Raw genomic sequence first — 144,179 nt, forward strand, 5'->3', positions numbered from 1 at the left:
AAGCAGAGTGCAATTTGAAATGGGATTAAATGTTGATGTGTTTCTGGTTTGCATTTTTCATGATAATTACATAGGAATTGAATCAGGCAGTCTTAATAAAGCAAATCAATATCTTAAATTGCAGAATGTGACTGCAATACTTGACTATTGAGCTTTTGTTGCCTTTTGTTTTGCACTGGGGAAATTTCTTCTGTCCTTTGTTTTTGGATGTTCTTGTGAATCCCTTCAGTGTTTAAAAAAGCTAATAACACTAGTCTGTTTTGGCTTTCATTATTAATGTAGCCTGGTTACTCTGGGATGCATAGAGGGTGGAAGCTCTAATCTTTATGATGCCAAGCATCAGGCCTGCTCTCCTCACATTAATAAATGTGATAGCAAGGTGGTACTATAAGCATGCCGTTCTCAAGGGGTGCTATATACAGTATATATTGTGTATACGGTTTCCCTGAGGGCTAAAAAGTTTCTCTGAACTGTGGCTTAGATTGCAATTTTTGTAAGGGTTTATTTTCTGCTGTCTGCTTTGTGAAGAATGCACAGAGAAAGAAAAAAAAACAGCTGAAGTGCATGGGTCATATCTCCACCCGCTTCAATCATCAAAAAGAATTGCAAACATAAAGACTGTCTTTAAACTGTTTTTATTGGTGTCACTAAGTACAAATAGATGCTATTTAAGTGAAATTCTGATTATAAAAACAGAATGCAATAATATCAATATATTCAGTGTATATGAATATTAATATGATTATAAAATCATAATAGGATGCTGCTTTATTGGGACATAACTTGTCCCTGTCCCTATCCCCTAAGCCCACCCCTACCGTTAAACACTATATTAAATACCTGTAAGGCACTTAATTTCCAGTTTTTAATTTTTTTTCTTAATTTTTCTTTAAAGGGCACCAATCTCATGTTAATATTGAGTAACTAACTATAGAGTAGTATTGCATCCTTCATTTTTCCGAAGAGTCTTTAGTTTTATCAGATTTGTAAAAAACAGATACAGCTGTACCGATTCTTTCCGAGCTCCTGGAGGCATGCCGTGGCAAGAGCTTAATAGTCACGCAAAAATACATCATTGCATTATCCCTGGATAACTTTTGATTCACTATACGTTTGTTTTGTTTACATTATATGCACTTACGCGCCGATTGCCAACAAAACACAGACATTTGATGTTACTTACTGCCTGCAATTCCGACTCTTTTAGTGTTGAGACCGGTCCATCTTTCAGTTTCAAACTATATGCAAAACCAGCATCGAACTGGGCCTTGTTTATAAATCATTCGTCACCAAAATGCTGGGAACAAACAAACACACTCCGCTGCTGCCCCGGAAATGAATTGCATCCACTGTTCCCCTAAAGCAGGGTTCTGGTTTATGTTTGCACGCTCTTTCAGGAGAATTGCCCATACAAGGAATTCTGCCCTTTATGACATCATACAGGGCCATTCTCGATAAAAACTTTCCGAAACTTATACGAATCCTGAAAGAGTGTATTTGGCACAGAAATAATCCGTCATACGTCCAACTCATTTTTTTAAACTGTGGCCATGTTGAGCATGAGAATCCAACTCTTTAACAGTGTAAATAAGTCAGAATGCATGAAATAGGCTTGCATTAGACATCCCCTTTAATCATCGTCCTTCGGATGAGACGTTAAACCGAGGTCCTGACTCTCTGTGGTCATTAAAAATCCCATGGCATTTCTCGTAAAGAGTAGGGGTGTAACCCCGGTGTCCTAGCCACATTCCACCATTGGCCCTTACCAATCATGGCCTCCTAATAATCCCCTTACATTGAATTGGCTCTATCACTCTCTCTCCTCTCTCCACCTATATCCGGTGTGTGGTGAGCGCACTGGCACCGTTGTTCTGTGGCTGCCGTCGCATCATCCAAGTGGATGCTGCACACTGGTGGTGGTTGAGGAGAGATCCCCTGATATGATTGTAAAGCGCTTTGGGTGTACAGTAGTACATATGAAAGCGCTATATAAATGCCCGATTCTATTCTATTCTATTCTTTAAAATAAATGATATTTCACTCTCTGTAAAAATGTACATATTATTGCTATTTTAATCACTGTATGATGTGCCTTTTAGAACAAGTACGTATATCTTGTAGAACTAAAATCATGGCCTCAAGTTTATTGCTTTATTTTTCTCTGATGGAGAAGATCGGATTGATTTAGTCTGCTGAATGAAAGTGTTTGCAAATGTAAATATGCCTGACCTCTGATAGAGTGTTTGTGTGCTCATTATTTTATTTTTGAAATTTTGACAAAGGCCTCTTGAGGATTGTTTGTTGGGTCATTGTGCGCTCTAGCTCAGTGTTCCAGCACTAACATATCACGATGACCACAATAACCATCATCCTTTTTTTTCAAGGGCCGTGAAAAGTATTTTCTGTATAGTCTGCATAATTTGAGCAGCCAGGCTGAGCGTAAGGTCAACAAACTCTCACTTTGAATCATCACAATAGATTGCGAATTTGCATATTTTATGCTGATTGTAATTAGTTAATGACAATGCTGAAATCAAATTATATTTCTAAACAACTGAAGTAGTCCCCACTTGACCAGACTTTGTGCTGTTTTTAATTAATCTGTTGAACAAGTATGCAGCAGTGATTTCCGTACAGCCTGGCCTGAATGATTAACCATGATGAATTGCGCTCTGAACCCGTCTGCTTATTTCAGCTCTTGTGAATGATGAGAGACAGTAAAAGTGGCAGCGACATTTAATTACACAAGGAAACATCACTGATGTCCATACTTCATCAAAACATCTCCAAAAACACGTTACCTTCCCCTTTTATTATAACTGCAAGCCACAAAACTAACAAATATTGAAGGTCATTGTCAGATAAAACATTTGGCTCACAAAAAACTCTGATTTGCTGTTTCTCATTTTGAATCCATGATTTAACACATATTTCGCTGCAGTCGTTCCTCTTTATTACAATGCAACAACTCCATTTGACAATGATGAAGAAGGTCTCTTTTTTGATTCTCATACATGAGAATGAACAATGCAATCAGTCATTTTTTGGTACTATTTTTGTGTGTTCTTAAGGAAAATCCTAATATAAGTACTCTCTCCCCCTAAGGCTACTGCCATGCGAATGGCCCTGTTACACATTATTGTCTTTCATTTTACTGCTGAAAATGGAATAAAACTGGTAGTAAACAAACATTTTTCGCCAACCTTCAACTTACCAGCCTTCTGATATTGTCATAACTGTCAATTTAAATGAATATTTTCCCCCAAAAATGAAAATTCTTTCTGCATTTGGGATTTCTGTTATTTCTACCCATGAAACCTAAAGGAACATTTTTTGGAGAAGAACTCCAGAGTTCATATGACTTTTAAATGCACCATATTTCAAGTTTTCTGTAGTCATGATAGCTTTGTTTCACAAATAGCAATACTACTTTGTTTATTTTTTCATTCATGCTGTCACAATCCCTGTATCATGAGTCCTTGTTGTGGACTTTTATTTTGAAATGTATTTTCTGTTCTCCTTATACCATTACTTCCGCTTTCCTGTTTAGTTCCTGTTTGCCTTTGTCTTATTTGTTACCATAGTGATTAATCAGTTTCAGATGTGCCTTGTTAACCTCTTGTTATCCTGTGTTCCCCAGTGTTTCAGTCTTGGTTTGTCTTTGCATGTTGTCTGAAGCTGTCACATGCCTGCCCGTTGGATTATGCTCTTGTTTTGCTCATGTTCCTGGTTATAACTCCCTGTTTGGATTATCATTGTTTTGCTTTCAATAAATATTGCTGCAACTGGATTCTCACCTCACCTCGTCCCTGCCTTGACGTAACTCATCCATGCATTTCTATTTATTTATTTATTTATTTGATAGGGTCAATGCATGTTAATGAACATTAGTATAAAATACAAAACGTAAACAAGCCGGATTATAGCAACATTGCTAATTTAAATCCGCAGTCCAGGCAGATAAATACATATAAAATATACATAACAGACGAAATACCCCAACACATTATTTCAAATTTCCAAGTAAAATGTTTACACAACTGATTCGTAATAAGCCACTTTTTAAAATCTTTAAAAGTGTGATAAGTAGAGCATTGTCTTCATATTCCAATATTTATTCCATATTACAGACAATACTTTCTGTCCAAAATAAAAAATATTTTTTGATATGAACAGTACATTTAATATTAGAGAACTATAGGTAAAAAAAAAAAAAAGTGTAATATAACATTAATATTTTCCAAATAATATTTTTATAAATTGGGTCATTGATCATTATTGGTCCATGGCATCTTAAAGATTGCATTAGAGGCCCTGTATTTCCAGTCGTTCTTTATATGCAGAGACCAGCAGTTTTGCAGTAATTGCCTTCATGTCGGGCAGGAAATGTAAATGCACTCTACTTCTTGTGAGCGAATTAATAATTTGCTTTTAGTTTACGAAAATATCCTGAATCACAAATACATGATCCTTTCAGGGCATTCGTTGTCTTTAGTTTTAATGGCTTTCCAGCCTCTTTATTGTCAATGGAACAAGCGTAAATAAGCTTTAAAAGGATTGTAGTGCAATTCAGCATTGTAACATTTTTCAACAAAATAATTATCAATGGGGTCCAGTTCCCTCTTTGGAAGATGAATTGGTGCATAAAATGGCAGACATGATGAAAAGACGTGGTATGATTTGATCAAAGTTAGATGAGAAAGATAAATGAGGCAGCACGAAGCCCAGGCCTCTGAAAACTCCCCCAAGAAAACCTTGTCTTTCTTGGTCTCTTTCCACAATGCTGAATGTGCAGCCTTTCTACAGAAATCTATTGAACACATGTGAAAGTGAAGCTTGGCTGTCAAAGGTTTGCATCTCCAAATATATCTTTGCAGATTAATCTGTCACCGAGTTTCTTCTCTTCCCCTGCTCTCTGGAACCCTTGGCTATGTGAAAGGTGTTTGAGTGAGTGCTTATCAAGAGAAACAGGCAACTGTGGCCGGTATAACTCTGTCTCTATAGTCATAGGTCTGACTGAAGGAGAGAAAGAGCAGGGATTGGTGACTCTCACCTTTACCCTGTGCTGAATGAAATTGCTAGCCGCGTTATTGCTTCGTAAGCATAATGCAAAAGGACCCATTGCTCTCAGGCATGCATCATGAGGCAAATGTTAAAAGTTTACACGCATACATTTTCTTTTCTTTTTTTGTGGTCTAATGTTATTTAGTGCTGCAGGGAAACTATTTCAAAAAGTTTTTTTTTTCTTTTCTTTTTTTTTCTTTTCTGGGGTTTCCTGGCATTCGCTTAGTAAATTGGGGTTTATGTTATGCACAAACAAAAAATGTTTAAAGGTTTATCACAGCTCTGCCTTGCTCTAATGATATGGTTTTACAATCTGCTAGGGTTGGTGTTGGTACCATCTTTCCATCTACCTTTAGAAGGTTCATCCCTCACTTTGTGGGATCCCATACACAAAAGAATTATATTTGAAATATATTTTCTGGATATGTTTTGGAATATATGCAAATATTTGAAATTGGCCCAATAAATATATTTCATACTTATATTTCATATATTTTTGTTATATTTCAGAATATATTTCAATGTATTTGGAATATATGCCACATATATTTTTGACACTTTTGGGGACCCGTACAGAAAAAAATACATTGAAATATATTCTGAAATATAACAAAGATATATGAAATATAAGTATGAAATATATTTATTGGGCCAATTTCAAATATGTGCATATATTCCAAAACATATCCAGAAAATATATTTCTTTTGTGTATGGGATATAATCATAAAATGTGTGAATCAAAAATGTTAGCTGGCCACATAAAACAACAACTACAAGACACTTCCAGCATCCAGTTGACTAAACTTCTTGGAACGAACGTGCAAGCCGTAGGCTACTCCTATGAATAGTGCCTATTATCTTACATATTCTAGATATTTCCTAACTGAAATGACATTCAAAACGGGACATGATTTTATCTGGAAGTTCATTTTTTGGCATTTAACATTTTCAGAACAACCTGTTCAAAGGTTTGAGGTTGGTAAGATTATATTATGCTCACCAAGGCTGTATTTCAAAAATACTGTGAAAAGAGTAATATTGTAAAATATTGAAAATAGCATTTTTTTTTCTAATTTAATATATTTAAAAATGTATTCATGTAATGGCAAAGCTTGGTGCTCAAGAAACTTTTCTTATTATTATCAATGTGCTGCTGATTTATTTTCTGGAAACCATGATACATTTTTTTAGGATTCTTTGATGAATAGAAACTTCCACAGAGCAACATTTATTTGAAATAGAAATATTTTGACAGTATCTTCTTTACTGTCACTTTTGATCAATTGAATGCATCATTGCTGAATAAAAGTACAGTATTAATTTCTTTCAAAGAAGTCTTGCTGATTCCAGACTTTTGAATGGTACTGTCCTTTTTCAAACGCTTTGAGCCTTTTTCTGATCACATTCTTTGGCTGACTTGGTTCATCTTCAGACCATGCTGGCCTAAAGTTAAAAGCTTTTTGATATGCTGAACCGACACTTGATTGGTTTGTTTGAAATTGCGTGCTCTGATAAATTGTGCACAATAAGACCACGTTTATTATAAATATACGTTTTATTTTATGCTAACTTTAAAAGATTGCCATTCACTGTAAAAACTGCTTATCTTCTCTTAACTTTTCAGCAAGAATATTGCACCTCCCCTGTCTTGCGATCTCATCTATAAGCGATTGTTTTATTCTGCCTGTATTGCAGAAATGAATTATGGGCCAGACACACCTTCACACGGATACAGAATCACACCAGCATGCACAAATGCGCTGTGAGGAAAAGTCTAACACTAATTCAGTCGGATGTGTCCTTTGTGGGAGCTGTGGTGAAAGTGTGACTTATTTATTCCCTCTGAAGATGATTTCTCCTTTTCCCTCTCCCTTCCTTTTTTTTGTGATGTGAGTGAGGGATAAAGGTGCAGAGGAAAGGAGATTAAAACAGTTTTTTTTTTTTTTTTACCGTCCCTGTGGAGGTACGGGAGGTGTGCTGAGAGGGCAGAGTTTTCACTGAATGCTGTCGCTGTTGCATTATTTATGGCCCTGTGTGCTCCCATTATCTGTGTGTGCACCCTTCACTGCAGCCAACTACCACCCAGAACACACCTCCATTTGTGAGTGTGTGTGTGAAGGAGGCGGACCAAGATAAATGCATGTGCCTGTTATGTGAACAAATGTGTTGTTGCACATGTGTTTGTTCTTTAACAATCATTTTGTTTGTGATGTGATCTACGGACCATAATTTCCTCGTTATGTTTACTTCATACACTCTTGTATTAATCAACATTTAAGATAATGCTTTATAATTTTTTACTTGATTAACAAACTTAATGCAGCAAATTTTGTTTGCTGAGTCTCTGTACCAGTGAGGCCTTTTCCTAAAGTGATAGTTCACCAAAAAATGAAAATTCTGTTATCAACCAAACTGTTTGGTTTACTTCTATTGAATGGGTAGAAAATGCGACATTTCTCAAAGTATGTTTCTTTCTATCGTTTAAAGAATAAAGAAAGTCAGGTTTGGAACAACATTTTCGGTGGACTATCCCTTTAAGACTGAAGCAGAGCACTGATGCAACACATACATTTTGTGTTACATGATATGTTTAGAAGTATGCTATCTTTGTTTTTTTATAATCTCAGTAGTTTAATTTTCAAGGATGAATAATGGTCATAAATTAATTAACTTTTTTTATGATTATTCTTTTTTCTCGGTTTATAGTTTCTCTTTTATTTTTCTGAACTTTCAACTTGAAATAAGTTAAATAATCTTATTTGAACAAAACAATTAACATCTCACATTTCAAATCAACCTCAAAAGACATCAAAACACTACAAAGGATTTAAATAAATTAAATAACTCGTGGTTTGGTTGAAGACATCAATTTCTTGAGATAAGCAGATGGTTGTTTGCATTCAGTTGCTCAGAGCCCCATTTCCTTTGATATTGTATCTTTTTTAAATGTATTTATACAAAAACTTGAGTAACTCCGTAAAATGCTGTTTAAATTATAATTAATTTTAGTAGGCCCATATTTCACTTGTACAAAATAAATCTTCAATTGTCCATTGCAGTATCTTGGGCTCTGACCAATACATATTTTCACTGTATAGGGTTCTTGATATAAATCTTTGAAGATTAAAAAAGTTTTAATGCGGGTTCTTCAGATCAGTTTGGTTTCTGATTTATTTAAAGAACCAGCACATGTTTAGGCTGTAAAATAAACCTTTATTTATATGATTGTATACTGGCAGTGAAACTAAAGATTATTACCTTTACCCCGACAGCTAAAACCAGTAAACATTCTGTACTCAAGGGAGATGAGCTGCTGAGTTAATGTTTGGGTCACTTGCATTTTTATGCATCATGCAAGAGGAAGAGTGTGTCTGAAAATAATCATCAGAGGATCATGGGATTTCCCAGGTCTCACCGTCTGGTAGTGCTGTTCAGTCATACTCAAAAATAAACATGCAGTCATCCAGCTAAAATAATTTAGCTTTAGCATTAACTTTTCAAAAGCTTCTTCTTGGAAGAGGCATCTTTACAAGCACTATGGTGCATTAGAATCCCCAGAACTATTCTATGAAAATACAAGTTTTCATTTGACAAGAACCTCAAACTCTCCCTTTCTCCTTTTTCCCACACCGAACTGCAACATTTCCTGAAAAGATCCATTATTACCCTTACAAACAAGTACTGAGGGAGCACAATGCTTCAGCAGAATGGTATTTGGCTCTGAAATTCATTAAAAAAAGGTTGGCTACTTCCAAAAATACCATGTTACTACCACGATGCATGTCCAAACAACCAGGATAAAAACATATGGTACCGAATGATTACAATACATTACATCCAAAATTTCATCCAAAATATGATGTCACATTTTGGTAGCTTTTATTTGTGTAAGATGCTAGACTGATCCGTTATTTTACCAAGCAAGCTATGAGCAAGTTTGGCCATGTTTACACTGCTGTGCGTGTATAGTCTACTACTTTGTACATTTCTCTTAACTTACACAAAGCGTATCTATATAGCGGTAATAAACTAAATTCATTGTGCACCGGGTTGTAAAAGGTGTCATTGTGAGGACTCATGCGGGGACCCACAGGCTATAGTCATGAAGCCCTGTTGTCTCCCTGATGGGTTTTCATAAAAAAATTATGTTCTTTTGAATGTTCTATTCATCAAAGAATCCTGGGGAAAAGTATCACATAAAATATTAAGCAGTAACAGCAACTGTTTTCAACATTGATAATAATAAGAAATGTTTCTGCAACAAATCAGCATATTAAAATGATTTATGAAGGATCATTTGATATTGAAGACTGGAGTAATGATGCTGAAAATTCAGCTTTGCCTTCACAGGAAAAAATTACATTTAAAAATATATTCAAATAGAAAACAGTTTTAAATTGTTATAAAATGTCACAATTTATCTGTATTTTTGATCAAATATGCAACCTGGTGAGCATAAGAGACTTCATTGAAAAACAAACAAATAACATCTTACAGACATACTTTTTTAACGGTAGAGTATAAAATGTTGTACTTATATATTATATTTAATATGAATATTATTGCAATAATATTCTGAATCCTCAGAACTGAGGCGAGAATGTAACAAGAGGAACATTATTAAATACAGTATGAAAGTTGCCATAGCAACGTGTCCATTATTCTAATATTTGCACACTCACAACCTGTGCTTTCCACACCTCAAATTTCTATTTGACAATTAGCTTATATACTACCTGGCAAAAATAAACAAGATATTGCTATAGCTAAATGTATCCACTGTCTCCCCCCAAAGACTCAATTATCCCTCCAAGAAGTATATTTTTGGCAGAGATTTTTGTCCTCTACATTTCTCTCCGAGTTCATTCATCCATATATTCCTTAACTCCACTAATTTAGAGGGTTAAAGGCTCTTCCAGAATCAGGCTCTAGATTATGTCAAATGAGAACTCAAAAATGCCTTTGGCCCCCTGGACTTTTGGGTATAAATATAGGTCAAATTATTTTAGACAGTTTGCGAATAGCTTCGGGCTAGTTTACAGCCACGAATTATACATGTGTGAGTGTGAGTCTATAAAAAATATATCTCTGGTGACTAGCTCTGTAGCTGAGTAGATTCTAAAATGTCAGGCTTTTTATTTTTATTACTGTAAAGGTTCACCAGTCGACTGCCAACCCATTGTGTCTACACCCCTTTGATTAAGATTGACTTCTCACATCTCCATTGAGTACTTTTGCCAAAACAGATAGACAAGAGCAATGGTCATGTTTATTCATAACCACGCAAACACGAACATTCTTGATGTTCCAGAATTCTAAATATGCTAATTAATTTTCCCACAAGCACTTTAGACACACAAACTCAAGGCCACTTCAAGTGAATGTTGCCGACAGTCTCGAAAAGTCAAGCCTTTATCGCAAGCGCACTGTTTCAGACGATAGTCTGGATGTCAAACCAAGCTGTTTCAGGAGACGACACTTCAGGGCTAATGAACTTGAGTGGAACCCTAATGGCAATAATGGAACCATTTTTCTGTTCAAATATCTGTGGAGTGCCGTGGCAAGGTTGCACTGGTCCATTTAGTAGAGAAAAAATCATTGTGAATTAACACCTGAAGTGAGAGGCAGTAAGAATGACTCTTTTTTTCCCCCATATATGTTGCTTTTATTTTACTGGGTCAGCAAATCTCGTCTTAGGCTACAGTTTCATAGCCTGCAGGAAAAATGATACAGTAATTCCTGAATACACAGTACGAACATGTGCAGTTCAAGTAGAATACCGCTGAGACACAAATTACTGGACCACAAACCACTACTGAGCCAATATTTACCTTGTTTTCATTCTGCTATTGGTATAAAACCTGAAATAGATGTACTGTAGACTTCTGACACTCTTGAGCATGGATAGCATAAATTATACTCTGTCCTCTAACATAACTAAATTGACTGTCTTTTTATTCCAAGAAACAGAACAGAATAGGCCTAATTGATGACTCATGTTGCACGCATTCGCATATTGTTGTCCAGTCGAATGATCTCTAGAAGGACAATGCCCTTCCGCATACCACCTGAAAATAACTAGCAAATCATGTTTTTTGACTATAATTAAAGCCAATTGTCTGTTTATAAAAAGGAGCTGCTCTCCTGCCCCTATCTTCTGTTTCAAAAGGAAATATAGGGGGGAAAGAATAGAGAACACTGTAAAAAGTGAACAGTTGGATCAACTTAAAAAAATTACTTTAATTGGTAACACCTAAAGAAATGACGTTTTCTCAACTTAAATTATCACGTTTTTCACGATAAAACGTGATAATTTAAGTTGAGAAAACTTAATTTCTTTAGGTGTTACCAAATGAAGTAATTTTTTTAAGTTGATCCAACTGTTCACTTTTTACAGTGAATAAGATTAAGAAAAGGGAAAAACATTGATAGTAAGAAATGGTTCTTGGGCACCAAATCAGCATATTAGAATGATTTCTGAAGGATCAAGTGACACTGAAGACTGGAGTAATGATGCTGAAAATTCAGCTTGGCCATAGGAATAAATTACATTTAAAAACATATTCAAATAGAAAACAGTCATATTAAGTTAAAATAATATATCATGATATTACTGGGTTTGCTCTATTTTTGCTGAAATAAATCCAGCCTTTGTGCATATGAAAATTATTTTTTTTAAAACATAAAAAATTAATGGCTGTGTACAGAATGTATTTAATTGTTTGTTCATTACTTACTTAATTAATTAATTAAATCATTCATTAATTTGACAAAACATACCAAATCAGTATTTTTTAGGTTTCATCAACAATCCAGTTCTTTTTTATTCTTATAATTTAATCATACAAGTTAATTGGCTGCAAGATTGGTGTAACAAGGCGTATCCAGTCTTTTGTTAGTACCATTACACATCATTACTATTATCACACTCAATGTCCAAAAATTCACCGTATCACACAAGGCTTGATCAGAGCTGTCTTTCAGGACATGTAACGTTCAGGACGTTTTTTGCAAGAATTGTCCGTTTATTTCTGATTTCTTCTAACTAACTGTTGAAATCTGACATTATCTCATTTGGCAACAAAGGAAATAAGTAAATGCAGATTTTTCTCCCTTAAAAATTAGATGTGATTTGTTATAGAATCATAAAGGACAATGAATCATTACGTTGAATCATAATCAGAGACATAATCATTACATTCCCATCCCTACGTTATTATCTTCTGTGTTTTCTCTGATCTCAGGCTGGATATCTGCTATAAAAAGCTCTCCTCCTGGGGCTGCCTTTTTTACTGCAGCAGCAGCAACAGCCGCTGGGTTTCTCTGGTGGCCACTGTTGCAGAGCGGAGTGCACCTGCCCTCCATACAGTCCTGCATCTGCTCCCACACCACCAGAACAGGGCTCCAACTGCCAGACACACACACACAAGAGAGGAACCAGTGTGCCGAAAGCACTATAACCTCCCATTTTTCCACCCTTCAGCCGAAGATTGATATTCAAGGAGAACAGACACATGTCACAAGGTCTGGGTGTGCATGTCCTGACTGTTTCTTTTTGCCAGAAGCTTTGTTCAAGAAAAAGCACAGTGTTCCTCTTAAGGACAAGAATCGAAAAGCCCTTCAGGATGATGTTCTCTTTCCCCCTCCATTCCTCAGTGTCACTCAGTCTTTCTCTTTCAGCCTTGGTTCTCCTTTTTTAACTCCTTTATTTTGTGCACTTTCACTGTCTCTCAGGGCGACAGACCAAATGAATGGACTCACTACTTTGTGAAAGTCAAATAGGAAACAATTTATCTTTGCATGTCCAAAAAAAGGTTTAAAGATGACCCAGAATCATCTTTGCCAGGAGGTCATTACTTCTCGACACAACATTTTTCTTTTTAAACATTTTCTCATGTCCTAAATTAATAACAAATACGAATGACGATAAAAGAGTTCAATATCATTTAGGGTTGGGGTAGGATTTAGTGAAGGTGGTACATTTTTTTAAAATGCTACTCACCGGGGCATTTCATTTCCAAACTATACACAATACATACAACAACCGACGTAATAAAATGTTGCCAGATTCATGTTCATCTGTTTCTGATAAACCTGAACATGCTTAGCTCCAATCACAGAACCTTTCACTTTGAAAGTGTTGCGAAACGTGCAAGAAGCAACATAATATCATTTTTCCGAAAAAATTTCATTACAGTCATGTTTTTTCAATGAGCATGGGTTGCTTAACATGCAGACAACTTGTGTTCTCTCTATCAGTAACACATTCAAAGCTCTTTTTGGAAATATATAAACAAAGTAAGCACTTTCTTATTCAGTAAAGTAGCTTAAAGTGCATGTCTACACTCCCTGACCCATGCTTCAGTGCCTTTTCTGTGGTGCTTCAGAGCGAAGCCTGCCAAAGCAAAGGAAGACGAAAGAAAAACTACAGACAGATGCTGCAGATAATCCCCACTCAGACACACATAAACACAGTTCAAAAATTTAAGCCATCAAAGAGTGAAACACTCTTTCACTGAGGCGGCGCTTGCTGCAAGAGACATTTTTTTCTCCATTCTATAGAACCCACTCATGTGGGCTTCTGAAGAGCATAATATTTAATTTGCCATTGCCTTCAGAGAGCGTGTATAGAAAGAGAGAAAGGGAGAAAGAGAGAGATCAGGACAGGAAGAAATCAGGGGGGTTACTCAGCATGTGCAGTCACACACATGACTATAATAGCATCTCTTCGTTCATCTTCGGAAAACAATAAGATATTTTTGTTGAAATCCGAGAGCTTTCAAGGTCAAGAAAGGTAGTAAAGACTAAAGACATCATTAAAATAGTTAATGTGACTACAGTGGTTCAAACTGAAGCCCGAACCCGGCCCGTACCCGAAATCATTTAACCCGACCCAACCATAACGGTTACATTTTAAGCCCGAGCCCGACTCGAACCCGAGGTCCGTTTCTCACAGTAAATACCTTCTTTCTTTTTTTTTGCAGTATGCTGTATTTTATGATTGCTTGCAACGATAATTAAACAAATACATGTACAAAAACCGTTTCACCAAGGCACAGCGGCCCCATCAGCAGTCAGCACACAAGAGAAAAAAAAGAGAAAAGGCAATTACGAAACTTTGATGTGTAGTCAGGTTCATTATATTCAGATTTTAACCTTTCTGGGAATTTTTTGGGGATTTGCTAAACTATACATTTTTTGAAAGGTTATTGTATAAGGAGTCAGAAAATCAATGTTTGCATTTGATCAGATGTCTAAGGAGACCATATTGAAGTTTAAAAAATGGCCGCCGTAAAATGTAAAATTGTAATATCTCGACTTCTGAATAAACTGGAATGTTGATTTTTACTTCTAAACCCTCACTGTAAGGGTCAAGGAATCCAATGGTGCTAGTTACACTTTATCATATTAACCCTTCAATGCATGAGTAGGTAAAAAATGACCCCGTGTGGTTGTTTTCTTGCAATATCTTTGTAATGAAAAGTTATCATTTCATATTCCAGCTGTTCTTCAAAAAATAAAGATTTTTTATATCACTCATTAAAACATTTAATATTTATTGTGGGAATGGTTAAAAAAAGACATGCACATTGCAGACCTACTAGAATGGGTGCTGAGAGTGATCCACACACAAAGTAGTTCCTGCATGTTGAAAGATTTTATTTGCAGTGATGTTTCGAGCCAATGGCTCTTCCTCAGACTTGCTATATCAGAAGTGTCATCCCTTAAGAACATTGTTTTACAGAGCATCTGGCACATAGTAAGTAGTCTATTATCTTAATTTTTTTACCTCAGAATGTTACATTTCAACAACATTGTCACGGACACACCCTCGTCAGCACCAGTTCCAGACACATTCACTCCACCCACTCGCTCACTATCCCCAGATTTCTAATTGTCATCACCTGCCCTCATCACCTGTACTCACTCATCACCATCATCTCCAGCACTCTTAAGACCCACGCTCACTTCATTGTCCGGTCTCGTCAATACCTCACCGAGATACCCGACTCCTCATGATCTACGATCCTCGTTCCTGTTCCCATCTGGTCCTGGTCTCATCCTGTGTCTCGTCTCGTCAATCTGATTCCCTGTCTCGTCAATCTGGTTCCCCGTCTTGTCAATCTGGTTCCCCGTCTCGTCAATCTGGTTCCCCGTCTCGTCTGTCCGGTTCCTGGCTCACCGGTTCATCATCCACCACGCAATACAGATAAGACCATCAGTGAACTTCACGAATCCAACACTACTACTTCCAGTTTATCATCTGCCTTATCCACTACGTGCTCTTAATAAAGTCTATTGTGCATTACCTGTCTGTGTCCTGCGCTTCCCTGACAGAAGACCGGACCAACATGCAAGAGCCATCGGATCTGGCAGAAGATGCCGCTTCACCGCCAGTGCAACCAGTTCCCATCCACGATGTGTTACACGAGATACGCCAAGCACTTCAACCACCTGGACCCTCTGCTTCCTCATCTGCCTCTGTAAGTCCCATGGCCCGGCCAGCGACCTTCTCCGGCGAGGAAGGGGAGTGCAGTGGTTTTTTACTTCAGTGCGAGCTTTATATGGAGATGAATGCATCACGGTTCTCTACTGAAAGGGCGAAAATTGCTTTCATCATTTCTCTGCTCACCGGACGCGCCCTGCTCTGGGCGCGCGCGCTCTGGGACGCTAACGGTACTGTAACACAAACACTCAGCAATTTCCTTGGTCATTTTCGTGTAGTGTTTGCTCAAGCACCTAACGCTCTCTCTGTCCACGATCAATTATTTCGCCTTCGGCAAGGAGATTCTTCTCTTACAGAGCACGCCCTGAAGTTCCGCACTCTGGCCGCTAACAGTGGATGGAATGAGACTGCACTAATCACTGCTTATCGCCACAGGCTGAACCGCGACATTTGTCTACAGTTGGCTATATACGACGATTCCATTGGAGCATTCAACGCTCCATTCTCGTAGCTCAACGCCGCACTGCATGTCTCACCACCAACCCTGCACTGCCTCCTCCTCATTCTATGCCTTCTACCAGTCCTCCAGTACCAGAACCCATGGAAATCGATTCCACACATTTATCTGCCGCCGAACGTCAACGACGTATCCACAACCATCTATGTCTCTATTGTGGTGCCTCTGGTCATATTCGTATCAACTGTCCTGTTCGCCCCCCACGACCTGCGGTGAGTACAGTTGATCTTCCATTTCCCATTTCCCCTCTGAAGTACACATCAGTGTTGATTTCATACCTGCAACGATCTTTTTCAGCGAAAGCTCTGATCGATTCTGGTTCTGCTGGAAACTTCATATCTGCATCTACCCTTCAACGACTTCAAACTCACCGAAGATGTATAAATCAACCTCTAAGTGTACAATCCATCCTGGGAAAACCGCTTGGTCATGGCAACGTTCGTCACTGCAGTCCAGTTCTCACCCTCACTATCGGCTGTCTTCATGTGGAAAAATGCTCTTTTCTGGTACTGGAGGGCTCTGCGGCAGATGTCATCCTGGGACGCCCGTGGCTGGACCTTCACTCTCCAGACATCTGCTGGTCTACAGGAGAGATTTTTTTTTTTAAACTGTCTACACACCGTCAAGAAGGTACCGTCTTCATTTCCTGCTTTGAATTCCGAGTTAACCCTCGGTTCAACCACCATTGAGAGTCCAGCCACTGATCACTTACCCGAAATCCCTCACTACTACCAGGCATTCCAGGATGTCTTCAGCAAACAACTGGCCACTAAACTACCTCCACACCGGCCATGGGACTGTGCGATCGACCTACTGCCTGGGGCCACACTACCGCACGGTAAGATCTATCCGCTGTCCATCCCGGAACAAAAGGCCATGGAGGAGTATGTGGAAGAAGCCCTTCAGCAAGGCTACATCCAACCATCTACGTCCCCTGCACAGTTTTTTCTTTGTGGGCAAGAAGGACGGAGGCTTGTGCCCCTGCATCGACTACCGCAATCTCAACGCCTCCACTATCAAGTACCGCTATCCTCTACCTCTGGTCCCAGCTGCCCTGGAGCAACTCCGCAATGTTCGTATATTTTCCAAGCTCGATCTCCATAGCGCCTACAATCTAATCCGAATCTGAGAGGGAGACGAATGGAAGACAGCTTTCATAACTCCTGCTGGGCACTACGAATACCGGGTCATGCCCTTCGGGCTTTCCAACTCTCCATCTGTTTTCCAGGGTTTCATGAACGAAATCTTCTGTGACTATCTCCAGCGTTTCGTCATCATCTACATCGACGACATCCTCATCTACTCCACCAGTCTATCTGAACACATTCGTCATGTCAAGTTGGTCCTTCAGCGTCTTCGAGATCACCAGTTATACCTCAAGTTAGAAAAGTGTGAGTTTCATCGTGAATCTATCCATTTCCTGGGGTACATCATTCAACCACAAGGAATCTCCATGGATCAGAAAAAGGTAGAGGCGGTAACCAACTGGCCACAACCCCAGAACATCAAGGAACTTCAACGCTTCCTGGGGTTTACGAATTTCTATTGGAGATTCATCCGGGGCTTCAGCAAGATCAGCGCACCCATCACGTCTATGTTGAGAAAAGGGGCCAAGTCTCTGTCCTGGACCACTGAAGCCACCAATGCCTTCGAGAATCTTAAAAATGCCTTCTGTTCAGCTAACAGTTGAAGTTATCACTGATCACCGAAACCTGGAATACCTTCGTGATGCCAAACGCCTCAATACTCGTCAAGCCCGTTGGTCTCTGTTCTTCACTCAATTCAACTTCACCGCCTCATATCGTCCTGGATCCAAAAACATCAAAGCAGACTCCTTATCCCGGCTATATCAACCAGATTCCATTCCTGCGCCACCTGAAACTATACTCCCTCCAGCCGTAATCGTCAGTTCCATCCAGTGGAGTCTAGATGATCACATTGCAGAAGCCACACTTGCCGAACCTGCTCCGCCGGGAGGTCCTGACATATGTTCCATCACGTTTGCGTCTGTCCCTCATGGACTCAGTCCATACATCTCGGGGCTCTGGACACCCAGGCAGTCAACAAACCCTCTCGCTCTTACAACAGCGCTACTGGTGGCCCAACACGACCCAGGATACCTCCCGATACGTCAAGGGATGTCCCCTCTGCGCCATGACCAAAGTACCCCGACGTCTTCCAGAAGGTAAACTGGTTCCACTGCCTGTACCCACCAGACCATGGTCTCATTTAGGAATCGATTTTGTCACCGACCTTCCATCCTCCGATTCTAACACATGCATCCTAGTTGTTGTAGATCGTTTTTCCAAGGCCTGTAAATTAATTCCACTGCCTGGACTACCCACTGCCTTTGAGACTGCCGAAATGCACTTCTCACAGATCTTCAGACACTTTGGCTTTCCTGAAGATATCGTCTCCGACCGTGGTCCCCAGTTCTTCATCTCCCGAGTATGGAAGTCCTTCTTCAATCTTCTAGGAGTTTCAATAAGCCTGACCTCGGGGTACCATCCTCAGTCCAACGGCCAATCCGAACGTAAGATCCAGGAAATCGGGAGGTACCTGCGGTCATACTGTCATGATATGTAGGACTGCTGGAACGTTACCTTCCCTGGGCCGAGTATGCACAGAATTCTCTCCGACAATCCACCACGGGCCTCACACCCTTTCAGTGCATACTCGGCTACCAACCACCCCTGTTTCCCTGGTCAGGGGAGCCCTCCGACGTTCCAGCAGTCCACCACTGGTTCCAGCAGAGCGAGAGGGTCTGGGACTCAGCCCACATCCATCTACAAAGGGCTGTTCGGAGGCACAAGAATCAGGCCGACACCCGTCGGAGAGAGACCCCCCAATACCAGCCGGGTCAGTTGGTCTGGCTTTCCACCCGGGACATCCGCCTCCGACAGCCCTGTCGCAAGCTGAGTCCCAGATATATAGGTCCGTTCGCCATACAGAGGCAGATCAACGAGGTCACATATCGTCTTTCACTCCCCGCTCACTATCGCATTGCACCATCTTTCCATGTATCACTCCTCAAGACTTACACTGACCCTCTTGTCCTGTCTTCTCCAGGTTCTGGTGCTGATGCGGTACCTCCTCTTCCTCCTCCCGTTGATCCGGCAGAGGATAACATCTATCAGGTACACGACATCCTGGACTCCCGACGATGGGGCGGTCGCCTGGAGTACTTGGTAGACTGGGAAGGCTTCGGTCCTGAAGAAAGATGCTGGGTCCATCGTGATGACATCCTCGATCCCACTCTACTCCAAGATTTCCACACCGCTCATCCAGACCATCCAGCACCAAGAGGTCGGGGCCGTCCCCGTCATCGAACCTTCACGCCCTCAGGAGCTGGCCGTGGAGGGGGGGTACTGTCACGGACACACCCTCGTCAGAACCAGTTCCAGACACATTCACTCCACCCACTCGCTCACTATCCCCGGATTTCTAATTGTCATCACCTGCCCTCATCACCTGTACTCACTCATCACCATCATCTCCAGCACTCTTAAGACCCACGCTCACTTCAGTTCACTGTCCGGTCTCGTCAATACCTCACCGAGATACCCGACTCCTCATTATCTACTTACCTGCTCGGCTATCTACGATCCTCGTTCCTGTTCCCGTCTGGTCCTGGTCTCATCCTGTGTCTCGTCTCGTCAATCTGGTTCCCCGTCTTGTCTGTCCGGTTCCTGGCTCACCGGTTCATCATCCACCACGCAATACAGATAAGACCATCAGTGAACTTCACGAATCCTACACTACTACTTCCAGTTTATCATCTGCCTTATCCACTACGTGCTCTTAAAGTCTATTGTGCATTACCTGTCTGTGTCCTGCGCTTCCCTGACACATATACATTTATGACTGCTGCTAACAGGTTGCTAACATTACTGTATAGTACGTGTCAGTGTCATAAATGATGATTGTTTGAATGAGTATTTTTTCCCTTACAAATTAGCCTACTTTATAGTTAGCTAACACTAGCTAACTAGCTAGCTAACATTAGGCAACTGTATGTAGCCTACATTCATAATTATTATGTTGAGAGCATGTGTTATCATGTATCATCAAATTATCCTTTGTAGTTAGATAACAACACTAGTTATCTTGATAATATTTTATGTCTTTGCAGGTGCCAAGCAGGAGTGACAAGTCACAAGGTAACGAAGGGGTATGTCAAGGACCTGTTTGCAAGGCTGATGGTACTTGCCAAGTCAAACCGAGACATCAACCAGAAAGAGGCCATAGGAAACTATGAATTCACTGACACTGTTCGCTCCTGATGGAACAATTCTGCCATGCCATGACAAGTCCAAGTTAATCCATCTACTGGATAAGCTGACAAAAGAAGACATGCCCCATGAAGACCATCAGCCGCCTCAAGTTGGAAGTTCTACTCACCAAGATGCAATGGATACAGGACTCACAGACGTCACATCTACTGATCAGCCAAGTCGGAAGATAGCACTGGTGGACGGTATGGTGCTTGTGCAGAAGCTGAGCAAAAAAAGTGACTGTATTGACAGTCAAGGATCTGAGTGGCTGCTTCAATGACAGACTGATGCAACTAACACGAGATTATGATGAAATCATCCTCGTGTTTGACATATATAGGGCAGATTCTCTGAAGAGTGCAACTAGAGAAAAACGAAGACAAGGAAAAGCTTCTATTCAGTATCAAGTCAGAGATGACACCAACATCAAACACATCCCAATGAGCAGGTTCCTCTCCCATGACAAGACTAAGAGTGATCTGACTGAATATCTTGCTGCCAAAACTCTCGAGAACAACAAGGGATCCTCCAAGCTGATCATCACATTTGCTTCTGAGCTCACTAGGAGCAACAAAGACCTTGTCTTTGAAGAAAACAACCACGAAGAAGCAGACACACTGCTGATCCACCAGGCTGTGCTGGCTTCACAGCGAACCCCACATGATGTACAGTTGGTGTTTTTCTCACCAGATACAGATGTTTTAGTGCTAGTCAGCAAACTATGATCATTGTTTGTTTTATGCCCCGCCTCTTGACTTCCGGTGAGAGTACGCTGTGCGCGAAATGGCTGCCGCTTCTCATCGTTCATCGTTAATCGTTATCCGTTGTTTTGTTTTTGTTTTTGTTAATCGTATATTTGATACGTTTCATCATCAATTGTTCACGTCAACGTGTTGTTTTCTTCTGGGCTACACTGCTGGAACGGAACATCTGGATGTGTTTTCTTGGGACATGAAATCTGGATTTAGCGATCTGGTTTGAGTGAATCATCTTGAACTGCTATATGATATTGGGACTCAAGCATTAAATCTTCTGAAGTCCCTCTGACATTCCTTGGACAATTTTTGCAAACTTCTGTTCAATGTCTCACTTTGTGAAATCCCCGCAAGCCCTCTGCCCACTGTCTTAGCTTTACCACTCTGCACTCTCGGTGGGTAAGTTTCCTCTTGTTCATTGAGTAGTGTTTCTTTGTGGTTCTGCCTATTTGGGTCTGGCTAACGTGGAGTGTTGTGGCCTCACTTGACATTTTTCCTGTGAGCCCTCTACCGCTGCATATCCGTGAGTCCCATAAACATCTGACGCAACCGGTAAGCAAGTTTCCACTTGTTTGGCGAGCTGTTTTGTTTGGTTTTGTGGATCACACCTATCATCAGCTGGGTTTGGCTAACGTGGTGTTGTTGTGACATGGGTGGCCATTCGGCTTTCTTAATCTGTGCAAAGAGATGTATTTTGCTATTAATAACTCTCCGGCATTGAGACCGCTGGCCCTGGGCTTTGTTGGACTTGTTTTACTTCTTATTGACAGTATGGATTTCCATTATACTTCATTGCAACTGTATAACCTCAATCGCCCCCCCGACTGGAAACCTATACATTTGATTGGTGATGCGGGCTACTCATCAACGCATGTTTCCCATCGACACAATTGCGCTCTTTTGAACACTCAATCCTTGACTGGCAAGGGTACACTGCTGAATGAAATTACTACTGAGAGAAACCTGGATTTACTTTTTCTGACTGAAACCTGGCAAACGCCTGATGATTTCATTGAACTGAACCTTTTAACCCCTCCTGGATATAGTTATCTGACATAACCTAGACTTAGTGGCAGAGGTGGTGGTCTGGCAGTGATCTTTAAGAACCATTATAAAGTAACTAAATATGATGTTCTTGATGCTTCTAGTTTTGAATGTCTATCACTTAAGCTTGCTGGTCCCGCTCCGCTTCTGATTTTGTTGATTTATAGACCCCCTAGATATAATACAAACTTTTTCTCTGAACTGACTGAACTTCTCACTCTCGCCTGTGCCCGGCATGATAGAATCATGATGCTGGGTGACTTTAACATACATGTTGATTCTGATTGTACTGCTGCAAAAGACTTTATGTCTGTTTTGGATTATTTTGATATCCAATATCTCAGCATATCTAATATCTATATTTAATATCTCAGCATATTGATTTTCCCACACATTCTCACTCTCATACCCTCGATTTGCTTTGTACTATTGGTATTGATAATGTGCATGCTCAGGGTCATGATTTGGGCATCTCTGATCATAAACGAATTGTCTTCGACTTTTCACTTCCTCTTGTAAAACCAAAAACTAAAACTACCATATCTTACCGTAACCTGAGATCTATAACTGCTGACAATTTTTTTGCTGCTATTGCTGTCTCTGCTCTTCCTTCCTCACTCAATCTCCTGAGTCCTGATGAGATAGTTTCAACCTATGATGAATCTATTTGTAATGTTTTGGATGAGCTTGCTCCATTAATAGCTAGAAGTGTCCCATCTACCCATTCCTCTCCCTGATTTACCCCTGAGCTTAGAGTTATGAAAACAAAATGTAGGCGTCTTGAAAGACTTTACAAAAAATCTTCCCTTCTTGTCCATGCCATGGCCTTTTCAGATTCAGTAGTGAAATATAAAGAAGCACTTAACATCGCACACTCTGACTATCTTTCTACTGTTATCAACAAAGCCAAGTGCAAACCTAAAACTCTTTTCTCTGAGATAAACAAATTGGTCAAACCATCCTCTGTAGCTATTACTGGCTCTGTAATTTTTCCTACAAAAAAGTGCTAACATTTATCAATCTTTTTCTCCAACTGCCACTTCCTATTCAACTCCATATTTGATAGGTTGTCCGCTAGACACTTTTTTACTTACGAATACATCTGTGGTTGAAAAACTAACTATCAAATCTAATTCTACCTCCTGTACACTTGACCCTATTCCAGCATACCTTCTAAAAAGCCTTTTGCCTTCACTTATTCAACCTATTACTTATATTATAAACAGATATCTTGCCACTGCCTATATGTTCCGCATGATCTGAAAGTAGCGGCCATCACTCCAATTCTAAAGAAGTCCGGCCTCAGTAACGCCATTCAGAACAATTATAGACCAATATCGAACCTCCCTTTCATTGGCAAGTTACTTGAGAAGGTAGTTGTGGCACAACTGCAGTCACATTTAAAGAAACATAATCTTTTAGAACCGCTTCAATCTGGTTTTCGTCCATATCACAGCACAGAAACTGAATGATCTCCTTCTGGTTTCTGATTCTGGTGCCCATAGTATCCTAGTTCTTCTTGATCTCAGTGCAGCATTTGACACTGTGTGCCACTCTACACTTCTTTCTCGACTGTCTGCAATAGGTATCACTGGTGCGGCTCTTCAGTGGTAACTTCATATCTATCAGATAGACAGCAATTTGTTAGGATAGGTGAGAATCGATCCCGTACCGTCACTATTTCTCATGGTGTACCTCAATGTTCTGTACTTAGTCCTCTCTTATTTCTCATTTATGTGCTGCCACTAGGACAGATCATCAGACGGCATGGTCTCAACTTTCATAGGTGCGTTGATGATATTCAAATTTATTTCACGGTTAAACCAAACTCAGATTGTCCACCCACTGCTGTTATCTTTTGCCTTCAGGAACTTAAAACATGGATGTCTGATAACTTCTTACAGCTTAATGCTGGGAAAACTGAAATCGTGATGATTGGCCCTAAATCACAGAGTGATGACATTGACATGACATTTTTATTGATATTGATGGTGTCCAGATTAGGCCTTCAAAAACTGTGCGGAATCTGGGAGTTTTGTTCGACTCCTCGTTATGTTTTCACTCACACATCTATCAGATTGTTAAATCGTGCTTCTTTCACTTGCGGAATATTGTTCATATACACCCCTCTCTTAACTTTGGAGATGCGGAAACTGTTATTCACGATTTTATAACCTCCAGATTGGACTACTGTAACTCTTTATATAGCGGCCTACCCACCAAAGCTATACATCACCTTCAAATGGTACAAAACTCTGCTGCTCGAGCCCTTACATGTAATAAAAAATCTGCACATATCACTCCTATCCTTTACCAACTTCACTGGCTTCCTGTGGTTAATCACATCCAGTTTAAACTATTAGTCTTAGTTTATAAAGCCTGTCATGGCCCCGCACCTCAATACCTCGCTGAGTTAGTTCCCCCATATGTTCCTGCTTGGACCCTAGATCTAGCAATGACAATATGCTTGTCGTACCCAAGTATAAACTCTCAACTGTGGGTGGTAGGGCTTTTAGTGTAGTAGGCCCTAAGCTATGTAATAAGCTGCCCCCTAATCTTCATGCCATCACTAACCTTAGACCTTCAAATCTTAACTTAAAACTCACCTATTCACCATGCTCAGTAAATAATTATTTCTCTGTCTTTACCTTTTTTTTTATTTTTTTTTATGTTACATGCTTACTTTATTGAAATTGATGTTTTCTTTGATTATGTAACTTCTCATGTTAATTATTTGTAGTTATTGGTTGTCTCCATCTGCTTTTCTGCTTGTTTGATTGTTATAATTAGCAGATTGCTTGTCTCTTTGTATTTTGTGAAGCGACTTTAAAACTAAAAAAGAATTAAAAATAACGACTTTATTTAACAATTTCTGCTCTTTCGTGTCTGTTCATGTTGTAAACACAGTGCAGCGCCTTTGGGTTCTACGTCAGAACGGCGGCTCAGTATTGGCCGGCTCCTGCGTCAGCATCACACGCATGCGTCATGGTGCTCACTTGAACACCATCAGAGACTGACACAGAAGAGAAGAAATTGTTGAATAAAGTTGTTATTTTTGGGGGGGTTTGCGCACAAAAGTATTTTCATATATTCACAAAAAAAAAAAATCAGATGACATTGTTATCAAACCGATCCCTGTTGACACGGATCTGCGAAAGCAACTAAAAACGCCGTATTATGCATGTCAGGTCAGGTCAGTGCGTCTGCACGCATACAGATTGTTTTATAGAGCACTCACGGCAAACACGCATGCATCGACTAAACACATAATACGCATGTGCATTACCGTCACCATCACCGTCTTCACAGAGACGATAACAGTATCATTTTCAAAAACGTGCACTTTGAAACCCGTTTTCAAAAGTTTGCGTTTTCAGGCCCCGAAAAAACGCTGTTGTCATCTAAATGAATGGCCAAAATGCATAAAAAGTTTGCGGATTTTAATTGAAAATAGTGTTGTGTAAACGGCCCCTAAGACTAGACAGCATATGACAAATGATTTAATATATTTTTGTCTTTACAAACTGTTTTATCAATGTGTATTTGAATGATTTGAATGTGAATTTTAATTTTAGTGGCAGAATCTTTTGAGAAAAATCTTCTTTATTTTAGGTCATAACTTTGTCTTTATTTTATTTACTTTGTTTTAAATTCTTGTATTTTAGATTAATTCATAAAATAACATGCTCTCTGTGTTGATTCACAGCTATTAGTGTGTGTGATATCTAAATGTACATTTCACCCCTTTCCTTTTGTTTATGTGTTAAGTGTATATAGTCACAGATAGGAAATATTGAAGGGTGTTATTTTTCAGCTCAGTGTGATATTCTTGCTTTCTCCATGTGTCTTGCTGGGCCTAACCTGAGGTGTGACTGTTTTTGGAAGTGTCTGGCAGACACTGGGCTGAGACAGTGTCTGGGACTCATGCAGGGCCGGGTGCTGGTAGGGAAGCTGCATTCAGTCACCCCACAGCGGAGAAAGACAAACAGCCCAGCACAACATACTCATCATTCACACATCCCATAATCCATCACTGCGCTGTGTTTAAGAGGACAAGAGGACTGTGTTTTAGTCCTCTACTACCTGGGTATGCACACACACCGAAGAAACACACACATAAACACACACCCACTCATTCACAATGCAGAGTCAGCAGCAATAGAAAGCAGTAAGCTGAAAAGATATTCAAACTCCACAGTAATTACAGTGAATATACCTGACTGAGGGCTTTTCAAGTAATCTGGGGTTTATTTCTTCTCTTTGACTTTTATAATATTTCCAAGAAGTGATTATCTTTACTTTTTAGCAGTTTTCTTTTCTCGTAAGTGCAGACTTGTGCGCAAACTGAATATAAACTTGGGTGAAATATTTTGGAGTAATATTTTCCAGATGTAATGACATCCAAACAGATCAGTTTTGCATATAATAAATATTCTGATACACTGGGACATTTCAAATGCTAATCAAAAACTAATCTATTTTGTATGTTCTACAGTAATTAATGTAAATTAGTTCATTGACTTAACTCAAATCATTTGAATTGATGTAAATGTCAACGGTCTGTTTTCTTTGTCAAAACAAACCAGTTGTGTTGTCACAACAAAACAGTGTTCTCTCAAGAACATTATGACTGTTTCAAAACTGTTACGACAGGAACATGTAAAAAAGAGACCTTTTAATGATTAAAAACCTCAGCACAGATTGCACATGGAGAGAGAATCTGCAGGGAGTCGAGAAGATGAAAAACAATTAAAAGCCAGATGAAGACAAATACTGAACAGAACAGTCTAGAAAACCTCACAGGTATTGAAATATTTGTTTAGCAAGATTCATTATAAGAGCAATTTACACTGTTTCTCCCCCAAAGCAATTTGATCTAGTTTGTCAATAAGACATAATAAATTGGTTGAGTGAAGCACAATGAAGGTCAGACGGTTGAAGGAAACTGGAGGGAAATTAAGAAAATGTATTGTATTATAACATAGAGGAACCTGAGAGATCACAAACTAACTATTACATTTAATGGGACAGTTAACCCAAAAATGAACCATTTGTCTTGAATGACTCACTTTTATTTAGTTTCAAACCTGTCTGACTTCTTTTTTTCCATTGAAGATTTTTGAAGAACATCCTAGAAACAACCAAGTTCAATGAATGGGTACTAAAGCTTTCAGGCTTCAAAAAGACACCATAAAACTATTTTAAATATGGTCCTTACGACTTTTTCACTATTACAAATCTTCTGAAATCATATAGGTTCGAGTGAGAAACAGACTAAAATTGTAGTCGTTATTCAGTGAAACGGATCAGTTGGATCAGTTTGATTCTTATTCAAACCATTCTGTTTAAAGATTAGTTTTATAAACTGAATCATCTTTAATGACTTAAATCATGATCCCAAAACTTAAATTTAACCCTCATCCTTTTGACCCGAAACTCATTTTTTTAAAATGTAAAAAAAAATGAGTGTTCATCAGAGGGGTCCAAGACTCTAGGACTTTGGTCGCACTTGAACAATGGATACAAAAAATAATAATAATAAAATTGAATGGATTCAAGGAGTTTTGTGGTTGAAATTTAAAAAAAGTAACAAATCCTTCCCTCACGGGCAAATTTGACCCCCTTAGGAATGAATGGAATGCGAGGAATGCTTCAATACACATAGAAAAACCTAAAAATGCTCAATATTCAAACTAAAAATGCTAAAACTTTAACAAAAAAAAATATTTTATAATGTCTACATGTGTGAAATATGTAATAATTTTATAGCTTCTGGTAATTTTGACCCGCAAGGGAAAGATATGTTACAAAGTGCAAGGGAAGGAGGAGGGTTTGGTCATCGCACATACCAATTATATGATTTTTTAAAGCTCATGACTCATGGCTACTTTTATGGTCCTTTAGGCCCTTTTATCGCTTGAAAGTTCCTATTCACTGTGCACAGCAAAAAAATATTCTCTTAGTATTTTTGTCTTGATTTCCAGTAGAAATATCCAGTAGAAGCATTCATTCTATTCTATCAAGATAGCAACGCAAAATGACATACTGTAAGTCTTGTTTTCTGAAACATTTATCAGCATTGAGTGAGTATGCTTAAAACAAATCTGCCAATTCAAAGGGAAAATAAAGGGTTAGACTTAAAGGGTTAGAAACTTATCCAACTCTGGATAATACTGGCTCAAACAGATGACCTGTCAACCCTTCCAGAACAACAAATAAGTCCCATGAAGGTACACACACAGGGCGGACGGGCCTAAGCCATCTTGTCCCTTGCATGAAGCGGGAAACCAAAGGATGTCACCCAACAGTGACACCTTCCACCAGCGCATGCTCAGCGGCAATTGTTGTCACATAGACTTTAAGAGTGGCTGGGGCTGGGGCTGCTCCCTCTGAAAAACAGCTCTGCAGAAACTCCAGCACTAAAACCACACGGCAGTGAACTGGATCCAACCCATGCTTCTTAAACCAAGAGACAAAAAGTTGCCACTTAAAAGCATACAGCCGCCTCAAAGAGGGGACTTTAGAGCTTAAAAGGGTGTCAGTTATCAAAGCAGAAACCAGAACTCATTCTCCGGGCCTCAGCCCCTGGCTCGAGAGTAGATTCACCCCTAGGCTCAGACATTCCAGGACGTGAATCGCCCTGACAGATGGAAACTCTGTCTAGGCCCAAAGAAGAAAACGCCTCGTCAACCTGCACAGGGGTGCGAGCGCAATCCTCCATGGTGGCTCATGTTTTTCACCCTAACCAGCACATGGTAACCCTTTAGATAAGGTAAACAACGTTTTAAACTCCTTCCCAGACTTTGAAAGCCAGACGACCTTGGTAGACCGCACCCCAGCCTATCAGGGAGGCATGTGTCATGATCGTTTTGTGGCGACAGACCCCGCCTAACTGGACCCCTCTGGAAAGGAACTGGGACCTTGTCCAAGGAAGCAAGGTACAAAAGGATGCCAGGGTGGAGACACCCCTTGGCTATTGATCCACCACTGGAATGGCCTTACTGCTGCCATAAGACCAGTCTGCAGCACAAACCTATGTGGACCAGTCACCTTGGTCTGAACTGACTCAGACAAGCCTGAAACGACTGAACACGTGTGGGAGGCAGGTGTGCCCGTATCACGCGATAATTCTGGTCCACTCCCAGAATAGTTATCCGCTGTCTCGGCAGCAACATGCTCAACCCTGAACTCCTCAAGTGATCGAGTACCATGTCCCGATGACTTATCACTAACTCCCATGATTGAGCCACAATTTTCCAATCGTCCAGGTAGTTTAAGATACACACGCCCTGGAGCTTCAATGGAGACAGAGCCCTGTTCATACACTTTGTATGGAGCCAGCGCTCGTCTGAACAGAATAATCCGAAATTGGTAAGCCTTGACCCTGGAAGCGAACCTGAGGAACTTACTGTATGTATTTGCAAAATACGCTTACCCAAATAGGCATTCTTCATATCGACAGTCACAAACCAGTCTCTTGCTTGGACTTGCAACAAGATGGACTTCAACATCAGCATCTTGAACCTACACATCTTAACATGAGATTCAGACGACATAAGTATCCTATATACAGAATCAGACGTAAACCTCTATCCTTTTTGGGCACCGGAAAATAACCCCTGTAAGACCCAGACCCCACCTGGGAGGGGGGTACTTCTTATTTAGCCCCTTTCTTCAGAAGTGAAAGAATGTATAATCTTAACACCAGGACCTCCCCAAAGAACACTGTCATGGGAAAACCCCACCTAAACGAGGCGGCCCTCATCAAAACTGGATGGTGTACCCAGCGAGAGACTTCTGACAGACTTTTCCACGCTGCCAAATAATCCAGCAGGGTGTCGCCCACTCTTCGCTTGGACCACAATCTGCAAGACTGTCCCTCAGGCACTTTTCGCCTGGCTCTGCAGGTGCCAAGACAACCTACGACTGCAGAAAGCCAACAGTGTCTGCAGAAGCAGGAAGCACACATGTGTTGAGCCCATAGTCATTACCCCAAGCATCCAGACTCAAGCGAGTGGAGTAAAGTGAACGAGCATCTGTATACTGTATCCAGTGTAGGCCGTGTCAGTTATTATAATGGGTTCAATTTGCTTTTGATCCGATGCTCGAATCCATTGTAGGCAAGTGTCAGCCTTTAAGCGACTGAACACCATGGGCGATCATGTATTTGCCTCTGTGATGTCACAAGAGTCCCCCAATATCCAAATAAGCTGTTTTTGGAGCTTGATTAAATAAATGCTTTGTTTATAATAAAGAGGACGAAGCTCTGAAACTTGCAGGATGTTTTAATAGTACAAAGATCTCTTAAATGTCAAAAGATCAATGCAAATTTGATTTCTCATGTCATGACCCCTTTAATATCATATTTTTAATATCATATGCTTCTTAAAGGGATACTTCAGGATTTAGCATTAAGCTTTGTATTAGCAGAAAACCTGTAGTATTTTCGAATTACCGTGCTTTCCACCCTCATATCCCCCTGAGACGAGAGATTTATGTATTTTTTGTCTGGAAAAAATCCTCAGATGACGCAAAAATCTTCATTTTGCATCATCGGAGGATTTTTTGGCCAGAGGCTATAAACTACAGCCAGTAGTAGGGGCTGTTCTGCATGTTCTCAACCCGCCCATAGAGGGTGGGATCTCACTCACAGAATGTACACAGTGTCAGCCATCTTTCTTTGGAAGCTAAGCTAACAGGCTCTTGTTCTGTGGAGAAAGCTGAGTAGTAGGAGAAAGCTGAGTAGTAGGGGTTACCATCCTCTTTTTCCCGGACATGTCCGGCCGTCGAGATCGTCCAAAATGTCCGGGATTCGGCTTTTGCTTTCTGCAGTCGCCATTCATTATTTACATGCACACTTTTTGTTTCAATCTAACTGAATTCATTCCGATTGGTGAATCTGAATGTAGTGTTTACATGAACGCTAAACAAGTGATCGGTTGATGTGCGTTTTAACATTCTACCTCGCGCCGTTCTCCCGCGCCCCTCAGCCTCGTCCTGCTCGCCACAGTAAACATAATGAATGGCGACTGTAGAACGCAAAAGCCGAATCCCGGACATTTTGGGCGATCTCGAAATCCCGGGCAGACTCGTCACGGAGATTCACTAGTAGCCTAGCTTTGTTGTTTAACTGCGCGCTCTCTTACCGGTAGGCATAGCTTGGGAGTGGCCTCCTAGGGCAGCGAAGCAAGTGCATTCTGGGAGTTGTTGTCTTTCATCCACATTTCTCAGTCTAGAAAGCTCCAAATTCAAAAATAATTTCACATTTCTTCTACATAAATGACCCATTTCAAATACACACTCATCTTTCCAGAGGTGAAGTATCCCTTTAAGAAAATGTATCTTGAATTAATAATGTTTACTTTAAATATTTGTAGGAAAACAAGACGTTTTTGCAGTGCAATTGCATGTAATAGAGCAACCAGTATATTCTTCAAAATGTTTCTATTTCTTTTCAGAAGAAAGAAAGTCATGCCAGTTAGAATGACATGATGAGATTGAATGATGACACAATTTTCCCTTTTTTTGTCCGAATGATCCCTTTAACTGTAAATAACATCCACACTAGGGCTCCCAGGAGATTTGTTTATGGTATCAGAAGACCTTTTACTTTGACAGTTTTAGTATTTATAGTCCCATTGATCCTCAGGCTCACAGAGTCTCATGTTTGAAGATTCATAATGTTTAAAAAGCCCTGCAACTTGTGACAAAGCATGGATTTATGAGGACTGGCCTGTCTCTAAGGGTCTAGTGATCAGGCAGGACCAGGGTTTGGTCCAGGGCAAGACTGATTTAGTGAGGGGGAAGGAGATGTTGGCCCTAGGCCTCCTGGTCTCTCATGTCCACTGATCCAGGATAACTATGAGGATTTATGTGCACAGCCTCCTGACTAGTGCAACTCAGTGTAATAATGAGATCACCTTCAGGGGCTGCAGCTAGCACTCTTCTCTTTACACACATCTCCCTTCCTATGTGTTTGGCTTGAGTAGTCCTCTAAATAGATGCTCTCACAAACTCTTGACAAATTAGCATGTTTATTGCCTAAAGCCAATCCTCTGATATGCACTCAATTCATTCTCTCACCAAGTTTATGCATTTCAGTGTCTATTTTTCATTTTATCAATATGAAATGTTATATTGGCTGAGATTCGTACAATTTAATAAGTATGCACAGCTTTGAGGAAATATAAACTGCAATTTAATAAATTGTGATTTATTGAATTTATTTGGTCCTTGTATAATGATGTTGTATACGCCTGCACTTCCTTAAGTATCTTTATCAATTTTCATTTGTGTACAATAATTGGGGCGCATTGATCCGAGACAGTTAACATAGCTAAGTGTTTTCCAATGTAAACTCTCACTTTGTCACATCTTGCTGCATGAAGTAGTGAGGTTAGACACTGTAGCCCGAGGAAAAAGTTTTCTTTCCTTATAATAAAATATGTCAAAGAAAAAAAATCAATGCTTTTTTCTTGGTAAAAGAAAAAATATATATAGCTGGTGTTTTTTTTGTATTATATCTTTTTTTTTTCACAGCTTCTTACACCAACACCATAAATTATTGTAAAAATGGCACAAAAAACACCATATGTGCTACATTACTTCAAAGACAACATAGTGATTATGAAATTATATAAGATTTACTGTACTTAAGTCCTACTTTAAACTACATTTTAATTGAATTGCAACATTCAATTAAGTGTCTAAAAAACATTACATTCGGTTCGCATAAGAATATTCTTTTAAATTATATTATTTCCACAAGTATTCTTAAAAGTATATGCTAAAGTGTACTTATTTGCTTGGGAGTGCTTGACAGACATGGTCACTATATGAACTGTCCTTATATGGTAAAGCGTGCTAGGATTATTCAAAATGGATCCTTTTGAGTTTCATGGAAACAAAATAACAACATACAGGTTTACCGAACTAAAATTTTTGGGTGAACTATCCCTTTAAATCGATGTCATAGAGTTCATCTATTTTAAAACACCCGATTATAGCATCAAAGTCTGCCACTCAAAATGACGGCTCACGTTATCTGGGTGACTGGTGGTTGTGACATCCATAACCAGCAATACTAGCACCATTTTTTTTTTGATATCTAGCACAGCTGGACCATCTCTCGCTCTGTCAAATTTCTCAACTATACGCTTACAGTGTGCTATCTCGTGTGCCACCTTGCTGGCTCCACATGAAGGGAGACAGATAAAGAGGAAGGTGGGGGAGTGAAGAACGATGTGAATTTAATTTTATGGTTTATTAATAAAGACATATCACTTTCTCTGTGCCCACACACCTCTGTTCAGTAGCTGCACCTCCCTCTTCTGCTATCTGGATCTCTCTTTATTAGGGAGACACAAAGCCCTGCTTGCATGGGATCCAAAGATAGACGTCTGTGTGACAAGCAGTCAACTCTCATTCTAGAGTACCTTAGAGGCTGGTCATTAGCATATGCTGTATAATTGAATCAGCAAATTAGATACCGCATTCATTGACGTTCCTTCCGAAGTGCTTTCGATGGTTATCTTGTTATTTTGCAAATGATGCATTGAAGGCTTGATTAGCCAAAATGAACAAGCAAACTGCGTGGTATACAAGGTTACTTTTCATCAGCAAACATGCATATACAATAGAAAATGAGAACAGTCGGCAATTAAATGAAGTCTAAAGGGAACTTAATCTTTATTTAATCTTAATTATTAGTTGGCTCTATAATGCTCAAAGCCACAGTAGTACTATCAAGTGTAAATACATGCATACAGCACTGGTTATGGATTAGATGTACGAGAGCACTGAAAGGCTTAAATAAATATGCAGGAGAACAATTCATATTTCTATAAATATTCTTAAAGCCTTCCTTCCTTACTTTGTATGCCTTTATGGCTGTGAGAATACACTATTAGGGAAGAAATGCAAATTTGCTCAGAAAAATTCAACATGTAAATGTCTTTCTGGCAAATGTGGGGTCCAGGAAATACAGTAATACTCATTTGTCTGTGTGTAAAAAATAAGGACTGTGTGGCCATTATTGCAGCTTTACTGAAACATATTGCTTATGCCAGATATAGGAATTTCTTTCTACTTGGGGTCACGACTCACCTTTTGAATCCTGGCACTGATGAATGGCCCTGTTTTATTTCCCCATTCGTTTAAACTGCCTAGCTACACAAGATCAGGTTTGATGGTCCTTAAATTAGGAATTGGTGGAAAACTGTAAGCCACTGCAGGAAAACTGACATCAGCAGTATGCGGTTGCAGATGTGAAGACCCCTTATATCTTTCATTATTTCACATCACACAAATGTAAATCCACAGTGTCTCGGGAACATTATACAAATCTCTCTGCATGGTGAGTCCCCTTTGGGGCCCTCACTGAGTTAATCCAATGTTGCCCCCAAGTGTTCATTGAACGCAATGTCATCAGGGGCCTAACCACAGGAGTTGGACTATAATTTATCGCTACCTGCTCGCAGAGAATTGAGTGCAGGTACGACACACTCTGTTATTGCGTCACATTCAATTTGTGCCGAGCTGAGTGCATTAATGGAGTCACAAGGGCGCAAAGACAATCCACAGTGAGTTCACATTCAAGACAAGATCAATGTATGGGTCTTTGGTCTGAATCAGGTAAGAAAAAAAAAAGAATGAGAAATAAAGAAAGTCTAATATAAATTTTAATATGTAGTCTATATCAAGAAATACTGCATTATCCACTAATTTTGTTTGTTTACATTTATTAAATGAATTTATCGACAAAATATAGATAAATAATATCATTTTATTAGATACTTCCTTGTTTGGAAAATGGTGTGAAACTTGAATGAATTCTTCATTATTAATCAAATAAAATATGTTTCAAGTTCAATCAAAACATGTGAAATGCTTCAATATAGTTTTAATATAAATGACATGACATGAATTTTGTTTACATAAATGCAGTTTTGTAGTTGGTTGGAAGTGATATAATTACTTTTCAATGGCCATGATAATTATTCACAGGCCTAATTATTATTAAATGGGGAAGTTCTATTTACATAAAATGAGATGATTTTGTTCACAAAACAGTTGTTGTATAAATGTACAAATCTAAAATAATATTATTGAATATCATACTGACAAGTAGCCTATGTTATTTTTTATTATTCTTATTATGATCATAGGCTTCCTTATGCACCCGTGTTATGTTAACATTTTATTTAGTAGAACTGAACATAAGCTACTGTATGTCTTGGCATTGTTTGTGTGAATATGCACAAATAAATAAAACAATATTTGCTTCACCATATTTTTTTACAGTGTTTGTGTATTGTGTATTGGCAAGCTCATAGCCTATAGCAAACTAGTTCTTGACTATAGATATTAGACGATTTATCATAGATTATATCTTCATAACCTGTAATTGTGTTGTAAATCAATAAGAAATAAATTCTATAACAAAAATATTATATATTCAATAAATGCAATATTTATTGAATATATGTCTAAGTATATTTATTGACAGACTATTCTCGCTTTTTGCTCGACGTTTCGTAGGACACAAATTGAAAACGCTGTCATTAAGTTTGTCTCCTTCGGCTCTCCGTAGATCACCGACATATTGTTTGTGAGAAGCAAATTCTGGAAGACAAGGAGAGTGTTAAGATTACAGCGTTGATATTACCAATCATCAAGGCGTATATCAGTAAAGAAAGTACGATGGGTAAGTATTCAAACTATACTGTTTTTTAACGAGTCAGTTCTGTTTGCGATGTTTAGGGAGCAAATCTGTAGCTGAAAATCCGAGAGAAGCTACACCATGTCAGTTAAAGCATGAGTGTAAACGGCCAGTTAGCTTAGCACATTGCTGTACTCGACCTATAGGTTTATCAGTGAATCTGAAAGCAAATGTATGAAGCTTAAACGCTTTTCAAATTGGCACTTGTAAGATTGATTCAGGGTTGACTGAAGTGGGAGGCAATTTTGAATCTTTGCCGGTGTAAACGCTTGGTCATGCTTAGTCAGATGTTGTGAAATCGTCTCATGTTTGTCAAATCATCTCCAACATTATACGTTAAAGAATAACGCAGTGAACTGTCATGGTTCACATAAAAATGATGTCTATAAATGCTCTCTAGGTAGGTAGACAGCTGACGGGGTTAAACAGACTAAACAACTGATCTACAATGTCAGCGAGTTCACCAGTCGACTGTAACATGTGACCAACCCTTAAATCTGTTTATCAGGTGTTTATTCATAGTTTACTTCGCCGAATGGAAGTAAATCGGCTGTTTCTTGTTGTAACCCCTTGGCTAGGTTGTCAGGACGATAAAACATCACTCATGATGCATGTCTGTTAAATATTATTTGGACCCCAGCTTTACAGAATACTGTTGAATGGGTTGTTTGAAGGGAGGAAGAGGTTGGGACTGGAATGATTCAGATAGGATGTCAGAGACTACCTGACTGCTGCTGACTTGCTTTGTCGGGTGTTATAGGCTACTATTTCAAAGAATCATCACATTGGAAATTAATGTGATATTTGGCAGCTTTTCCATGGAAATTTAGAGGTTTTCACACACACTGTGGCATTTCAGTTTGCAATTTGATATGCTGAAACCGGCAGGTTTAGGCTGCACTTTTGCAGATATTTCTTCAAATTGGGTTTCTCATTGCTTTCCATGGTGCAAATTTGATACTGAAAACATCCTATTAAACTATCATTAAAACAAATCAGCTCAACAATTTTTTCAAAAGTGGCCAGTGTTTCAGATTTTTGACCCATGTAACCTTGAATTCTTATAAATAAGTTTTTTTTTTATGGCATCCACATGTGAATAAAAGCCTAAATTCAGTCTGTTCATCATGTAAAGCGATTGTGTCTCTTCAGAAAATTTGACTCAATTCATATTGATTCGTTTTACGATCTCTTTATGAACTTTTTGAAGCGTCAACGTTTAATTTGCATAGCTGCTCATGGAGAGTTCAGAAAGCTCTCAGATTTCATCAAAAAGATTTTCTTTTTTGTGTTCCGAAACTGGTTTTGAACGATGTGAGGGCGAGTAATTAATGACAGAATTTTTATTTTTGGGTGAACTATCCCTTTAACCTTTGGATAGTCTATGTCCTGAGCCCGTCTGCTGTCTGTCCCTAGTGCTGCGTTTTAAGCCGTAGCAAACACACTCCTTTAAAATAGTTCTGCGACAGGGGCCCAGCCCACACTGCTATTTGTGAGGCCCATGTGATGGGCAACTATGTCATGGAGCGCTTGAGTCGGGTTGAGCCACAGCCTGCTTGTCATCCCGTCTAAATTTGTTAGTCGTTATGAAGTTCTTTCTCTTCTTAAAGGAATAGGCCTAGTTCATCAAAAAAAAAAAAAAAAAAACACCCTACTCATCCTCATGTTGTTCCAGACCCATATGATCTCTTTCCTCCATGGGACAGAAGAATATCCTGGCCACTTTACCCAATATAATGAAAGTGAATAGGGACTGGGGCTGTCAACTTTTTTTAAAGTGGTCCATATCATTCGGATGCTATGTTCCAAGTGTTTTGAAGCTGCATGTTAGCCTTTTTTGAGGCACAGACAAACAATGAGTTATTCAAATCTTGACATTTGCCACTGCTCTCCTTATGTTAATGAGAGAATTAGTGATTTATTAGTCTGATTTATGAACAAAACATTCTTTTGTTCTTTTCAGTGATCTGTCCTGAATGATTCATTTGCTAATCTGACTGATCAGGTTCTTAAGTTTTGCTCATGACTCAATGATCTGGTTATGACTTTGTGTTCTCTTGAAAGCTGAAGTATTTATAGCCCATTTATTTTGGGCATTTTACACTACTGTTCGAAAATGTGGGATTAGTATGATGATTATTATTTATTTTTTTAATGAATGAATGAAATTAATAGGCTACTTTTATTCTGTAACATCAAATTAATTGATCAAAAGTGAACAAATGTCTTTACTATTTCAAAGAATGACTTTTCTATTCAAAGAGAATCAAATTTGGGTTTCCACAAAGATAAAGCAGCACATTGAGCACAACTGTTTTCAACATTGATAATAATAAGAAATGTTTCTTGAACACCAAATCAGTATTAGAATGATTTGTGAAAGATGCAATGTTGAAGACTGAAGTAATATTGCTGAAAATTCAGCTTTGCCATCACATAAATATATTTTTAAATGCATTAAAAAATATTAAAATAGAAATATAAAGATTTATATATGAATTTAAAAAAAAAATGGTATATTAATATTTCAGAATATGCTGCTTTTTTTTTATTATTGAATTCAACCTTTATACGAATAAGAGACTTAAAAATCTTACCAGCCCTAAACTTTTTAACGGTCATGTAGACTATTCTCTTTAAGCCATGGCCTATATTGCTCCTGAGGAGCTCGATTGAAATGCATCCTTCCATATGTTGTGAAGAAGGCCTTACCCATCAGGGAGACTCATTTCTAACAACAGCAGTCAAGCTGATACTTGTGGTAGTTCTCTGTTCCAGAACTGCAGATTTTCTGACTGAAGGTTATGGAGGTCTTCATATGGTGCCAATGCTGATTTTAGGATATTTTCCTCCTTTGAGACACTGTACAATAAGATCTTACAGAAAGGATGGGAGCGAATCCAAGATCAGCAACTGTACCCTCAGGCACTTTGTTTGTTAGCCCCCTGATGTGCATTCGGAAGCATTAGCCAGTCATCATTCGTAGCCTCCTCTGCTCTCAGTGCCACACAAATGCTGAGACAGGCTGCTTTAGCTGCTTGCTCATGCAAACAGTGTTTAGACACCCTCAATAAAAGTGGTTTTGCTCACTGACTCCGGGTGGCTCTGTTCAAGTCTGTTGTGCTCAGCACAAACAGACCAAAGTGAGTAATGAAGCTGGAGATAGCTGCTGAGACTGCTGAACAATTTCTCCAGCAGTCATTGTTATATTTTGAAAGGAAGGATTTAATAAGCTAAGCACTTCCACATCCATTTTAGTCTCGTTATTGACGACATGTGCGCTCTTGCAGATGGCACGCTAATTGAAATTGTCATAGCTGTTTTGTTTTTCCCGTCAAAATGCCCAAATGCATGCATATCATCTGTCCACAGCAGACAGTTTGTGCAGGTCTTGCGCTCATACTTTCCTCACTAGCAGCTTATTGACGGATAAGTACTTAGCCATCTGCAAATTGGGATGAAGAGTTCAAATCAAGCTCTTTATTCTCATTCTCATCTACGAGAAGTCATTCAAAAGTTTTTTTATCTAAAAGGCTGCAATTATTTAATCGTAAAAACAGTGAAGTATTGTGAAATATTACTACAGTTTAAAATAACTGTTTTCTACTTTAATATATTTATAAATGTAATTAATTTATTATAATAATCCTGCTTGGTGCTCAAGAAATATTTAGCCTATTACTTTTATCAATGTTGATATTTTTGTGAAAAGAAGAGCATTTATTTGATTCAGAAATCTTTTGTAACATTGTTTACTTTTACTTTTGATCCATTCAATGAACTTTTTTCTGAATAAAAGTATTAATTGCTTTAAAAAAAATATTACTGACCCCAATGCAAGCTCATATGCAATAAAAAATATACTGCATGACCAAAATGATATGGACAACCACTTCTAATTAAAAAGGTTTGTCAATTTCAGCTTAGTCTCGCATAGCCTGTCCTTCAGACTGACGGCAGGAGGTTTGGACTTTCTCGCAGTTTTTTTTTGGGCCAAGATGACGTTTGACTGACATGTAACGCAACCAATCACAGTTCGCTTTGTTTCCACGTCATGTTTAGGGGACGTGACAATATAATGCCGATGTCCCTACAATAACAGACCGGCGTGCATCTAATAAATTATTCATTCAAGAACGTTGTGCAAGTTTACTGCAACAATGGAGCTGCGAACTTAACATGCTTTTGAAAATCCAGCGTTTAGTTGATCCTGGAAAGCGTTCATCTTCAAAACTCCTGAAGTGTTTCCAGAAAAGTGTTCCATATGCATCAGACGTTCAGCCATAGGTTTGTGGGCTGAGACTAATTTCAGCTACACTCTTCCTTCATGTGGTCTTGGGAAGCTCCTATATCTGAGCTGTGATGTCACATGTTCAAGTCAGAAACTAAATAAATTTTACCAATGGTTTATACTGCTTTTGTTTAATAGGTGGGGCACTGAGATTTGGAAAGCGCTAATGCTGCTAATCTTGCATTTTACTGGATGGATAGTTTCAAAGTCCCTTTCACGTAAAGTCTTTTCACTCGGCGGACATATTAGCAACGCCTTCTTCGGGCATCCAAGACCACTGTCAATTTGAATAGGGGAATCCTAAAATCTCAAAAACTCCTTGCCATACATTTAAATAACATATTTCAAATCAGCAAAAAAAGCTGATGCCACTTTCCCATTAATGTTGTTTCTTATACACAATAGTGTTAAAAAAAAAGCGTACGTTTCAGACTGGACCAGCCAATGCACATGTGCAGTCCTAAGTCCGCATCTCAGTCAGGACACTGACTGTTTCTATGGCAGGTTGGCAATCGGAGCTTCTAAAGGCAGCTGCAGTGACGCAATGACTTTACCAATAAGCCATTGGCTCTTTTATTTAGAAGGCGCCGCGGGACTTATTCCATCATATTATGTGTTGCACTTTCTCCCATTCATAATAATATAAGTGCATTGTCTTGGTAAATCTAATGTCTTTGATAGTATGAAGTGAAAGGGAAGTTGGTTATAATGGTCTATCTTTGTTTGAAGCAGATTAACTAAATGGGTTTGCACAAATAAATATGTGGAAAAACAATTCTTTTCATCCCTCATTCTGACCCCTTGTCTGAAATAATACATTTTTAAGGGGCAGCTCCTAGGATTGGCTAACGTCATTGCATAGAAAACAGTATCCACGCCCACTTGCTATTGCACATAAGTGTTTTGAAAACATTATCCTTATAAAACCGTCGTTTACACGCAAGGCATTATGACATAATTTGCGTAAGATTTGTGATGTTGCTGCTGTCAGATCCCATACTGTTGGCTGCTTCATCTTTCAACAAAAGTTTCTTTGTCAACTCTCCATTACCCTGTGTCCCGTTAACAAAATCTGCAGTAAAATTCTCTGAACAACATATAACCCTCTGATGCGATCCAGGATGCCATTAAAAATAAACAATCCAATTGTTCCTGGCGCTAGTATCCTGAAGTCTGTACAGAGACTCAAATGAGGACGCGTCAAAGCCTTTTTTCGGCACGCGTAAAGTGAGCGGGCATCTGTATACTCTATCTAGTGTAGACCACCTCAGTTAGTATAATGGATTCTGTTTGATTTTGGTGCAACACTCACATCCAGTGTAGGCAATTGTCAGCCGTTAAGCGAATGAATACCAGTTGTGCGATGATGTATAAATAAACTCTTAGTCACTGTCTTGCTCTGGGGGCAGGCATATGCAAATGCATTTGCTTGTGTGACGTCACATCCCACAATATCCAAACGAGCAGTTTTTGGAGCTTGCAGGATGTTTTAATGGTGCGAAGACCTCTTGTATGTCAAAAAGGTCAAGGCAAATTTGATTTCTCATGTCATGTAATTGTCTGTTGTGTCTTTTGGAGTTGTCTGTAACCTGTTTCTGACTCGTCTTGCCCTGCAGAGCCTTCAGGAAGTCCTGCGAAGGATAACTTCAGGATGAACCGCTATAAGAACAAAGCACTCAACCTGGATGAGATGCGTCGAAGAAGAGAGGAGGAAGGCATTCAGCTGAGGAAACAGAAACGAGAGCAACAGGTGATCGATTCTTGGCGATTTTTCCAATTAGTTGTTGCAGCCCTAGTCCCATCCTACATGTTTTTTTCCCTCATTGACTATCCTGTTGTTTCCTGAAATGCATCACGTTACAGAATTTAAATGGGTTATGAATGTTGTCTCACGTTAACTTTAACTCTCACATCAATTGATGCAATTTGCACCATTGATTCTCTCTATTTCTCTTGGCAGCTGTTTAAGAGGAGAAATGTGGAGCTGCTAGGTGAAGAAGGGGGAATGTTTGACAGTCCACTCATGGATTCCTACGTCTCCTCCACCACAGCCCCAGTGAGTTCAAACCCAAATGCACAGTTTGCTTTCTCCCATTATATCACTGAAAGGGTGAGGTAACTCTGGGATTGTTGTTAGTAGTGCATTATGACCCCTTAATTCAATAAGCACTATTGATTTGGACTTCTCAGAGGTGCAAACCTGGACTGAAAACAAATTACGGTCATTGATCTAGACCGAGTTTGTCCTATGTGTTTTTTAGGATGGAGTAATTACAAGAGACATGGTTGAAATGCTCTTCTCAGAAGATCCTGAACTACAGCTGGTCACAACACAGAGGTTCAGAAAACTACTTTCCAAAGGTATCTTACACAATCACATGTCTGGAATTGCTTAAAAGCGTGCCGGAGTTTTAATAAATACATCTTTGTGTTTTTCAGAACCAAACCCACCTATCGACGAGGTGATAAGCACACAGGGAGTTGTGAATAGATTTGTTGAGTTCCTTCAGAAAAGTACAAATTGCACATTACAGGTGAGTTTGAATGCAATATGAATACATTTTTCTAACTAATTTAGGATTAATTCTAAAGTCAGGTCCTTGAATGTGTGTGTGTGTGTGGGTTTTTTTCTTTTCACGCCTCTCAGTTTGAGGCTGCTTGGGCACTGACCAACATCGCATCTGGAACATCTCTGCAAACGAAGTTTGTGATAGAGGCTGGTGCCGTACCTGTCTTTATCGAGCTTCTCAACTCAGAGTTTGAAGACGTACAGGAGCAGGTACGAGTTGTGAAGTTGCAATGGATAAGTCACCTTGTTTTGTTTGTGCTAAATGAGTATGAATCCCATGTGGGTAAATTGATGAATCTTTGTGTCACAGGCTGTTTGGGCTTTGGGGAACATTGCGGGAGACAGCGCTGTGTGCAGAGATTACGTGCTAAACTGTAATATCCTTCCACCTCTACTAATGTGAGTGCTAACATGAGATCACAATGCTAGTGTTTATCTGACAAAACAGTGAATTTAATTAACATCCTCTGCAGAGGAAACAAACGTTTTTGTGCTGAATATGAGGATTGATTGTTTTCTTGATGATACTTATTTTCCCCAGGCTGCTGACCAAATCAACTCGTCTCACAATGACCAGGAATGCTGTGTGGGCCTTGTCCAACCTCTGCAGAGGCAAAAGTCCACCCCCAGACTTTGAGAAGGTCTGTACTGCTTCTCTGACCCTTGACAACACTTGTTCTCTCTCTCACACTCACACTCACACTCACACACGTCTTTAATGTCAGGGTGCATTTCTTTTTTTTTTCATAATTTCAGAGGCTAAATGACATGTTTTCTCTTAATCTGTGGATTTCATATTGAAAGCTCTCTTTTGCTCTTGTAGGTGTCTCCATGCCTGCCTGTGCTGTCCCGTCTTTTGTTCAGCAGTGATTCAGACCTGCTGGCTGATGCCTGTTGGGCCCTCTCCTATCTCTCTGATGGGCCCAATGAGAAGATCCAGGCAGTTATCGATTCAGGGGTCTGTAGGAGGCTGGTGGAGCTGCTCATGTGAGTCAGCTGTTATGACTACATTGACATTTCTGGGTTATATTTAAAGTCAACATGAAACTGCTACACTTGTAAGTTTTATAAGGACATTTGTCATAGTGAAACTGAATATTCAACAGGACATAATGAAGGATGTCGAGTGAGGACTTGAATAAATCCACTTTATTTGATTGTATAATAACAGGATAGTATAACAAAACATCATCTAGAAAAAAGTAGAAAATTGTTTATGCTAATATTTTTCCATACAACAATAGCATTTTCACAGCCAGTACCAATCAAGCTTGAGGGGGAAATAAACGAGAGAAAAAAAGCATCATAAATGCTATATTGCAAGTCCAAAAGAGATTATGAAAACAAACTAAGTAGAATCTGTTTTGATTTCACTTTTTTAAAGCTCAGTATTACAATTGCAGAATGTTTATTGGCAGATTTAATTTTTATTTATTTGAGCTTTGCATAAACCAGTGGAAACTTTTAAGGAGACGTATGATAAAAAGTAGTGAAAGCTTTCTAATTTTTAACCCAAAAAAGTTATGGACTGCAGCTTTAAATTAATTCTTTGTTTATAATAAAAAAAAGATAAAATCAAGATGTGAACTGAGACCATATTTCCTATCAAAGTTTTAATTGAAAAAAAAAAAAGTTCTTGAAACTGCTAAAATCATAAATGTGGTTCATTCATTTATCAATACTTTTGTTAATACAAAAAAGTTTGAAAACCTCAGAAACACTGAAAGTATCTACGTATAATATATAATCAGGGGGGCCTTCCAATATGTTGTATGGGCCAAGTCAAGAAAGTTAAGAATCACTGGTTTAAGCTGTTTGCTAAATGACCTATTTCCTCTCTTCTTGCAGGCACACCGATTACAAGGTGGCCTCTCCTTCTCTGAGGGCTGTTGGAAACATCGTTACAGGAGATGACATTCAGACGCAGGTGTGTTTGCGTGTGAACAGATGTGTTTGTTCATCATCATGTATGATTATCTCTAGTTTCAGACTGGAGATGGATGGTCTCCTCATCCTCTCTTTTTCTCTGCCCTAGGTGGTGTTGAACTGCTCTGCTCTCCCCTGCCTCCTGCACCTGCTCAGTAGCGCCAAGGAATCCATCAGGAAGGAGGCGTGTTGGACCATCTCCAACATCACAGCGGGAAACAGAGCACAGATTCAGGTACACCCTGACCCACACTCCACATCTCCACAAGCTGAGGGCTCAGCTTGTTTATCACGTGCGACAGGGTTACGGCTGCACCCTCAAACCTTCAAAGGAGTGAACTTGTTTGTCGTGTCTTGGGATTTATTTTTGGATTTAAAGGGATACTTCAGATTTTGCATCATCGGAGGCTTTTTTGGCCAGAGGCTAGAGACTACAGCCAGTAGTAGGAGCTAGTTCCACATGTTTTCAACCCGCCCATAGGGGGTGTGATCTCACGATAAAACGGCGACAACTAGTAGCATAGTTGTATCATTTCTTCCGATACTGCCCTCTGTAACCGATAGGCGCAGCTTGGGAGTGGCCTCGTAGGGCAGTGAAGCAAGTGCATTCTGGGAGTTGTTGTCTTTCATCCATATGAGCCAAAAATAAATTTTCTGGCTTTTCTCAGTCTAGAGGGCACCAACTTCTAAAATAATTTCACATTTCTACTACATAAATGACCCAATTTAAATACACATTTATCTTTCCAGCGGTGAAATATCCCTTTAAGGATGACTTTAATCCTCTGTTCTTTTTCTCACCGTCATCTTCGTCTACAGGCTGTAATAGATGCAAACATCTTCCCGGTCTTGATAGAAATCCTTCAGAAAGCAGAGTTCCGCACCAGGAAGGAGGCGGCGTGGGCGATCACTAATGCCACGTCAGGTGGCACACCCGAGCAGATCAGGTGAGCTCTGAGTGTCCACTTTCAAATGGCACGTCTTAAGCATCTTAAGCATTTAGGCATCTGACAAACCTGTCGCCAAGACGGCCATACCATTTGCCATCACTGTGTTCGTTTTTGGCGACCGACATGCCAAAACATTCAGATCAGATAGGAAGTGATATCAGAGAGGACCACTACAAACCCTTATGACTGTGTCAAAGTCAATAAGTCTCTTTAAAGGTGCATTGCGCAACATTTCATGTTAAAAATACCCGTTTTTCTAACCCATACATGCTTAAACAATTGCCTGATGGGCTGAATGAGCCCTTCTATGATCACTGCGATTGCCTCTATAATCCTGTACAGTAAAATAAATAAGAGGGATTCGGGACGGAATCGACTGGGTGTGACGTCATGCGCGTTCACGCTCACCTGGTTATGTCTGGCAGGTTTGTGTATTCGCCGCCATTATCCGCATCAGCGAAGACAACTCGAGCGACTTTTGCAAAAGTAGAAGATGGATTCAAAGAGACCGGCTTCTAGTTCATCCCAAAGTTGAACCCCAACGCAAACTCCACGTAACCGCGTGCACAACTCTGGTTGCAGTTTTGCGTGTCGCCAGAAGGGGGCATAGTTCTGCAAAAACTCAGAGACTTGCGCAATGCACCTTTAAATATCAGATAATTTGACCTTTTTATGACAAGGTAGAGTTAAGGGCCCTACACACCGGGACGAATATCGGCGCGCGTTATTCGCCAGCGTTTTTCAACGCGTTTTTTGTGTTCACACCCAAGCGATTTTCGCTGACGATGAGCCGAGTGAACATGCAAATTCATTCCCTGACATTAGATGGCGCTTAATGTAAAACAGAAACCACTCCATAACAATTCTCTTTTATCAAGATTTTTGTAGTCGCTGTCGCATTTGTCATATAGTTCTTTATGTTCCGACACCAACGAGACCAGCAGCTCTACACTCATCTTGCCTTGCATCTTCCTCGTCTCATTTCTTCCCGGCAGTGTAGACGCTACTTGGTGTATATCTTCTTCGCCGTTACGTACGTGTGCACGGCAAGACCGTTTGTGTTTGAGCGCCCCCAAGTTGTGTTTTACTGTAACTTCAGAAGCTCCAGACACGTGAGCAAAAGCGCCAATCTCGCGATGCGTCAAACCAAAAAAACGAACCCGAGGCGTTTTTAAAAAAAATGCCGCTTTTACGCGTGCCGTTTTTCGCGCCGGTGTGCACACTCACATTGGCACCCTTTGTTTAGTCACGAGGCGTTAAACGTCGGCGAATATCGCGCGTGAAATTCGTCCCGGTGTGAACAGGCCTTCAGGTCAGGTTGTAAAATGTCATGTGGTGCAACTTCCCAAGCAATGACAAAAAATATAGTTTGCCATGGAAATGTTTTTTTTATATATATATAGAGGTGTACACTCGCATATATTCACTAAGGAAAATGTTAATTTTTATTTTTTCTTGATAGTTACACCACATGACATTTTAGAGTCATTCGGCTAGGGTTCTGTCAGCCACTTCATACAGAACCCTTAAAGGTGCTGTATGTAGGATCCAGCGGCCTCTAGCGGTGATGTTTCAGATTGCAACAACAGCGCTCGTGCTCGTGAAAAGCAATAAAGTTACAACTGTAGTCTTTCACATCAGATAACGTTAGCAAATGGTCGGCGTTAGCTGGCGAACTAATGATGTCTAACTTGAGCCAACTAAAGCACAAAATCACAATATATTTTACATGCTTTGAAGGATTGTTAGCTTACCTGTCCAAAAGGATGAAAGCCAACTCAGGGTCTGTTTTTATACCTAAAACAAAGCGGAGGTCTCTCCATAATTCAAACGCTCTGCCAATGTTGATCCGTGTTTTCGTCCTGAGTCGATCCGATTGACGTTTGGCCTGAAGAGCTTCAGCAGATAAAAAAATTTTTTTTTTTTTTTTTTTTTTGGAGTTTGTGTTGGAGTCTGTGTTGTGCTGGAGGCAGGTCGTTTTTTGGTGTTATCAGACTCCATGTCGTTAGCTGCAGTGCCGTCGCAATAGACTGTATATAAAACGGAGAGGCTCGGGAGCGCGCATGCACGTCACATCCGGTGGATTTCGCAGAAAATCCGACCCGGAGACTTCACATAAAAATAGGAATACTGGCCTTCAGAGGTAATAGCAAAACGCGAAAAGTGGATCATTGTAATGTGTGATTACAACCCCTTCACAGACGGGCAATAAAAAAAGGATTCATTTTATAAAAAAAGTTACATACAGCACCTTTAAGGGTTATTTAGTTTGAATTAAATTTTTTTTTTTTTTTAGATTAAATATTGCAAATAGCTCATAAACGTACTTTATCACTAGAATAATTGAAATAACCTGTTAAACATTAAAGTAGTGTGAAGTCATTTAAGACATGGCATAAAGGATTCTTGAGAATTTAGTGTTTAGCCCTAGGCCTCTATATTTAACCCCAGTGAACCTTTTTTTCTAAGATTGTAGAAATGTTTTTCAAAACTGTATGAAACCAACGTGAGCACAGTGTGCACAAAACGTGACGTGTTTTATAGTACTTTTTTTTTTTTAATTACTTTTCTTTATTGTTGACTCTCTTATTTGTCATTGACCCAATTGCCAGCCTGTAATTGGTGACTTTTATATCATATTTACCCTCTTTACTTATCTGTCAGATATTCTCTTTTTGTGTAAGTGGGCAATTCTTGATCAAAATAAGCCACACTGCTCACATTCGTTGATTACCAGTATGTCTTGCTTTTCGAGACAGTCAAGTCACATGACAGGTTGACGAGGATCATGCTCCACGCTCATCAAGATATAATGGAGTCAGAGCTGACCTCAGAAATAAATTCTCAGGATTCTTTAAGTTTAGAATGGGAGTCCATTTAAAGTGCTCCCACAATTTTCATCTGGCCAAGTTGGGCCTTCTCAGATGGCCATTAACATGGTACAGCGTAAGCGCTAATCTTAGAGAATCACTAGGGACTATTTGTGATGCATTTATCCAGATTGAATTGCAGTGTGGTTTTCATGATGTCTGATGAGATCACATAGTCTGGAAGTAGCCGTGTGCTTAAAGTGTTTATTACTATGCACACTTACAACAAATGGTTTCAGTTTTATCAGACATACACTTACGGCATTTTTTCCACAGCCAGTACAGTGCTTCATTAAATATGACTTAGAGTGCTTCCTTTAGTATAAGTGTAGCACAAACAACTTAACCTAGCCAAGATATTATTTAATCGTATTTATAATGTATGAGTCTTGTTTTAAACTTCAGTGTTAAGTGTTGTGTTATGACTTACGTCTCCTAAGGTGAGCGTGATAGTGTCAGATGATTCCTCCTCAGATTACATGGCACCAGACTCAGAACCTGTTGATCTGTTTCTGTCTCACCTTTGCATGCTGGAGACTCAGAACTTGAACCTGTTACTGCCTTCCCTGTAATGGTCTGGGGAATCAGAATTTGTTGATCCGTTTGTCTCATCTTTGCGACTGGAATCTTTAGGAGTTTCTGTTGAAAGGGTACATCTATCTTTTTACGATGAGGAGGAGATTGCAATTTTCCGCTTCTCCATTCTAGTGCTGTGATTGACTGCTGGCCTCCTTATTTCCCCTGTGGAACTGATTTGCACAAAACACAGTTAGAAGTATACAGATACAGAAGTCCAAACAAGATTGGGAAAAGATTGAACTGTCATGCATGCATTAATTTGAACATTAACGGCTTAATTTGTTTTAAGGTTTCCAAACATGGTAATGCATAGGTTCTTTGTTTTAGCCACTTCTGCAGCATCCAAATAGTCCTTCAGGAATTTTTATGGCTTAAACTTATTAGTTGATTAGTCTCAAGATGGGTGCAGGGCAGAAACTGCCTGTGGACCAATGAGAAGTCCTGTCCTTTCTGCACTTGAGGTGTCTGTCATATATATTGCACAGGAAAACAGAATATGTAATAAATGCCCTCTCGCTATAGTGTTTTAAAAACATTTATCCTTATAAAACCATTTACAGACATAGCATTATGAAATCATTTACTTACGGTTTGTGGTGCAGCTGCTGTCAGAGCTATTTCTTTTTGTTGTCGACAGACACAAGCACAAGAGTATGTCAGTATCTGTATACTGTCTTCAGTGTAGACCGTGTCACTGATTTGGTTGCAGTGCTCATGGCATCATTGTGTGTCTAAATCTGAAATGCAAACTGTTTCACGCAGTGATTTGATGGGAACGGCTTGCCAAACATAAATTCCCTTTTTGTAATGTCATCTTCAGTTATTTGTACTGAGGGAAATTAAATTATGATGTTTATTTTTTATGAGAAAATAAGTACTGAAGAACAAATGTTGTCCCAGGCGTACTGGGGCATGTCTAGTTTTACAAATTTATTAATTTGACTAATTACACAAAGCAGCAGAGGGAGAATGAATATTATGTGGCAAAAATAAATGTTTTATTTTTTTATATATATTTTTTTCCAAGCAGGAACTTATTTAGATTTCACTGTTATTTCCTATTGATTAGAAAATAAACCTATGGTGACACACATGCAGTTGCTCATTCATTCTCTTATCTTTTCATCATCTTCTTTTCTATAGGTATCTGGTAAATTTGGGCTGCATTAAACCTCTCTGTGATCTGTTGACTGTGATGGACTCCAAGATAGTGCTGGTGGCTCTGAATGGTCTGGAGAACATTCTCAGACTGGGCGAACAGGAGGCCAAACAGAACGGCAGCGGCATCAACCCTTACGGCAGTCTCATAGAGGAAGCCTACGGTAACATTACTTCACCAAACCGCCATTTACATCAACATTATTGCACAATTGCATGTATTTTCAGAGAGATATAAGACATTTGTTGAAAAATAGCAAAGCAGAGTTTGTATAGATGGATATAGATAGGCAGAGATAGATAGACAGATCGATATAGACGTATAGGGCCTGTTTACGCCTGGTAACTTCATGTGTTTTTTTTTTTTTTTCTGATCAGATAGCTATTCGAGACCGAGTGTATAAAAGACCAGGGCCCGTATTCATAAAGATTCTAAGAATCCTCTCAGAAAACTCTTAATTTAGCTTAAAAACTTTTATGTAGGAGTCTTAGCTTAAGAGCGATTCGGGACCGATCTGAGAGCAACTCTGAGTAAGGAAAATACAAAAACTTTTATCTTAGTGAGGAGGCGGGGTTGACCCCGTTGCTATGTATGACACAATCTTTTGAAGACTGTGATTGGCTGGTTGTCCAAGAAGGAAAAAAAAAAGTGATTTTAAGTATAGGGTCTATTCTAAGCCTCCACTTTGAACTTACATGCGTAATTTTTCCTATTTGATCGTTCTCTCACACACATACACACACACACACATTATATATGTGTATATAAATCCTTTTTTTATTTACCATGCTGTTGATTTCCTATAAGGTATTTGATTGCTTAGAATGATAAAAATTGTTCCACTCTTTCCAATTACACTGATTGCTGGCATGTCTATTTAAGCGGTGGTTTGAATGTTGGTTTTAATGTATCAAACATGGAATTTTCCCAGTTGCCAAATATCGTAATGTAGTGATTACTTTCATTTCTGGCGCTATGGCATTTCTGCGCTGTGTCGGAGATATTAGCGTGTCTCTAAAAAGATCAGTCACAAACATGATCCCTGCACGATCTAATCTATAGCGTCTTATTAACTCACTGTCATCCATTGTCTGCAACACATTTCTTCTCCCTCTTCGTCTTTCTGACATTTTCTCCTCTGCTAAAGAAACTCTTAAGCCTCTTAAAAGTCCTCGTCCGTGCTCCTAACAATTTTGACCTTAAGACCTCTTTTAAGGGTTAAGATGCTTTCTGAATTACTTTTTTCTTTACTAGGAGTTTTTCTTTAATTTTAAGAGTAAACGCCCACATTTCTAAGAATTTTCTTAGAATTTTGTCACTAGGAGCTACTCTTTGCATTAAGATTCTTTATGAATACGGGCCCAGGTGTATAAATGGCCTCTGAAACAACTTTAGGAGGTGGTTTGAGATGCAGTCCAAACGAAACTGGACAAGTTTAAATGCAACTGGTTGTTTAAGCCATATACGTAAATTTTAATCCTCCCAAAATGGTAAAAACAAATAAACGTGTGAGAATGTCTTATTGGCTATATGACGTGTCATAGCCAGAAATGACTCTGCTCCTGCAACACGCATCACAGATGAGTAGCTGAGTATCTCACAAATTGCCGCAAATGAAACTGAATGATTTTGCAATCACAGGCACTCGACACACAATCATCTTCATTAAAAGTAGTGAGACTAAATTATCTCACTAGCGCTAATGTGGCTCTTACTCCTATTGCGGTCTTTGATTATAAATACATAAATAAAATGCAGCAGCTCATATCTGTTGCTTTCATTGATGTGAACTTGTTAAATTTGCATATACTGTAGTTTGGCAATTGAAGATCAGATTTATATTTGTTTTGCGGAGACACCAAGTGTAAATGTAAAGTGGCCAAGTGTAAATTGAACTCTTAGCTAGATTTGTAAAAATGCATGAAGTTGACCAGATGTAAACAGGCCGGTAGATAGGTAGGTAATGTAGATATACACCTATAGATAGATGGATGGATGGACAGACAGACATTTTGAAAGAAATCTCTTATGCTCACCAAGGCTGCATGTATTTGATAAATAATACAGTAAAACTCTATCTCTAAAAAAAAAAATCTCTCTCTACCAGGGTTGGACAAAATCGAGTTCCTACAGAGTCATGAAAATCAGGAGATCTACCAGAAAGCCTTTGACCTCATCGAGCACTACTTTGGAGTAGAGGAAGAGGATGCCAGTCTGGCACCACAGGTGGATGAGAACCAGCAGCAGTTCCTTTTCCCCCAGCAGGAGGCTCCCATGGAGGGCTTCCAGCTATAACCAGCCTCCAGACCCTTCCCGGCCGCCCCCTGACCTTTACACCCCCCCCTCCCCGCACCCCATACCCCTACCGAAACATGCGTCGGAAACACTCAGAGCGCAGCGATTGACATCTGAGTGAACCAAATTTCGACCTGCGACCCATCACCCAGACTGATTTATTTAGACACTGAGGTGTGTTTTAAGCAGGGGAACCAATCCACTGCCCTGTCACACCCAAGAGAGAGAGAGCTGGATTTTAGTTTATTTCATTTTTGTCCCCCTCAATGATGCAGCTAAATAATCATCCCCCTCAGGTAGAAATCGTGGCGCTGTGTCTTTTTTTTTTTTTTTTTTTTTTTTAAGGCAAGGTATGCTTCAGTTTTCCCCTTTCACTGAAAGATGAGAGAATCGTTTACTCGTCTAATGAAAATCAGAAAATCTTGATCTTCATCTTTCTCTTTTTGATCCTGGTTTGAATTATCAAGTGTTGCGTTGTAGAATTTCTTTCTTCTGTTCATTACTCATATTCTGGTAATTAAAAAAGCCTGGTTATATTTAATATGACCATGCTTTAGACAAAACACCATGATATCTGCAGATGCATTTCATGACAATTTAAGCACTCTTCAAAGGCTTTCAGGAGCCGTTTCAATTTCTTAGTATTAGTATTCCATTGACTTTGTCGTTTCAGACCATGCTGGGTGTGGAAACGACAGGAGTTTATGTAGAGTCTGTTTGACGTGGTGGTGGGTGGTGTTAAAGTAATCCATGCATTTTAGTAAAGGAGTATCCTAATATAACAAGTCATCACTGTTAAAAAACAATGACTGGTGAAGTGCGGCCCAAAGAGCCCATTTAGTGAAGATAATGCCCATTTTTCTTTTTCTTTTTTTTACCAGTCAGAGGTGAAATATCTAGTTGTAGGGTATTCGTGGTGTGCAGTGTTATGAATAACTCTTCTTTTGATCAAAAGGCTTTAACTATGAAATGTGATCTGGGGTAAATCAGCACACATCTGAGGGCCGGGGTAATGCACATGATGGAGTCTTAATTCTGCTCTTTTCTCGTTATTAATTGGAGCATAGTAATACTGGGTGGTTCTGATAACTTCAAGGTGTTTGTTTCGTGCAGCCCTCGGTATGTGCATGTTGGGGTTTTGCATGGTGTTCTGTTGGTACCAACAACCATTTCGTATCCCTTGCCAGATCTTCATTCAACAATTAGCTCACACTCATTGTTCTGGGTTCTGTTTCTATTTTTGCAGGTGATGTAGATATGGCAAGGGATACTTATTTATATAAATGAATAATAATGAAATATATGGGCAAAAATATATATATAGATATTGTTCTATTTGCACACACTTTGCACACATGCATACAAGACCAGCATACACTTCTTAAACATGTACACATACAGATTAGCATAAAACCGAGGGGAAAATGACTTCCGTAATCTCCAAACATCTTTTCCTATTTTACCGTTTGGCACTTTTTAGGTTGATGCACTAAAACACCAGAGTTGGATTTCAGGCAGAAGACATGAAAAGTTCGGATATTAACCTCCCGCCCTGCACGAAACTAGCTGTGGTTTACTTTAAAACTGCGAGTAAACATTAATGTCATCTATGGAAGCATTTTCCTCTACCTCCATAATACACTGACAGAAGAGCGCTTCTCTGAGTGAATGCTAGGGGTCATTTGATTTAGTACGGGCTTGTATCTATGAGAACATAGACGTTGACTGACGGATGATGTAGGGAGGGAAGGGAAGTGATGCACAGTTCATATCAGCATCTGTTCTTACTGGAGCAGCATCCTGTGTTTGGTACGGATATGTTTCGGTTGACTGATATCTAGAAGTTAATTCCTTCTGTAAATGTCAATGTCTGATGCGATTCCCGATCAGAACCGGCAACCGAAAGAAGGTTTCCATACTAATTCTGGTTCAAGAACCTTTTTGAATTTGAGACGCTTGCATTTTACCTTTTAGAAAATACCTCTTCACAATCTGATTTACTTTAACAGCAGTATCAAGGTGAATTTCAAACAGGGTTTTTCTTTATATTGGTTCAGATCTAGTTCTGTGGACGTTTACAGGTCCATCTCGGAGCGAAGATGCTGCAGTCCAGATTTTTTTTTTACACAAAATAAGACCGATCATATGGGGGAATGAAAAAAAAAAAAAAAAAAAAAAAAACTATGCTTATAAAATATATCTAATGGTCTGCAAGACCACTGGCTGGATTCATACATTGATCACATAAAAAAAGCAAAGAAATTATCTCTTAACGGAAATGCACTCCTATTCACAAAAGTGCCAATCAGACCAACAAAGACAAGAGGCTGAATGCTTATCAATCTGTCTTTGATTTTTTTTTCTTTCTTTTTTTATTTACTTGAATGTGCACATATTTTGTGCAAATATTGCTGCTCTATTTTCTTATCTTACAAATTAGGGGTTACATTGTCTGCCACAGTTTCATTAGAGATGTGATGGTCTCCTACTTGTACACCAAATTGGTAAACTCAAAGGTATAAAGAGGAAAAATGCATAATTTATTGTGCTCGATAACTAATACTTTTAACCAAGGCCAATGCAATGTTCTCAGTGTGTGTACTGTTTGCTTAGCTTTGTGTTCATTTTGGGCGTAGTTCTATTGGCATAAAGGAAGTGAAGATACTAATTATCGAAGGAGAAGCTCTGTAATATCTGTAATTTTTTTTTTTTTTGCCCTCATCAAGTATTTTTGTGTGTATATGTGTAGCTCTTTTCTTGTTTATAAGCGCACTAGCTGACCATGTAGACCCAACTATGTTGTTCTGAGTCTGACTTCCCTCTGTAACTTTACTGTAGCACAATTACAGCAAATCCAAATCAGTTCAGGTCTCTTTCGCAGACATTCTGTTCTCATTTAAGGACATTGCTTTCAGAAGCCAAAAGATTTCAAACAAAACAAATCTGGGTGTCTCATGATCTGTCTCTCTGTGAATTACACTTAAACCAGAGCTTTAACAATTATATTGTTATATTGGCACAATTTAAAGTTGAGCGCTGCTCTTTACTCCTTAAAATAACTTCTGAGAAGTGCAGAAAACAATAAAATATTTACAAAAGGCCACAAATAAGTGAAATTGGGTCTTTATGGTCTTCCGTCCTAGATCTTGTAGATGTTGACATTTTGAGACTTTTTGTCTCTTCCAAACCTGGAGCTGATGCATATGGTTGTGTAGTAATGCTGACTCACCTGTGTTTACAATGCTACATGTTTAAGTACTTTTCATACACGATATTAAGACTCGCCCAGGTGGAGATTGTATCCTGGTTTGGTAATTTCTTTCCTTTTAAATGTATTTATATTTAAATCTTCTTTTTTTTTTTTCCTCCTCTGCCTACAATTGCCCGTACTGTGACTGACTTTACCGACGATATGAATGAGTGACGAACACACAAACTGAACATGTCACACGAACATATACATGAACAATTCTGAACAAATGTTTGAGTTTTTTTCTTTTCTTTTTGTCCAGATACAAATAAAATGATAAAAAACCTGGTTTGTAAACTTGCTTCTGTAAAGTCAGTAAAGGAGTGATTAATACAGTTAACCAGCTTTTCAAGAAGGAACATGTTTAATACAAATTTTTTTTTCAAGGTATCATTACGTTCAAGATGCATTTGCTGAAATATTTCTTTCTAAAATTCTAAGCACGATATCTAAACACATCATCTGTGTTTTTCAGAGTTAGTAGAAAGAGCTATTTAACGTCCCAAGTTAACTGTAAACTGTTAGTGGTTCATCAAACAAGTATGAAAAACATTGTTTAAACCCTTTTTTATATATATATATATATATATATATATATATATTATAACAATAATTAGACCAGAATATTGTAATATTTAGTAGAATAGATATTTATTCATACTTATCTATTCACAAATAATTTGAAAAACAAAAGTGAAATGCATGCAATGCACAAGACATAGCTTACAAATTGTCTCAAATAAACTGCATTTGAGAAATGAATACACACATAAAAATAAAAAAACCATGATTTGGCATTTGTTTTCCTACCAAACCACTGCACTGGAACCACAGACATCAATGCCACGTATACTTTACATATAAACATATCTAACATCAAGTTGAGGCCAAGCCTAGCATCCGCCTTTGTTAAACGAATCAGAATTTTGTCAAATTATATATATATATATATATAAAAAAAAAACTTTGCAATATATGTGCATGTGGTGGGTCAAAAAGGAAAGATTCTCTTAGCTGAATGCTTTTGGACCAGTGGACAGTTTGTTTTGCACTCATGGCCCTTTTTGGCAGGAGGTCAAATGAGAAGCTTTGAAATTCAGTGAGCACAGACGAATCCTTAAATTCCCATTGAAATAATAACCATGGAAAGTGCGAACATGAGATATACGTAAAGTTGTATATTTTATTGAATTTTCATTTTGCCCGAGTAGAAATTGAGCTTGTGTTCCAGCTCTTCATTTATGACGTTCTTTCCACTCAGATCCTCTAGAAGAGAAAGCACTATGCCCTTTGCCCTTTGTTCTCGTTTCTTCACGTTCCTCATGTCCCTCTCCAGACTCTCCACTCTAGCCAAGGCTTCACTGAGTCTGGCCTTTAGACCAGTGGGATCTGCTGGCAATGCATAGGAGTGGTCCTAGAAGAAAGGATGGACATTTTTACATTAATGTTTGTGCCACATCGCTCAGTCACAGCAGTTTGGCGCAAAATTAGTACAAAACTCACAACATTAGGCGGAGGTCTAGTCTCTAGGACCTGCAGAGAACAGTCCACTGACAGGCTCTCTTCAGCCCTCCTTGAGGTTTTTGTTGTCCTCGATGACACTGGCTAAAATGGAAGGACATTTTTTAACATATATATATACATATAAATAAAAGCCTAATGACTAGCTATCATATCCTTTAATCTAGAGGTAGACCTACTCTTTGTAGATGAGCTGGGAAATTGAAGACAGATGGTTTAGCTCCATCTCTGATCCTTACGATCTGACCCGTCCTGTCCAAGTCCTGCTCCCTGAAGTGCTCACTGCAAAGCACAGAAGAATCGCTGGCGGAAAAACCTTCCCATCTTAGGGCAATTTCCCACTGCTTCCTCAGCGCTTTAGGTTTAGGAAACCTTCAAAGTGTGAGATAAGTTAGATAGCCAGATAACAACAGTCAGATTCACAATAATACTATGTCAGTCACTCAGATGAAACTAAGAGCTTGTAATAAAAGTCAGTTTAGAACAAAAACCAACCAATATAGATGATTATGGCATTATGATTGTGACAATGATTCTTGATTATGGGCAATTATTTTTATTTAAACCAAGAGTAGTCCATTAATGTTACAAGAAGTCCAGTTCATTTCTGATTTCTTTCTACCAAAGGTCCGGAAAGTAATGATTAAGGTATTCATTATGTTTGGAATATGTATTAAACATCTCGACGTTGGCAGCGAGTCATAGCTAGCCCTAGGCAAAAAAAAAATCGATAAACCAGAAGAAAAGGTCTGTCAAATTTCCATCCTTTTTCAAGCCATGAATATTTATTAGTAATCATCATAAATTAGGTATTATTCAAACGTTTAAATACTCTAAATTCATCCTGTGAAAATTGTTCTGAAGACATATTGTTGGAAAGTCTGTAGACTCAAGGTTCCATATTTAGCCACTGTTTTGTGATTGCCGTGATATTGTCACAGAAATGTATTCATTTATGACAGGAGAACGCATCAAAAAAAAGTTACCATTGAAGGTCCCAAAGGCTACTTTTGGTATAGCGACTAAACAAAATCTCTCAGGAACTTTTTGAGACATCAACTTCAACTTCATTTAATATCACAATCTATCACAGTAGTACATCTGGTAAAAATAACTGACGGGCAGCGGACGAAAGCCTTGTTTTGCCGTCCTAAGGTCACATGAAGCCTTATGGCTGGTTGAAAGGTGTCTTCTGAAAGAAAATGTAATAAATCACGGTCACAGTAGACCATTTATATATATTTTTTACGTTGGAATCTACAAACATCAAACAAATAATTGAAATAAAATCAGTGCACATGAATGGCCTGGCTTTTAAATTATAGAAACATTTGTTCTCATAAACAGAGAACTCTGCTAACTGATAATTGTAATGTAAAAAAAAAAAGGTTTATCCTAGTTTGGTTTAATGTGTTTTTTTTGTTTTGTTTAAATGATAAAGAGAAAGTTAAGAGAGAATAGAGAAACCACATTAATTTGGCCTTTCATGTTTTTTTTTATTCTTATTATTCATTATAATTTTTATTTTATTTTTTACTGAAACGTCGGAGTCATATCAGTTAAGTGCACGGAGTTTTACGTTGCTTCGTTCTCGTTTTCTGTAATTTATTTTAGCAAAAGATTTTTGCACACAGCTTGGTTGTTTGGTGGCGCTGCTCGAAACAGTGAGATGGAGTTGTAAAGGTCGTGATGAGTCGAGCTGATTATGTTTTAATCCACAAATCAAACCGAGCCTTTTTAAGAAAGCAAATAAACTTTGATAAAACCTTTATTAAACCTTTAAAATTTGTTATACATTATCAGCATTCATAGCTAGCTTGTTTTTTGCTAGCTTAGTCTGGCTCTGTCAACAAAACGTTATAATGACCAAATGCAACCAGAAACAATTGTTCAATCTTACTTGTGAAAGGTAATTCCCCGGGATTTTGTCTGGATAGTGCGACGGTTTTTACAGCCCCAAGCAACACATGAATCAGGCATTTTTTTGCAAAAGAGAGAGTGAGTTGCCCGGTCCAATATGGCGACGACGCTGATGTTTGCGAATGCGAAACATGAAGCTTCGAAACATTTATGAATCACCTGTGTCGATTCAGTGGTTCGGAGCTTGTATTGAACTCGCCACGTCACGTGATTTCATAGTTGTTAGCCTGGTTTCGAAACATTTCAAAATACTGCAGTTCAAGGAATGTTTATATATTTAAATAAAAAAAAGGTTTAAAACTTACATTTACATTCAATAATTTAGCAGACGCATTTATCCAAAGCAACGTACAAGTGAAGAGAGCAATAGACTTCTTTTAATGTATTCTAACCTCTATAGAATATTTTTGTTTATTGTGTTTTCGTCTGTAAATGTTTTGTTCTTTGTTGAGTTTTCGTTGCACTTGACTTTTGACCAGTTTTGACCAGCAGGATCCACAAGTTTGTGGTGTTTCGAGCGCTTCGAATTCGAAACAGTGAATCATTTTGCGAATCATTTGGTTCAATTGATTCAAATGGCCTAAAAGGGTGACGCTGCTCCCATCACTAGCGGGAAATATTACATTTTAAATTAAATTAGAAATATTAGTCGAAGCTAATAAAACGAAAATAAATAAATAATAAACAACTGCCAGAGTACTCTACAATAATAATAAAAACAATAATAATACACCTAATAATACACCGGAAGTTTCCCACAGTTCGACCAATCATCTTCGAGTGTTTCCCTGGCATTTCCTGTGTCAGTTAGAAGCAGCAGTGGGAAGGGTAAAGAGTGGTGACAAACATCAGAAGGGGTTTCTTGGACCAAATTGAGACACTGGTATTATTTTAAACACAATTATCTGACAGCACAGATACGGTCGGTGTGTCTGTTTTGTAAAATTGTAGAGCGCGTCAAGTCAGTTAGCGGATATTTAACTGTGCGTTTTGTTAGCCATGACTGCTAAACTAGTCGAGCGAGATGTTACACAGCTACAGCTCTCAATTATACTTTTATGTTTATTTACAGTTATAAATCGTCAGATAAACGTAACACTTGTTCTTTTTAGGCACGTCTGTTGATTGTTGTTGACTAAAGTTTACAAGAAACATTTAACGATTGACTGTTCTAAATGTGATCTCAAAGCGGATTGTAGTGATTAGCGCGTTTTAATGTTATGTAGTGAGTTACGTAGTCAACAAGTGTCATCCTCGTTTGTTTTGTCAGTCTCTTACACATCAGATTCGTTTTAATTGTGCAACTGAATTGTAACTGTAACTGTTCAATCAGTTATACAGTGAATTGTGTCGTATTGTAGACGTTTACCTGTGTACTGTGGTGTTTTTTTTTATATTTGTACACAGATCAGCAATGCAGAGAAGGGAGATGGAGGATTCAGTTGCTGATAGCAGTGCAGATGATACGGAGGAGAGCACCGCAGCATCTGAGATGACCAATAGCCCTAAAGAAATCGAAACGCAGTCGGACGGCACACCGACCAACAATGCTCAGACCGATGAAGGCTGTAAGGGAGCTGACAAGTTCATTTTTTTCTTTCTTTTGTGTTCTAAACTAACCCAAAACCTTAGTATATTCACATCTTCATTGTGGGAAAGTCGTTTCCATTGCCGTATATCTTCTCTTATGTTTCTTTGTGTTTAGTGGCAGAGGCCGGTGCGATTTCTGCTTCCTGTGACATGGCTGAGGAACTGTGCAGACAGCTAGAGGACATCCTCAGCACCTATTGTCATGAGCATGGTGGTGTTGGCAGCGATGATGTGGCAGTGACCAATGGCCAGCCTGACGGCGTGGAAGTGAACGGGCTGTCTGAGAGAGAGGACGGCAAACAGGTGGAGGCCAAACTGAATGGCAATGGATGTGTGGAGAAGGACCAGAAGAAGCTGCAAGACAAGAAGAAAGTGAAGGGACTGGGTGAGTCAGCGCGTTTGCTTAAGTGTGTAACGAGTCCGACCCCAACTGTTGGCTTGCTATTAATGCTCTTTACATTATCTAATGTGTTTTGATCAAAAGTGATAGTAAAGACAGACACAAAGCTATAATATATATATATATATATATATATATATATATTAGGGCTGTAATCAACCAAAGAAAATCTTGGTCGACTGAAGTCCTGAAATTTTCGACTAAAAATGACGTTAGAAAAAAAAAAAACGTTAAATTAATTAGCTGCGCACTGTGCGCAGTACTTGGTAGCCTTGTTGTCCGCCTAAATGACTAGTAGGCTATTTGCAGTATATTAAATTGTTTTTTACCAAATTATTTTGCACTGAAATGAGTCTGACACACAAGTCTGTCGGCTCTGACAGCGTTGCATCACGTGCACCTGCGCAATATCATAGCCAATGATTTCCGAAAATAGTACTATGTTGTCAACTAGTGATATCATCACAAGAACTTTTGAGGAGTGTGCAACATAATTTAGACAATTGTTTTTGTCATATGTATTATAATAACTGACAGACACTATCATTTCAGCCGAGCTGCACAGAGCGAGGCTGAACATAGGAGCTTAGCTTCACGGCTGAGACACGAATAGACTATTAACTTAAAGCTTTTACTCTTAAACACAAAAGGCGTGTCCACTTTAATAAAAAAAGAATATTTATTAAACAAACCAGATCAAGTAATAATATTCAGCAAACCTAGTAGCCTACTTTCTTCAATCTGTCTCTCTTCTCCAGTGGGTTGGGCTAATCCAAAAGAAGTGAAAACAAGGGGGGTGTTTCTGTTACCTGTGAAACAGGGGTGCTCTGAAAACACCCCCATTAACAATTAGTGCTTTCCACCTGATGAAATGAACGCGGCAAAAAATCGACCAATCAGAATTTTGGTCGAGCCAGAACGTATAGAACAATAATCAACTAATGGACTGGGAGATTACAGCCCTAATATATATATATATCTATGTATATATAAAAACACATATAATATTATATAATATAACCTTTTGCACCATACTGTGTCTCTGTACAATCCCAATATACGCCTCCACATCACTGGTACCTTCACACATATGCAATTCACCCATAGATGACAGATATTTGCTTTTGCACCCGTTACTGATGTCTTTGGGACTCTTTGTCTTTGTGACTGAGAACTCAGTCAGTTTTTCCCAAAAACAAGCTGAAACATGGATTTGTCTGGCCACAGCACACATTTCCACTGTCTTTTAGAACATCTGAGATTAGGCTCGGGCCCTGAGAACTCAGTGCCATTTCTGCATTGAACAGATGTGTGGCTTTCTCGTTGCATAACAGAATCAAGTTGCATTTCTTGATGCAGGGGCAGACTGTGTTAAGTGACAATGGTTTTCCAAAGTGCTCCCGAGCCCATGTGGCTGTATTTATCACAGTAATATCATGGTTTCTCACCCAGTGCCGTCTGAGGGCTCAAAAGTTATGCACATTCAACAGAGGTCTCCTGCCTTGCCCTACATGAACTGAGATTTCTCTGGGTTCCCTGAATCTTTTTACAATATTATGCATGGTAGTTGGCGAAAGACCTAAATACTTTGCAATCTTGCATTGAGAAATGTGATATTTGCATTGTTTGACAATTCTCTCATGAAATTTGTCACAAAGTGTTGAGCCAAGACCCATCTTTGCCAAGAGTCTTTGGTGGATGCTCCTTTTATACCCAAACACGATAGTGTTTATAGTCTATAGTCTTATCTATAGTCTTTTCACTTTTATTTTGCCTTTTGGAATGTGTTGCAGCCTTCAAAATCGAAATTAGTTTATATTTATAAAATACAATTAATTTGGCCAGAGAAATCATTGGACATTTTTTTCTTTGTATTTTTTGTCAGTTAAATAAAGGTTAAGGAGAATTAACAAATCACAGATTCTTGATTTTATTACATTTGACAAAATGTTCCAACTTTTCTGGATTTCGGGCTGTATAATAAATATGGTGAGACGTGCATTCTTCTGTATTTGTCCTTTCTAAAATCCATGTGTTACTGTAGTGTCTTCTACTTTACTGCAGTAATATGGCCTCTCTAACAAAAGCACAATACAAGCTCATTCTTTGTGATTCTGTAGAATTCAAAGTGAACCCACACACTTGATCTGAATGCAGTTGGGCATTCAGAATGTGTTCTTCAATGGCGTCTTTCACCAGTAGCACTTGCATACCTCCATTCATAATGGAGTTTATGCTTTAGTGTTGTTAGTCTGTTATTACACTTTGATTTGATCTTCTGGGTTGAAAATATCGAATAACCAATTTCTATATTCATTTTAATATCCAAAATCGGTTCTTGAATCCTAAGGTCAATTTTGTAGTCTTTGCTGTGAACAAATTTCAACAATGAATTAGAGGAGAAACATTATTATATCACTAATAGAAAGTTTGAAGTACAAATGTAAATGTTTAAATGTTAACTTTTTAATTTAAGTGCTCATTATTATATCTAAAAATAAATAGCAATTGAATTTGGACTCTTGTAGTGTAACAAGTGAGATGGTTCCCTATATAGGCTAGTTTACATCATTTAGAATTTTTTTTCCTGACATATACCTGAAATATTTCTGAGATCAGATTCAAATCAAGAGCTTATGAATCAAAATCCAATCAAGATGTAAAATATGTGTCAATACCTAGAACTATTTTTAACCTAAATTCTATTCTCTGCTTTTGCGTTGTAGGCAAAGAGATAACCCTTCTAATGCAGACTCTCAACACACTGAGTACTCCAGAGGAGAAGCTGGGTGGTCTCTGTAAGAAGTATGCTGAGCTGGTAAGACTTGATGATGATGATGATGATGATGATCAAGAAATGTCAATATCTCAGAGCATTTGTTGTATACAGAGAAAAGATCACTCTTAGGGAGAGAGGGTAGAAAATAGTCAAGAAAAAAATAAAATTTTGGTTGCAAAAAACCTTTACTTACATTATACATGGAGATAAAAATAAACGATAAAAAAACCAAACAATTTAAGTTATTTGAAAGTAAGTTTCATGTAGTGATAGAAGAATTGCTGGTGATCCGAATACCTTTTTTTTTTTTTAGCTTCGGTAGTAGAATATTCGAAGCTTCGGAGGGAAATAAAATAATAAACGAGGCTCAAACATCCATTTCGTAACAGACATACGTGTTATTTGAGCAGTTCAATCGCAATTAGAGTGAAATGGCTTCTCGAACAAGAAAAATGGTTGGCCAGGGCTTGATTTTGTCCGTTGTTACTAGATCGTTGTGGTTTTCTATTGCTGTGATCTCGTGAGTGACGGGATGTCCTGTCCTCACACCGGTGAACACATTCTCAGAGAAGAGAAGAGATGTCGCTGCAAGAGGGAGAGGAAGTTATTTCGATTAAAGATCACGAGTAAATTTATGAAAAATAATGATGTGCACAGATAAATAATTTATTTGGCAGACCGTGTGTTGCCATTTCAGCTGACTGGACTTCAGCTTGTCGACATTAATACAATACTAGGAAATGAAGTGCATTTTCAGCCCACGTTACCACATTAAGAGCTTTCTTTAATGATACATTTGTAAAGATGTTTCAAATCTCAGTGCTATTACCTCTGTAATTACCCAATGCATATGCTATCGACTACTGATGTTCTGGTGTCATGACAACCCTTATTTAGACAACTTATAATAATACTCCTGTCCTGCTGTTTCTTTTAGCTAGAGGAGCACCGTAACGCTCAGAAACAGATGCGATCCCTGCAGAAGAAGCAGACGCAGCTAATCCAGGAGAAGGACCACTTAAGAAATGAGCACAGCAAGGCCATCCTGGCACGCAGCAAGCTGGAGAGTCTCTGTCGAGAACTGCAGAGACACAACCGCACACTTAAGGTACGCTAACTTGATCTGAATGCAAATAACAAGATATCTGTCATTTATGCAGAGAGGGTATGTTGTAATCATCATGTCTGTGGTGCCTGCCACATGCAAAATCTAAATTCAGTGGTGTTCAGAAGTTTCCCTTCTCAAAGTATTGTTCATTCAGTGCTCCAACTCAACTTTTCACTTAACCAGAAGCTTGTTGCATTGTACTTTCTTTAATGAGATTAGTGGATTAATGTTTGCTTTTCTTGGCAGGAGGATGGTGTGCAACGTGCCCGATTGGAGGAGGAGAAAAGGAAGGAAGTGACCTCACATTTCCAGGTGACACTGAATGACATCCAAGCACAGATGGAGCAGCACAACGAGCGTAATGCAAACCTAAGACAGGAGAACATGGAGCTGGCTGACAAACTAAAGAAACTTATTGAGCAGTACGAGCTCAGAGAGGAGGTGAGAGATTTGGAAATAAAGGATGAAAAGTGAAGAGAAGGGAAAATAAATTTGTAATGCCTTTTAACTGAAGATAAATGGGAAAACATCTGTGCTTGTGTTTGTTAAACAATACAGTTTAATACTGTTTATGATGCCATTATATTAAACTCATTATTTGTGATTCTGTACAATTCAAAGTTTATTTATTTATTACAGTGACATTCATACGTTTTTATGTATTACTTGAGTTGTGTTTTGGAGCCGCTGTCCTTAAGGACATAGTTTTCTCTCTCAGCATATTGACAAGGTGTTCAAGCACAAAGATCTGCAACAGCAGCTGGTAGATGCAAAGCTTAACCAGGCACAGGCACTGCTCAAGGACTCAGAGGGCCGTCATCAGAAGGAGAAAGACTTTGTGAGTTTCTACATCCTTTGCCCAGTACTTCAAACATGTGGTCAGCTGAAGTTACAGAAACAAACTTATTCTCTATTTTTGTTGGGATGAATGTACCGTAAATGTACGGTGAAACTGCTTTTATATGTGCACCGGTGTGGTTATGCCCTCTTGACAGGGTTGCCAGACACTAATTAAGATTCTTATGGTCTCATTTCTTTCTTTTCCAGCTCCTGAAAGAGGCAGCTGAGTCTCAGAGGATGTATGAGCTCATGAAACAGCAGGAGGTTCATCTGAAACAGCAGGTGAGGGACATAAGACAGATCTGACCTAACTCACACACTTATAGGACAAACAAAGTTATTAGTGTTTTTTGGAAAGAAATGTATACTTCTATTCAGGGATGCATTAAATTGATCATACGTGACAGAAAAGACATTTAAAATGTTACAAAAGATTTCTATTTCAAATAAATGCTGTTCTTTTGAGCTTTCTGGTCAAGAATCCTGACAAAAGTATCAGTTTCCACAAAATTAAGAAGCAAAAACTGTTTTCAACATTGATAATCAGAAATGTTTCTTGAACACCAAAATCAGCATATTAGAATGATTTCTGAAGGCACTGAAGACTGGAATAATGGATACTGAAAATTCACAGGAATAAATTACATTTTAAAATGCATTAAAGTAGAAAACAGTTATGTGAGTTAAATGCCTTGGTGAGCAAAAGAGACTTCTTTCTAAAACATTCAAATCTTACAGACCCTAAACGTTTGAATGGTAGTATATACACCATTTAGCAGAAAATCGTATAGATTATAGGGAGGGATCTAGCAACTACCCAGAACTCCGTTGCATTGTGGTTATTTACATGGTTATGCGCCACTCAGAACATTTTGTTACTATTTCATGTGTGTTTTGACTTCCCATGCTAAAAGGTTTTTTTGTCGTCTTTTTCAGCTCTCATTGTACACCGAGAAGTTTGAAGAGTTTCAGAACACACTTTCCAAAAGCAACGAGGTGTTCACAACTTTCAAACAAGAGATGGAAAAGGTAAATGACTGTTTAGTAGTGATTAGTGGATGTTGTGGACTTCACACTCCTACAAAGACACTGTTAGAGCTTGGGCCTGTATTAATGCATAGATTGTAGGTCGTCTTGGGCGTTGTCACACATTTCTCAAAACAAAATATAAATCTCTAAAGGCTGTGTTTATGTGAAAGGTGCTTTAATCTGTTTTTGTATCATGCTGCAGATGACCAAGAAGATTAAGAAGCTGGAGAAGGAAACAACCATGTACAGATCACGATGGGAGAGCAGTAACAAAGCTCTGCTGGAGATGGCAGAGGAGGTGATTGTTGTTCTCAGATCTTTGCCAGTTCTGGTCTCTGTCTTGACAGTTAAGGCCCTGATATACTCACGGTTAAGTTCGTTTTCGTTCTCCACTTGGGAGTAAAAATAAATTCGAAAATCGAAATTGCTTTTCAGCAGTATATTCTCAGCGAACATCTCGATGCCATCTGCACTGCTGAGAACAATATTTAGATGAATATGTAAACGTGCTGCACGCTGTCCTCTCAGTGGCAACTAATGCTGGGTACACACCAAAAGATAATCGGGCTGATTTTGGGCTGATTTCCCCCCTTCCGACAATCCTAGCTATGTCCCGATTATCTTGATGGTTCAACAGATTATCTTATCAGATTTTCCCTAGGTGTGAGGTGTGTTAAGAGTGTCCGAACCTGCTCGGAAGAACGTCGGAGCCGCCCCAATCGCGAATCGTAAATATTCAACATGTTTAATATTTACGATCAGAAATCCTGATGTGTTGGGGGAACTCCGAGGACAAACGCGCGCACGTTCTAGAGATTATCACGTGAAACAAAACAATATCCGATCAGAAAGTGAGATGATGGAAGACACGGTCATTCTCACAGATACACACACTTGCAGGAAGCTGCGTGTTAAAGGAGAAGTTCACTTTTAAAATGAAAATTCTGTCATCATATACTCACCCTCATGTTGTTTCAAACCTGTATGAATTTCTTTCTTCTGCTGAACAGAAAAGAAGATATTTAGAAGATTATCAGTAACCAGACAGTTTTTGGGTCCCATTGACTTCCATAGTATATTTTTTTCCTACTATGGAACTCAATGGGACCCAAAAACTGTCTGGTTACTGATAATCTTCTAAATATCTTCTTTTCTGTTCAGCAGAAGAAAGAAATTCATACAGGTTTGAAACAACATGAGGGTGAGTATATGATGACAGAATTTTCATTTTAAAAGTGAACTTCTCCTTTAAGGGTTCAGTAAGGTTCTATAGAGGGATTAAATAACTTTTTCTAAAGAGGCAACAAATCCAATAAAGAATAAATAAAGACAATAGAATGAATATATTTCTGTATAAAAGGTTATATATAATGGTGGGTACAATGGTTTTTTTTCACATGAATTTTCTGTGAAAATCATTCCAAACACTATCATCGCAATTTCTTCCTGCATATCATCCGCCATGCTTAAGTCTCGTGAGATTTTGCTGTGTTCACAGTCGAGACTCTGGTTGAAAATCTATTTGTGTGTGGTGTGCTGTCTTTGTCACATCATGGCACACCACACACTATAGGAGCAAAACGCTTAAATCTAGGATTTTTTGTCCTCATGTTTATGGTCTATCTCATTTTGAAAATCTTATAAATTGTAAAAAATCTTTTGGTGTGTACCCAGCATAAGTATGATCATAGTAATGTTTGTTTTCACCAGATCTGCAATTCAGCACTCCAGCCAAGTCACATCACGTTTATTTATATAGCATTTTATACAATATATTGCTTTTAAGCAATCAGCTTTACATTATTAAACTTAAAAAAGGTGTCAGTTTCACTTGATATTAGAATTACAGCTTCAATTTCTACTATAAAGCGATTCTCCAGGGTGTTTGGAGACATCCGACCTTGACGGACTGAACAGAAGAAATTTAACCAAAGACTTCCACGTCAAAGAAAGCAGAGTCACACAGACCTATGATAGTTCAAAGAGATTTACCAGCCAGAGCAAACTTTCCTGGAAATTTCACTTTCTCAAACTGAATTTTCCTCCTGAAACAAACTCTAAACACATTTAGTTTTGGCCTTATTTTCCCCGTTACACTAGCTCATTCTAAAATTTCACTTAGGGCTGTCAGTATATCAGGGCCTTTACTGCAAAAAGTTTAAACTTGGTTACACCAGTAATTGTTTAAAAGCTGTACGTTTTAGTTTTATGTTTTCTCTCTGTTGTCCTCTGTAGAAAACACTACGAGACAAGGAGTTCGAAAGCCTGCAGGTGAAGGTGCAGCGACTGGAAAAGCTCTGTCGTGCGCTACAGATAGAGCGTAATGAGCTGAGTAAGAAGGTTCAGGGTGTTTCCACAGGCATTGAGAATAGGCCAGAAACAGAGACGGGGTCACCGCCAGAAGCGATAGACTCAGAAGAGGGCAGCCCTGTCCATCAGAACAGCCCAGAGACTCCACAAACGGCGTGCCACTGCGGGCCAGATCTGGAGGCCGAGAGTCACAGAGAGGTGTGCTCAACCCAGGATTGAGTCTAGCTCTCTCTGGGGGGCCAGGACACACACACACAATCCTTCCCAGCTCTACCAGACCCCCAACCCTCTATCAGCAGTCGGCGTCTTTAGGTTTCTGCGTCTGCGATAGAACTGCTGACTCGTCTGCTTTTGGGGGTTTTCATTGTGTCAGGGAAGATTGTGCCTTCAACATGATTCCTATGCTGCGTTTATACTCTTTGGTTTTTATGTGGCTTGCTTTATCCCACTTTATTCCAGAGAAAATTCCATATTTGCATTTAGAGGGGCATGGATGTTGCTGCTGTCTTGGAATGCTTAGTGTTTGTCCACTCCGCTTGTCTCTTTTCAGTTTGGCTGGAGGAAAAAAAAAAAAAACCCGTAAAGAATCTTAACAGATGGATTGCCGTAATTGAGGGAAAGTTATTTGCCATGAAACAGCAGTTGTAATGTGACACGTTTTTTCTTTGGGTGTTTTATTTAATTTCTCACCTTAAGTTGTTGTATTAGGTTAAATCTGCTTGTCCACTTACCCAACCACTTTTTTTTTTTTTTTTTTTTTTTTTCTGTACCAAACAAAGAATGTATGATTTATTATTCATCACTTTTCAGAGTTCAGAAATGTAGACGTACAGTTAAGACTGACATTGTTTTGAGTTTAAGGTTCATCTAATCTGAACCCCGATTTCTTTATGCTTTTGCACACTTGAATTTATCACATTTATTTTTAACTTAAGTTTACACCATCTTTAAACACCACTAGTTTCTTTCAGATAATGTATCCAGCATTGTAGATTCATTCCTTTAACCCATTCTGTTAACTTCTAGTTAGGTATGTGCACTTAAATGATGTCATGACCACTGAGGGATTTAATTCAATGTGTGATTTCAGTTTGGATGGTTTTCATATTAAGTTGTTTCAGATACTGATCACATGGCTGTTTGCATTAGTGGCTTAATGTGTTTAACATATTATAAACAAAAACATTTGAATCCCCTGCCCACTTTCATCAGGTTAAACAAGTAGATTCAAGAACACTATGCAATTCTAGCTCTCTTCATGTCATCTCTGTGTTTAGCATGTGAGCAAAGCACTGACATGCTGAGTAATGAATGTATGTTTGACACAAAGTGACTTAGTTCTGAGATGCCAGTAAATTTCCGCACTCTTGGGTTTTTGTGTGTGTGTGTGTGTGTGTGTGTGTGTGTGTGTGTGTGTGTGTGTGTGTGTGTGTGTGTGTGTGTGTGTGTGTGTGTGTGTGTGTGTGTGTGTGTGTGTGTGTGTGTTCAGTGCATTTACATCATATAGCTTTTGTGCCCTTTCAGTACTATTCTGAGTGGAGTACAAAAGTGCTGGTATAGTGTTGAGCCTGAAGTGCATCAAGTTATCAGTCGGCCATGTAAACTCTTCCATATTTCATTCCAGTCAAGGTTACTGAACCGGTTTAGATTTTCTGTTTCAAAAATTTTGTCAACCGGTGTGTGTGTGTGGAAATCATCATTTTACTGTATTTGCTGGTCATTCATTTGCCAGTGATTCTTTCAATTTGACATTCCCATTATAGAAGGTACCAAAGATCTGTTGTTGTTGTTTTCTCACACCCTGTATACATTTATTTGCAAATTAAAATACTAAGAAAATTAAAATGTGATTTTTGTATTCATTGTTGATAAACTGATATGTCACACGGGACGATAACATCACCCTGTTTGACTGATATTACAAAAAAATGGAACTTAAATAGTTCTAATTTCAAATATTTAACATTAAGTAAAAAGTTTAATTTGTATTAAGAATTTAGTGTCTGTGTGTGTGTTATTAGTCTCTGTTTTTTACCAGTTTCAGATAATGTTCGCGAAAAATAATAATAGAAAAAAAAAAAACGAAACATCTTTTAAATTGACCGTTTATTAGCATCTATGTGTTATTATGAAACCAGCGCTAACAAATGTATCATTTTCTATTCTTATATGATGTTACCGGACCGTTAGAATGGTTTACTGTTCAATAGGGACTTATTTTTGTCTGTACCGGAAGTGAAGTCTGTCTCTTCCGTTTTTAACCGGGCGCAGTTGAGCACGCGTACCGCGTACTGTGTTTTTCTACGGCAGATTGAAATAATATTTCGATCATATTCTGCCCACACGAACCCGGCGATAATGGTAAGCATAGGTCTACTTGTTACTTGAGCTATTAAATGTAATGTAGACGCACTGGAAGTCTGTTGACCGTTGATTCTTCATTAGCTAACAGATGCTAAGCTTTACATTTGGCCAAATATTCTTCATATGATTGTAAAGTGAAGCTGATGGCTGTATTGTTACTGTAGCTTTAGCTGTATTTAGACATTATGGGGAAGAGCAAGAACACTTACTGCAAGGCATACAATCGTGTGTAACTACAGTCACTCGACTGTCATGTATTACATCATGAACACTAAACACTCATGCTTTATATTTCCTTTAGAAACCCATTCTTCTGCAGGGCCATGAGAGGTCCATCACTCAGATCAAATACAACAGAGAGGGAGATCTCTTGTTCTCAGTGGCCAAGGATCCGGTAAGTGATAAACTACAACCACAACATCACAATTTTTCAATGCATTTTTTGTGATTGTTTTTACACATACATTGTCGTTTTAGATTGCGAATGTTTGGTACTCTGTCAATGGAGAAAGGCTCGGCACTTATAATGGACACACTGGTGCCGTCTGGTGTGTGGATGTTGACTGTATCCTTCCTAACAGATCTTCTGTGTTGAACAAATGCTAGACGAATTTCATTTCATATATTGTTTTCCTGAGACGTTTGGATGTATTTGAATATTTCACCTGCAACATTCTTTACTACTTGTCATTTGTTTTTGGAAAATGTTTCTTAACGTGTTTCAAAGGGGACACAAAGAACGTCTTGACTGGATCTGCTGATAACAGCTGCAGGCTCTGGGACTGCGAAACAGGTTGGCAGTTTATTACAATATAAAATACTCAAATACCTATCTCTGTTTTGTGCTTTTCTTAATACATATCAACAACAAAACAACAGAAGGATACATGTTTTTTATGTTTAAGAACAAAATCACATTTGCTACTTTTTAGTATTTAAAAAAAATGCTAAACTTTGGCAAGAAATTTAACCTTTTGATGTTTTTTCCTTTTTTTATTTTTTTTTTATTGTAATATTTAATATTAAATGTATATATTTTTTAAACTTTAATATTGTAAAATGAATTTGCGGCAGCTTACTATTGCTGTTATTATTCGCAAACAAACAATTCAAATTATCAATGCTTCTTTTTTTTTCAATCATCAGACAGTCAAACCACCTATACTTTTAATTTTTTTGAAATATTAATATTTTAAAACAAAATGGCAGTTTATTATTATTTACAAAATTCTAAATATGTGAATAATTTCAGGGTTTTGATATTTTTTCCACCCACATTTTTTTTTTAGAATCCTGGACACAGTCTACTGTGAATATATAACTATATATTAATATTTTAAAATCAAACTGCATTGGCTTGTAATTTTTTTTTTTTTTTTTTTGTTATTACTAAACTATTCAAAATTTTCTCAATTTCAGCATTTTAATGTTCGTTTTTTTTCACATTTATTTTACAATCTCGTCAGACTACCTACATATTGTTTTATATGTTAAGATCAAATCACACTTACAAATTATTATTATTATTAACCAATTAAAAATGTTCATAATTTCTGCCTTTTTTAAAGTCACCAACTACACATTCAATTTTAAGCCCCCACAGAGAATATTTAAAAAAAAATAATTCAGAAATTGAAATGTTCATCAAAGGTGTTTTCTATTTAATTTTTTCGTATGAAATTTAACATCATGTCTTTACTGTATTAGTCCAGTGTTGTAAGTTGAGCTTCTTTTCACAAACCATGCCAAGAAAACTAAAGGGATGTTTCACCGCTGGAAAGATGAATGTGTATTTAAATTGGGTCATTTATGTAGTAGAAATGTGGAATTATTTTAGAAGTTGGTGCCCTTCTAGACTGAGAAAAGCCAGAAAATGTATTTTTGGCTCATGTGGATGAAAGACAACAACTCCCAGAATGCACTTGCTTCACTGCCCTACGAGGCCACTCCCAAGCTGCGCCTATCGGTTACAGAGGGCAGTATCGGAAGAAATGATACAACTATGCTACTAGTCGACTCGAAACTGAAAAGACGCCGTTTTATCGTGAGATCCCAGCCCCTATGGGCGGGTTGAAAACATGCAGAACTAGCTCCTACTACTGGCTGTAGTCTCGAGCCTCTGGCCAAAAAAGCCTCCGATGATGCAAGATGACGATTTTTGCCTTTCATGCTATGTTAACATGCAGTGTCTTGAATGATGTTTGTGTGTTGACTCCCTCAGGAAAGCAGCTGGCTCTGCTGGAGACCAGCTCGGCGGTGAGGACGTGTGGTTTCGACTTCAGTGGGAACATCATAATGTTTTCCACAGACAAGCAGATGGGCTACCAATGCTTTCTCAACTATTTCGACCTCCGAGACCCTCAGCAAATCGGTTAGTATTTCGACCACTGGTGATTAAAGCAGTGCTGGTGATGCTTCCTGTCACAGGTCTTGATATTTTGTTTCTCTCCCACAGAGGACAACCAGCCATATATGTCTGTGCCCTGCAGTGAATCAAAGATCACCAGTGCTGTATGGGGTCCGCTGGGAGAGTTTGTGATCGCTGGTCATGAAAATGGAGAAATTAACCAGTTCAGTGCTAAGGTTTGTGTCTGTTGTTAAAAAATGACCAACCTCAGACTTTTGAACATATGTGTAGTCTGTGAACGTGTATATTCCGTCACAATCATCATGATGCCCATGAAGAGATGATAGTTGTCTAATGTATGTGATTCTTTAGTCAGGAGAGGTTCTGAAGAAGGCAAAGGAACACACCAAACAAATCAATGACATCCAGTCATCTGTGGATCTCACGATGGTCATCACTGCCTCCAAAGACTGTACTGCCAAGGTTTGTGTTGGAAACTGAATCATAAACTCTGGCTGAAATGAATCCTGGTTAGTTTGACTCACATACCGCTTCCTTCATTGTTCAGTTGTTTGACTCCGCAACCCTCGATCACATCAAAACCTTCAAAACAGAGCGACCTGTTAACTCCTCGGCCATCTCGCCCATCATGGATCACGTAAGTCTCTGAAACGTACTGTATTTTCCCTCGCGCTGAACTTGCGTGTTATTCGTGTAAATGTTTTCGACGTTGTTAATAGCAGTGATGTTATGTGTTGCTCAGGTGGTGATGGGAGGTGGTCAGGAGGCCATGGAAGTCACAACCACCTCCACTAGGATCGGCAAATTCGAGGCCAGGTTAGTGTGTTTAATTTGAATGTGAATTCCAGGGTTGGTTTAAAAAAAAAAGTACAATCATGAAAATGTAAAAAAAAAATCCTTATCCAGTACTGCCACTCTCTTCTAGGTTTTTCCATGCGGCTTATGAAGAGGAGTTTGGGCGTGTGAAGGGACACTTCGGCCCCATCAACTGTGTGGCATTCCACCCAGATGGGAAAAGGTTCGTACTCAACTTTTCCATGTGTGCATTTAAAGTGCCCCATCATGCGTTTTGAGATATTACCTTTCATGCAGTGATTTATATAGCTGTTTGTCAATGTAAAGGGTCTGCAAAGTTTCAACATCAAACAAATGGAGTTACTGTCTCCCAAAAGAAAGAACCGATTCTGAACTGCCTGAAACAAGTCGTCAGTAATTCCAGACTCACTTCCTGCACAAACCTGCGTAGCTTTGTAACAGATTTGCATAATGTATGTGGTCTTCATTAGAGATTGTAGACATGTTGTGAAGACACTGTTTTCTGCGCTGCGAGAACAAACCCACTTTGCATGCACTTCCAAAGGATGAGGACTCGGGTTGGAATTGACACGGTAAAACCCGAGTTGAGGAAGCCTCTGGAGCTGAAATTCAGATTTGCTAATGGGCATTTTGTTTCAACACACGCTGTTATAGGTAGACCAATCACTACAGACTGGGCTCATCTGACCAATCAGAGTAGAGTAGGCTCTGAGTAAGGAGGGGTTTAAAGATATCAAATCCTTTATCGAACGGTTTCAGACACTGGGGGAAAAAAATGTGATGCTGCAAAGTATATTATGAAATTTTTTTGTTGTTGTTTTTTTTACCTTGGGTGCAAGTAATTATGCTAAAATCTTTAAAATAGCGTAATGGGGCACTTTAAAGTTTTGACAACACTTTACAATAAAGTTCCATTTGTTAACGTTAGTTGAGGATGAGGTTAACATTAACTAGGAGCAATAAATGTTTACAGCATTTATTAATCTTTGTTAATGTTAGTTAATAAAAATAGAATTTGTTCATATATATATATATATATATATACACACACACACACACACACACACACACACACACATACACACACACACACACACACACACACACATATATATATATATATATACGTACTAGGGCTGCACGATATTGGAAAAAAATTACATTGCGATATTTTTTTCCCAACGATATATATCGCGATATTGCGAGCCATCAATCCAGGCTAAAGTCAATAATTGTTGTTATTAATGTTATTAATAATTTCACTAATAAGCAAGCTTCATTACAAGTAAAAAAAGGCCACTTAATATTTTATTCCATAAACATATTTCTCTCAGAATTCGATGAACGTTCTACACTGGACCTAACGTTCTTCAGGTTTTAGGACCATGACGCGTTCATGTAAACGGCACCTATAACCAGCAAAAGTAATGATTAATAGGCCTAATATGTAAAATATTGCAATGTGACATTTTAATTGTTTATTAATAAACAAGTGTTTTCTGTAAAGATGAAGTTGACAATACTGACTCGCGACCTTCGCAGCAGTGATCGGGAGAAATGCACTTTTCATACAGATTATTATTATTATTATTATTTTTAATGGTTCTGTTTAAAAGTAGAGATTTCTGTAGATAATAGTTATAATTTTCTATTTTATTATTATTATTATTTTTAGGTGTGTGAGGCGAGTAGGCTACCTTTTATGCTGAGTTTCGGTTCATGGATGATAGCTCATCTCCAGTTCAGGCGCTGGCTGTTATATTTAATATTTATTTATTAAATCCAGGAAATTGGATAATGAAATACTGATTCAAATTAAGATACAATTAATACAAAACGAAATTCGTTTTAAAGAAAGGCTTTGTGCTTTCTGTTTGAGGTATCTGTGAAAGTTTTAAAGCAGTCTTTTACTGCCGCTTACATAACGGTCGCGTCCGTAATAACATTGTTTTTTCCTCATAAATGCAAACACGAAAAATAAACGACTTTTTAAAAAAAGACAACCATCCACAACTTTATAACACTCCAGCAAAGTAGCCTACCTCTTTTTGGTCAACATCCTCCTTTTTGTAGACGAAATAGGCTAGTCCCAAATAGCCGATTTTGACGTTTTGCGGCGGATCCTCTTCGTCGCGCATTTTTAGCTATAGGATTGCCAGTGAATGCTGGCTGTGAGAGAGCGGTGAGCGCGGTGAGCTGCGGCACAGCGAACCAATCACGCTATGTCACCCCAGCAAAAAGCCATACAACAAACTCGTCTTTACTGTGTGCTACCGTTCTCTTAATACACTATGGGTGCTACTAACGTTACCCTTCACATCGCATGTTCCGGCGATGTGACTATCGCTCATTCGCACATCGCGATGTCGATGTTAAAACAGAATATCGTTCAGGCCTAATACGTACATACGTGTGTATTTATATATACAAAATAATTATACACAGTACATGCATATATTATGTAAACACAAAATTTTGTTTTGGATGCGATTAATCGCTGCCCAGCACTAAAATGAACTAAGAATTAATAAATGTTGTAAAAATATATTGCTCCTAGTTAATGATACCTCATGTCAACTAATGTTAACATATGAAACTTTATTGTAAAGTTGACCAAAGGACCGTTTTTCTGAGCTGCTTTCATAGTGTTTTGCCATTGTTATCCTTAATTCTTTTATTCTACAAGTTAAAGATTTCCCTGCCTTCTTCCACCCACAGTTACAGCAGTGGAGGAGAGGATGGTTACGTCAGAATTCATTACTTCGATCCACACTATTTTGATTTTGAGCTTGAGGCGTAATAACCAGTGACTGCCAGCATTCCCAACATCCAAGACAGACCACCATTTGGACACACCGGTAACACCTGATCGACTACACAAGGCCAAACATGGAGTTTTATACGGCCACCTTCATACAAATATTGCATTTAAAGCATTTGATGCAATGTGTATTTAAAGAATTTAGCATTCTGAATAAACTGGGTTTGAGATATAAAGTGGCCTGTTTTGTTATTGCATCACTGTAAGTAGAAACATGCTAATATTGGCATGTTTGGTTTAACTAATACAAGGTTAGCAGTAAAATATGTTGGGTATCATAAACTAACAACAAAATGTTTTTTACCTGCATTCATTTGGGTTAATTGTACTATTGTTTATTACACACATTAACAGGGTATATTCAGCACAGTTAAACTGGCCAAATCATTTGATTTAAGAAATTGAGACTTACTGTTTTGAAACCTTACGCCACTAAATGGTGTTGATCTCAAGAGAAAAACATCACCAGTATCTAATAGTTTTACAGTTTTTCTGAATTGCTGAAACACATTTCTTGAAACTATCACTCACTTTCTCAAAACGTTAAACATAAAACCAAATTTTCAAACCACATTCAGAGAACTTCTGACTCTTCTGGCAAAATCAAACAATGCTTTCAGATCATACACACAGCGAGTCAATATTCTAAACACTACAGATCATTTGTTAGACACTACATCAAAAAAATTTAGTTACAGAAAAAAAGTATATTGTAACAAAGTAAACAAATTTTGCAATTACGTAAAAAAGTAATGACAATTTACAGTAGTAAGGTGAATAAATTGTATATTGTATGCACTGCAAGTGTAGTATTGTACTGAATATTGTATAGTATTGAATGTCTGTATATTCAGCACTTGCATACTGTGAAAATACAGTGACCCAACTGCAAAAACCAAAAAGGTTACAGTAAAAACTCTAAATGAAAAGCATGTTACAGTAAAGTACACTCAGAAGAGTTGTGCGACTGCAACAAGGTCAGTGAGAGAGATTGATTCTGCTTCAGTATAATGTCTTCATGTTGGTCCGGCCGGAGGAGTTTCTCCACACCTCAGACAATGTCGTCTCTGCAGGCAAAGGGAAAAACTTAAAGCAGAGCCAGCCTTGAACATTCTCCACAGCTTGCTCTTTCTCGTCCTCATCCTCTTCCTCCTTGTTCACCACCTCTTATACACACACACTCTCTCTCTTATATTGTTTCCATTCATTGTTGGTATCAACATTCAGTGTAACATTTTGTCATTTTTGGCACTCTAAACTGACTTGTATTATGTACAGTTGGTTTGGTCACAACATTAGAAATAAGTGTGAACAATTTTGAGTCGTTGTGTGTAAACAATGACAAGAGTGTTATAGTTGTGTTTAACTTTTGCCTGTCTTTGTTTAGAGTTTTGAAACACAAGTGCATCACAGTGTGAAATGTGTTTTAGCGAGTGAGAATGAGCAAAAAGAGTGCGTGAGATTTGCAAACAGTGTTTTAACTACCTGAACTTGTTTAATGTTTTACAGAAAGAGTCATTTATTTGACAAATTGATTTAGGTTATTGAGAATTTGGTGTTTTAGCAGTTCAGAAAAACTGTAAATGATCTTGGTTCAGTTTGTTAGCAGATAGCAGTAGATGTGTGGCCTGAGTTCATGACAGGAAGCTCTAGCGGTTTCGGAAGTGACAGAATGATTGAGTGATGACAGAGTGATGAATGATTTGCAGGAGCCTCTAGGATGGTTATGTCAGGGGAATGTTCTATGAAACAAAATGCAATATGAATATACATTTAATATAAATATACCTTTATTATACATTTGATAAAAATATTCTTGTAAGTTTCTTATAAATGAATACATTTTCTTTGATTATAAATATCCTCAACCACCACGTATGCAGCGACAGCAGCAGCTTTATTTCACCAGTACTCTCACCACACACCAGCTATTGGTGGAGACAGAGTGTTGAAGCCAATCAGTATGTGTGTGCGTGTGTATATATATATATATAGGAATGATTAAGGACCACAATCAGGACCTCGGTTCAACGTCTCAATATGTATTGTACTCAGACAGGAATATTCAATTGTGTTAATAGAAAAAAAAACGAGATACATTTCTAGTTTCAACATTATTTGTTCTTCAGAAAATGTGCAACCATTGAAAAAGTGTACTAATTTACTCATGAAGCCACACTGAGATCCATATATCTTTGGAAATTAACCATATTGGGTCTTAAAAATTAAGAAACGTTTTTTAAGAATTAGAATCTAGAGGGATATTATGAAATCTTTAACATGAGTTACAGGCATGCAAACTTTGGGCAAAAAAAAACGAGTGCTTTTTCACATTTTTGAACTGTCACCATTGGCATATAACGCAACAAATATTACTAAAGTCAAAAGATTTTACACAGACCTATCAATCTCAGTGTAAAAATAAAATAATGCTGTTCTAATGTAATTGTTTAACCCCTGTAGTCTGACTCCAAATCAGTCAATATACATTCATTACATTTCAAATTTTGGCTTTCTTCATTTATGTTTGTCTTTCTTCAGGATTTTTTTTTTTTTTTTTTTTTACAAAATAAAAAATTTGAGCAGGATAAGTTTCTGAAATTTGGTTGATTTCAAACGGAATTACCCAAATGTGTTCATGTCTGAGAACCTTTTACACACATTAACTGCAGACACTGAAATGAAACACTGTGGTACAGTTTTGAACCACGATTGTCCCTTATTTTCCTTTCCATAATTTGGCAACCCTAGTAATGATGATTGATAGGACTGAATGATTCCTCTAACCTACGCTTAAAATTTCATAAAATGTTGATTAAATGCAAGACATTTTTACCTATAAAGAAATTGTGCAAAAAGAGCGTTCTGATTTTATACCCATCAATCCTTATATATTTACATACAATAAATAAAGATGAAATGTTAAAACATTGATTAGTGCAGTGGTTCATGAACAACCAGTGTAAAGTGTTAATGTTTGGATGCAGTCAGTATAAAACTCCACCAGATTCTCAACAAGCTGTGAACACAGGATATTGTGTTTGTGCAAGATAAACGAAATCCACAAATGTCAGAGAGTTTCTCTTTATTTATCAAAGTCATTGTTATAATAAGGACATTTCACAACCACTGAACTCTGGAACTCCAAACGGCTATTTCTGGTCAGCCGTGACTGACCCGCTAGCGTAACCACAACAGAAAAGAATCTGGAATCTAACAGCAATACAGCAAGTCTTTGCCAAGCCCCACCAGACAGGGGGGAAAAAAAAGTTCAATACAGAGCCATCCAAGACAGACACCTTAATAAAAACAAACATTTAGCGCTTAAAAACGAGGTAAAGGACACTGTACTCAAACAGCATCTGCAGGGAAATCTAAATAAGAGCGGCCAATAAGTGTCAATCCATGATTTTAAAGAAATTCAAGGGGAGAGCTTCCCATGATGGGAGAGAAAGATGTGCTATCTCTGGTCCTGTTTGAGGTGCTATTGTTGGTAAACAGTAACATAAGGATTAAAGGTGGGAGGCAAACAAACATGGTTCCAAAGCACAAAAAAAAAAGAAAAAAAAGAAAGAAACATCTGTCATTTCACACTTGTAAATGTAAAAACTTTTATACCGCTTCATTAGATTACAAATAGTAAAACGAGTCTTACAAAATAATTTACAGTCCTTAGCTCAGGACTAGAGCTAACATCTAATGTGTGTGTATGTGGGTTTGTCGTTTGAGAAGATGAGGGTGTATGACAACTTATGTTCATGCATCCATGAGGACCAAATGTCCATTTCTCAGACGGTTTTTAATTCTTCTTTTGGCCTGTAAAAAAACAAAGAAAATAAGAAAAACAATTCAAGCAATTATCTTTGCAAATATTATAGAGCAAATATAAATTGCAATATATACTATAGTATACCAACGATACATTTATTTGACCAACAATAGTCAAAACAGTAATATTGTAAAATATTATTACAATTTAAAAGCTTTTCTATTTTAATATATTTTTGTAGGATTCTTTCAATAGAACAGCATTTGTTTTAAATAAATCTTCTGTAACATAAGTCTTTACTATCATGTTTTATCAATGTAATGTCTCCTTGCTGAATTAAAAAAAAAATAATTAAATTCTAAAAATCAATAAAGCCTTTTTGTTAAAACTAGAAAACCTGAGCACATATTTCAAAGCCCACACTGTGAGAGAACTTACCCCTTTGTGTCCATTTTTTCTTCTGAAGCTTTCTCCTCTTCTTTAACATCTGGTATCAAATGGGAAGGACAGCGTGTCAATTTCACACGGATTTTAATTTCTCTTAACTACAATGCAGTGCTTTTTTTTAAATATAAAGTACGCAAATGCATTGAAGTAAGTTTGGGCTAATTATTGCAATATCTTAGAAGTTTGAAATAAAAGTTTGAAGTATGAAATAAAAGAAACCAGCTGTACCTGTTGGCTCACCTTTCTTCTCTTCTCCATCCTTCTCTTCTTCGGTCTTCACTCGTTTAGGCTTCTTGTAATTGGCTGCATTTCTCCGGCCGCCCTGTCCTTCGTCCTCGGAGTCTGAGAACTCCTCGTCGCAGGCTATCCGCTTGTCATGGGCACGGACTGGAGACAAGAAAAACAACAAGCAATCATTCGTGCTCAGCCTTTATGGAAACACTCAGAACAAAACTCACTCATATCAAAGCATCAGTGCAATGAAACCAATCCACAACGACAAGTCAAGATGTTCAATTCCACATCTTTCCACTAGCCTGGCTAACGTCAGACCTCGTCTCATTGAACCACATGTTCATTTTCTCGTATTTGAGGCGTGGTTTACGAATGCCCAGAGCCGTTTATTGGGCGCTACGAATGTCTATCAAATGCGCCTGTACGTAGCTCATAGCCAATCGTTTCAATTATACCAGATGACGTATGTAGAGCGACAGAAATTCGACGAGGAAGAAGACGATGGGTCAAAGATTTGTGTGTACACGATGGCGTTCAGCGAATATTGCCGTTTGTGCAAGACAAACATGAGGGTAGAAGGTACATATAAACACTCTACAGACGTTTTCTTCTATGTTTTTCTTCGCATTGATGCCATGTTGGATCCATAGATATAAACAAACTGCTTCGGTGTGTCGCATAGACGTCGTCATCGTCTCGCTGCTCCCTCCCCGTTCTGTGATTGGTTCCCTTTTTGAGGGGAAAATCTGGTCCATGGTTCCAGGCTGCCTAGCAGCGTGAATAAAAAAAATAATAGCGCTGCACGGAAGGCAGCATGGGGAAACCCAGACTATCTTTCCACAGTGTTTCCCCTAAGATTTTTAGGGGAGCGAGCGTGTTACAGATACGTGGTGTAAAATTGTTAGTAATCAAAAAGCATGTCTAATTAATTGAAATCATGAAACTTATACAATTATTACACTTATACAGTTTTCAACAGTGATATAAGAACCGGCAACAAGGGAATAAAGCTGGCACTCACTGGAGATGCGCTTGTCAGGGTCGTCCTCCTCATCTCCACTGTCTTCCTGAACAGCATCCTCCGGGATCGCCTGCATCTGAACCCCTGGGGCGTGAGGCAACATCCGCAGATTCTCAAACAACCGCTGTCTGTAGAGAGAAAAAAAATAATAATAATCAAACCACCTCAATGTACAACCTGCAGATATGTAATGGATGTTTCATTATACAAGTTTAAATTAGCATATCAGACTCAAATCAGTTTGCAACATGAGCAAAACGAAAGCACAAACCCAATTGCTTTAATGAGTAATTGTTTCTGCCTAAACTAATACATGACGTTAGCTAACTGCATGATTTGTATCATCTTAGAACTGTACCTCTGATAAAATAAATAGTAACGTAGAAACAAGCATTTTTTATAAAGCTGCTTTGAAACGATATGCATTGAGAAAAGTGCAATACACTTTTTCTAATGTAAGTAATCATTCCACTCACTTGATCTTTTCCAGATAGTCATTTGTATTCTGATTGGTCATGTTGGAGGGGCTGATGTGAAGCTTGAAATCAGGTCCGAAATACTCAAAGTAGTCATTGTACGGGAGCTCTGATGTAATGAAAGAAGTTAAAGGGTGTTCACCATCGAAAGAACAGAACATGACAATCTAACAAAACAACAATCAGAGAAAGTCACCGTTGGGAATAGTGCTGTCCAGCGCTACAGCCGTCTCATAGGTCCAGCAGCGGGCCACGTTCCTGATGGTGTAGCCTCCACCTCCCAGCATGAGCAGGGGCAGGTTAAAGCTCTTCATGTACTCCACACACTTAGCATGACCTGAAAAAACCCACATTGGGTTTGGTCAGACACAAATATCAGTAGCTTTAAGGCAAGCTCACAAGGATCACAAGCCAAATCAGTGCTTGTAGCGGTCGCAGATACTCGTTAAGCATAGTTAATTCAGCTGGTCTTACAGTCCTGTAGTTTGAGCTTGCCCTTAGAGACTTATATGGGGGTTTGATTGAGTTGGATACCTTTGATGGTGAGGTTAAAGCAGCCCAACCTATCTCCAGACAGAGAGTCAGCACCGCACTGGAGCACCACAGCACTGGGCTGGTACATCTCCATCACTTTGGCCATGATCTGCAGGACATTCAGAAACACTCATTCATTTCACTGTAATTTAAGACAAACACATTATGGCAGTGAGACTTTTTATGGAATGTAAAGGTTTGCAAACGTACAGGTTTGAATATGGCTTCGTAGGATTCATCATCGATACCATCCCTGAGCGGGTAATTTACAGCGTAGTATTTTCCCTTCCCTGCACCAATATCCTAGAAAGAGAAAATTAGGATATTTAGTTGCATGCCCACTTTATCGAAAGTCATTCAACTTGCAGGGACTTACTCTGAGGTCTCCGGTACCAGGGAAATACTCTCCGTATTTGTGGAAGGACACAGTCATGACACGGTCAGTTGTGTAGAAGGCTTCCTCAACTCCATCACCATGATGAATGTCAATGTCGATGTAAAGCACTCTTTGATGGTACCTGGAAAGGTTACAGAAGCCTTTGCTTAATGTCAAAATGTGTTTGAAGTAATTAAACAAAAAGACACTTTGTGCAAGAGCTCAAACTTAAATTCTATGAAATTTGGACACACCAGTCTTTTTAAAAAACAAATTGTTTTTGAAAGGAGTCATATGCACACCAAGGCTGCACTTATTTGATCAAAAATACAGAAAATGGTCATCACAGCTAGATTTCACCCGGCACGTAAACGCATTAACCTGCTTTCTGTCGGCTTATTGAAGTGCGCATGTGTGATGCGTGACAGGAACACGTCTTTACTGTGGAGAGCGAGCGTTTTGCAGTAAAGAAGGAGGAAGTGTCGCAAACTTAAATTCTTTCTTGAACCAAAAAATTATAAGTGCTCTCATCTCGCGCAGCAGCAGCGTACCGTACGGTCAAAATGCTGCATCTGTAACTGCATGGGAGGATAAAATATGACCTGCTGACGTGTTGCAATACTCTTTAGTTTTTAATGTTTTATTTAAAAATCACAACCGAATAAACGAAATACTCTGAGTCAGATACGCAGATTATTACATTATGACGTCACTGCCGGGTAATAACCTGATTTATTAATACGTGGTTTACTTGCATTGTCAGCTTATTGGTTTACATGTTAACCCGGACAACAGTTTATTCAAATAAGCTGATTTTTGTGAGTTATACTGGTTAGTACTGGTGTGCATGTAAACGTGCTCACTGACGACTAAAGTAATGGAACTTTGCCATCACAGGAATTATATTTTAACATTACTGATTTTACTGAACTTTTGATCATAAAGACAGCCGTGGTGAGCATAAGAGACTGCGAAAAAAAAAAAAAGTTAAGAGCATACTTGAGCAGTTCCAGAATGGCCAATACGATGTCGTTGACATAGCAGAATCCAGACGCCTCAGATTTCTTGGCATGATGAAGGCCTCCTGCCCAATTAATGGCAATGTCTGTCTGCTGTTTGTTGAGTTTCACAGCCCCAGCTGAGAATTATTAGAAGACAAAACCGACAACATTTAACTCTGCCAAACATAAGCAAACCTTAAGCAGCCTCTGTGAGAGAGAAAATAAAAACACTTACCAACAGATCCACCTGTTGAGAGCTGACAGAACTCAAACAAGCCGTCAAAGACTGGACAATCCTCCCCTACGTTAACTGCAAAGAGAATAAAACACCTTCACTGTACATCCAAGACATGAAAAGTCCAAAGTAAAGCAGTCATTTCATTTAAGACTTTACAACTGATCATCTTGAGCAAAGAAAAAACATCAACTCACATCTCTGCATCTGTTTGCTGTACTCAGACATGTTGTCTGGGCGGATGGAACGAAGGAACTTGATGTAGTCGTCACTGTGGTACTTGGTCATTTCTTCAGCATTGGCCTTATGAGGCCGCTAAATGCGCAAACAAATTAAGAAATTAGCTCAGCAAAAAACCTGGGGGGAAAAAATCCTAAAATATTAAAAGTAGTGATGCATTTGCCATACATAAATTTCCATTTTCCTATACAGCCCATAGTTGAGCAGGAGGTTGTGGGTCATCCGGATTCTGTGGGGTTTCATCGGATGACCCTGGCCATAGTAGTAATTCCCAACATCTCCTGTAGAAAAAATAAATAAATAATCATAAACAGAATATTGCTTGATATTCTTAGTTTCATAGAAGACTAAAATGTTCTTTGAAAAATATCTGATTGTTCTATAAAGTCAGCAATAATTTAATGTTTCAAACAGGCCTTGAACTAGACACAAAGCCAACTGCAAGATTCACCCTGATTATTAATATTATCACAATCCACAACACAATACGTGACTACAAGGGAAGAAAACGGCAAACAGCATGGAAAAACAAAGACAAAACAGCTCCCGTTACAAACGAGAGCATCATTCCCACACGCTTGGAGTGATGCTACTACTAGCAGTGAAGACATCAATGAAAGCAACGAGCTCATTTCATATGAACTCTTACGGCCCGTAGTGTGAAGCTAATTTTATCGACGCTATTTGCGGGAGATAAAGAATACACGTGGAAAAGTGTATGCAATATATCGCACTTGCAAAGAAAGTGTGAATATTCCTGGTGTAAGCTCCATTCTGTAGACTTGCTGCTAACAGTGAATAAGAACAACAGGATGAAGAGCAGATAGCACGCTAGGCTAACACTAGCATGAGCACCGTGCGGCTAAACCCGGCTAACAATTAAGCAGCACTCAAAGGAACTTAAGCATTGTGCAGAATTTATCCAGAGCAGGCACCGGGTTTCATTTCTCTGAGAATAAAAGCTCGATATTTCACCCGTAAAAATGCAATTCTTACCGTCATAATAATAGCAAACTTTCTTCTTTGTTCCTTGAGAACTCAGCGCCATTTTACCCTCCAATTACAGCCTGCGCCTGCCGGGCTTTCTGCGCACTGAGGAACTTCAATAGCAACTTGTCTCGGGTAGCTTTCAGCCAATCACAGTTCAAATTCCATCACGGAGGGCGTGAGTCTTGAATTTCTCCGCCAATCATTTCACTTGCTGTCTTAATCAAGTATTTAGGACTAGTTAAGTTGGCTTGGAAAAGTCCCGTTCCATTGCGAAATGTTCAGATTGAGCCAAGACTATTAAAACTTCAACTGTCTAAATTCTATCTATCTATCTATCTATCTATCTATCTATCTATCTATCTATCTATCTATCTATCTATCTATCTATCTATCTATCTATCTAAACTACTTTAAACTTAAAGCTTTTAAAACTTTCTTTCTTTCTTTCATTCTGACAGTTGGAGAGGCCCATTAGACTCCATTAGCTGCTATGTGCTATTTCTAATCCATCAAGACTAATTTTCCATGATATCTAATATTTCTAAACTGAAACTTCAAACTTTTAAAACTACTAAACTAAACCTTAAACTAATTAAAACTAAAAACCTTCAAACTTCAAGCTTTTAAAACTTCTTCAAACTTTCTGGCAAGGCTTTTTCATGCCAACTTAAAGTTTGTCTACAAACTTGTTTATCTAGTTCCATTTACTCTACAGCTGCTTCAAGTTATAGACTGAAAATATAACAATCACGTAATAATTTTAATAGTTTATTTATAACTATCAGTTCTAATTGGATTATTCACGACTTTTTCTTCTATAGTTATTAACTCATAAACAAATGCATTTAAGGATGCAAGTAGCCTACTCAAAACTTTTTTCCTCAGCAATGATAGAGGAAAAATGATATACCAGCAGTTCTCAATAGATTACTTAGGCCTACAAATCATAGTCCATCACCGATTACAAATTACGTAATGAAAATTGTAGTTAGCAACATTTACATGAAGACTTTGAAGACATGAAGACTGACAACTTTTTGATTATGTCTGACCTAACTTGTTTGTCACAGATTTGGATAAAATTATTTTGTACCATATTGATATAAAGATATAAAGAGAAAATATATTCCATTCTTAGTTATCAACAACATGAAGCACACTAAACATTACTTATGTCAGCGTTTCTCAAACTGGGGTTTGAAGGACTGCAGGGTGATCATGAAAAAGTTATACTTAATTAAAACACAAAAATGAACAAAAAATCGTAAAAAAAAATATATATATATATATATATAATTTTTTGTGTGTGTGTGTGTGTGTGTGTGTGTGTGTGTGTGATCAATATCAGAGAGCTGTGAACATCCAAATGTGTTGATAATGTATTGAAATTTTAACTTCAGACACACTTAATCTCAGATATTTGGCCTACAAAAAAGTTTGGGAATTTTGCATCACATGAATAAATAATTATAAACACAAGGGGGGGAAAACAGTGACATTACACAGCCAAAGTCTTCCAGGTTTGAAATATTTTCCCAAAGACTTCCAGAATCAATAATTAGTGGATATGATGAAGACATAATGTTTAACAGCTATTCATCTGCAGTGTTTATAACTTGCATTACATGGTACAATTGATTGAATTGTGCTTTTGTCCCCAAATTCAAAAGCATGGATTGAAAATGTATTTACATGGTATACAAAAATATGAAGGGCATTTTTTCTAGTGATGCAGATGAAGATACACCTAGTGATGTGAACTTTTTCTAGTGATGCAGCCACAGACACCATGTTTGCATTTATGGGGTAGTTTCTAGAATTATGAACAGGTCATTTCTGACATTACAAATGCCATCCATCTGTGGTAACATATCAGACCAGTTATATTTCTGTAAACAGTTTAAAAACATATCCCAAAAATGAATTTGTGTACATTTTTAAAGAAATTAAAAAAACTCAATCTACCTTTGCAACACGAATGCAGTTGGGTTGGCATGAATAATATGCAATCATGTAATCAGTAAAAAAAAGTAACCGTAATCTGATGAGCATTTAAACTGGGATAGTTCACCCAAAAATGAAAATTCTGAGAATTTTGGTAACCAAATTTGTTGATGGGCCCCATTGACTTCCATAGTATTTCCCCCCCATAAGTCAATGGGGTACATCAACTGTTTGGCTATACCATATTATTCTAAATATCTTCTTCTGTGTTCAGCAGAAGAAATAAATTTATACAGGTTTGGAACAACTTGAGGGTGAGTAAATGATGACAGAATTTTCCTTTTTGGGTGAACTATCCCTTTGAAATGAAAGCTAATATAATCACATTTTGGAATCTGATTATATAATCAGTTACTACCCCGTACTGTCTACCAGTATATCTGAAACTGCCATCCTCTCATTCCACCAAGGTCACATAGGAAGTGATACTGTCTGATTCTGCCATCAGACCATATAATCCCTTCTTTCGTCATAATTCTTGCAGCATAGGCAGCACATATTCTCTATTCTGACAGATGATGCATATGCCTATACGCGTATTTACTTATTAACATAGAAGAGGGTGATAAAGAGAAAAAGTGCCAAAAAGGAATAAGAGAGAGTGTTAAATGTTTTAATCCAATGCCGTTTAACCGTTTGCATTAAAACGCAATTCAAAGAGATGGTGCTTTAACACACACACATATAACATTTGTGTGAAATTTTTCAGAAACCCAACACTAAGTGTAATAAATATTTCTAAACATTTGCACTTAGTCCACAAGTCAATATGAAACTAGTTGATTGTCGCAAATGTGACTCCAATACTGCAATTCGACACACGATGGCGCCATAAGATTACATTTGATTCCCTAATCCCCAGCGATAAATCTGTTGTCATTACTAGAGACAGACGGGGTAAATAAATAAATAATACGGATATATGTATATTAATTACAATGTGATGGTTACTCATCCAAAGACGGTAAAGGAGAAAAACCGAACAGCAAGCAATGTTTTTCAGTTTTAGTATCCCATAAATTTACGTCTATTTTATAAATGATTCGGCCAATCATCATCCTCACAGAAATCTTCCACATGCTAATTAGAAAAAAGTTTAACCATTCATTATTGAAAACCGATTTTTTTTTGTCAAGCAAAATCGTCTGAGGTTTAATGAACCATGAATGAAATGCGAAGCATAAGCGTGTAATGAAATACAAATGACTATTGATTATTTAATTATATAATTTTACTTAACTGTGAGATTTGCTCTTTTTTTTTTAGGGGAATTAGGCTTTTACAATGGTACCTCAGTCTTATATCAAGATACTTTAATTTGAAGTAAAGTAAATTGATTTTACATATACTGTATTTAAACATGGCCACATTACTTATTAGGTTTTTGGCTAGTCGCAGAGGATCTATATGGAACGGTCAGTATGAGGCTTTCTATTTTCCCAAGTGGATTAATTTTACATGTCTGACTGTATTAAGTGGCTCATGAGTGATTTCTGTAAAAACATAGCCACTGTGAAGAAGGACAAACACAAAGTGAACATCTGTAGGTAACCAACATTTATTTACCATTATCAACTTTACAATAAAACCAGTAACATCTTTAAACATTAGCAAAATAAAGAACAAAATTGGTCAAATGTATTTACAGAGACCAAAAAGCAGATCAAGGCTCACATTTAACACATAACAACTCTGCTTCTTTTAAAACTTCAAATGTGAACATAGCAAGCTCAAATGTGTTTTTATTTTGTTTTTTTTGTTTTTTTTTAAAGCCAAGATGAAAATTAAAATGCGATTTCAAACAAACGAGACAAAGCCTTCTGGATATTTAAAATGGTTCTCTATACACCACAAAATACTTAAATTTGGGTTAAAATATAGGAATGTAGAAAGTTGGCAAGTCTTTTTCGATTTCCTTTTTTTTTAACAGTCATTATATGTGGTGATGTTTATCTTGCACAATTCATCAGTATAGTCGCATCTATTCGGTGATGGGCTTGAAAGATGCTCTTCCTTGATTCCATCCTCAACTCACTCTTGCACAGACATCCTGCTTCCAAAAGGTTTCGGCTTTCGCTCGGAATTCCAGATCTTTGAGCCATAATCAGGGAAGTGAACTAGTGAATCTAGTCTGTCATTTGTTATTAATCTTGAAGAAAGTGGCACGAGGAGTCTTTTTTTTCACATACATGTGTATATATACATATACATATATCCATGTATATATACATATGTATACATATACACATATATATAAATATATATTTTTTCTTGGAAAAACAGTTCACAAAGTCCTTTGTGAAGTACAATCACTCCTTCTGTTCGGATGGTGCAGGTGTTGAGCTGGTCTCCTCTGTTGGTTTTGTGGGCTCTGCAGCAGGTGCAGCAGCCTCTTCCTTGGGGGCAGCAGGCTCCTCAGCCTTGGCTGCGGTTTCCTCGGCCTTGGGGGTCTCGGCGGGGGCGGGTGTCTCCTCGGCCTTGGCCTCCTCCTCCTTCTTCTCCTCAGCGGCCGCCCCGTTCTCCTCTGTCTTCTCTTCGGCGGCCGGAGCAGCAGCGGGAGCGGCCTCTTCCTTCACCTCTGCGCTCTTCTTGGTCTTCTTCAGCGAGATGCCCTTGAATTTGAAGGAGTTCTTCAGGGAGAACTTCTTCTTCTTCTTCTTGGGGGTCTCCTTGGTGGCCTCGCCCTCTGGTTTGGCGGGCTCTCCCTCGGCGGCGGGCGCGGGCTCGATGGCATCGCCGGCTCCAGGCTCAGATTCCTTGGCTGCCTCCGCAGAACCATTAGTGGTGGCGGCGTCTCCCTCTGCCTTGGCAGACACATCGCCATTGGTCTTAACGTGGCCGTTCTCCTGAGAAAAGGAAAAAACAAAATTGACATTAAAAATTAATGCAACAGAAACCGATATGTTTGAATATTCACTATGGGTCTACAATGTACACGTATGTAGCAGGGCATTCCCTCAATCGTCGACGACACATCAGTGACCCGTCACGTAAATATTGCATGTCTTCGAGGTGACGCCTTGCAGTACCGCACACCACCGAGCGAGGGCGATAGAGCCATATCGAACACACACAATGCGAAACGAGACGGCAGCTTTGGAACAAAAGACTGAGATCGAGCGAAGCACGATGGAGAATTTCATTGAGTTTCATTCACCATTTATCCATCGACGATAGAATAACTACAAACGTCGATTTAAAAAAGTAACGTAAAATATAAGCACACTCATTGATAAGAAAGACGTTTTGTCACATAAAACCTCAAAAGCTTGACCAAGTGTGGACTCTCGTCTCAATGTCTAGACTTTAAAGCTCGTGCGTCTGCAAACGAAGACTCCACGCGCTTCATAGAAAAAAACCCCAAGCAGAAGCCGACATAACCTCACGAGATTGTTTTTATATTTTTATAATGAAATAAAAAAAAGGACAAATGATAAACTAACACAATAATGTATCGAATAGAATGTATACAATACTTAAATAAAAAGAACTGGGAAAACAAAACTATATTCTCAAATACCAATTACAACCACATTTTCCACATTGATCGCAACCCCCTGCTGTTAACCCATGCATAGTGAATACGTGCAGCATCCTCCTACACTGGCATTAATGGAGATCGCATGGCAACAACACCGACCGTCTCCAAGCGCTAGAAACGGACTTAACGGGAGAAATAAATCGTGAACACGTTAAACAAAAAAAAAACAAAAAAAAATCCGCTTTCAGCTCAAGACAGGAAACCGTGTTTAAATAGCCTAATGTGATTCTCTCGAAAGAAACCGGTCGGTTTTCTCGCCTGCCACTGCCACGAGACATGAAATGATAAATAAGACAATGCATAAATGGTATACTTCTTCTATTTCGTTGTTTTCCCATTAAAATCACCGTCTTTTTCGTCACACTCAGAGTGATACTTAAATGGCTGACGGTGGTTTTACAACTCTCGCCGAAGCACTTGTTGGTCAGATGTGGGTGTGTCGCAGATGGGGAGATGAATTACCTGTCCGTTAGTCTTGACGGCAGCCGGGTCAGCAGCGGCGGCTTTCCCCTCCACAGCCACTCCTCCCTTTGATGCCTGGGATCCCATTATGCTTAATGTGGTTTTAAAGTAAATTAAAAAGAACTCAAATTCAGGTAGGTGGAAGAATAATCCAGACCAAATGGCGTAACGTGCATCCAAAGGCGCGAGGAAAGTTTTTTTTTTTTTTTTTTTTCCTTTATAAGGAAAACTTGAGATGATCCACTGTCTTCCACCCGTGAGCGTCGAAGGCGACCTACTACTACCAGTTCTAGTTCCACAGCGCTTCAAGATAACCAAAAGCCCCGCCCATGGGCGTGCCTCGGGAACTCGAACCAATCTGAGGCACGGCCCCGCCCACTTATTGAACCCTCCATGTCCCACCTCTTTGATTACACTTTATGTCCATGGAAATAGAAAATGGCATCAAACTGGAAAGAAGAGGGAACCAACAGGGTGACTTGTTGAATTCTCTGCTTACTGAGAGCAATGGGGTTTCAGTTTAATTGAACCCATTCACCCTCACACTAGAACTAAAGCATTAATGACATGTCCGTGGTGAATGTACTCTATAGTCCAATATACTCGACTCACTGTTCTCAAAACAACAGTACCATTCAATGATTCATATAAATACATACTTTTACCCACTTCTCTGATAAACAGCCTGTACGCTTCATTAAACTGTTCATGGTAAATAGCTAATGCGTGTGTACTCTAGAAATGAATTAACAGTTAGATTACTATATTGTATATTTTACATTCTGCTAATATGTGTATAATGGCAATATGAACAACATTTATATGTGGTGGTACTAAAAACTGTACACGTTACAGTGTTGAATCAGAAATCAATGCATAACAAAAATGATTTTTGCTTGAAACATTGATATTTATTTATATATTTATTTTTGCATAACAATAACAAATATATTAATATGACATATAGGCATAAGTGTGCATAAACAACAGTAAAAGTGTGATTTACCAGCCTGGTAAACATGGAACAAAGGCCAGACAATGTTTTAGTATTAGCCACATTAATAAGTGACAGATGAATCTGCACCAAACTACCATAAAGTTTGATTGGACTTAACCTTTGGCATTACGAACAGATATGGCAAGAAATATCTCCTCCCTTTGAAAAGTTGATAAGCCGATTTATTTTACGATCCTATATATGATTTTATGGTTAGTAGCATTTTATTATGTGGATTTAGCATGAGAACAGACCTGTGACGCATTTGGGCAGCAATCCGTCAGTTGTGAAACACTGTTTTATTGGTTCTCTGCAGTTTTATATTGATAATCAGACCTTTTCAAAGTGCTACCAAGGATTCCCTGAGATATAATATATACAACATAAATCTTTATCCTTTTTTTTTTTCATTCTCCTTTTCATTCTTCACGTAGCCCTCTTTTTTTCTTCTCTTCGGCCTTGTCAAATGACATAAAGTCTAAACTGTTTGTGGAGGAATGCAAGGCATGCAATCGCTCATGAAGAATGTTTCACCGCATATGCATCTCGCCACTTTCTCAGAACCTCAGGGAGGGGGAACGGGGCAGAATACGTTTTGTGTGTGTCAGATGAGAGAATGTAATGAATAAGCTCATATATTGAAACAGTCTCCTCTTTTTTCTCCAGGGAGAGAGTTGGGGGATGGGTGTGATGGAGAGGAGGGGGAGTTTTCTTGTGCCCGGAGCTTTTGTGATGTGGTTCATTTTCTTGATGACGGGTCAGGACACATCACCTCATCATCCATGCGTCAGACTCTCGCTTTCCCCTTTCCCAATGGCTGAAAGGCCTTTATTGTCGCCAGATCATTTCGAAAGTTAGAGGGAAGAGTAAATGGCCAGCGTCCTCCACAGTGAGGCCAACAGTTCACACCTTCCATCCAGCAGAGAGTCTTCTTCGGCTTGGTGTTTTAATCCCTGTGGAGCTGTATGGCCAGACAACAAATAGCTCCTGCAGGAGCAACATCTCGCACATGAATGTCAATAGGTGTGCTGATATGCCAATGATAGGGACATCAGACCGGGCAGGGCAGGTGAGAACTAGTCTCAGTCACTGTTCAGCTCTGTGACTGTTTTGGCCACAGCAGGGAGCGAGAGAGGAGGATGGTGATGGTGTGAATGTGGGGGTTGATCGCCCTACAGCATTATGGACTCAACTGAAACTAGATGCTGACTTTACAGAGTCCAGTGCAGTGAAAGCTGGGGGAAATCTGCCAAGGAAAGAATAAATGACACATTCAAGCCTCATAGAATTGTTCCCAACTAAAGCAGAGTTTTCTGGTAGGCTCAGTGGTTACCACTGTGACCTTAAGGTCAAGTGAGCAGAGTTCACATTCCTCTGAGTTTTCCAGATCCCCCTCGGTGCCTTTAAAAGGCTTCTGAGCTGATTTGCTGCCCATCTCAGTGACAATATCTCAATCTTTCGTTTCATGTTTCATGTTTCGTGTAAGAACTAAATCACAATTAAGGCATGTTGTTTATTGTCTTTCAGTAAAGGAAACCCACAGGGAAACATTTTATTTAATTATTTTAATTTATATGCACCAACAGAGCAATACAATGAACAGCAATTCATCTCTATTAATTTTAATCTCTTAAATACAATTTTAATTTAATCTCTATTAATTTACAAAAGTTTGGGGTGTTAGATTTATGCTCACCAAGGCTGCATTTATTGGGTCAAAAATCCAGTAAAAACAGTAATATTGTGAAATATTATTACAAATTAAAATAACTGATTTCTGTTTTAATTTATTTTTAGAATGTAATTTATTCCTGTTGGCAAAGCTGAATTTTCAGCATCATTACTCTTTCAGAAATCATTGTGCAAAGTTGTGCTGCTTAATATTTTTATATCGGTTTTTTTTTTATTATTATTTTTTAATCTTTGATGAACAGAAAGTAAAGTTCAAAAGAACAGCATTTATTTGAAAGAGAAAACTTTTGTAACATTATCAATGCCTTAACTCTCACCTTTAATCAATTTGATTGAAATAAAAAACTCACTGACCATACACTTTTTAATGTACACAACATTTTTTATTATTTAAAAGAATATATATATGAACAGTGGCACAGGATGATGTTAAATTCTTGAGTGATGACAATGTGTCATTCTATCAGAGTTTTGAATCAATTAATTCATAGAAATGAATCAGACTTTAACACAGTTTTTGCTTCTAAAGTTTCATTCCAAGATGCTACAGAAACAACTGAACGCTCTCTCACTCTTGGGAGTCACAGGGAAGGATGGACCTTGAAACAATTTAGGAAACTTAATAGCTAAATAAAAACATTCAAATATTTACAAATAAATAATGAATATAATGCCATTCTGTCCACATAGCTGAGCTTATAATTGAGCTTAAAATTTTTCTCTGCATCTGGGATTTGTCAAAGAGATGCCACTAGATGGTCAGATAAACATGTCTGTGTGTGCCATGCATTGACATCGGCTAAACAAGAGCATGCTCTCAGGATCATGTGAGCTCTAGCGTGTGATCGATTCGAGCCATGATAATTATATAGGTTATGTTATTTTGTGTAGGACCACCGGCAGGACTCCATGACTCAGCAGAAGACACCGGCCTCCTCAGGGTGTGAGAGGCGAGAACTTTGAGACGGAGTGCACTTTTAAACTTTAAACTCAGCTGTCTGGAAGAGAAGTCAGCACATGTTATTGCTCCGGTGTCTTCTGAGCAAACTTCGCCCCTGATGGAAGTGAGAGCACGGGGGAGGACATCAAGGGGAGGTGCGTGACCCACTCCAAACTCTATCTATTTCTGATTCTTAATAGCATATCTCTCTCTCTCTCTAAGATACGGCCTAGGGGCAGTTGACTGGTTTCTGCTATACTCAACGTGGGGCATCTTATCTCTTTCTTGTTTTTTTCTTCGCAACACTCAATGGCCCTTTTTGTTTGGTTGCCCAGATTTCATGCCTGAACACAGAGTGAGATTTATATCCTCAAAAGGCCCTATTGTTCTCCATTCAGAAGGCAACTGATGAGCATCACAAGCTGGGATGAGGGGAGGGTAGGGAGAGAGAGAGAGAGTGAGAGAGCCAGAAAAAGAGATATGTTATATTGTATTGCTTAATAAATCGATTTATCACAAATTACTCACTCAATACAGTTTCACACATCGGCAACTTTACACAAACATTCCTTTTTCCTCTTCCTCTTCCTATTAACCGAAAGCTTTGACTAAACAGTATTGCCGGCTGTGAAAATTTCTTTGTTACAAAAGACCTGCTGCCATATAGTATTTTTCTTTTCTTCGTTTTTCGTGAGTTTCCACACTAGAGGTGACTTTTAGCTCATTAAACGCACACTCGACGTCGTCATCGATCAGTAAGACGAGATAAGAATGGCAGCATATGGCATTGCTTTTTAAGAGACAGATGTTCAACTCAGGCAAAGATGAAGGCAAGAAAATAATCTTGACTTTAGCTTTGAGCCTTAATGTGCTGGAGGGTCAATAGGCCAAAAGGTCACTCAGCTCGGGGACGTTTTCTTAGATGTTTTGCATAAGGCCTGACTGGCATGTCACAATAATAAACTATCTGGTCTGCAAACAAAGTTTAGAGAACCGCAACGCATGCTGCCCTGTGCGCAGCTTCTCACTCTCCACGTCTTGATGCAGTTAAAACATCCTTTTAGTTAAAGAGTCTGATTGACTATTGATTTGCATCGGTTTTCAAGTTTACCTATATTTCATTCCAATTCTTTTTTCATTCAATGAAAGTCAGTTAGGTCCAATGTTGTTTTGGACCCCATTGACTTACATTGTATGCACAAAAACATTCTTCAAAATTGTTTTGTTCTACAGAAGAAACTCAAACAGGTTTGAAACAACATGAGAGTGAATAAATGATGATGGCTTTTTTGTTTTTGTTTTCATTTTGTTGTGGTTCTTACTCAAAACTATCGTATGACTGCAGAATTTGGTATTTGTGCTTTCTAAAACCTTTTTTTTGCTTTTGCTTTTGTGAGTGGTAAAGATCAGCATGATCATTCTTTCTTTCATATCTCCTTTTGTATTCAACATAAGAAAGACAATTTCCCTTGAAATAGAAAACTATCCCTTTAAGCCAGGATTTTTCCCCAACACCAACAGTAAAGTCCCTATGGGACTTTAATCCATCAAACATTCCCTTTACTTCCCTTCAGAGGAACATAGTTGTTTTTCAGTGTACAAGCATTTGGCCACTGTTAGTTCTGCATTATTGACCCTGGAAAGCACCTGCTGTCCCCACACATAGCCGTGATGATACGGCAGATACGTGCCCCACCTGTGTTTGCAAACTAAATAGCACGTGGTAAAAACCAAAAGGTCTTTTTTTGTGCCATGACATTCACTGGGAATCCCTCGAATGAGTTCATTATTTCAACATTACTCTCAGATCGTGGCTTTCACTTTCGCTTTATCACATCACCCCTTCTGCTTTTACTTTCCCTTTTTGTGTAACCTCCCCACAACGGCTGCATCAGCAGTATCTGGGAAATTCCAGAGGGCAAATTCCAGCAAATATGCCAATTAGCCATTAAACAGAGTGAGATCAAATTTACACGGGCATTTCTGCCTCAGTAAGTACCTAGCTATTCATTGAGCGGAAGGTCCTATATTACATTAGAGGCGACTGTTTACCATCTAATAGTGTTTAATTCGTATTTGCGCGCTCATTCCGCGAGGGCCGACCCCTCCTCAGCTGTTTAAATCGCAAAAAGCGGTGGATTTGTTTTTTAAATGTTATTATCTCCCACCTATCACACATTCTCCTGACCACTAACAAGTCACAGAATGGTCCTCATGTCCTTTTGCATGGAGACACTGGAGCATCTGTCTTACTGCAATCTCCAAATAAGAAAAATGGTTTGTTTACCGCATGGAGGAGAGATACTGTGAATTGAATTACGACACTGCTCAAGCTGTCTGTGTATTGTGAACAGATGCATGTCTTTCGCATGCTGCTGCTCTTTGGCCCCCTTCACACCTGGTTTTTGGTGATTGGATCATAATCGGATTTAACTACATTAAAAGCTAAATCACAACGCATCGTGATCGAATCACTGAAAGTACATTCGGAGGTGGTCAGGGATGGATTTTGACCTTATTACACAAAATAAGCTAAAGAAAATACATTTTGTTGTGCATGTCACTAGACCAGTAAGATGAGGTTGTTCTACTAATAATCATTATCTGTCAGACCGTGTTGTCATGGTTTTTTAGACTTACTAAGTTGGTTCTTGCAGGTTTTTTCCTTTTTGTTCTTATCTTCCGTTGTGAAAAAGACAACATAAACGTAGGTCTTGCAGTCTGATCACGTGATTTAATAAACATATCCAATTAATTATCCCACTGGAATCTGCAAGTTCTCAATTTTTCCCCTCTATTTTTGCTGGGGCCTTTTTCCACTAATACATAGTAGTATCTTTATGGGAATGAATAGGGAAACACAACAGACCAGATTTTTTTTTTTTTATATATATATATTTTTAATGATCCATCTTTTAAAAAAGCTAAATTATTATTTTGAATTATTTGTCAGTGTTTTTAAAATTCATTAAATTGTTATTTTGAAATACCCTTCAATATTTTTTTTTATTCATTAAATATTATTTTGAATGATATATCAATGTTTTTAATATTCCATGTTATATATATTTTTAATTATCTGTCATTGGTTTTAATATTCAATAAAAGTTTTAAAAATATATATTATTTAGAATATTATTTCAATGTTTTAATATTCTTATTACTTATTAGTGATACAACACAGCCCCTAGATATTGTTTTACATTTTGTTGAGCAAGTCAAGTCACCTTTATTTATATAGTGCTAGACAGGAAAATAAAAATTTAACAGGAAAATAATGCAACAAAGTTTGCTTTTTTGCTGTACAGCAGATCTAGAAGAAAATAACGTCATATAGTCCAGCTTAAGCAAATTCAGTGATGGTTTATTTTTGTTGTAAAACAGTTATTAATTTAGTTCATTTATATATTTAGCCGCTCTGGAGAAAACAGTGATGTCATCGTCCAGCTCAGTTCAGTTCTCATATAATGGTGCCAATGCAGGCAGATCAGTAATATTGTTGAATATTAAGTGTCCCTAAGCAAGCCAAAAGCCAAAGGCGACAAAGGCGAAAATGGCAAGGAACCAAAACTCCATCAGGTGACAGAATGGAGAAGAAAAAAAAAACCTTGGGAGAAACCAAGCAAGTAAAGATTGTATCTTGCAATGCAACCGTGCTAAAGAATAACTATATACTATCCAGATACGAAATTCATGTTAAGCATAACCTGATTTCATCAAGTGCAACATGTTCCTGGATCAACATCTATGTTGATCCTGGAACAACATTCCAATCAACCAATCAGATCTGTTATTCACCTATCATTTCCCTCTGATTTTAGGGGTAACTTATGGGTAGGGTTAGGTTTAGGGTTAGGGATACATTTTCGAACAGGAATGTTGTTCAAGGATCAACAAAATATGTTGACTTGGGAACATGTCTAACTCTGCAAAATCAGGATGTGCTGCATGTCAGGTGCTTTACAGTTCCTTTTAGGGACTTTCTCCTCTCTCTCTCTCTCTCTCTCTCTCTCTCTCTCTCTCTCTCTAACAGAAACCTCATACATCTCTGGTTTCACCTATCACATGAAGCCACTGTATTAATAGTGCAATTCTGAGAACTGTGATTCTCCCTGTGTACACGCTGCCATGAATAAGCCCAAGGCTAGAGATTGATACAAGAAGCACAATGCAGACACAGGTGAGTCGGGAGATAACATGCAGGCCAGCCACTGTGTTACAGCCACTGCCATTTTGATGGACAGTAGGCTGAATGGATTTATGTGCACGGGCCAACCACCTTCCAAATCCCCTTTCCTTTATAAAAAAACCCAAAACAGAACCTTTGTCCATATTTTGCCCATCCCCTTTCTTCTTTTCACAAGTTCACACTTACAAATAATCATATAAAAGTATGCGTATTTGGCGTGCTCGGAATGTGGCCCGAACTCAGAGTACTCCCTCCGTTTACATGGCTGGGATAGGAACCAGCCGAGAGTGACAAGTCGGGGTGGTGGAGGGATGCACAAAAAACTGTGGAGGAACATAGGTGAGTTAGTTATATATATATAGGCCTCCTCTCATACAGATTGGGAAGATCATTTGAATGTGTTCCTTCCGAACTTTGTTAATAAAACATCACATTTTAATGGCTTTGCTCCTCTCCCCCATATTGGTTCTGTTTCTCCTCTCCACACTAGGTTTGGGAGAGGAATAGAAAAACGTGAGGATGTGGGCTAAATCTACTCACATGTATCTAAAGGTTATTTTTATTTTTCTGCGTAGGGTAGAGCTCCCCCCCCCACACACACACACTCACCCACACACACAAGCACATGAGGAAGTGAATGAGCCATCATAGGAAACACATCAGCAATCAGACACATCTGAGGAAAGACAGTTTGCATAACAAATGTTTCTTTTTTTAACTTTACAAATATAAGCTAAATGTCCAGTTAAATTAATTCAAATGGATATGATTGATTATAATTTTTACATGGTTACACTTTATTTTGACGGTCCCCTTTAGACATTCTGTTGACTATAAGAAACGTTACACCTACATGTCAACTAACTCTCATTAGAGTATTAGTTAAGTATTAGTAGACTGTTAGGGTTAATAGAATAAGGGATAAGGGTTAGTGGAATAAGTTGACATGCACTTGCAAAGTTACTTAGAGTCAGTAGAACTAGAATGTCTGTTGGAAGACCATCCAAAAAAATATTTAAAAGATAGAAGATAGTCTACTAATACTCTAATGAGAGTTAGGCTAGGTTGCAACGTTACTTGTGGTCAACACACTGTAAACAAAAAGTTGCTGCCTTAAATTTTTAAGTACAATCAACTTGGATGTTTAAGTCATATAAACTTAAATTACATTAAACTGCCTTAAAACATGAGCTGAATCTTAACTTATTTTGATTTGATTGAGTTAAAGCAATGTAAAAAGAACTGTCATCATAACTTATTGATTAACCGCCTAACCCTGATTATTAATCCTCAGTGCATATCCTGCACTTAGACTACCCAGACCGCAACATAGTGTCGGCCCAGATCCGGCCCGCATCTAGCAATCACCCAAAACAAACTACTAACGCCGTACCAACTACCCACAACAACCTATAGAATCACCCTAGTCATGCCTGCTCTAGCAGCCATCCAGAACACCAGACTTAATGCCTTAGTAACTACTAAGAACATCCTAGAAACATAAAGTAATGCCCAAGCAACCACCCAAAATACTGTCATTAAAGCCTTAGCAGCTACCCAGGACCAGTTAATGCCCTAGCAACCACCCAGAATACCTTAGCAATTCCTTAGCAACCACCCAGACAACCATAGCAACACCACAGCAACAATCCTAGCAACCACTTAGCAACACCCAGACCACCTTAGCAACCGCATCATAATGCCCCAAGCAACCACCCACAATCAATCATGCTGGATACTTTTACATTGTCAAGCACTACTCACATTTTCTCACTGGTGGTCATGTATAAAATTATGCATTATTTTTTTTTGTTTGTAAGAGTATCTCGGTTGCAGAACTGATTCATTTTAAACATGTCAACCTGTTGTTTAAGTTTGGATTACCCGGTGTGTTTTGGGTACTGCATTTGAGCAGCTCACACAAACAAGCCTGTTTACAGCTGTTGTCGTAGTATTAGTAATAAGGTCAGTGGCGCTCTCACGTGTCAAAAAGGATTTGCACTAGCACTTAATCGTTTAACAGGGCTGTGAACAGAATTGTGTTACCCAATTTGTGAGTGTGTGATCTTATGTGTGGGCGTGTGTGGAGCACTAACACTTACACTATATAGAGGCTGTTCTGTTATCACTGGATCTCACAAAACGACTGATTGAATGACATTTATAAGTATTTTCTTGAAAGTAAACATGAAACAGACGTTTTAATAGTCTTTTCTTCCCTAGAGTGAAACGGCGTCTCGAATGAGGACGGGACTTGATTTTGTCCATCCATTGATTGGTTTGTTGTGGTTTGCAGTGGAGTGCATTAGCACCCTCTCAGCAGCGCTGGTTCTGGGAGTATAGTTTTCATTATTTTTTCCCATAGGGATTTAAAAAAAGTCTTCGTTAAAGAGTAATAAGTAATGAACCAAGCCGAATCAGCAACGAGGTGAAGCACAACACTTCAAACTTTAATTTTAAGCAAAAAAGTTTTTTAAATCTTACAAAAAAACAAATGTACATGACTGTGTACTTAAAGGGATACTCCACTTTTTTCGGAAATATGCTCATTTTACAACTCCCCCAGAGTTAAACAGATGAGTTTTACCGTTTTAGAATCCATTCAGCCGAACTCCGGGTCTGACGGTACCACTTTTAGCATAGCTTAGCATAGATCATTGATTCAGACGAGTCCAGTAGCATTTCTTTCAAAATGACCAAAGAGTTTCAATATTTTTCCTATTTAAAACTTGACTCTTCTGTAGTTAAACCGTGTACTAAGATCGACGGAAAATGAAAAGTTGCGATTTTCTAAGCCTATATGGCTAGGAACTACTCTCATTCCGGCGTAATAATCAAGGAACTGTGTGGCTGTACCATGAGTGCAGCAGGCGTAATGATATGACGCAGCGCCTGAAAATAGTCCCCAGCTCGGTAACTTCTTCCAACGTGACCGGGACTAAGTTTGTCTAACCTATTAGACCTATTTTCAGGCGCTGCGTCATATCACTACGCCTGCTGCACTCATGGTACGGCCGCACAGTTCCTTGATTATTACGCCGGAATGAGAGTAGTTCCTAGCCATATAGGCTTAGAAAATCGCAACTTTTCATTTTCCGTCGATCTTAGTACACGGTTTAACTACAGAAGAGTCAAGTTTTAAATAGGAAAAATATTGAAACTCTTTGGTCATTTTGAAAGAAATGCTACTGGACTCGTCTGAATCAATGATCTATGCTAAGCTATGCTAAAAGTGGTACCGTCAGACCCGGAGTTCGGCTGAATGGATTCTAAAACGGTAAAACTCAACTGTTTAACTCTGGGGGAGTTGTAAAATGAGCATATTTCCGAAAAAAGTGGAGTATCCCTTTAACAGCTTTAATGAGAGAAATAACTACAATCCCATGAAGCACTGCGAACTGCATAATCGAATTAAAAACATTCACGAACGGTATGTATAAAAAACAATATTTTAAGTTTATTGCAAAATATGGATATATATACAAACATTTCAGTATTTTGAGAGCGTAGAGAGATTGACTCAATTATATAATTTGCAGTGCTTCATGGGAGTGGGCGGAGCTAAAGAGCTATTTAGGATTTTTTCGGCTCTCTGATTGGTGTAATTTTCTGCACAGCATCATGGGTAATGTCATTTTCACTAGGAATTTCACTGTTAAACGATTATTTTCTAAAATAAGCTGGAATGATCAGAAGCAAATACCATGGATTAACAACCTTGTAGCTTACATTGTCTACACTGGACACGGCCGTTGTCGCTCATGTCCTCATGTCAAGAATCCCTTGCAAAGCATTTGTCCTTCATGTCAGTATGTCATAAATTAAATGTGGCATCAGTTTACTGTCGGAGATTTGTCGCTCGCACATCCAGTGTAGACAGAATCACAGTTTATAATAAGTTTTATTGTTTTTAGTCGCATCACTTTGCGCCACTCGCGTCCGGTGTAAACAAGATATTACAGTAGGTTTGTCTTTAAAGATTTATAAGTTATTGTTCAAAATCAATTTCCTAATAGAGAAAATGAATCTGACTGTTGCACTCTATTGCTGTGATCACATGTGAGTGACAGGTTGTCCCGCCCTCACGGCAGTAAACACATCATCAGAAAAGAGATGTTGTTGCAAGAGGGAGGGTAAGTTATTTTGATTAAAGATCATGAGGGCACATGGCTAAAAAATAAATAAAGATGTGCACAAATAAATCATTTATAATAAAGACTGCAATATTCCATCATTTTTTTTCTTTTTTCAATTTTACATTTTCAATGGTGAATTAAATAATAAGAGCATGCAAGAATCAAACCAGCCTGTTCTATCTAACTTCCACATTAAAAGCTGGGGGTTACAGACACCTTCACGGACAAAAAAAAAAAAGCACTCCCGCTGACCACAGTGCGCAGTGCTTGACTGCCTGCCACAGTTTGGCATTTTTTAAGGGTGATGTCCAACATGAAAGCACGAGGGAACGAGGGAGGGAGGGTGAGAGAGAGAGAGAGAGAGCGAGAGAACAGTGATGCCGAATAACACGATGGCACACTGACCCAGTAATGCTGCAGCTGCACAGCCAGTGGGCCTGCTCTGCCCTACTGAAACGCACTGATTCTCCCCCCATACTAAACCCATGCGCACACATTCACACCCAGCTGTCGCTTATTTTGTCTGCTCATAATAACACCCTATTAGATGCACAATGATGAAGATATTGTAAAGAATAGACAGGGCTATTTATGAGAGGAAAACAGTGCTGACACACTGCTTTAACACAGCTCGGGGTGCGCATGAAACACAGCCTCCCTTTCCATCCGAAGCACAAAGAAACAAAATGGAGGGGCGACGGAGAGAAAAGGCAAGCATTTAAATGATGGAGCCGTGGCTTTTTAGCCACAACGCTCTGGAAAAAAAAGCAGTGTGCTTTGGCGACCGCGCTGTGGACTTTCTGGGCAGCGAGATAAGCTCGATTTTGGTTGACAAAGGCTAAATCTAATTAATGGCAAATGAACAGAGCAGTAACCCTTACTTGTATATGGCGGTGTGTGTGTGTGTGTGTGTGTTTGTGAGAGAGTGAAAGGACAGTGTTTGAAAGATTCTGGGGTGAAGAGCATTGTCTCTCATGCCAAGAGCAAGTAATAAGTAATGAGAGATAATGAGAGATAATGAGAGATAAGTAAGTAATGAGAGATACCTTCATCTCCATTCTCGGCCTTATTCTCGTCATTCAGAAGTGGTTATTGTGTCATTCTTATTGTTTATTTCAATACTCCAATTTTCCAATTTTCTCTTTTTCATTCCCATTTGGAATCCCATTTATTAAATTATGCCTTTAGTTGCTTGTAGGCTACACTAGCATTCAAAAGTTGGTAAAAAGGTTGGTACGGTTCATTGATGTTTTCTAATGTAGTCTCTTACGCTCACAAAGGCTTCATTTATTTGATCAAAAATACAGTAATTTTCTGAAATATTGTTACAATAAAAATAAAAAAGTTTCTTTTTTTTATTCCTGTGATGCAAAGCTGAATTTTCAGCATCATTAATCCAGTCACCATGTGTCACATGATCCTTCAGAAATCCTTCTAATATGTTAATTTGCTGCTCAAGATTTGTGTGTGTGTGTATGTGTGTGTAAAATTAGGAATGGTTTTACTGATGCATCCTTTTAATTTTAATTTAATGCATCCTTGAAACACCACCACATGATACATTCTCCAGATTCCTAAGGTTCCTGACATTTTCCTAGTTGTTTTTAATAAAACCTTATTTGTAGTCTCGCAAAATATTTTTACAGATGGAAAAAGAACAGTAGAGCCTTTGGCAACTTTAGTTACCCGTGGGCAAGAAAATGTTAATCCTGCAGGCAACTGAAGTTCCCAAAGAGATTTTCTCCCAATCTATCATACCCCTTGTCCACCATCATGGTGCTGAAGACTGATCCAATGCCCGATTCAATGCATTTTTAGTGTAGAAGCTGGAAAAACTGGTTTCACACCGGCTCCATTTCATCAGTGGCCGGGGACAGGTAATGTTTGCAGAACAATAACAAACTTTACCTGTTTTCCTAAGTCAGGCTGAAAGGTTCTAAGGACGGCAAGGAATAGTTCCAGTTATGTTTCCACTTACGGCACGGCACAATTACAAACCATTCTCGGCCCAGAATTCTCAGCACGTTTGGCCAAAGAGCTCCGCTATCAATGGAAAGTGAAACCATATCTGTACCGGTTGGGGCGGATCGGCACGGAAAGGAATGGATTTGACTGATGGTGGAAAAGCAGCTAAATAAATATTGTCATGTGACTTCTTTGTTTAAGGGCAGATTATGTTGTAAGTTTTAGCATTGTTTGACAGTCAAGTCAGTGGAAACACCTTGGTTCTGAAAGAGGTTCTGACGGTTGCTTGCTCGCTTACTCATGCTCCTGCATTCACCCTGACCACATGCAGTTCACTTTCATTTTGTTTTCACAATCCGTTTTTTTGTGTGTTGTAAAGTTCCACATCAGCAGCATTCAGTTTTAGGATGAGTGGCACCATTACCTCTTTTTTGCTTTCCTTGAAGAAGTGCAGAACAACCAAAGCAGTGGGGGTGAGCCATTATTCGCTCTTTTGTGCAGATGAAAACTATGTCAAAGGTTCTCTCGCTGCTTGATGTGAATGGCAGCAAAACTAGGTCACCAACCAAAATTTGAGGGAGAGCAACCCTCATGGCAAAGCAACTCAAGAGATGAGCCAGGAGTTGTCTGGAAAGCCGCCCGGTCCCTCCGCGTAGGAAGACATCTCAAACCGTGGCCGCATATTAACCCTGAAATGACACTGAAGCCTTTGGGATGATTTCCTCTCGCTTATCGCGTATGCTGCGATAACAAAACAGCTGTTATCACTTGGAATGGCGTGGTGCCGTCACCAAAATAGTCAGCGCAGAAGAGGAAGTGGCTACATGGAGGATCTGAGGAAGTAGCCCTGTTGGGGACTGTCACAACAGCTTACTATTTTCATAATGGTTGTAGCCCTGCTGTATTTGCGGATGCAAATGCTGCTTCAAAGTGACCGCCTGCTGGCTCCCTCTAAAATCTGTCCTCATTAACCCTGCTCTTCACAGGGGTGCGAGACTGAGCCCCACCAGCCAGTGCGTTCGTTAGCACAGGTTGCGGCACATCAGAAGTGACCCGGGCGAATATGAGAATTGGATGAATGCTTATGTGGCAATGGGCGCTTTGGCCGATCCACACTTGCCCCCACTCTGCCAGCACTCGTGTTTGACCTCTCTAAAAGCCATGGTCATAGACTCATTGTCAATACAGTCTCCTATTAGACAACAGCTCAATCCAAATGACTGTTTACCAAAGCTTATAGATTTAATTAAACGTTCAAGCCCTTTTCAATGACAATGATTGTGCGGGGCTGGTACAACAGTATGCTTTGTGAGACAGTCATTAAAACTCTCTTTATGGGACAGCGAGTGGGGGGAGATGCAAAAGCAGTTGAGCTCTCCGACTTCAGGAGCGAGCCTTAAACAAGCCGGGCTTTGTGAAGTTGGCGTCTTTGAAGTGAGCGAGATGCACTGCCAGTCCCGAACAGGAAGGCTGCCGCATGCTCATCCCTGTTTTGCCCCTCCCATAATCCTTTGCTTCTCATATAAGATTGCCTGATGTCAGATATTGTCAAAACGCCCTCTCAGAATCTTTACTGGGGTTGCTAATAATGTCTGTGGATTGTGTTCAGGCTTATCAAATGCAGGCGTGTTGAACCCTGTTGAAATGCAGAAAAAAAGAGTAAATTGTCCATAGAAATTGCAATAGTTGGGTCATCTTATAAAACTGGTGCTTGAGTACATTTTTGTATTAAACATTAAGCATGGTCCAAGTTAATTGAAAATATTGGTATATAATAAGTATTCTCATGGTGAAAGAAAAAACACACAGATTTAAAGATTTTTTATAGATGCACTAGGCTACTGTTGAAAAATGTAGTGTCAGTAATATTTTTTATTTAAATAAATTAATACTTTTATTCAGCAAGGACACAATAAATTAATTAAAAGTGACAGTAAAGATTTCAATTTCTGTTCATCAAAGAATCCTGAAAAAAAAAATTAGCATGGTTTCCACAAAGATTATTAAGCAGCACAACTGTTTTCAACATTGATTATAATAAGAAATGTTTCTTGAGCAGCAAATCAGCATGTTAGAATGATTTCTGAAGGATCATGTGACACTGAAGACTGTTCAGCTTTGCCATCACATGAAAATATCACATTTTAAATTAGATTAAAATAGACCACATTTATTTAAAATGGTAATAAAATTTCACAATCTTACTATTTTTACTGTATTTCTGATCAAATAAATGCATTTGGTGAGCATAAGAGACTTTCAAAAACATTATAACAAAATCTTACCAACCCCAAACATTTGAAGTGACCGGTAGTGTATACTTTTATATACAATATGTTTACACATATATGCAAGATAATATAAAATTGCCCAAAATAGGAAAGATATACCTTTAATAAGAAGGGGGGGGGGGGGGGGGGGGAAGTCAAAAAGGAAACAGCACAGCAGGAAATGAGCCTGAGATCAAAGAGTGCCGATACAGTATGTGTTGACACCACTATATTCGTCTCTCGAAGAAATACAGGACTGATGGACATTTAGTCTTGCTTCGTTAGCACTCTATACGTTTTAAAGTAGGCCATGTTTGCTTTTGATAGGCTGATAGGAATATAAAAAGCTCATGAATTCCTTCAGTCCTAGTCATAAATAAATGGCAAGGACCGTATACCATTCAACAGCTCAACAAAAGGGCTTGGATGACTAAACAGCTCTATTAGCTATTTGCATAATTAGCCATTGACAGACCCTCATTGTGCTGTTTCTCTGTTACAGTTTAAGTCCTGTGTTTGTATTTGCCTATCCATTGGAGAGAATCTTTTTGGATTGCTTGATCAATATCTCTCTGCAAGAAAGGATTTCTTGCCAGAGTTTGTTTGTGATACTCCAGAATTAAGTACTACGGTAACTGTAATGTCAATAAAACCCGCCTACTTGCACAGAATCAGCTGTGTTTGGCAATATGTGAGTTTTACAAGACAGTGTTGGCATGTAAACGCTCGAGTCGTGCGTTCAGAACATAGAGTGAAATCCTTTGATGGAGCCTAGGGAATTTCTGGAATCCTCTTGGAATGCCTGGCATTTTGAGGGAGGAGAGAATGACACCCAGAGGAAAATTTCATAGCTCACGAGACATAACGGAGCTCTCGTGTTTCATTGTACGAACCTTAGACATTTCTCTTAAAATTCCTTCAGAGTAAAAAAAACAAACAATTGTTGACAGACAGTAAAGAGCACTAGGCTACAGTTTATGTGAGCTGGAAATATTTGACCTCATACTGAAACCTCTGAATTCTGCCCGAAGAGAAGACTCTGGTAATGTGACGAATCTAAGCTATAAGTGTGATACATTGTTGAGATCTGTAACTCTTTTGAAATTCTAGAGGACACATATCTACAAGATATCTACAAGAAACTATTGAGTTATTACAGAGATCTCATTTGTGAGTTTTCATTCCACTGGGTTAAACACAGGTAACTTATCTGAAGAAATGGAGTGAAAGAATCATTGTCAATGGAATCTATCGCAATACCGATGATAGTGAAAGTGGATCATAGTTCAAGTTTAGAGGACATGATTCATTCCATTTGATCAATTTAATGAATAAAAGCATTTTTCATTTAGTTCTTTGCCCAGTTGTATCAACATTCTCTATTTGCAATTAGTTTTCTTTGCAGCATTGTAACCAATCACAGTCACTGTTTAGTGTACACATGAATGCAATGGCCAATCAGAGGCATTTCAATTAATCTAGAGACCTATCAGAGCATTACAGAAATACTTTTGCATTATAAAATTCATTAAATCAATAATCATGATGAAAATATAAACACTCTCAGAATTGGTAGGTATTAAGATGCGTTTTCATGTGTCCGATTACAAGTGGACAACGCACTGCTACGACTCAGGAGGCTATCCAAAATCCTGCCAATATGTCAGACTACTTACATAAAATGCATATAAATATCAGTTGTCACTATATCCGCCCAATAATATGTCTTAGTAAGATTATATTTAAATGCTTTTAGTTTTATGATCAAAGCTCTGTAGTTTTTGTTATTGCGGGGGGCAAAACATATAAAGCAATGCAATCGAATGATGATTGATAGATGTACAACAAATAAACATTCCTCAAAACCTGATGTATCATAATTGATCTTTACATTTGAACCTAGATTTTCACACAAAAAAAAGAAAAAAAGATGTAAGGATAATCAAGTAAACCTAAGTTGCATATGTGTTCATCTTAAATTATTGGTAACAGTATAAAAGTTTGCTTTAAAAGATTCCAGCGCAAAAAAGACATGTGTGCCGTAACCTGAAGTGGGGGGTGGGGCATTTTTAGAAAGATACTAAAATGCCTTTTAATCAGATGCCAGAAGGCGTGTAGATTGTGTCCAACAGGTTTTTCAAAAGCATGATCATGTTGTTTATAAATTTGCATATCAAATATAATACAGTAGGGCTTTAAAGAGTTAAACAACAATCAATAAAGCCCCCCACAATCATTGAATCTAAAATCTCCAAAAGAGCAGCCCCTCCCTGGTTCCCTCTGGCTCAGTGGTGCGTCTCTGTGGTGGGGTGGTGTCCATGGGAGACATGCGGGGGGCTTTGTCTGAATTCTCATTAGACACGATCCCCCGCTCACAGAGCGGCCATTAGAGCCCCTTCACCCAGCACACACTAATCACTCAGTCCAGTCACCGCTTACACACTGTTCCTCTCACTTTCTCTCCCTCCGTCTCGTCGAAATCTCATCGCTTCCCTTCCATTTTCTTATCTCGCAGTCATCATCTCATTTGGCAGACGGTTATATAGCCTATTTACTCGTCTGACTGACAATCCGCAGTTATTCGGATGCTTGGTAATATCAAACGCTCTCTCTATTCTGTCCTTGATATCTCCGCTCTCCTTTTCACTTCGTACTCTCACCCTTGGGCATCAGTCCCTCCCCCTCCATGTGCCAGTTGGTGGTGGGGTGTGTGTGTGTGTGTGTGTGTGTGTGTGTGTGTGTGGAGAGGGAAGAGGGGAATGGCGGACAGTGTTAGTGGGGTGTGTTGTTGATGGTGGTATTGAAGCGAGGCCAGGCAGTGGTCAGTGTGTGTGCTGAGTCAATAACACTGGTCCCTGTGTTCAATAGGAACAATAGGAGGGGTAAGTGTGTGTGTGTGTGTGTGTGTGGGATGGCGAGTGGGGGTAGGGGTTGGGTAACAAGCCGACAGCTGGGATCGAGGTTTGGGTGTTGCAGACATACTAGCGCACACACATTTTGGGTGCCTGTTTTTGGAGATAAACAGGAACGTGTTTGTGAAACAATTAATACCACAGAAATTACATGGTGGAAAATGAAAAATCAATTCCTTGTTCCTCTATTGAATTATCTTCCCATCACTGATCAACGAGGGATTTTGGCTGCTAAATGCCACCGGCCCAATGTGCCTGCCACACTGACGTATACCCCACTGTCTGAGATACAATGGGAAAGCCCAGACACGGCTGAGCTCACCCAATCAGGAACTGTCAAGTCAGTAAATGCTTATTGCCCATTGATGTGTCGGCCAATCAGAGACGGTCCAGCTAGTAAATGCTGAGCAACCAAAGACCGCAGAGCTGCTGGGGGCAAGACTGCTTCACACAGCCTCTGCTGGAACACATCTCACCTTCAAAGCAGTCTGCCTATGGTTTTAACTTCACAAAATGAATCTTTGGCATGAGGAAATCACAAATATAAACGTGTTTCTTAAAAAATGCGTATCAATGTCCAACAGTTTATATACGTGCATTGTAGGAGACTTCAGTTTTGTTTAAAAAAACAAAAACAAAAAAAAGTTTATTTTACATGTCTTGATATTTCATCTCAATCATGCTCTTCACTGACATGTTATTGCCAATACGTTGGGGCTAAATTATTTTTAAACAATTAATATTAAAATGGATTTAATTAAAATGTATACATAAAAGTATATAAAAGTGGTTTGAAAAGTTTTAAATAGAAATTATGAAGGCACAATAATAAAAAAAAAAAATCCATGATGGTTCATATAACGAAAAAACAAATGCGTTAAAATATGTTAGTATTAATAATCATCTCATGGAACATAAAAGTGTCTTAAGTTAAGGAAATACCCAGAAATTATTTATGGAATATTTCAGATTCATTGCAATTAAGCCCTGTAGCCAGTGTTTGTGGAATTGTACAAAAATTTATTTTTTTTCAATTACCTCAAATTGTCAAAAAAAAAGTTAATGCAGATGTGATTTGAAATTATTTTCCGTGGAAAGTCACAGATGCTGTCAATAGAGCTTGACTCTTTAAAAAAAAGTTGTTTTCTAAAAGCATTATTCCTATAAAATGAATCTTTTTTTACCATTGATTGTACAAAAGTATTTTGATAATATAGAGAACGAGAACGGTGTGGTTTCCTCCATTAATAAACCTCATGGTGGTAGACCTATGCTAATATACAGTTAGCTGCGAAATCTACACACTATAGCCTCTAAGGAGCAAGAACGGACAGCTCTGACCTACATTAGCATCAGAGTTAGCATCTGAAAACAGCGTGGGCTGAGTAGGCGTTCGTTTTTAACTGGAATGTTTCCCATGTCCTACATTTCCACCTCACTACTCCAAACATTTCCACCCAGGAATCCCCAGTGAACAGGATGTTTAAGATGAAACAGCCAGGTGAGATATTCTCCAGTGCCAAAGAGAATAAAAGCAGAGCCAGTATTAGTTACTGGTGCTGCTGGCTCAGGCAAAAATCACTATTGCTATTACTCATCCTCTTCCCCCACTATTTGTGCTACAGCATGAATGATGCCTCAAATGTTGTGGTTTATTGAGGAAAGGTGTGCTATTTTCTTAAAGAAATAGTTCACCCAAAAATGAAAATCATCCCAAATTTCCTCAGGTGTATATGACTTTCTTCTTTCAGAGTTTTTGTAAATAATATCCTGGCTCTTTCCATTTTTGTAATGGCACTGAATAGTGTTTTTGAAGCACTATTTTTGAAGTACAATTCAATGCTGATACAAAACTGCGAAGAGCCAGGATATCGTTTAAAATAACTCAGATTGTGTTCAACTGAAAGAAGAAAGTCATATACACTTTTGAGTATGTGAGTAAATTATGGGATGATTTTCACTTTTGTGTGAACGATTCATTTAATGGCAATGCCATAAAATCACCTACGACAACCTTCCAATGCCCTAGCAGCTACCCATAATGCTCTAGCAAACACATATCATTCTAAACACCACACAGAAACACCCTTGCAACTACACAGAACACCTTACCAACCGCCATCTAATGCCCTAACAACCATCCAGAACACCCAAAGCACATAGCACTTCAAATACCTTAGAAACCACACAGAAACCCCATGGCAACCACGCATAACACACTAGAATCATGCTGGCTAAGTTTTGCATGGGCAAGTAGGAAATGAATAAAAAATCTAGTTTGCAAACGTGCAATCCCGTGTTATGTAAAATAATACAAAATGTGTGTAATAGTCACAGCCTTATTGCACAGATAAAGGATGAGAAGCCATCATTACTATTTTCTCTCACCTCGTACCTCACCCTTTCTCTCTCTTTCTGTCTTTCTCTTTCCTAATAGTCAAGAAGAACCCACACTGTGATGTGAGATACAAAGGCCTGATGTGATGTGTGATAAAAAAAGACACATGAATAAAAGACTGAATGCCACATCTCTATAATAAATACCTTTTGATGCATATTGCAACAAAAAAGCATCAGTGTGATAGACAGAAAGGGGGTTGTGCTTGATAGGGTCTTATTTTAGCTCCCAATTCAATAACAGAATTATGCAAATCTTGTAACAGCATAAGCATGCTCACCAAAAAGCATTCTGCAAGGTGCAATTCTCATGTTGTGGGCGATTCTAGTATGCAGCAGACTAGCACAATCTGGCGTACTACATTGGGACTGTGACTCCCAATCCAGAATCAGCTCTTTAAAATTCAGAAAGTGCACTTGGCTGCACAGTGCGTCTGGATATATGCCCGGTTATGATGCTCTTCACCATCATTTGATCATCATTTAGTGAATTACTGCTACCATGGTGAACAGAAAATGTATGTAAACATCTCTTTAATACAATTCTGTGTACTCGGAGTGTTTGTCCCAGTGGCTGACCCTTTCTAAACACTGTTTTAACCTGGTGTTTCAGTCTATCTCTCCTGTATGGCAGGAAGACAGTGAGAAGGAGAGGGGGGGGAAGAGAAGAGAGGAAAACAGAGGGACTGAGATGACAGATCGCCCAAGACTGCACTCAGCTGTGCCAGCTCTCATAAATCATACATGCCTCTCAGACACGGCGCCATCTTATACTCTAATGATCAGCACAGGCCTCTTTATTCACTCGACTCCTTCTCTCGTGATTCCCTTGTTTAAAGGTTTCAACGCTCTCAATGCATGCTGAAAGTACAGTATATTTCAGTATTTATTTATTTCGAGAACAGCAGATATTCCACGAGCCTCAGGCGTTAGATACTCTTTCGCTGAAGAGAGTCTTTGTAAGGTTGATTTATTGTTTTTTTGCGAATGTAACAAATTTGACCTGAGATGATAACGGGCCAATGCTGTTCCAGCGAGATGTTGACATAATTCAGCCATTTGCCAAGAAGGGTTTACAAAGCAGCAATTGAATAGTAAGTAACCACTCACGTTTCTTACTTGCAATTTCTCTGGTGGCTTTTTCTCTTTTTTAAAACCCCTTTTCCTTTTTGCCCAGCATGCACCTGCTTTTGTGCCCACTGTGCTAATGGCGAGTGGTAGGGTTTGCGAGAGACTCTCTCCTCCATGCATTAAAGACACTATAGCAGCTCACACGTGAGGGAGATAGACTTGAGGGGTTGTATTCTGCTGTTCTCTCTCCCACTCCACTGCCAGCTGCTCTTATGATGTGAAAGAGAATTTATAATCGGGTGGCTGAGGAGAAGAGATGAGCAGAGAGAAGCGGGAGAGAGAGAGAGAGGGAGGGGAAGGAGTGGAGGAGAAAGTGTTGACCTAATTCTGTGCAAATGGCGGCTCTGCTCTGCTGTGGTAGACAGCTCTCTCTCCCTTTTTTATCTCTCTCTCTCTCTCTCTCTTTTGTAAATTTAATGCCCGAAAGTAGACTTCAGAAGGCATGGAGCTTCTGCCTAGTCTTTCTCTTGGGTCTTCTCCTAACAGTGTTGCTTGAAGGCTTTAAGCTTCTCTGCTGCCTTTACATTTCTGCATGCTAAGCGTGTGAGGATTCTTCATACAACACAAACACGAAAACACACAATGTATGCCATAAAGTAGGCCACTGTTAAAATTCCAAAAGCTTCTAGATGTGCACTTTCAAGAATGATTAAATACTGGAAGAAAATACATTTCACTGAGAAAAAGAGACAACATAACCCTATAGGCGGTTTGGTCAGAACAGATTGACAACGATAATTATACAACAATATCGAAAACGAGGTCGAAAGCGGGTATTTGAGAGGTCTCTAGGGGTAACAGAGGAAAAAGTTTAAATAATGAAGAAGATTACACAGCATAGCGGCTAGTGAAAATGAAGGTCAAGGCATGAACTCTCAATACAAGGAGTCTTTGGAGCACAAAGCATTTGTAAACACACCGGAATGAGCCATTCACTTCCCACGGTCCCATTTCCACATGTAACCCCATGGAGACAGACAGATGAGTATATAAAGAGACAGACAGACAAATAGATGAGTATTTAGACAGACAGACACACGGGTAGACAGACAGGCAGACAGATGAGTATAGAGAGATAGACAGACAGACAGACAGACAGACAGACAGACAGACAGACAGACAGACAGACAGACAGACAGATAGATAGATAGATAGATAGATAGATAGATAGATAGATAGATAAACAGTCAGACACACACACAGATGAGACAGAAAGAAAGAAAGAAAGAAAGAAAGAAAGAAAGAAAGAAAGAAAGAAAGAAAGAAAGAAAGAAAGAGGCAGACAGACAGATGAATATATAAAGAGACAGACAGACAGTCAGAGACAGACAGACAGACAGACAGACAGAAAGAAAGAAAGAAAGAAAGAAAGAAAGAAAGAAAGAAAGAAAGAAAGAAAGAAAGAAAGAAAAAGAAAGAAAGAAAGAAAGAAAGAAAGAAAGAAAGAAAGAAAGAAACAGGCAGACAGACAGGTAGACAGGCAGACAGACAGATGAATATATAAAGAGACAGACAGTCAGAGACAGACAGACAGACAGATAGACAGACAGACAGACAGACAGACAGACAGACAGACAGATAGAAAGAAAGAAAGAAAGAAAGAAAGAAAGAAAGAAAGAAAGAAAGAAAGAAAGAAAGAAAGAAAGAAAGAAAGAAAAGAAAGAAAGAAAGAAACAGGCAGACAGACAGGTAGACAGGCAGACAGACAGATGAATATATAAAGAGACAGACAGTCAGAGACAGACAGACAGACAGATAGACAGACAGACAGACAGACAGACAGACAGACAGACAGACAGAAAGAAAGAAAGAAAGAAAGAAAGAAAGAAAGAAAGAAAGAAAGAAAGAAAGAAAGAAAGAAAGAAAAGAAAGAAAGAAACAGGCAGACAGACAGGTAGACAGGCAGACAGACAGATGAATATATAAAGAGACAGACAGTCAGAGACAGACAGACAGACAGACAGATAGACAGACAGACAGATAGAAAGAAAGAAAGAAAGAAAGAAAGAAACAGGCAGACAGACAGGTAGACAGGCAGACAGACAGATGAATATATAAAGAGACAGACAGTCAGAGACAGACAGTCAGACAGACAGATAAAGAAAGAAAGAAAGAAAGAAAGAAAGAAAGAAAGAAAAGAAAGAAAGAAACAGGCAGACAGACAGGTAGACAGGCAGACAGACAGATGAATATATAAAGAGACAGACAGTCAGAGACAGACAGTCAGACAGACAGATAGAGAAAGAAAGAAAGAAAGAGAGAGAGAAAGAAAGAAACAAGCAGACAGACAGGTAGACAGGCAGACAGACAGATGAATATATAAAGAGACAGACAGTCAGAGACAGACAGTCAGACAGACAGATAGAGAAAGAAAGAAAGAAAGAAAGAGAGAGAGAAAGAAAGAAACAGGCAGACAGACAGATGAATATATAAAGAGACAGACAGTCAGAGACAGACAGACAGATAGATAGATAGAAAGAAAGAAAGAAAGAAAGAAAGAAAGAAAGAAAGAAAGAAAGAAAGAAAGAAAGAAAGAAAGAAAAGACAGGTAGACAGGCAGACAGACAGATGGATATATAAAGAGACAGACAGTCAGAGACAGACAGACAGAAAGAAAGAAAGAAAGAAAGAAAGAAAGAAAGAAAGAAAGAAAGAAAGAAAGAAAGAAAGAAAGAAAGAAAGAAAGACAGGCAGACAGACAGACAGATGAATATATAAAGAGACAGACAGTCACAGACAGACAGACAGAAAGAAAGAAAGAAAGAAAGAAAGAAAGAAAGAAAGAAAGAAAGAAACAGGCAGACAGACAGGTAGACAGGCAGACAGACATGAATATATAAAGAGACAGACAGTCAGAGACAGACAGACAGACAGATAGAAAGAAAGAAAGAAAGAAAGAAAGAAAGAAAGAAAGAAAGAAAGAAAGAAAGAAAGAAAGAGGCAGACAGACAGTTAGACATGCAGACAGACATGAATATATAAAGAGACAGACAGTCAGAGACAGACAGAAAGAAAGAAAGAAAGAAAGAAAGAAAGAAAGAAAGAAAGAAAGAAAGAAAGAAAGAAAGAAAGAAAGAAAGAAAGAAAGAAAGAAAGAAAGAAAGAAAGAAAGAAAGAAAGAAAGAAAGAAAGAAAGAAAGAAGTGGAATTTCTACCAGTCATCCGTCATGTAAAGCAATGATTTTCAGACCGCTCTGCATATTTTGTTTGTCTTAAGCCGGGGACACACTTAATGACTGTAAGGCCGATTATGAATGTAATTTGATATTTACGACTGATAATTCCCAAACGAGCCGAGTCAGAGACAGTTGCGTTCAGTCGGTGTTCACAGTCGGTGTTTAAAATCTGCTCCAGTCATTGGAAACAGTCTGTAAGTGTGTTCAGTTCAGTCTTAGAATGTTTTAGCTAGTCGTGAAGTGTGTCCCCGGCATTAACTGACACTCAGCTCAGTTCATTGAACTCTCACCTAATGAGCTGAACTAGGTGTGTTAAATAATGGAGACGGTGGGTCCCCAGGACCAGTCCAGGACTGAAAACCACTAATGCAAAGGGCTACTTTGGGTCCTACATTAGTTGAATGAAGTAGATGTGTTACTCTTTTGATGTGTACTATGTGACCCTTAAAGGATAAAGAGCACGAGGCAGCAGGAGTCTAGCTCCTGTTGTGTGTGGGGTGTAAAGGTGAGTATCTGCCTCATCTGCGTCCGCTCTCTCCGTGTGTTGACAGGTGCTGTCTGGGGGTAATTGGTTCCCATCAAAGTGCTACTCGGCGCAGGGTCAAGCACTGGAATGGGAAACACCACTTACCCCTCTGTCACAGTCTGTCACCGATACCACAGCAAGATGAGTACGGGACGACAACAACACTTATTTCTAAAAGCACAAAGAGGGATTTCTTTGATTATTGAATTAAGGTACTACATTAAGAGCAGACAGACTGACATATTGTGGGTCTCATGGTCACCTTGGGTTTTTTTTTCTTTTCTTTTTTTTTTCTATATGAATGTTCTAGGTGTTGGTACTTGCTAAAGCTAACTCATCATTTTTTTAGGATGCTGCTATAATATGCTAAGTTCTGGGTCCCTAGATGTGTGTGGAGCCTTTTTATTGTAGGTTTATGGGATTTTTTTTGCCAGTATGCAAAATTTAATACTTAAAGTTATGGGTTTGTTCAAATCCCTAACTCCAAGTGTAAGCTATAATAATAGAGATGCTTGCCTTTGCAAACACCACTAATTACAAAAGCTCACTGCTACTAAAAGTCCAGTTGTACTGTAGATGGCCTTTGCATTCCTGAGTGACTCCGAAGCACTTTGAGTTGAGGGAGAAGTGTCGCCACAAATTAAACAAAAGAAATAAACAAATAGGTCTAGTGATGAAGAGACTTTCTCAGCCATGTGTTTGTTATCAAGCACCAATTAGGCTCCTTATTGCGCTTTGTGATGCAAATCACACTGGATCAATAGAATTGTACTTACCCTATCAGAATCCCCTTGACACACATAATTACTGCATCTGGGACCAATCAAATGTAGACGGGACTCTCCTCTCCACAAACATCCCATTCAAACACACACAATTGGAAAAACATTTACATTGAAGGCACTTAGCCGACACACTTATGCGGAGAGACACCGAAAAGTGCTTTTGCTTCACATGTAAGACTGCAATGAAAAACTATTTAGATTTAGTGTCGTCGGCTCATGTCGAAACAGCATTTGACGCCGAAGTAAGACAGCTGAGTGAGCATGCTGGGAAGTCTCCAACTCCAAACAAACACAGACACATTGGCAATAAAGCCGGCTAATCAGAAACAAACAGCGCTGACCAAAGATGGGGGTTTGGATTACTGAGAGGCCTTTCAGCGGTGGGTGGTCACATCGCATCAGTATAGGGTCAGAGAACCGTGATGAGTGACAGGCAACCTGTGTGGGGCAAATAAAAGGGGAGGATACGGGGAGATGGCCGCCATACGGCCACATTAGCAAAAGTAAGCATTGCTCCTAAATCAAAGCCGCAGGGGACTGATGATAGCAGGCCATTCACCTCAAGGGTTATATGATAAACTGCTGCCTGACTCTCCCTGAAGGTATTTCTGCATGGGACATGGGGGATATGAAAACTGCATACTCAAAGCAGAGTAAAATTGTAAAAAGGCCAATACAGGGATTTTACCACAGGTAAAGGGATGTTCTTCTTCAGAGGTTAAACGGGGCCTGAACAGTACTCGACACAAACTGGAAATAAACAGAAGGAAATAACCTGAATAAACAGAAGGTTTTAGGATTTTGAAAAATGAATGAAACAATAAAATGCATGAATTCGCCAGGTTTCACGCATACTTTTGTAGTTCATACTACTGTCCAAAATATTTCGTTTTTTCAACAGCAAGGATGCTTTAAAATGATCAAAAGTGACAGTAAAGATAATATTACAATAAAATTATATTTCAAAAAAGTGCTGCTCTTTTAAACTGTCAAGTCAATATTAAACAGCACAACTGTTTTCAACACTGATAACGGTATGAAATGTGACACTGACGGCACATGATTTCACAAATAACTTTAATTTTAAAATATATGAAAATAGAAAATCAGTTATTTAAAATTGCAATAAAATTGAAATTTTTTGGTCTTGTTTTGATCAAATAAACGCATAAGACGCATACTTTTCTAAAGGTATTTATATGAATGTCATTGAATTCGATTTTGACAATTCAAAAAGAGTCACAAAACTTTCTGTCTTCGTATTGCTCTTATTTTTGTTCCTGTTGTTCTATGTTTTGCTTAAATTTATGGAAGCTTGTTTCCGCCACATAATAAAACATTTTAAAAGATAATTGCGACTTTTTATCTCACAATTGGGAGAAAAAAAAGTCAGAATTGCGAGTTTATTTCTCACAATTGTGAGTTTATATCCTCTGACTTTATAACACACAATTGTGAGTTTAGATCCTCTGACTTTATAACACACAATTGTGAGTTTATATCTCGCAATTCTGACTTTTTGTCTCGCAATTCTGACTTTAAAACATGCAATTCTGAGAATTTTTTTTTTAATTGCGAGTTTATTTCTCGCAATTGTGAGTTTATATCTCACAATTCTGACTTTATAACACGTAATTGCGACTTTATATCACACAATTCTGACTTTATAACTCGCAATTGTGAGAAAAAAAAGTTCGAATTGTGAGATAAAAAGTCGCAGTAACCTTTTTTATTCTGTGGTGGAAACAAGCTTCCATTTGAATTGCCTAATATTAATATAAAAGGCATTCACATGATCACATGATCAATGTCACAAATTTGCTTATTAGTGACGTAGAAATATAGGGCAAAATCATTAATATTCCATATTAATTTCTCTTCATAATGTTTATTTGTTTTAAATTAATATAAAATGGTGATGATGATGATGCTTTTTTTTTACTATTACTTGTACTACTAGTAGTAGCGGAAATTTATTACTGTTATTACATTACATTAATTATTATTACCACATTAAATTAATGCATAATAAGCATTTTTCCATGCCAGTGAGCCAGAAAAAAAGTAGATATCTGAGGTTGAGTAGGACATCATTAGCTTCACAGCAACAAATATAGTGTGTGTGTGTGTGTGTGTGTTTGTGAGAGAGAGAGAGAGAGAGAGAGAGAGAGAGAGAGAGAGAGAGAGAGAGAGAGAGAGGGGAAGATATGGCACAGTGTGTATTCGCTGCTGCATGGCTTGTCTCTAAACGGCGCCTCACCTACACACACTTCCCAATAATGTGATCTGATGTGACAGCTGACACTGACGGCGGCAGGAAAACGAGAGATTAAGGCAGTGCAGGCGAAGAGGATGAGGAAAAAAGACTAAGATACACTGGGGAGGAAAGAGAGGGGGAGGGGGAAGGGGAGGGGGAAGGGGAGGGGGGGTCAAAAAAGCTTCAGCATCATTCTCCCATCTGCCTGCCAGCATAAATATTTCATACACAACACACACACATGCGTACGCTCACACATGGCAGGAGCTGGTACACATCAGGAGGTGGTATAGGCTGACATGTGCTCACGTCAATATCTGCTTTTTGTGTTTCATTTATAGCAGTCTTTAGGAACAAACCTATTATGAGATTACTTTAAGGCACCAATAAATAATTTGCCAATAAACTGGCTTTAAACACTCATTCACTCTGTAGTTTGCAGTTGCAGATGCGTTTTAGAAGCCACATTGTTAGCATAGACAGCTAGTTATGTGATAACTCCTCCATTATGGTTATTAGGATAATTTATTCAAAAAAACTAAGTTTTAATCTCACATATATGTATGTGCGCAATTAGATGAGGTCTTAATTACATACACACCCATCCCGTCCCAGCCCCTATCTCCCCCTGCTGGCAGCTCTCCTCCGGGCGGACCGACCCGTGTAACGGCCATGATTAGAACGTAATGATCAGTCTAGACAGTGTTCATCTGGATTAGGTGGCTTGCAGAGGTCACTTGAGCCGGTGTAGCATTAGCAGAGCCATGCTGTTCTGCTAGCTGGGCATGGAGATTTTTGGGACAGAGGCTGGACAGGGTAAAAAAAAAAGGAGGTCGGGGAGCCTCTAAATCTTGCGGTGGGTTGTAAGAGGGGGTGATTAAGATGTTTGATAAGGGGCCTGACATTTGGACAAAGTGGAGGGAGAAGGAGTGTTGCAGCTGACATTTGGACTGCAATTCCCAGCAGCACATCCCCTCATAAACTACAAATACACAGATTTCAGCACATCTTTTGACTGTGAATGAGCATGTGCCTTTTTTCATCCACACATGATGTGGAAGGAGGAAACATATTTTGGTCACAAAAATAAGAATTAGTTTCTACGACTTATTCATTTGAGGCTACGCTTTATTCATTTTGTTCCCTCAGTTTAGTTAAATAATTGCCATGTTGCACTAATTTGTGCTGGTTTGATTGTGGCTATGTTGCACTAATTTCTGGGATGTCAACATTGTGACATCCTCATTAACATGCAAATCTGAATGGTATTCAAATGGTACCATTGAATGGTACACATCCAAGCACCATTTTGGCAATGTTTTGTCTGAGGGGAAAACCCCCAAAAAAGACTGGATTATCTGGTCGTGACTAGGCAAAAAAGGCTATTTGTATATATATATATATAGATAAGCAATAGCATCAACTTTTTAAAATAAATGTCTCTTTCAGAGACTGTCGATTTTGTCCGACAACCAAATAAAGCTTTCATGGGTCACAAAATTTGTGACAGAAAAATCATGTTCAGATTTATCACTCTTTGAACACTCAAATTCGTCGTGTTTCCCAATGAAAAGCTGCTTAGTTTGGAAGTGATGTCAGATAAGCGATGTATCAAGCATCCATTCACTATTGATAACTGACAACGGACTTTACCCATGGAATTTCACCTAGGTTTTTAGTAGGTTTCAATTTCCGTTCAGATTTAGTTTATCATAATTGTATTTGATCTTATTTCAGCTTTATTTAATTCACAAAAAAGGTTTTAATAGTTTTAGTTAACGACAATAACCCTGGATCGCACAGTGTCCGGAAGGCCAAAATGTGTATTGTTTGGTATTTTTGTGAAATCTTTTTATGTGTAAGTAACCGTACTAACGCAGTATCGTTCACATGTTTTGAGGTGTGGCGTAATTGACCCCACTTTTTGGGTCCACTGTACATGTACACACACATGGACAGATGAATGGTGAGAGAGGAACCCCAGTTTTGTTTGCTTTGAAAGGCACAGGGGTGGATTCAGAATGACCTTTGACCTTTCTGGCACGGGAAAAGGAAGTGACCCGTAGTGGTCACAAACGGAGGTTGGGTGAATGTGTGTGAGCAGAAAGACAGAGACGGCGAGATAGAATGTGTGCTCCCATAATAAGCTGTATCCGGTGTTGGTTGGGCTGAGGCCCAGTATACAAGGTCCGTTCACTAAAACAACATCCCAACGAGAGGGAATGGCTGAACGTCAGCCACTGATCAGATAATATCAGAGTCATATCGCCCTTACACTCTCTTCAACTGCAATAAATGAATAAACAAAGTGACAGAGATACGATTCCAGAGCCTTTAGAAGCTTATGGAGCGATGTCATGGAAAATTCTAACTCGAGTCCTGCACTGATTCTTGAGGAGATGAATAAAATATTCTAGAACACAGTTACATGAAGAGCGCTCAAGTGCCGTCTTCAAGTATGACAGATCTGTGGTGACATCACAGAGAACCAGGCGTCTGATTGGCTAAGGGTGCTTTATCGCTGCTATTTCTCATCAGCTTTTTCATCAGCTTGCATCATACACTTACTGAAACTCATCCGTACACACGCACACATAAATGTACACACGCACAGATTGTTTTATCGCAATCTTCTTTTATCATCCCACATCAACAGACTTTTAGTTAAACTAATGCGATAACCTAAATGATGTTCGCTTCTTTATTGAAGATGCTCTTAGGTAAGACTGCGTAACACACACACACACACACACATATATATTTAGAAACATACAGTACTACGCAGTCTGGTGGGACCAGACTGAGGGAGAGGTGGGGGCATGCAGAGCGATCTGAAACAATCTGAAATATTCATGTTTATGTGCCTACCTCTCAGTGTGACAGAATGTGCACGTGGACCAAGTGTGTGCTTCTTTTGAGAACCACAGAAGAAACAATAACATTTGTTAAAGATACAGATGTGCACATCAGAAAAAATAGGCATACTGGTGAATCTCATGATATTTCTGTGGGTAATTTTCACCCTAAAATCAAAAGAAACAAAAATATATTTTGCAAAATGAACAAAATGAAGTCTGTTATTGGGATATATATATATTTATTTATTTATTTTTTACTTCATTTTTACAATTTCATCTTTCATGACAATTAAGCACATCCCCTCAGTGTTATTATCATCATTGCTGTGCAGAGAAAAAAAATATTGTCATTACTATAATAAAAAAAGGATATATATACCCTAATCTCATTAAAATATGTCCAGTTCACAACTATATTCTGCATATTTCATGAAAATGTAAAAAAAAATCCACCAAAATTCCAATGTTTTACTGTTTTTTTCTTTCTTCCGTCATAATGGTGATTACATAATGCAGTAATATTTTATTGTAAAAAACTTACTGTAATACAAAGTTTTTTTTCTTCTATTTAAAATAAAAAAGTGCTACATTATTGCAGTATGATATGAATCACCATTATGAATAAATAAATAATATAATATTTATAATATATATATATTATAAGATTCAGTGAAAACTGCCTTATTATCATGATAATACGATTAAATACAAAATAAAACTTTTTTAGTAATATGTGACCTGGACATATTTTCATGAGATTTACAAGTATGCATGTATGTGAATTAAGAACAATGTTGCCTGATCAGGCGTAAAGTTCCATCGCTTTACATACTAAAATAAGAAGTCTTCTTATGAATTAAACATGGAGCTAGCAGGCCAGTGCTGCTCTGTCTCTGATTGGTCCCAGCGGATTGGCTAAGGGATTGGTTATTTACAGTTGGCTCCCGGGACGGAGTCTCGCTTAGATTAATTCGCAGAAAGGCATGATGGGGGTCCAGAGATTGTGGAGTCAACTTGTGTGTGCCTTCCCAGAACGGATGCCATTCACATCGGCCTCATTCTCTTCATCTGACTGCACCCATTCAGTCTCGAAATCATAGTCAGCTTCCTGTCCACACAATATGGAGGAGATGAGACCAGGGGTGGCTCATTCGCCACCCCTCGCTCCCCCAACGTTATTTGCATGACACGCAGACAAGCTTTAAAACAGCTGTCAGTCACTTGTATACTTCTATTGTTACTGTGACCCATTTTTCATCTTCTTCTATCCCATAATCTAGTGCTTTGAACCCTTCCGAGTCACGGTCACCCGTCCTTCACGCCCCCCCCCCTCACCCCAAAACGCTTACAAAAGGTAACTGGAGGCAACAGCAACTGCACTGGTTGCTATGCGGATGCCATGGCAACCACCGCGGATTCCATATGGGGCTCACGTATCGAATGGCTGTAATGGATTGAACTTTGGGGGGAGAATGAGGCATTGGGAGCTAGTGTTCATCTTCTCCGCTTCTTCTAGACTGGAAGGATGGCGACGCTGTTTGGGGAGGGTCTGCGATATTTGCCCCAGTGGGTCAGAGCGAAATGCCAGCTATTTTCAGCCTTGTGAAGACACACGTCATAGCCAGGCACAACAGCTAATATCACAAGTGCTCAATTAACTGGTTATCGGATGAGATGCTACATCCATTTAGTGTGGTGCGAAGTCACAACAATTACACAGTTATGTTAAGTTTGTTCTCTGAGAGTGACTGACTTTGTAAATAAGAATAGTGCCTTGTAATTTAATTTACTGTAGTCCAGTTTATGTTTGTATGTAAACAGTGTATGTATTAAAGTGAAAGTTATCATTTACATTGCACTATTGCAAGCACATATATGGAAACTTGTTTCCAGCATGGAATTAAAATAATGAAATAAACAGACTTTATATTATAGTTTTATAATTTGTGAGCAATTGTTTTATTTTATTTATTTTTTATAATTACAAATATTTTCATTAATAGTTAAAATTTGGTAACACATTTTATTTTACAGTGTCCATGTTACATGTACTTACCATAGCACTAACAGTAAATTATGCATAATTACATGCAACTAACCCTCAACCAAATTCTAATCCTACCCTAACCCTATAGTAAGTACATGTGGTTAATTAATATTACTCAGTACTTAAATATATAATTACACTGTAACAATGACACCTTAAAATAAAGTGTAACCTACAATTTTAATTAAATATTTCAATATGGTGATATTTACCTGTAATGTGAGCATGTTGTAATATACTGAGTGTAGCTATAAAGTAAAATTCAGTTTAAAGTAAAAAAAAAAATAATAAAAAATTACCTACTGTGATACAATGTAAAACAGTTGAGAATCACTGCCTATAAAGAAACCTGATCTGTGTATGTGTGTGTGTGTGTGTGTGTGTGTGTGTGTGTATGGGCCCCAAAAATGTTACACTGGCTGGAAAAGGCCCATTTCCAGACTAGTGGACTGTAAAAAAATATTTTTATGATTTGTTTAGTCAAATCAACTTAGATAATTAATGTGGTTCAGATAACACAATATTTTGAGTTAGACCAAATTTTAAGCCGACCAGGTGATTTACTTTTTTGAGTTAAACCAACAATATTTATTTACAATGTGGAACGGACTGAAGTAAATCGCTATTTAAGCGATCACTACAAAGACAAGAGCTGATAAACCACAAAAAGTTAATGGAAATACTTACAGACTGATACATACTATAAAAAGTCATAACACGTGGATAAAACAAACAGGTCAAAGTGACGGGTCAGATGACAGTGAGGAGGGAGAGCATGAGAATGAGTGAGAGGCAAAGATGGAGGACGTGACAGAGGGACTGCAGGAGGTCTGTCGTCTCCCAGCATTCTTAAAGAGAATCTTGGCAGGGAGTGTGGGAGGACGGATCTGAGCCTGTCCTTTGGAGTGGGAAATGACAGTGGAAGATGTTACAAACTAGAGCCTTCAAGAGATACAGATTCACACCAGCAGCAATCTATCAATCCATATAGGCGGAGTTGCAGATGGCCGGAGCCAGTCTCGTTTTATCACTGTTTGAATGTGTAAATAAAAAAGCAGACAAAGCTATTCGGCTTCAGAAGACTCTAAATATAGCACGTATGGTACGTTTATTTAGCTTTTTATTCTTTTTGCAGCTTCAGTTCTGGGTTTTTTAAGTCCTTGAGATTTAAAATCAAGTGCATTTCTGTATTTTTTTCCTTTCAGTTGATGAGTTACTATTTCTGGTAACACCAGATGCTTAGTTGCAGAGAAAAAGGGCATCCATAGAAAAAAACTTCTTCCTCTTTTAAATTACCCACAAATTTTAGCTTTAAGATGGAGTATCCTCTGCTTTTGTCTCCGCCGGTTCATCCTTCTCCCCTGCCCTCTTTCTCCTCAGTCCTCAGAGGAATGTGTGGAAAAGAGGCAGGATGCCTGACTTGCAGTGCCAAATCAATTGACGTCTCTGTCCCATTGGCTTTCAGGGGTTACTGTCATGGGAATATATTCTCTTAGAACTGCCAGACAAGTCATTTAAAGAGCAAGATGCTAATTGCTGTGAACTGTCTTCATTAGTAAGTGGTAATGGCCTGATTTGTTGGAATTGTTGCTGGAAATGTAACTATTATATATATATATATATATATATATATATATATATATATATATATATATATATATATATATATATATACTATATATACAGTATATTATATTATATATAACCTTTTGAGCCCAACGATGAACAGATTGCATTCAAAGAGCAGCATACGTTGGAAATCAGTCATAAAAGAGAAAAGAGTGCCTTAAAGGGATAGTTCATCAACAAATGAAAATTCGGTCATCATTTACTCACCCTCATGTAGTTTTAAACCTGTATCACTTTCTTTGTTCCATAAAAAAAGAACCATAAAAGCATCATAAAACTAGTCCAAATGACGCACTATAGTGCAAGTTTTATGAAGTCATATGATTGTGTGGGAAACAGTTTCAGAGAACTGAATACAGGAATATCAGTCTGATTTGATTCAGTTTTGTGAACTGGATAAACTGGTTCAATGAAAAGATCCGATTTGTTTCAACAATTCATTCAAACATGATTGGATGTGAAGATTTTCATTGACTAACACCATCAACTGTATGTGCAGTTGACACTTTTATAGTACTTTTAAGGACATTTTTATACTTCTCTGGTGCATTTTTGTCCATATTTACTTTCAAGATATTATACCGATATTCTTCAAAAATCCCCCTTTTGTGTTCCACAAAAGAAATAAGTTCATACAGATTTAGAATGACACAATGGCGAGTAAATGATAAGAGAATTTTCATTTTTGATTGAACTATCCCTTTATTATTGGCACAGCATTGGTTCTCCTAGTATTTGACTAAATGTCAATGTAACTGAAAAACATGAAGCACATACTCTGAAACCTCTCAGCAGATGTGAGTGCCAGTGTTTTTGCATCGTAACGACTGATCATTACAATCTCTCAGGCTCTTAAATGGCACAACATCATCTTAAGACTCTTTGCCGAGGACAACAACCGCAAAGCTTGAGATGTCTCTCTTAGCCAAGTTGGTACAGCATTGCCCGCTGTAATCCACCTAGAGGTTGGTCCTGCCAAGATGGGTGCTTTAAATAATTCCACCCATAGTCTCATGCCCAACAAGTAGGTCTGTCTGGGATTACCCAAATGTTCCCTGCAGAATAAGGGTCCTTTCTGAATTCATAAATGACCAGCCTTTGGATGATCAAAATCCCCTGGTGTTCTGGCCCGTGGTTGCAAAGTCCACAGACGTTAGACCTCTGGCAGCTAAAAATACATCAAAAATCTCCTGGACTGATGGGAATTATATAACAATCATTGCACAAACCCAACATGAAGTGCACGGACACACATGAAGCGTGACTGGCCTGGAAGAAGGGAAATGTGTTGGGTAATATGACGCAAAATGTGCTGTGTTTTCAAACTGGTGCGATTTCAGTCCTTGTGTGGGAGGAAAAAAAAGGATTCCTTTGGGAATGACAGTGTCACTTGGTGTGGATGCGGACTGTCATGGCGAGCTTCACTGGGCACGAATGTCAAAGCACACTCCTATCTCTCTGAATCTCTCTCTCTCCTTTCCATCTGTGCTCCAACTGACCTCTAGAGCGCTTCTCTGTCTCTCTCTATTTTCTTTTCTCTCTCCTTCTCTCTTGCCCCCTATAATTTTGTGAGTCCTCTGTCCGTTCTCTCTGGTTTTCTCCACCCCTTCCACTTCTTTCTGGGTTGGGGAGGGTCATGGACTCTGTTTATCCTACTTAAACTTTCATTTCCCCAAAGAATGTGTCAGACACGCACACTCATGCACATACACACATGCAAATGCACACACTCTCATACAGAAAGCTGAACTTTTGTCATGCACAGATCATGAAAAAAAAAAAAAAAAACAGCTTTATCCTTCCAGAGTTTAAAAAAGTTGATGCCACGGCAAAGTCACACTACCGTTCAAAAGTTAGGTGTCAGTAAGAATTATTAATTCATTTAAAGAAATGAATACCTTCATTTAGCAAGGACGCATTAAATAGATCAAAAGTGACAATAACGTAATTTATAATGTAACAAAATATTTGTATTTCAAATAAATGCTGTTCTTTTAAACGGTCTATTCATCAGGGAGTCCTGAAAAATGTATTACAGTTTCCAGGAAAAATATTAAGCAACTGTTTTCAACCTTGATAATAATGAGTAATGTAATGCTGAATGGCAGCTTTTCCATCAAAGGAAGAAATTACATTATAAAATATATTAAAATAGAAAACAGTTATCTTAAATTGTAATAATATTTCTAAATATTACTGCTTTTACTGTATTTTTTATCAAATGCAGCATTGGTAAGCATAAGAGACTAACATCTAATTGACCCCGAACTATTTTTAAAGGTAGTGAAAAACATGGTCGTTGTTAAAGCCCAAAAAAGAAGGTGGAGGGCAGTGATTTGATGTAACTTTACTCTCTCAGCCTCTGGGTATCTTCTCTCAGACCTGTGACATCTGTCCACTCTCTCCCATATGCCACTTAAATATAATGCATCCTGCTGTCTGTCTCTCTCTCCAGCTGAAGCGGGACCTATCCATGTCACCATGTCAGTTTCACGGCCCTCATGATCCCATCATCCCTCACAACACACAATGAAAAGCTGATGCTGATCCGTAGAAAAAGCTGTTTTATGCACTCTCAGAAAACAAAATATGCACAAAGCGTATCTTTAAATGTACATATATGCCGGGGTGTAAAACAATAAGTTTAAAGTTCTTTAAAAAAATATATATTTTGAATTCTGCAGAAGAAAGACAGTCATGCAGATTGGGATATTATTATATATTAGTATATGGGTGACAAATACGCATGTGAATAGGGTAAGGCAATGGTAATGGAAAACCTTTGCGTGATACTGCATCCATGTTAATAAGTGTCAGTCCAAGACAATCACAAGACAAAGCACCTTTAAATAGCTCAGCTGGTGAATTTACCTTGGTGGAAGGTTTAGTGTTTTATGTTATTCGATACAGGGGCCTGGCGGACGAAAGTTATGGGTTGAATGAATGTGGCTGTCAGAGAAAGCAGATGTAGATAATGATAACGCAGATCTCTTTGCGCCCGTCACACTGGGGCTGGAGGGCTGTTTTTCCAAGAGTAATCAGATCCTACGATTGCACTCAGCAGAGTGCTCATAAAACACACACATACACACACTCAAACACATAGGACACTTCAGTCTTGTCAACGTGTCTCATCTACTCCGATTTATCCTCGACATCTCTCTGTATCCTTGCCAGTCACTCACACACACACCTCTGTTACATTGGGAATGAATGGATGGCTGGATAGAGGAACAAGGAAAGAAAGGAGGAAGATAGCCCTAAATACATCGGTCACCAGTAAAAGATGATGCCACACTTTATAAGTGAACTGGTAAGTGTCAATACTACTAGAAATAGGAATAATAAAGTTATTAAGGTCAGGGTCAGAGCTAGTCAATGTTTGCTTATACTTGTAAGTGGTGTTTTCTAAGGCATCACTATTACTCTTGCTAAACTAGAACAAAGCCATAGTATTAAACTTCATCACATAACTCACAATAGCTATAATAATAGTACCCTGTGAGAAACAAGTACATTTTGGCATACTTTAAAAGGGTCCTTTATATTTTATAAGAATATACTTTAGTGCAAATTTAAGGTAATGTTTTCGGACACTTAACTACATGTTAGTTACAGTCAAATGAAAATGTATTATAGTTTTAAATTATATTAAATGCAATTAGTTGAGCTTAAGAGTGATTTTTAAATAGGACCCACTTAAATAGGACTTAAGTACATTTTATATGTAATTTCATTATTTCTTCTAATGTCTTCGAAATATGGTACTTTTGTGTTTACGTAGTGTACATGTGAATGTAATGCAATTTAGCACATTTTAAATATAATAACGTTAAATGTAATCTCAAATAAAACAATAAAGTTAAAAGTATAATCATGTACTTTACATGTGTTTTATTATGTTAGTCAAAATATCATAAGTGTACTGTTTCTGACATGACAAGATTATTAAAACATAGTGATTTAAAATATTTAATATTTTAATATTTAATTTAATATATATATATATATATATATATTTTTTTTACTTTTAGTGAACAGATTTTTATATTTAGGGAATATATCTGAAACTAAAACTGTTTTGTCTTTTTTAAAACAACATTTTCCAAACAATTTTCTTTATTTTTTTTTAAGATTCATGTTTTAAGCAAGAATGTTCTCCCTATTGGTATGGAAAAATAAAATCAATTTAAGATACATTCTCTGAAAACAATTCTTTACACACTTTATCTTCTCAAGCGAATTTATTCAGTTTCAATGATGTTTATTCTACTGGAAAACATGATAAAAATACTGATTAAAAAACGACATTTTGATGGTGAAAAAACCTCGACTCTGCTAGTCCACCATCACCGAACCAGTGCCAATCCACATAAACCAGCATGAACCAGCACAGAAATTCATGTTCTGTCTAAGCTGATCTTTTCAGCAGGGTTACATTAGTTTTGTTTTTTAATACATGGACAACAGCAGATTCAGTGTGGCTCTCTGGTCCAGGACTGGATTTGAATCACAAGCACTATTGTCTGAACTCTGGTTCCTGTATTGGTTCTTGTTTGTTTGTTTGCACTGGTGCATTGTGATTAGGTGAATTGGAGGGCGGCAGCCAAAATGCCATCAGTAAAAAAGTGCGCCCACTGCCTGACTGAATAAATGGCATGCATCCGTGTCATGAGTCTTGCACAAACAAGCTCTGTCTTGCACAATGAAAACTTATGCATGCACACAAACATGATTAGCTTCCATCACCACTAAACCTTTACTGTGCATGTGAACACGTTTTTTCTTCCAACTAACCACATAAATAACATTTTATTCACAGCCACATTTATGACTAGAGCTCAATAGAGTCGGGTTTCTGGGTGCTTTCCTTGTTTCGTTGGGGCCACTGTGTTCAGTGCGAGACCTTGTACTATGCTGATACAGCTGGGCTGAATTCCATGAATGAAAAGAACTGAAAGTATGTGAACTAAATGTCAATCCATTCCTCCGACTGCACTCTCCACTGTTCTTTTGTTCATTTATTTATTCATTCAGTCAGTCGTTGGCCTGCTTTTCAATTGGCACAGGACCGACATATTGCAAAAAAGGAAACTCAGAGATTTCTACACTCACTTTCAGTTGACACCTTGCTACTAGTGCAAATAAAGGGATGCCTCCACTTAAGATTTCAGTGTACCTAACAAGTGAGATAGCACTATCGCAACTACTCACAATGAATAATCACCTCGGTGTCCCGCAGGGCTCAGCTGCGAATCTAACAGGAAGTGATGCATTTCCAAACAGGAAGGCAGATTTTCCCTTAAATAGCTCTTTAGCGTCTTACTCTTTCATTCATAAATCTGACACAGACATAATGAAGAAAGGTTCGCTCATAAATCTTCCTAGGAGACAGCGATTGAGATAGCGAATGAATCACTGGAAGAAACAAAAGAGATGTTCATTTCTGATTGAGTCTTTGACGTATTGTGCTCTAGTGGTGAATACAGGTCTTTTGTTCCTCAAACATGACCAATTTCGTCTTTGAGGAATGAGCTGTTTTACTGTCAAATATTATCTCCACGCAATGCATTGCTTGTTCTACTTGCATAAGCAGACAACAGAGTTGTCCTGAAGGAAGCATTCTGTTATTTATTCGCTTATCTATTTTATGTGTTTACTTCAAGACTATTTAACTTATATTGTTTTACAGATAGTTATATCCAAAGTGACTTACAATGGATACAAAGTCTAGAACAAACCCATGATTTCTATATGGTTTTGGCCATGCTGTACCAGTTGAGCTGCAGAAACTCTTCGCTTGAAATAAGATCAATAAAAAAGTTAGTTTGAGAACCTGTCTTGTACAATTTTCTTGTACAAGTTTGAGAACCTATCTGTACATGTACAATTTTCCAATAAACAACGAGCTCCGAAAATCTGAGACCATACTGACAATTCTTCTCTTGCGTATTTTTCTAATTCAATCTGGTTGTTTTACTTTTTTTCAAATAATGTTTAACACATAACATATTCATTTGACTAAAAATGCTTTGTAATTGTGAAATTAATAGACATTTAGATCACAACTTATGGTAATTCAATTAAATGTATTTGAGTGTTTTTATTTTATACAAGGTTTTTTAAGTATACACTATCATTCAAAGGTTTAGGGTCAGCAGGATTTATTATTATTTATTTATTTTTTGGAAAGAAATTAATACTTTTATTCAGGAAGATTCATGAAGACTGGAGTAATGATGCTGAAATTCAGCTTTGGCATCACAGGAATAAATAACATTAAATTGTAATAATATTTCACAATTTTATAATATTTTACTGCATTTTTGTTTAAACAACTGCAGCCTAGGTGAGCATAAGAGGCTTCTTTCAAAAACATTTTAAAAAAACCTTAACCAACCCCGAACTTGCATGATCTCATAAAACTGACCCATTTATGAACATGTCCTGAATCAAGGCATGCCTTGTTCTTGAACTAAGATTGTTTAACTTGATGTTCAACCAACCATGACTATGTCACTGCAAATAAAATTCCTCTGAAGTATATTTTCTTTATTTTATGTGTTTTCATCTCATCATTATTATTTTCTTCTGAAAACAAAGATACTGATTTGCAAATATGACGAGCTAGAAATGGAGCAGTTAAGACTCTAAGTTAAACTCAAGTGTCTCTTTGACCTGGGCAAAGACCCAGAACATCCTGACCCTTTATCTCTCTCTCTCTCTCTCTCTCTCTCTCTCTCTCTATAGCGGATGTGTGTAGAGAGAAAGGAAAGCAAGGGAGAAGGGTCAGGAATGCAGCAGCATGGGAGGCTGGGAAAGGGGGAGGCGGCTTCCAAGCACTTCCTGTGTTAGGAGGGAAGAATCCATCAACTGTGAGACAGGAATCAGGGTCAGTGAGATTATAAACATACAGTCATATACATGCACACACACACGCATACCAACACACACATCTGACTCAGCCTTGAACGGCTGGAATGTCCAGGACGGGTGTCATTTTGAAATTGGAAGGCACAGGCAGAGACAGATGCTCATTATGAGAACTCGGTTCATAGAAAGTAAAAGCTGATCTCACACACTCACTTATGTTTCACATATGAATTGTATATCTGAACACTTTAAAAGAACCCTGAATCCTTTACCAGAACTGAACAGAAACCATCTTGGGAGGTGGTTTGAGTTTAGTTCGCTTTAAGTGTGTAGTGTGGTGTGCATAGCATTACAGGTTCATTTTTGAGTCACATTCACTTAAATAAAAATATTTTTTATCGCTATATTTTTCCGTGCAAAGATAATAACACTGAACAACACAAGAGTCTCACTCAAAGACACATATTGTTATGGACATAGAATTTACATTTATGCATTTAGCAGATGCTTTTATCAAAATTATCTTACACTAGATATTACAAAGACATTAAAAATAAAATAAATAAAAAAAGAACAAAGACATATTAAATATAAGATAAAAATGACTTCTGAATAAAAATATTCTACTATTCAGTGTTATTCTTATTCTTACAAAAACTATTTATTATAATAAAAACATTATAATATGTATTTTAAAATAATAATAATATTATTATAAAATGAATAGACATAATTTATTTAATATTCTAGTGGTTCCACAAACAATAAATAACATAATAATAGTTATAAACTTTTACAATATGATAAATATTCAATTTATTACTTATTACAAAAACTATATTATTTTAGAACATTATTCTAAAATGTGTTAAACATAATAATAATAATACATATTTATAAAAGTAATAAACTTAATTAATATAATTAATAATATAATATTCTAGTGGCTCCAAAAACAACAGTGTGAAAGTAACCTTTTACAATTAAAATGAACTGAAATGTGACCTGATTCCACCAACTGAATGCACAGTTAACACTTTTTTCACCTTTGTTTTAAAGTCTTTACTCTTTGACATATATTACTGACTTTATAAAGCAGAGGACAGATTTTTTACAAGCATTCAAAGCCCTGGATGTCTGAGATTGACCCCTGTGGTTCATGCAGTCCCTCAGCTACTCCTCTGTGTTTTCTTTCTCGCTTCAGGGAAGTCCTCCACTACTTCTGGCTCAGCTGCAGCACCCTGTGGGAATACCCAAATACCCACACTCCCTGACCAGCCAGACCAGTATTGCCAGCTGCCAGTGGCTCATGTAACACACACACACACACACACGCACACACACACACACACGCACACACACACACGCACGCACACACACACACACACACACACACACACACACACGGTATCTGCCAGCATGAGACAGACAGAATGTGAAATATACACAGAATATGACAGTAAAAGAGCAACCCTAGAATGTTCATTCAAAGTATGAACAAAGATAATGGAGATGCCCGCCTTATAAGCTCCACTAATTCAAGATTTAATGCTAAAAAAAAAAACCTTGACACTAAAAGTGGTACTTGAGGCCCAGTCAATGAAACCATTCACTCATATACCTAATCTTCAGACTGAAGATAGTCTGCAAAACTACAAGCACATTATGCTTTACACTCAGTTTGCTATTGTAAAACAAACATTTAGCAAAACTCTAAACACAGTTCTCTACATTACACACGTCATTCAAAACTAACAGCTCTTTTGTTTCATTTGGGAAACACTGCCATTTAAATGCCACACTCATTTACTGATTACATCCAATGATCATGTGTGAAAATACTTATACATAAATTGATCACTTAGAAATCAAAAAGAAAGAAAGAAATTATTTTTACCCCCATGTATTTCTGTTTATAGTGTAAATATGTGTGTATATTCACACACACACACACACACACACACACGCATATATATATATATATATATATATATATACACACATACATATATATACACATTGTTTCACAGCAGCTTCACAATAGTAACTAATTCAAATTCTAATAACAAGCCAATAGTGTCATTATTCAGCTCAAGTCAGTTCAATATGGATTCAGTTCCATAACTGTGTAAAATTCATCATTTGTGCATATATACTGTATATAGTGTATTTGTGCACATTTACATGCGAGTGCTACGTGCACTCCACTGCACTCTGAACAAGCAAATACACAAGATTGTAGTGTTTTACATTTTTCACATCTGAAAATACAATTTTTAGAAGAGTTAAAATAGTTTTGAATAAAGTGTTTGCTTATGAAATGTGTGACATTTTGCATGTTTTGTGGTTTTGTGTGTTGAGTTTTGAGAAATGGAGTCATAGTTTCAAGAACAGCGTGTAAGCATTAAATCATCAGATCTGATTATGGTGTTGTGGAGCACTTCAGTTGTCACCAGAGTTATTATAGTTCACTAAAACTTAAACCACAAAATATGAATAAAATATGAATAAAACCTATAATAGTATCTCAATGATACTAAAATAACACTGGTTGTCACCCTCTGAATAGACCACCTGAGTACAGCATGAGCCAGTTCAAGCTGGTCTATGCTGGTAAGTGCTGGTTTGGTTTCTCGAACAAGGAACTTTGGCTGGATAAGCTGAGCGACCAGCATCCAAAATATAATATAAGCTGGTGACCGCCGGTAAGCAACCGGAACAAAAAAACATCAATCGATTGCACACTTCAGCCTACCAAACTCTTTATAGTGTAATGTTACTAGGCAGATTGATGCTGCAGAATTTATATCACAGCAATTACATCTCTGCAATATATTTCCAGCCTATAATCTTCATTCCCCTCAGGAAAAGGAAGGGCCTCTGTCTATCACTCGCTAATATGAACCAGACTTCTCGTGCTGACCAGTCCAGGAGAAAATTGGGTTTCTCGATTATAGATCAAAGTTTAGTGAATAAAGGCGATTTAATTTGGTTAATGCTGTTGCAAGTCATATTGAACAGGAGCTTTATTCTGGTCCATTAAGCTGCTTGTGGCATGCCTGTGGACAGCTGTAACCTTGCATAAATGCCCTCGAAAACTCCACAACAGAGCAGCCGAAAGCGTTCAGAATATTCATTATATCACACTTGTGACACAATTTACTGCTTCCTGCTGGGTACGACTATTAATAGTTCAATGAAGAGGACAGAGGCATTATAAATGCACACAGACGCACAAAGCATATACCTACACAGAAAGGTCACGGAGAGGGTCTCAAGAGATGCGGTATTATGATGTGTGTACCATGAAATTCCAGCTAGAATCAATAAATAATAACACCCTGGACCACACACGGCACGCACCACCACATGCATAAGCAGGGTGCTTACAAATACACTACATATATTTCATACAGTTGTGCTCATGAGTTCACATTCCCCTTCCAGAATCTGTAAATTGTGTTTATTTATTATTTATATTGTACTGGATTTAATAAGCTGGTAAATGTGGAAGGAAGCTTTTGCCTGAGAGTAAAAAATAAAATGCAAATTATTAGATAAATATACAAGTAAAGCCACATATTGTGACAAACTGTTGCGAAAGACAAATTCGTGATAAATATGATCTTATGCTCACCAAGGCTGCATTTGTTTGATAAAAAAAACAAAAAACATAAAAACAGCAACATTGTGAAATATTATTACAATTTAAAATAACTGTATTCTATTTGAATATATTTTAAAATGTAATTCATTCCTGTGATGCCAAAGCTAAATTTGAAATGATGAATGTGAAAGCTGAAGTACTGGTCATTGAAAGTACTAGACTGCATGTCTATGGTGGTTACGGCCCTGAGTCCCTGAAGTGTCCTGAATGGCAGAGCTGGATCTAAACATTATTGAGCAACAGTTTGGGAGACTTTAAAAGTGCAGAGCATTCTGGGAAACCGACGAAATTACAGGACCTGAAGGATTCAGTAGAGAGCTTCAGTAGGGAGTTGTGACCTTCACAAAAGACTACAAACAGTCATTGATGACACAAGAATTATGAAAAATAGCTTCATCGGAACAGTACTGCATAAATAACCATTTCAATGATGTGTACATTTATGAACACGTCTGTATAGGCTCTATGCACAGGACACACAGTTTTCGCTTGGTTTCTGTCCTTGTCTCTCGTCTGGACGTGAACGCACACGCGCATGTGGCGATTAGATTCAGAGACAGTGTCAGAGACCCTGAGTTTGATAAATGAGGAACACAGTTCCTGTAGGGTAAACAGGATAGAAAACTACAGGTTCAGTCATCTCAGCTGGGGAATAGTCAGGGTCATCTAGAGCCTGACCTCACATACACACATAACGGGCCTCTCACATCTGCAAATGTTAAATAATGTCTGACAGGCCTTCATCTACACATATAATATGCTTCTTAAGTGCACAAGTGAATTATTGAAGGCTTTATTTTTACGGTTTGATCTGCTGCATTTGCTTGGTGCTGAGACCGTTCTCTCTCTCTGGCACTCTCATTCTTTCACTATCTCTGTTACAGAACAGGATTGGGTTTCCTAATTACATTTCATCAGAATTGTTCCTCTGGCCACTCAAATAGAGCAGGTTTTTTTCTATCACACCTTTTTGAATGCATACACACACACACACACACACAAGGTTGGTTTTCCATTCTTTATAGGGACTATCCATTGATATAATGATTTTTTTATGCTGTACAAACTTTATATTTATCCCTTAAACATACCCATTACAGAAAAAAGTTCTGCATTTATACATTTTCAAACTCAAAACCTACACTTTCAGACACTTAAAGGGATACTCCACTTTTTTTGGAAATAGGCTCATTTTACAACTCCCCCAGAGTAAAAAAAAATTAACAAAGAGTTTCGATATTTTTCCTATTTAAAACTTGACTCTTCTGTAGTTACATCGTGTACTTAAACCGACGGAAAATGAAAAGTTGCGATTTTCTAGGCTGATATGGCTAGGAACTATACTCTGATTCCTGCGTAATAATCAAGAAACTTTGCTGCAGTACCATGGTTGAAGCAGGCGTAATGATATGACGCAGCACCTGATAATAGTCCCCAGCTCGGTAGCCTATTATCAGGCAGCAGGCGCTGCGTCATATCATTACGCCTGCTGGACTCATGGTACTGCAGCAAAGTTTCTTGATTATTACGCAGGAATGAGAGTATAGTTCCTTGCCATATCAGCCTAGAAAATCGCAACTTTTCATTTTCCGTCGGTTTAAGTACACGATTTAACTACAGAAGAGTCAAGTTTTAAATAGGAAAAATATCGAAACTCTTTGTTAATTTTTTTGAGAGAGATGCTAATGGTCTTGTCCAGTTCAATTCATTATGCTAAGCTATGCTAAAAGTGGTACCGCCAGACCCGGAGATCGGCTGGATTCCAAAATGATAAAACTCAACTGTTTAACTCTGGGGGAGTTGTAAAATGAGCCTATTTCCAAAAAAAGTGGAGTATCCCTTTAAGTCATACTTTAAAATGTCTGAATGTCATTGTATTAGGCCGCATTTACACTGTAGGTCTTAATGCCTAATTCAGATTTGTTGATAAGCTGTTTTCCTCATGGGGACCAAAAAATATCCCCAACAAGGACTTCGGATATTGCCATTTATGGAGACAAAATGACCCCACAAGCGTGGGGTTTACCTGACCCAGGTAATTATTTCTATTTATCAAATAATCCTGAAAAAAATATCACTGTACACAAAAAAATTAAGCAGCACAACTGTTTCCATCACTGATATGGAATAAGAAAAGTTTCCTGAGCAGCAAATCAGCATTATGATTTCTGAATGATCATTGAAGACTGAAGTAATGGCTGCTTAAAGCTTTGCCATCACATAAATAAATTACATTTTAAAATATATTAAAATTGAAAACAGTTATTTTATTATTATTAATATTATTTCACAATATTACTGTTTGATTTGTTTTTTTGATAAAACGTAGCCTTGGTGAGAGACTTATTTTAAAAACATTAAAAAGTCTTATACCCCCAATTTTGGAATGGTATGCCGAATATAAGCAATATATATAAATGCAATATATGAAGATGTGAATAATCTTGAACTCTGCTACTCTTGTATATAGAATAGATAACATAAACATATTCATACAGTAGTAGCTTCTGTCACTTTGCGGCTGTGTTCCAAAAGCCAGCGTGAAACATTATTTTCCGGCTGTGCAAGATTCCCAAGATCTCAAACACACTAGCCTTTTGTTAGACATTAAAACACATGTACAGTATGTTACTGTGTGTGTGTGTGTGTGTGTGTGTGTGTGTGTGTGTGTGTGTGTGTGTGTGTGTGTGTGTGTGTGTGTGTGTTCAAACAAAAGTGATAATTGATAGTGGCATAGGAAGAAGAAAGCAAATGCTTTTCAGTGTTTCGTAGTGTCTTTGTTTATACAAAGTGTGTGTGTGTGTGTGTGTGTGTGTGTGTGTGTGTGTGTGTGTGTGTGTGTGTGTGTGTGTGTGTGTGTGTGTGTGTGTGTGTGTGTGTGTGTGTGTGACAGACTTGGACAGATGGGGCCAGTGCAGCTGTCGGCCGGTCAGTGCAGGACGAAATGTAACAAAAGAGAACCTGTAGTCACAACCAAGCCAAGCATGCAGCCATTTAATGTTTTAGATACAAAAATTTGAAAGATGTTAATGTCCTCAACCATATATCCTCAGCAAAACCACAGTTATTCTGTCCTTTCCACATTACACCACCCAAGTTCACCACTCATCGCTCAACCAAACAAACAACCCAAGTTTTCTATAAAATTTACAATGAAACATGACAACACACATAAACTTATGAACAGAGACTTTTGGAGCAATATATGTGGATATGCGTGTGTGTGTGTGTGTGTGTGTGTGTGTGTTTGTGTTTGTGTGCTCGTTTGGCAAACCGAGTGATTAGTTTACAGTGGCTGGAGCACAGAGGAGAAGGTCATCCATCATTCCCCAGACAAAAGTGTCAAGTACGCTGCACAACAAGAGAAAGAGAGAGTGAGGGAGAGAGAGAATGAACGAGAGAGAGAGAGAGTAATACAAGATTATGAAACATAAGGGCAGACAGATGGAAATGTGAATGATGGATGCAGAGAAAACAAGCTGAGTTATATATTCCTGAGTTAGCAAAGAAATATATATGAACGAGAAAAGACTGGAGAGGGAAAGATAGAGAGAAGGCAGAGAGGAGGAATACTCTCAGCTGAGTCTCGGAGGATATGAGTGAGAGAGGGCCAGACGAATAATTTAAACGATAATGACATGAAGTTGGGTAAGGTAGGGACAAGTGGAGAGAGGGAAGTAGAAAAAAAAAAAGAATGGGTGTTTTTTTTGTTTGCTTTTTTTTAAACTTCAGGCACTTTAAAGTCCCAGGGTTGGAGTTTTATTAAATCTAACAGATTTCAACTTTTTGTTGTATGAACCACCTTAAAACTGTATTGGAAACTTTTTACTATGCCTTTATTATTTATTTTTGTATTTTAAATGCCTTTTATATATAGATTTCATTAATGAACACTTGTCACAGACCTAGGCTGCATTTCCCAAAAGCATCATAAGCCTTTAAGTCAATTGCCTTTAAGGTGCCGTCACTTCCCCAGGTAAACAACGCACCCGTACATGGCCGTCCACATGATGTAAAAGAAAACGGGACTCATCAGACCAGGCGATTTTCTTCCACTGCTCCAAGGTCCTGTTACGACCCTCGTGTGCCCATTGTAGACGCTTTCGATGGTGGACAGGGGTCGCACAGTGTGTTGTGACACATTCCTCCCATAACCATTATTATAATTTTGTGTGACTTGTTCCACAGTGGATCTTATGTTGGCTCAGACAAGATGTGATAGCCTTCATTGCCTTCTATGAGCCTTAAGCTCCCAACACCCTGTCGCAGGTTTGTGGTTTGTTCCTCCTCTGACCACTGTTGATAAATTCTCACCACTAATGACAGCTAGCAACACACAAGCCTTGCCTTTTCAGAGATACTCTGACCCAAACGCCTTGCCATAACAATTTAGCTCTTTCCTGCCTATTTCTTCTGTATCCAACATGTTGATTACCAGAAATGATTGTTTGCTTACCATCTAATCTACCCAGACCTTACTATGCAGCCTTGTGAGGAGATGATCAACAATATTCACTTTACCTGTGACTAGTCATTATGTTTTGGCTCATAATGTCAAGCAACATATCACTGTGAACAGAAAATTAGTTTTTGCATCTAATCAAGCAGTAATTATGCAAAGTATTATTTCAAGTCTGTGTAAATAAAAAGTTGCGACTTTACTTTATGTATTTCTGAGTAAAAAGAAATATTGAATGAGAAAAAAATAGATTGATGATTTTTACATTGTGTAAATGTTCATAACAGTTTAGAAAAAAGATGCATGTTATGCATGCATGTCTACTGTTGGACGTTGAAAAATATTTTCTAAAGGATTATATTTTCT

The 144,179-nt window shown here is 38.3% G+C and overlaps 6 protein-coding genes across 7 annotated transcripts; 3 read left to right on the top strand and 3 right to left on the bottom strand.

Moving 5' to 3' along the window:
• The first annotated feature begins 35,629 nt into the window (after nt 1-35,629).
• kpna6 (karyopherin alpha 6 (importin alpha 7)) lies at nt 35,630-54,617 on the top strand. The gene is made up of 14 exons (XM_084422774.1): nt 35,630-35,807; nt 41,730-41,863; nt 42,074-42,169; nt 42,375-42,474; nt 42,553-42,647; nt 42,761-42,892; nt 42,993-43,081; nt 43,224-43,323; nt 43,506-43,669; nt 44,531-44,609; nt 44,718-44,843; nt 45,428-45,555; nt 50,151-50,329; nt 52,274-54,617. The coding sequence occupies exons 1-14, from the start codon at nt 35,804-35,806 to the stop codon at nt 52,459-52,461; spliced, it is 1,614 nt and encodes a 537-aa protein (XP_084278900.1). The 5' UTR covers nt 35,630-35,803; the 3' UTR covers nt 52,462-54,617.
• Nucleotides 54,618-56,345: 1,728 nt separating this feature from the next.
• LOC311299992 (THAP domain-containing protein 6) lies at nt 56,346-59,309 on the bottom strand. Its single transcript, XM_084424032.1, has 4 exons — nt 59,133-59,309; nt 57,412-57,604; nt 57,215-57,316; nt 56,346-57,125 (listed from the first exon to the last, which is right to left on the bottom strand). The coding sequence occupies exons 1-4, from the start codon at nt 59,210-59,212 to the stop codon at nt 56,895-56,897; spliced, it is 606 nt and encodes a 201-aa protein (XP_084280158.1). The 5' UTR covers nt 59,213-59,309; the 3' UTR covers nt 56,346-56,894.
• Nucleotides 59,310-59,905: 596 nt separating this feature from the next.
• On the top strand, nt 59,906-71,053 carry txlna (taxilin alpha). The gene is made up of 11 exons (XM_084422689.1): nt 59,906-60,035; nt 60,560-60,720; nt 60,858-61,127; nt 63,869-63,960; nt 64,859-65,029; nt 65,276-65,470; nt 65,748-65,867; nt 66,077-66,151; nt 66,806-66,898; nt 67,101-67,196; nt 69,134-71,053. Exons 2-11 carry the CDS (start codon nt 60,567-60,569, stop codon nt 69,425-69,427), a joined length of 1,560 nt encoding a protein of 519 aa, XP_084278815.1. The 5' UTR covers nt 59,906-60,035; nt 60,560-60,566; the 3' UTR covers nt 69,428-71,053.
• A 359-nt stretch (nt 71,054-71,412) lies between these two features.
• eif3i (eukaryotic translation initiation factor 3, subunit I) lies at nt 71,413-77,753 on the top strand. Its single transcript, XM_084422777.1, has 11 exons — nt 71,413-71,569; nt 71,874-71,966; nt 72,050-72,137; nt 72,300-72,365; nt 73,794-73,943; nt 74,028-74,155; nt 74,292-74,402; nt 74,488-74,577; nt 74,683-74,756; nt 74,866-74,958; nt 77,475-77,753. The coding sequence occupies exons 1-11, from the start codon at nt 71,567-71,569 to the stop codon at nt 77,554-77,556; spliced, it is 978 nt and encodes a 325-aa protein (XP_084278903.1). The 5' UTR covers nt 71,413-71,566; the 3' UTR covers nt 77,557-77,753.
• Nucleotides 77,754-80,645: 2,892 nt separating this feature from the next.
• hdac1 (histone deacetylase 1) lies at nt 80,646-87,063 on the bottom strand. Of its 2 annotated transcripts, none has more exons than XM_084422775.1 (14): nt 86,907-87,063; nt 86,079-86,191; nt 85,868-85,985; nt 85,671-85,745; nt 85,434-85,572; nt 84,435-84,576; nt 84,269-84,361; nt 84,059-84,167; nt 83,721-83,861; nt 83,525-83,633; nt 83,049-83,176; nt 82,022-82,180; nt 81,785-81,833; nt 80,646-81,393 (listed from the first exon to the last, which is right to left on the bottom strand). In XM_084422775.1, the coding sequence occupies exons 1-14, from the start codon at nt 86,956-86,958 to the stop codon at nt 81,366-81,368; spliced, it is 1,455 nt and encodes a 484-aa protein (XP_084278901.1). In that variant the 5' UTR covers nt 86,959-87,063; the 3' UTR covers nt 80,646-81,365. The 2 variants fall into 2 exon arrangements, with proteins under 2 accessions (XP_084278901.1, XP_084278902.1); XM_084422776.1 differs by having other exon boundaries at nt 82,034-82,180; nt 86,907-87,028.
• Nucleotides 87,064-90,443: 3,380 nt separating this feature from the next.
• marcksl1b (MARCKS-like 1b) lies at nt 90,444-93,204 on the bottom strand. Its single transcript, XM_084422890.1, has 2 exons — nt 92,908-93,204; nt 90,444-91,750 (listed from the first exon to the last, which is right to left on the bottom strand). The coding sequence occupies exons 1-2, from the start codon at nt 92,992-92,994 to the stop codon at nt 91,214-91,216; spliced, it is 624 nt and encodes a 207-aa protein (XP_084279016.1). The 5' UTR covers nt 92,995-93,204; the 3' UTR covers nt 90,444-91,213.
• Between the last annotated feature and the right edge of the window lie 50,975 nt (nt 93,205-144,179).

Source organism: Rutilus rutilus, assembly GCF_951802725.1.
Source record: "Rutilus rutilus genome assembly, chromosome: 11".
Lineage (NCBI taxonomy): Eukaryota > Metazoa > Chordata > Actinopteri > Cypriniformes > Leuciscidae > Rutilus > Rutilus rutilus.

Bases quoted from the DNA above. Each gene is read 5' to 3' on its own strand.
- hdac1 (XM_084422775.1), bottom strand. From the start codon at position 86,958: ATGGCGCTGAGTTCTCAAGGAACAAAGAAGAAAGTTTGCTATTATTAT. The intron at 83,862-84,058 runs GTATCCAACTCA...GGGTTTTTTCAG, and splicing joins CTTTAACCTCACCATCAAAG to GTCATGCTAAGTGTGTGGAG. The intron at 83,177-83,524 runs GTGAGTGGAATG...TTCTCTCTACAG, and splicing joins GACTATCTGGAAAAGATCAA to ACAGCGGTTGTTTGAGAATC.
- marcksl1b (XM_084422890.1), bottom strand. From the start codon at position 92,994: ATGGGATCCCAGGCATCAAAGGGAGGAGTGGCTGTGGAGGGGAAAGCC. The intron at 91,751-92,907 runs GTAATTCATCTC...TCCTTTTCTCAG, and splicing joins CCGTCAAGACTAACGGACAG to GAGAACGGCCACGTTAAGAC.
- eif3i (XM_084422777.1), top strand. The intron at 72,138-72,299 runs GTATCCTTCCTA...CGTGTTTCAAAG, and splicing joins CTGGTGTGTGGATGTTGACT to GGGACACAAAGAACGTCTTG. The intron at 73,944-74,027 runs GTTAGTATTTCG...TCTCTCCCACAG, and splicing joins CCGAGACCCTCAGCAAATCG to AGGACAACCAGCCATATATG.
- txlna (XM_084422689.1), top strand. From the start codon at position 60,567: ATGCAGAGAAGGGAGATGGAGGATTCAGTTGCTGATAGCAGTGCAGAT. The intron at 60,721-60,857 runs GTAAGGGAGCTG...CTTTGTGTTTAG, and splicing joins TGCTCAGACCGATGAAGGCT to TGGCAGAGGCCGGTGCGATT. The intron at 65,471-65,747 runs GTGAGAGATTTG...TTTCTCTCTCAG, and splicing joins AGTACGAGCTCAGAGAGGAG to CATATTGACAAGGTGTTCAA.
- LOC311299992 (XM_084424032.1), bottom strand. From the start codon at position 59,212: ATGCCTGATTCATGTGTTGCTTGGGGCTGTAAAAACCGTCGCACTATC. The intron at 57,605-59,132 runs GTAAGATTGAAC...CACACTTTGAAG, and splicing joins CGGGGAATTACCTTTCACAA to GTTTCCTAAACCTAAAGCGC. The intron at 57,126-57,214 runs GTGAGTTTTGTA...CCTTTCTTCTAG, and splicing joins CTAGACCTCCGCCTAATGTT to GACCACTCCTATGCATTGCC.
- kpna6 (XM_084422774.1), top strand. The intron at 43,082-43,223 runs GTGAGTGCTAAC...TATTTTCCCCAG, and splicing joins ATCCTTCCACCTCTACTAAT to GCTGCTGACCAAATCAACTC. The intron at 43,670-44,530 runs GTGAGTCAGCTG...CTCTTCTTGCAG, and splicing joins AGGCTGGTGGAGCTGCTCAT to GCACACCGATTACAAGGTGG.